Source organism: Schistocerca gregaria, unplaced genomic scaffold (genome assembly GCF_023897955.1).
Source record: "Schistocerca gregaria isolate iqSchGreg1 unplaced genomic scaffold, iqSchGreg1.2 ptg000711l, whole genome shotgun sequence".
NCBI lineage: Eukaryota > Metazoa > Arthropoda > Insecta > Orthoptera > Acrididae > Schistocerca > Schistocerca gregaria.
In genome coordinates, this window is record NW_026062089.1 from 849,600 (window position 1) to 993,778 (window position 144,179).

Here is a 144,179-nt window from a genome sequence, read left to right on the forward strand (position 1 = left end):
GCTACGTCGCGTGCTGCGGTATGCGGAGACACTACAAGCAGCATAGTAGAACACAGATGAGGCTTCTAAGCTGATGTAATAGCCAGTAAGAAGTAGTACAATTCAAGTTTTAGGTATCGATTATTGACTTTTTAGCTGGCTTTGGTGCCTTGGACATGAGCTAGGACCTTACGATTCTGCATGAAAGGAGGATTAGCAGCCGAGTTGCACGGGAGAATGTGAAAAGTCTTCATATGTAGTAAAAACCTGAGAAATCCGTCCGTTTTCGTCATTTGTTATCGAATCGACTTAAAGCCAGATCATCACATTGGCCGCTCTTCTCTCTGAAACGGTTGTACTTATCGTCTGCAAAGCTATGTCGCGTACTGCGGTATGTGGAGACACTAAAAGCACCATAGTAGAACACAGATGAACCTTCTAAGTTGATGTAATAGCCAGTAAGAAATAGTACAATTAAAGTTTTAGGTATCGATTATTGACTTTTTAGCTGGCTTTGGTGCCTTGGACATGAGCTAGGACCTTAAGATTCTGCATGAAAGGAGGACTAGCAGCCGAGTTGCACGGGAGAATGTGAAAAGTGTTCATATGTAGTAAAAACCTGAGAAATCCGTCCGTTTTCGTCGTTTGTTATCGAATCGACTTAAAGCCAGATCGTCACATTGGCCGCTCTTCTCTCTGAAACGGGTGTACCTATCGTCTGCAAAGCTATGTCGCGTGCTGCGGTATGTGGAGACACTAAAATTACCATAGTAGAACACAGATGAAGCATCTAAGTTGATGTAATAGCCAGTAAGAAGTAATCCAATTCAAGTTTTGGGTATCGATTATTGACTTTTTAGCTGGCTCTGGTGCCTTTGGACATGAGCTAGGATGTTAAGATTCTGCATGAAAGGAGGACTAGCAGCCGAGTTACACGGGATAATGTGAAAAGTGTTCATATGTAATAAAAACCTGAGAAATCCGTCCGTTTTCGTCTTTTGTTATCGAATCGACTTAAAGCCAGATCGTCACATTGGCCGCTCTTCTCTCTGAAACGGTTGTACTTATCGTCTACTAAGCTATGTCGCGTGCTGCGGTATGCGGAGACACTAAAAGCACCATAGTAGAACACAGATGAAGCTTCTAAGTTAATGTAATAGCCAGTAAGAAGTAGTACAATTCAAGTTTTAGGTATCGATTATTGACTTTTTAGCTGGCTTTGGTGCCTTGGACATGAGCTAGGACCTTACGATTCTGCATGAAAGGAGGACTAGCAGCCGAGTTGCACGGGAGAATGTGAAAAGTGTTCATATGTAGTAAAAACCTGAGAAATCCGTCCGTTTTCGTCATTTGTTATCGAACCGACTTAAAGCCAGATAGTCACATTGGCCGCTCTTCTCTTCGAAACGCTTGTACTTATCGTCTGCAAAGCTACGTCGCGTGCTGCGGTATGCGGAGACACTAAAATAACCATAGTAGAACACAGACCAAGCTTCTAAGTTAACGTAATAGCCAGTAGGAAGTAGTACAATTCAAGTTTTAGGTATCTATTATTGACTTTTTAGCTGGCTTTGGTGCCTTGGCCATGAGCTAGGACCTTAAGATTCTGCATGAAAGGAGGACTAGCAGCCGAGTTGCAGGGGAGAAAGTGAAAAGTGTTCATATGTAGTAAAAACCTGAGAAATCCGTCCGTTTTCGTAATTTGTTATCGAATCGACTTAAAGCCAGATCGTCACATTGGCCGCTCTGCTCTCGGAAACGGTTGTACTTATCGTCTGCAAAGCTATGTCGCGTGTTGCCGTAGGCGGAAACAGGAAAAGCACCATAGTAGAACACAGATGAAGCTTCTAAGTTGATGTAATAGCCAGTAAGAAGTAGTCCAATTCAAGTTTTAGGTATCGATTATTGACTTTTTAGCTGGCTTTGGTGCCTTGGACATGAGCTAGGACCTTAAGATTCTGCATGAAAGGAGGACTAGCAGCCGAGTTGCACGGGAGAATGTGAAAAGTGTTCATATGTAATAAAAAGCTGAGAAATCCGTCCGTTTTCGTCATTTGTTATCGAATCGACTTAAAGCCAGATCGTCAAATTAGCCGCTCTTCTCTCTGAAACGGTTGTACTTATCGATTGCAAAGCTATGTCGCGTGCTGCGGTATGCGGACTCACTAAAAGCACAATATTAGAACACAGATGAAGCTTCTAAGTTGATGTAATAGCCAGTAAGAAGTAGTACAATTAAAGTTTTAGGTATCGGTTAATGACTTTTACCCTTCTTTGGTGCCTTGGACACGAGCTAGGAAATTAAGATTTTGCATGAAGGAGGACTATCAGCCGAGTTGCACGGGAGAATGTGAAAAGTGTTCATATGTAGTAAAAACCTGAGAAATCCGTCCGTTTTCGTAATTTGTTATCGAATCGACTTAAAGCCAGATCGTCACATTGGCCGCTCTTCTCTCTGAAACGGTTGTACTTATCGTCTGCAAAGCTATGTCGCTTGCTGCGGTAGGCGGAGACACTAAAATGACCATAGTAGAACACAGATGAAGCATCTAAGTTGATGTAATAGCCAGTAAGAAGTAGTCCAATTCAAGGTTTAGGTATCGATTATTGACTTTTTAGCTGGCTTTGGTGCCTTGGACATGAGCTAGGACATTAAGATTCTGCATGAAAGGAGGACTAGCAGCCGAGTTGCACGGGAGAATGTGAAAAGTGTTCATATGTAAAAAAATACCTGAGAAATCCGTCCGTTTTCGTAATTTGTTATCGAATCGACTTAAAGCCAGATCGTCACATTGGCCTCTCTTCTCTCTGAAACGCTTGTACTTATCGTCTGCAAAGCTATGTCGCATGCTGCGGTATGCTGAGACACTACAACCAGCATAGTAGAACACAGATGAGGCTTCTAAGTTGATGTAATAGCCAGTAAGAAGTAGTACAATTCAAGTTTTAGGTATCGATTATTGACTTTTTAGCTGGCTTTGGTGCCTTGGACATGAGCTAGGACCTTACGATTCTGCATGAAAGGAGGATTAGCAGCCGAGTTGCACGGGAGAATGTGAAAAGTCTTCATATGTAGTAAAAACCTGAGAAATCCGTCCGTTTTCGTCATTTGTTATCGAATCGACTTAAAGCCAAATCATCACATTGGCCGCTCTTCTCTCTGAAACGGTTGTACTTATCGTCTGCAAAGCTATGTCGCGTACTGCGGTATGTGGAGACACTAAAAGCACCATAGTAGAACACAGATGATCCTTCTAAGTTGATGTAATAGCCAGTACGAAATAGTACAATTAAAGTTTTAGGTATCGATTATTGACTTTTTAGCTGGCTTTGGTGCCTTGGACATGAGCTAGGACCTTAAGATTCTGCATGAAAGGAGGACTAGCAGCCGAGTTGCACGGGAGAATGCGAAAAGTGTTCATATGTAGTAAAATCCTGAGAAATCCGTCCGTTTTCGTCGTTTGTTATCGAATCGACTTAAAGCCAGATCGTCACATTGGCCGCTCTTCTCTCTGAAAAGGGTGTACCTATCGTCTGCAAAGCTATGTCGCGTGCTGCGGTATGTGGAGACACTAAAATTACCATAGTAGAACACAGATGAAGCATCTAAGTTGATGTAATAGCCAGTAAGAAGTAATCCAATTCAAGTTTTGGGTATCGATTATTGACTTTTTAGCTGGCTCTGGTGCCTTGGACATGAGCTAGGACGTTAAGATTCTGCATGAAAGGAGGACTAGCAGCCGAGTTGCACGGGAGAATGTGAAAAGTGTTCATATGTAATAAAAACCTGAGAAATCCGTCCGTTTTCGTCTTTTGTTATCGAATCGACTTAAAGCCAGATCGTCACATTGGCCGCTCTTCTCTCTGAAACGGTTGTACTTATCGTCTACTAAGCTATGTCGCGTGCTGCGGTATGCGGAGACACTAAAAGCACCATAGTAGAACACAGATGAAGCTTCTAAGTCAATGTAATAGCCAGTAAGAAGTAGTACAATTCAAGTTTTAGGTATCGATTATTGACTTTTTAGCTGGCTTTGGTGCCTTGGACATGAGCTAGGACCTTACGATTCTGCATGAAAGGAGGACTAGCAGCCGAGTTGCACGGGAGAATGTGAAAAGTGTTCATATGTAGTAAAAACCTGAGAAATCCGTCCGTTTTCGTCATTTGTTATCGAATCGACTTAAAGCCAGATAGCCACATTGGCCGCTCTTCTCTTCGAAACGCTTGTACTTATCGTCTGCAAAGCTATGTCGCGTGCTGCGGTATGCGGAGACACTAAAATAACCATAGTAGAACACAGACCAAGCTTCTAAGTTAATGTAATAGCCAGTAAGAATTAGTACAATTCAAGTTTTAGGTATCTATTATTGACTTTTTAGCTGGCTTTGGTGCCTTGGACATGAGCTAGGACATTAAGATTCAGCATGAAAGGAGGACTAGCAGCCAAGTAGCACGGGAGAATGTGAAAAGTGTTCATATGTAATAAAAACCTGAGAAATCCGTCCGTTTTCGTCTTTTGTTATCGAATCGACTTAAAGCCAGATCGTCACATTGGCCGCTCTTCTCTCTGAAACGCTTGTACTTATCGTCTGCAAAGCTATGTCGCATGCTGCGGTATGCTGAGACACTACAAGCAGCATAGTAGAACACAGATGAGGCTTCTAAGCTGATGTAATAGCCAGTAAGAAGTAGTACAATTCAAGTTTTAGGTATCGATTATTGACTTTTTAGCTGGCTTTGGTGCCTTGGACATGAGCTAGGACCTTACGATTCTGCATGAAAGGAGGATTAGCAGCCGAGTTGCACGGGAGAATGTGAAAAGTCTTCATATGTAGTAAAAACCTGAGAAATCCGTCCGTTTTCGTCATTTGTTATCGAATCGACTTAAAGCCAGATCATCACATTGGCCGCTCTTCTCTCTGAAACGGTTGTACTTATCGTCTGCAAAGCTATGTCGCGTACTGCGGTATGTGGAGACACTAAAAGCACCATAGTAGAACACAGATGAACCTTCTAAGTTGATGTAATAGCCAGTAAGAAATAGTACAATTAAAGTTTTAGGTATCGATTATTGACTTTTTAGCTGGCTTTGGTGCCTTGGACATGAGCTAGGACCTTAAGATTCTGCATGAAAGGAGGACTAGCAGCCGAGTTGCACGGGAGAATGTGAAAAGTGTTCATATGTAGTAAAAACCTGAGAAATCCGTCCGTTTTCGTCGTTTGTTATCGAATCGACTTAATGCCAGATCGTCACATTGGCCGCTCTTCTCTCTGAAACGGGTGTACCTATCGTCTGCAAAGCTATGTCGCGTGCTGCGGTATGTGGAGACACTAAAATTACCATAGTAGAACACAGATGAAGCATCTAAGTTGATGTAATAGCCAATAAGAAGTAATCCAATTCAAGTTTTGGGTATCGATTATTGACTTTTTAGGTGGCTCTGGTGCCTTTGGACATGAGCTAGGATGTTAAGATTCTGCATGAAAGGAGGACTAGCAGCCGAGTTGCACGGGAGAATGTGAAAAGTGTTCATATGTAATTAAAACCTGAGAAATCCGTCCGTTTTCGTCTTTTGTTATCGAATCGACTTAAAGCCAGATCGTCACATTGGCCGCTCTTCTCTCTGAAACGGTTGTACTTATCGTCTACTAAGCTATGTCGCGTGCTGCGGTATGCGGAGACACTAAAAGCACCATAGTAGAACACAGATGAAGCTTCTAAGGTAATGTAATAGCTAGTAAGAAGTAGCACAATTCAAGTTTTAGGTATCGATTATTGACTTTTTAGCTGGCTTTGGTGCCTTGGACATGAGCTAGGACCTTAAGATTCTGCATGAAAGGAGGACTAGCAGCCGAGTTGCACGGGAGAATGTGAAAAGTGTTCATATGTAGTAAAAACCTGAGAAATCCGTCCGTTTTCGTCGTTTGTTATCGAATCGACTTAAAGCCAGATCGTCACATTGGCCGCTCTTCTCTCTGAAACGGGTGTACCTATCGTCTGCAAAGCTATGTCGCGTGCTGCGGTATGTGGAGACACTAAAATTACCATAGTAGAACACAGATGAAGCATCTAAGTTGATGTAATAGCCAGTAAGAAGTAATCCAATTCAAGTTTTGGGTATCGATTATTGACTTTTTAGCTGGCTCTGGTGCCTTTGGAGATGAGCTAGGATGTTAAGATTCTGCATGAAAGGAGGACTAGCAGCCGAGTTGCACGGGAGAATGTGAAAAGTGTTCATATGTAATAAAAACCTGAGAAATCCGTCCGTTTTCGTCTTTTGTTATCGAATCGACTTAAAGCCAGATCGTCACATTGGCCGCTCTTCTCTCTGAAACGGTTGTACTTATCGTCTACTAAGCTATGTCGCGTGCTGCGGTATGCGGACTCACTAAAAGCACCATAGTAGAACACAGATGAAGCTTCTAAGGTAATGTAATAGCTAGTAAGATGTAGCACAATTCAAGTTTTAGGTATCGATTATTGACTTTTTAGCTGGCTTTGGTGCCTTGGACATGAGCTAGGACCTTACGATTCTGCATGAAAGGAGGACTAGCAGCCGAGTTGCACGGGAGAATGTGAAAAGTGTTCATATGTAGTAAAAACCTGAGAAATCCGTCCGTTTTCGTCATTTGTTATCGAACCGACTTAAAGCCAGATAGTCACATTGGCCGCTCTTCTCTTCGAAACGCTTGTACTTATCGTCTGCAAAGCTATGTCGCGTGCTGCGGTATGCGGAGACACTAAAATAACCATAGTAGAACACAGACCAAGCTTCTAAGTTAATGTAATAGCCAGTAAGAAGTAGTACAATTCAAGTTTTAGGTACCTATTATTGACTTTTTAGCTGGCTTTGGTGCCTTGGACATGAGCTAGGACCTTAAGATTCTGCATGAAAGGAGGACTAGCAGCCGAGTTGCAGGGGAGAATGTGAAAAGTGTTCATATGTAGTAAAAACCTGAGATATCCGTCCGTTTTCGTAATTTGTTATCGAATCGACTTAAAGCCAGATCGTCACATTGGCCGCTCTGCTCTCGGAAACGGTTGTACTTATCGTCTGCAAAGCTATGTCGCGTGTTGCCGTAGGCGGAAACAGGAAAAGCACCATAGTAGAACACAGATGAAGCTTCTAAGTTGATGTAATAGCCAGTAAGAAGTAGTCCAATTCAAGTTTTAGGTATCGATTATTGACTTTTTAGCTGGCTTTGGTGCCTTGGACATGAGCTAGGACCTTAAGATTCTGCATGAAAGGAGGACTAGCAGCCGAGTTGCACGGGAGAATGTGAAAAGTGTTCATATGTAATAAAAACCTGAGAAATCCGTCCGTTTTCGTCATTTGTTATCGAATCGACTTAAAGCCAGATAGTCACATTGGCCGCTCTTCTCTCCGAAACGCTTGTACTTATCGTCTGCAAAGCTATGTCGCGTGCTGCGGTATGCGGACTCACTAAAAGCACAATATTAGAACACAGATGAAGCTTCTAAGTTGATGTAATAGCCAGTAAGATGTAGTACAATTAAAGTTTTAGGTATCGGTTAATGACTTTTACCCTTCTTTGGTGCCTTGGACACGAGCTAGGAAATTAAGATTTTGCATGAAGGAGGACTATCAGCCGAGTTGCACGGGAGAATGTGAAAAGTGTTCATATGTAGTAAAAACCTGAGAAATCAGTCCGTTTTCGTCATTTGTTATCGAATCGACTTAAAGCCAGATCGTCACATTGGCCGCTCTTCTCTCTGAAACGCTTGTACTTATCGTCTGCAAAGCTATGTCGCTTGCTGCGGTAGGCGGAGACACTAAAATGACCATAGCAGAACACAGATGAAGCATCTAAGTTGATGTAATAGCCAGTAAGAAGTAGTCCAATTCAAGGTTTAGGTATCGATTATTGACTTTTTAGCTGGCTTTGGTGCCTTGGACATGAGCTAGGACATTAAGATTCTGCATGAAAGGAGGACTAGCAGCCGAGTTGCACGGGAGAATGTGAAAAGTGTTCATATGTAAAAAAAATACCTGAGAAATCCGTCCGTTTTCGTCATTTGTTATCGAATCGACTTAAAGCCAGATCGTCACATTGGTCGCTCTTCTCTCTGAAACGTTTGTACTTATCGTCTGCAAAGTTATGTCGCATGCTGCGGTATGCTGAGACACTACAAGCAGCATAGTAGAACACAGATGAAGCTTCTAAGTTGATGTAATAGCCAGTAAGAAGTAGTACAATTCAAGTTTTAGGTATCGATTATTGACTTTTTAGCTAGCTTTGGTGCCTTGGACATGAGCTAGGACCTTAAGATTCAGCATGAAAGGAGGACTAGCAGATAAGTAGCACGGGAGAATGTGAAAAGTGTTCATATGTAGTAAAAACCTGAGAAATTCGTCCGTTTTCGTCATTTGTTATCGAATCGACTTAAAGCCAGATCATCACATTGGCCGCTCTTCTCTCTGAAAAGGTTGTACTTATCGTCTACATAGCTACGTCGCGTGCTGCGGTATGCGGAGACACTAAAATCACCATAGTAGAACACAGATGAGGCTTCTAAGCTGATGTAATAGCCAGTAAGAAGTAGTACAATTCAAGTTTTAGGTATCGATTATTGACTTTTTAGCTGGCTTTGGTGCCTTGGACATGAGCTACGGCCTTAAGATTCTGCATGAAAGGAGGACTAGCAGCCGAGTTGCACGGGAGAATGTGAAAAGTGTTCATATGTAAAAAAATACTTGAGAAATCCGTCCGTTTTCGTCATTTGTTATCGAATCGACTTAAAGCCAGATCGTCACATTTGTCGCTCTTCTCTCTGAAAAGGTTGTACTTATCGTCTACAAAGCTACGTCGCGTGCTGCGGTATGCGGAGACACTACAAGCAGCATAGTAGAACACAGATGAGGCTTCTAAGCTGATGTAATAGCCAGTAAGAAGTAGTACAATTCAAGTTTTAGGTATCGATTATTGACTTTTTAGCTGGCTTTGGTGCCTTGGACATGAGCTAGGACCTTACGATTCTGCATGAAAGGAGGATTAGCAGCCGAGTTGCACGGGAGAATGTGAAAAGTCTTCATATGTAGTAAAAACCTGAGAAATCCGTCCGTTTTCGTCATTTGTTATCGAATCGACTTAAAGCCAGATCATCACATTGGCCGCTCTTCTCTCTGAAACGGTTGTACTTATCGTCTGCAAAGCTATGTCGCGTACTGCGGTATGTGGAGACACTAAAAGCACCATAGTAGAACACAGATGAACCTTCTAAGTTGATGTAATAGCCAGTAAGAAATAGTACAATTAAAGTTTTAGGTATCGATTATTGACTTTTTAGCTGGCTTTGGTGCCTTGGACATGAGCTAGGACCTTAAGATTCTGCATGAAAGGAGGACTAGCAGCCGAGTTGCACGGGAGAATGTGAAAAGTGTTCATATGTAGTAAAAACCTGAGAAATCCGTCCGTTTTCGTCGTTTGTTATCGAATCGACTTAAAGCCAGATCGTCACATTGGCCGCTCTTCTCTCTGAAACGGGTGTACCTATCGTCTGCAAAGCTATGTCGCGTGCTGCGGTATGTGGAGACACTAAAATTACCATAGTAGAACACAGATGAAGCATCTAAGTTGATGTAATAGCCAGTAAGAAGTAATCCAATTCAAGTTTTGGGTATCGATTATTGACTTTTTAGCTGTCTCTGGTGCCTTTGGACATGAGCTAGGATGTTAAGATTCTGCATGAAAGGAGGACTAGCAGCCGAGTTACACGGGATAATGTGAAAAGTGTTCATATGTAATAAAAACCTGAGAAATCCGTCCGTTTTCGTCTTTTGTTATCGAATCGACTTAAAGCCAGATCGTCACATTGGCCGCTCTTCTCTCTGAAACGGTTGTACTTATCGTCTACTAAGCTATGTCGCGTGCTGCGGTATGCGGAGACACTAAAAGCACCATAGTAGAACACAGATGAAGCTTCTAAGTTAATGTAATAGCCAGTAAGAAGTAGTACAATTCAAGTTTTAGGTATCGATTATTGACTTTTTAGCTGGCTTTGGTGCCTTGGACATGAGCTAGGACCTTACGATTCTGCATGAAAGGAGGACTAGCAGCCGAGTTGCACGGGAGAATGTGAAAAGTGTTCATATGTAGTAAAAACCTGAGAAATCCGTCCGTTTTCGTCATTTGTTATCGAACCGACTTAAAGCCAGATAGTCACATTGGCCGCTCTTCTCTTCGAAACGCTTGTACTTATCGTCTGCAAAGCTACGTCGCGTGCTGCGGTATGCGGAGACACTAAAATAACCATAGTAGAACACAGACCAAGCTTCTAAGTTAACGTAATAGCCAGTAGGAAGTAGTACAATTCAAGTTTTAGGTATCTATTATTGACTTTTTAGCTGGCTTTGGTGCCTTGGCCATGAGCTAGGACCTTAAGATTCTGCATGAAAGGAGGACTAGCAGCCGAGTTGCAGGGGAGAAAGTGAAAAGTGTTCATATGTAGTAAAAACCTGAGAAATCCGTCCGTTTTCGTAATTTGTTATCGAATCGACTTAAAGCCAGATCGTCACATTGGCCGCTCTGCTCTCGGAAACGGTTGTACTTATCGTCTGCAAAGCTATGTCGCGTGTTGCCGTAGGCGGAAACAGGAAAAGCACCATAGTAGAACACAGATGAAGCTTCTAAGTTGATGTAATAGCCAGTAAGAAGTAGTCCAATTCAAGTTTTAGGTATCGATTATTGACTTTTTAGCTGGCTTTGGTGCCTTGGACATGAGCTAGGACCTTAAGATTCTGCATGAAAGGAGGACTAGCAGCCGAGTTGCACGGGAGAATGTGAAAAGTGTTCATATGTAATAAAAAGCTGAGAAATCCGTCCGTTTTCGTCATTTGTTATCGAATCGACTTAAAGCCAGATCGTCAAATTAGCCGCTCTTCTCTCTGAAACGGTTGTACTTATCGATTGCAAAGCTATGTCGCGTGCTGCGGTATGCGGACTCACTAAAAGCACAATATTAGAACACAGATGAAGCTTCTAAGTTGATGTAATAGCCAGTAAGAAGTAGTACAATTAAAGTTTTAGGTATCGGTTAATGACTTTTACCCTTCTTTGGTGCCTTGGACACGAGCTAGGAAATTAAGATTTTGCATGAAGGAGGACTATCAGCCGAGTTGCACGGGAGAATGTGAAAAGTGTTCATATGTAGTAAAAACCTGAGAAATCCGTCCGTTTTCGTAATTTGTTATCGAATCGACTTAAAGCCAGATCGTCACATTGGCCGCTCTTCTCTCTGAAACGGTTGTACTTATCGTCTGCAAAGCTATGTCGCTTGCTGCGGTAGGCGGAGACACTAAAATGACCATAGTAGAACACAGATGAAGCATCTAAGTTGATGTAATAGCCAGTAAGAAGTAGTCCAATTCAAGGTTTAGGTATCGATTATTGACTTTTTAGCTGGCTTTGGTGCCTTGGACATGAGCTAGGACATTAAGATTCTGCATGAAAGGAGGACTAGCAGCCGAGTTGCACGGGAGAATGTGAAAAGTGTTCATATGTAAAAAAATACCTGAGAAATCCGTCCGTTTTCGTCATTTGTTATCGAATCGACTTAAAGCCAGATCGTCACATTGGTCGCTCTTCTCTCTGAAACGTTTGTACTTTTCGTCTGCAAAGCTATGTCGCATGCTGCGGTATGCTGAGACACTACAAGCAGCATAGTAGAACACAGATGAAGCTTCTAAGTTGATGTAATAGCCAGTAAGAAGTAGTACAATTCAAGTTTTAGGTATCGATTATTGACTTTTTAGCTAGCTTTGGTGCCTTGGACATGAGCTAGGACCTTAAGATTCAGCATGAAAGGAGGACTAGCAGATAAGTAGCACGGGAGACTGTGAAAAGTGTTCATATGTAGTAAAAACCTGAGAAATTCGTCCGTTTTCGTCATTTGTTATCGAATCGACTTAAAGCCAGATCGTCACATTGGCCGCTCTTCTCTCTGAAACGCTTGTACTTATCGTCTGCAAAGCTATGTCGCATGCTGCGGTATGCTGAGACACTACAAGCAGCATAGTAGAACTCAGATGAAGCTTCTAAGTTGATGTAATAGCCAGTAAGAAGTAGTACAATTCAAGTTTTAGGTATCGATTATTGACTTTTTAGCTGGCTTTGGTGCCTTGGACATGAGCTACGGCCTTAAGATTCTGCATGAAAGGTGGACTAGCAGCCGAGTTGCACGGGAGAATGTGAAAAGTGTTCATATGTAAAAAATACTTGAGAAATCCGTCCGTTTTCGTCATTTGTTATCGAATCGACTTAAAGCCAGATCGTCACATCTGTCGCTCTTCTCTCTGAAAAGGTTGTACTTATCGTCTACAAAGCTACGTCGCGTGCTGCGGTATGCGGAGGCACTAAAATCACCATAGTAGAACACAGATGAGGCTTCTAAGCTGATGTAATAGCCAGTAAGAAGTAGTACAATTCAAGTTTTAGGTATCGATTATTGACTTTTTAGCTAGCTTTGGTGCCTTGGACATGAGCTAGGACCTTAAGATTCTGCATGAAAGGAGGACTAGCAGCCGAGTAGCACGGGAGAATGTGAAAAGTGTTCATATGTAGTAAAAACCTGAGAAATTCGTCCGTTTTCGTCATTTGTTATCGAATCGACTTAAAGCCAGATCGTCACATTGGCCGCTCTTCTCTCTGAAACGCTTGTACTTATCGTCTGCAAAGCTATGTCGCGTGCTGCGGTATGCGGAGACACTAAAATCACCATAGTAGAACACAGATGAAGCTTCTAAGTTGACGTAATAGCCAGGAAGAAGTAGTACAATTCAAGTTTTAGGTATCGATTATTGACTTTTTAGCTGGCTTTGGTGCCTTGGACATGAGCTAGGACCTTAACATTCTGCATGAAAGGAGGACTAGCAGCCGATTTGCATGGGAGAATGTGAAAAGTGTTCATATGTAGTAAAAACCCGAGAAATCCGTCCGTTTTCGTCATTTGTTATCGAATCGACTTAAAGCCAGATCGTCACATTAGCCGCTCTTCTCTCTGAAACGGTTGTACTTATCGATTGCAAAGCTATGTCGCGTGTTGCGGTATGCGGGGACACTAAAAGCACCATAGTAGAACACAGATGAAGCTTCTAAGTTGACGTAATAGCCAGGAAGAAGTAGTACAATTCAAGTTTTAGGTATCGATTATTGACTTTTTAGCTGGCTTTGGTGCCTTGGACACGAGCTAGGACCTTAAAATTTTGCATGAAAGGAGGACTAGCAGCCGAGTAGCACGGGAGAATGTGAAAAGTGTTCATATGTAATAAAAACCTGAGAAATCCGTCCGTTTTCGTCATTTGTTATCGAATCGACTTAAAGCCAGATAGTCACATTGGCCGCTCTTCTCTTCGAAACGCTTGTACTTATCGTCTGCAAAGCTATGTCGCGTGCTGCGGTATGTGGAGACACTAAAAGCACCATAGTAGAACACAGATGAACCTTCTAAGTTGATGTAATAGCCAGTAAGAAATAGTACAATTCAAGTTTTAGGTATCGATTATTGACTTTTTAGCTGGCTTTGGTGTCTTGGACATGAGCTAGGACCTTAAGATTCTGCATGAAAGGAGGACTAGCAGCCGAGTTGCAGGGGAGAATGTGAAAAGTGTTCATATGTAGTAAAAACCTGAGAAATCCGTCCGTTTTCGTAATTTGTTATCGAATAGACTTAAAGCCAGATCGTCACATTGGCCGCTCTGCTCTCGGAAACGGTTGTACTTATCGTCTGCAAAGCTATGTCGCGTGTTGCCGTAGGCGGAAACAGGAAAAGCACCATAGTAGAACACAGATGAAGCTTCTAAGTTGATGCAATAGCCAGTAAGAAGTAGTACAATTCAAGTTTTAGGTATCGATTATTGACTTTTTAGCTGGCTTTGGTGCCTTGGACATGAGATAGGACCTTACGATTCTGCATGAAAGGAGGATTAGCAGCCGAGTTGCACGGGAGAATGTGAAAAGTGTTCATATGTAGTAAAAACCTGAGAAATCCGTCCGTTTTCGTCATTTGTTGTCGAATCGACTTAAAGCCAGATCATCACATTGGCCGCTCTTCTCTTTGAAACGGTTGTACTTATCGTCTGCAAAGCTATGTCGCGTACTGCGGTATGTGGAGACACTAAAAGCAGCATAGTAGAACACAGATGAAGCTTCTAAGTTGATGTAATAGCCAGTAAGAAATAGTACAATTAAAGTTTTAGGTATCGATTATTGACTTTTTAGCTGGCTTTGGTGCCTTGGACATGAGCTAGGACCTTAAGATTCTGCATGAAAGGAGGACTAGCAGCCGAGTTGCACGGGAGAATGTGAAAAGTGTTCATATGTAGTAAAAACCTGAGAAATCCGTCCGTTTTCGTCGTTTGTTATCGGATCGACTTAAAGCCAGATCGTCACATTGGCCGCTCTTCTCTCTGAAACGGGTGTACCTATCGTCTGCAAAGCTATGTCGCGTGCTGCGGTATGTGGAGACACTAAAATTACCATAGTAGATCACAGATGAAGCATCTAAGTTGATGTAATAGCCAGTAAGAAGTAATCCAATTCAAGTTTTGGGTATCGATTATTGACTTTTTAGCTGGCTCTGGTGCCTTGGACATGAGCTAGGACCTTAAGATTCTGCATGAAAGGAGGACTAGCAGCCGAGTTGCACGGGAGAATGTGAAAAGTGTTCATATGTAATAAAAACCTGAGAAATCCGTCCGTTTTCGTCATTTGTTATCGAATCGACTTAAAGCCAGATCGTCACATTGGCCGCTCTGCTCTCGGAAACGGTTGTACTTATCGTCTGCAAAGCTATGTCGCGTGTTGCCGTAGGCGGAAACAGGAAAAGCACCATAGTAGAACACAGATGAAGCTTCTAAGTTGATGTAATAGCCAGTAAGAAGTAGTCCAATTCAAGTTTTAGGTATCGATTATTGACTTTTTAGCTGGCTTTGGTGCCTTGGACATGAGCTAGGACCTTAAGATTCTGCATGAAATGAGGACTAGCAGCCGAGTTGCACGGGAGAATGTGAAAAGTGTTCATATGTAAAAAAATACCTGAGAAATCCGTCTGTTTTCGTCATTTGTTATTGAATCGACTTAAAGCCAGATCGTCACATTGGTCGCTCTTCTCTCTGAAACGTTTGTACTTATCGTCTGCAAAGCTATGTCGCATGCTGCGGTATGCTGAGACACTACAAGCAGCATAGTAGAACACAGATGAAGCTTCTAAGTTGATGTAATAGCCAGTAAGAAGTAGTACAATTCAAGTTTTAGGTATCGATTATTGACTTTTTAGCTGGCTTTGGTGCCTTGGACATGAGCTACGGCCTTAAGATTCTGCATGAAAGGAGGACTAGCAGCCGAGTTGCACGGGAGAATGTGAAAAGTGTTCATATGTAAAAAAATACTTGAGAAATCCGTCCGTTTTCGTCATTTGTTATCGAATCGACTTAAAGCCAGATCGTCACATTGGTCGCTCTTCTCTCTGAAAAGGTTGTACTTATCGTCTACAAACCTACGTCGCGTGCTGCGGTATGCGGAGACACTAAAATCACCATAGTAGAACACAGATGAGGCTTCTAAGCTGATGTAATAGCCAGTAAGAAGTAGTACAATTCAAGTTTTAGGTATCGATTATTGACTTTTTAGCTGGCTTTGGTGCCTTGGACATGAGCTAGGACCTTAAGATTCTGCATGAAAGGAGGACTAGCAGCCGAGTAGCACGGGAGAATGTGAAAAGTGTTCATATGTAGTAAAAACCTGAGAAATTCGTCCGTTTTCGTCATTTGTTATCGAATCGACTTAAAGCCAGAACGTCACATTGGCCGCTCTTCTCTCTGAAACGCTTGTACTTATCGTCTGCAAAGCTATGTCGCGTGCTGCGGTATGCGGAGACACTAAAATCACCATAGTAGAACACAGATTTAACTTCTAAGTTGACGTAATAGCCAGGAAGAAGTAGTACAATTCAGGTTTTAGGTATCGATTATTGACTTTTTAGCTGGCTTTGGTGCCTTGGACATGAGCTAGGACCTTAACATTCTGCATGAAAGGAGGACTAGCAGCCGATTTGCACGGGAGAATGTGAAAACTGTTCATATGTAGTAAAAGCCTGAGAAATCCGTCCGTTTTCGTAATTTGTTATCGAATCGACTTAAAGCCAGATCGTCACATTGGCCGCTCTTCTCTCTGAAACGGTTGTACTTATCGTCTGCAAAGCTATGTCGCTTGCTGCGGTAGGCGGAGACACTAAAATGACCATAGTAGAACACAGATGAAGCATCTAAGTTGATGTAATAGCCAGTAAGAAGTAGTCCAATTCAAGTTTTAGGTATCGATTATTGACTTTTTAGCTGGCTTTGGTGCCTTGGACATGAGCTAGGACCTTAAGATTCTGCATGAAATGAGGACTAGCAGCCGAGTTGCACGGGAGAATGTGAAAAGTGTTCATATGTAAAAAAATACCTGAGAAATCCGTCCGTTTTCGTCATTTGTTATTGAATCGACTTAAAGCCAGATCGTCACATTGGTCGCTCTTCTCTCTGAAACGTTTGTACTTATCGTCTGCAAAGCTATGTCGCATGCTGCGGTATGCTGAGACACTACAAGCAGCATAGTAGAACACAGATGAAGCTTCTAAGTTGATGTAATAGCCAGTAAGAAGTAGTACAATTCAAGTTTTAGGTATCGATTATTGACTTTTTAGCTGGCTTTGGTGCCTTGGACATGAGCTACGGCCTTAAGATTCTGCATGAAAGGAGGACTAGCAGCCGGGTTGCACGGGAGAATGTGAAAAGTGTTCATATGTAAAAAAATACTTGAGAAATCCGTCCGTTTTCGTCATTTGTTATCGAATCGACTTAAAGCCAGATCGTCACATTGGTCGCTCTTCTCTCTGAAAAGGTTGTACTTATCGTCTACAAAGCTACGTCGCGTGCTGCGGTATGCGGAGACACTAAAATCACCGTAGTAGAACACAGATGAAGCTTCTAAGTTGACGTAATAGCCAGGAAGAAGTAGTACAATTCAAGGTTTAGGTATCGATTATTGACTTTTTAGCTGGCTTTGGTGCCTTGGACATGAGCTAGGACCTTAACATTCTGCATGAAAGGAGGACTAGCAGCCGATTTGCATGGGAGAATGTGAAAAGTGTTCATATGTAGTAAGAACCCGAGAAATCCGTCCGTTTTCGTCATTTGTTATCGAATCGACTTAAAGCCAGATCGTCACATTAGCCGCTCTTCTCTCTGAAACGGTTGTACTTATCGATTGCAAAGCTATGTCGCGTGTTGCGGTATGCGGAGACACTAAAAGCACCATAGTAGAACACAGATGAAGCTTCTAAGTTGACGTAATAGCCAGGAAGAAGTAGTACAATTCAAGTTTTAGGTATCGACTATTGACTTTTTAGCTGGCTTTGGTGTCTTGGACATGAGCTAGGACCTTAAGATTCTGCATGAAAGGAGGACTAGCAGCCGAGTTGCAGGGGAGAATGTGAAAAGTGTTCATATGTAGTAAAAACCTGAGAAATCCGTCCGTTTTCGTAATTTGTTATCGAATAGACTTAAAGCCAGATCGTCACATTGGCCGCTCTGCTCTCGGAAACGGTTGTACTTATCGTCTGCAAAGCTATGTCGCGTGTTGCCGTAGGCGGAAACAGGAAAAGCACCATAGTAGAACACAGATGAAGCTTCTAAGTTGATGTAATAGCCAGTAAGAAGTAGTCCAATTCAAGTTTTAGGTATCGATTATTGACTTTTTAGCTGGCTTTGGTGCCTTGGACATGAGCTAGGACCTTAAGATTCTGCATGAAAGGAGGACTAACAGCCGAGTTGCACGGGAGAATGTGAAAAGTGTTCATATGGAGTAAAAACCTGAGAAATTCGTCCGTTTTCGTCATTTGTTATCGAATCGACTTAAAGCCAGATCGTCACATTGGCCGCTCTTCTCTCTGAAACGCTTGTACTTATCGTCTGCAAAGCTATGTCGCATGCTGCGGTATGCTGAGACACTACAACCAGCATAGTAGAACACAGATGAAGCTTCTAAGTTGATGTAATAGCCAGTAAGAAGTGGTACAATTCAAGTTTTAGGTATCGATTATTGACTTTTTAGCTGGCTTTGGTGCCTTGGACATGAGCTAGGACCTTACGATTCTGCATGAAAGGAGGATTAGCAGCCGAGTTGCACGGGAGAATGTGAAAAGTCTTCATATGTAGTAAAAACCTGAGAAATCCGTCCGTTTTCGTCATTTGTTGTCGAATCGACTTAAAGCCAGATCATCACATTGGCCGCTCTTCTCTCTGAAACGGTTGTACTTATCGTCTGCAAAGCTATATCGCGTACTGCGGTATGTGGAGACACTAAAAGCACCATAGTAGAACACAGATGAACCTTCTAAGTTGATGTAATAGCCAGTAAGAAATAGTACAATTAAAGTTTTAGGTATCGATTATTGACTTTTTAGCTGGCTTTGGTGCCTTGGACATGAGCTAGGACCTTACGATTCTGCATGAAAGGAGGACTAGCAGCCGAGTTGCACGGGAGAATGTGAAAAGTGTTCATATGTAGTCAAAACCTGAGAAATCCGTCCGTTTTCGTCGTTTGTTATCGAATCGACTTAAAGCCAGATCGTCACATTGGCCGCTCTTCTCTCTGAAACGGGTGTACCTATCGTCTGCAAAGCTATGTCGCGTGCTGCGGTATGTGGAGACACGAAAATTACCATAGTAGAACACAGATGAAGCATCTAAGTTGATGTAATAGCCAGTAAGAAGTAATCCAATTCAAGTTTTGGGTATCGATTATTGACTTTTTAGCTGGCTCTGGTGCCTTGGACATGAGCTAGGACCTTAAGATTCTGCATGAAAGGAGGACTAGCAGCCGAGTGGCACGGGAGAATGTGAAAAGTGTTCATATGTAATAAAAACCTGAGAAATCCGTCCGTTTTCGTCATTTGTTATCGAATCGACTTAAAGCCAGATCGTCACATTGGCCGCTCTGCTCTCGGAAACGGTTGTACTTATCGTCTGCAAAGCTATGTCGCGTGTTGCCGTAGGCGGAAACAGGAAAAGCACCATAGTAGAACACAGATGAAGCTTCTAAGTTGATGTAATAGCCAGTAAGAAGTAGTCCAATTCAAGTTTTAGGTATCGATTATTGACTTTTTAGCTGGCTTTGGTGCCTTGGACATGAGCTAGGACCTTAAGATTCTGCATGAAATGAGGACTAGCAGCCGAGTTGCACGGGAGAATGTGAAAAGTGTTCATACGTAAAAAAATACCTGAGAAATCCGTCCGTTTTCGTCATTTGTTATTGAATCGACTTAAAGCCAGATCGTCACATTGGTCGCTCTTCTCTCTGAAACGTTTGTACTTATCGTCTGCAAAGCTATGTCGCATGCTGCGGTATGCTGAGACACTACAAGCAGCATAGTAGAACACAGATGAAGCTTCTAAGTTGATGTAATAGCCAGTAAGAAGTAGTACAATTCAAGTTTTAGGTATCGATTATTGACTTTTTAGCTGGCTTTGGTGCCTTGGACATGAGCTACGGCCTTAAGATTCTGCATGAAAGGAGGACTAGCAGCCGAGTTGCACGGGAGAATGTGAAAAGTGTTCATATGTAAAAAAATACTTGAGAAATCCGTCCGTTTTCGTCATTTGTTATCGAATCGACTTAAAGCCAGATCGTCACATTGGTCGCTCTTCTCTCTGAAAAGGTTGTACTTATCGTCTACAAACCTACGTCGCGTGCTGCGGTATGCGGAGACACTAAAATCACCATAGTAGAACACAGATGAGGCTTCTAAGCTGATGTAATAGCCAGTAAGAAGTAGTACAATTCAAGTTTTAGGTATCGATTATTGACTTTTTAGCTGGCTTTGGTGCCTTGGACATGAGCTAGGACCTTAAGATTCTGCATGAAAGGAGGACTAGCAGCCGAGTAGCACGGGAGAATGTGAAAAGTGTTCATATGTAGTAAAAACCTGAGAAATTCGTCCGTTTTCGTCATTTGTTATCGAATCGACTTAAAGCCAGAACGTCACATTGGCCGCTCTTCTCTCTGAAACGCTTGTACTTATCGTCTGCAAAGCTATGTCGCGTGCTGCGGTATGCGGAGACACTAAAATCACCATAGTAGAACACAGATTTAACTTCTAAGTTGACGTAATAGCCAGGAAGAAGTAGTACAATTCAGGTTTTAGGTATCGATTATTGACTTTTTAGCTGGCTTTGGTGCCTTGGACATGAGCTAGGACCTTAAGATTCTGCATGAAAGGAGGACTAGCAGCCGATTTGCACGGGAGAATGTGAAAACTGTTCATATGTAGTAAAAACCTGAGAAATCCGTCCGTTTTCGTAATTTGTTATCGAATCGACTTAAAGCCAGATCGTCACATTGGCCGCTCTTCTCTCTGAAACGGTTGTACTTATCGTCTGCAAAGCTATGTCGCTTGCTGCGGTAGGCGGAGACACTAAAATGACCATAGTAGAACACAGATGAAGCATCTAAGTTGTTGTAATAGCCAGTAAGAAGTAGTCCAATTCAAGTTTTAGGTATCGATTATTGACTTTTTAGCTGGCTTTGGTGCCTTGGACATGAGCTAGGACCTTAAGATTCTGCATGAAATGAGGACTAGCAGCCGAGTTGCACGGGAGAATGTGAAAAGTGTTCATATGTAAAAAAATACCTGAGAAATCCGTCCGTTTTCGTCATTTGTTATTGAATCGACTTAAAGCCAGATCGTCACATTGGTCGCTCTTCTCTCTGAAACGTTTGTACTTATCGTCTGCAAAGCTATGTCGCATGCTGCGGTATGCTGAGACACTACAAGCAGCATAGTAGAACACAGATGAAGCTTCTAAGTTGATGTAATAGCCAGTAAGAAGTAGTACAATTCAAGTTTTAGGTATCGATTATTGACTTTTTAGTTGGCTTTGGTGCCTTGGACATGAGCTACGGCCTTAAGATTCTGCATGAAAGGAGGACTAGCAGCCGAGTTGCACGGGAGAATGTGAAAAGTGTTCATATGTAAAAAAATACTTGAGAAATCCGTCCGTTTTCGTCATTTGTTATCGAATCGACTTAAAGCCAGATCGTCACATTGGTCGCTCTTCTCTCTGAAAAGGTTGTACTTATCGTCTACAAAGCTACGTCGCGTGCTGCGGTATGCGGAGACACTAAAATCACCGTAGTAGAACACAGATGAAGCTTCTAAGTTGACGTAATAGCCAGGAAGAAGTAGTACAATTCAAGTTTTAGGTATCGATTATTGACTTTTTAGCTGGCTTTGGTGCCTTGGACATGAGCTAGGACCTTAAGATTCTGCATGAAAGGAGGACTAGCAGCCGAGTTGCACGGGAGAATGTGAAAAGTGTTCATATGTAATAAAAACCTGAGAAATCCGTCCGTTTTCGTCATTTGTTATCGAATCGACTTAAAGCCAGATCGTCACATTGGCCGCTCTGCTCTCGGAAACGGTTGTACTTATCGTCTGCAAAGCTATGTCGCGTGTTGCCGTAGGCGGAAACAGGAAAAGCACCATAGTAGAACACAGATGAAGCTTCTAAGTTGATGTAATAGCCAGTAAGAAGTAGTCCAATTCAAGTTATAGGTATCGATTATTGACTTTTTAGCTGGCTTTGGTGCCTTGGACATGAGCTAGGACCTTAAGATTCTGCATGTAAGGAGGACTAGCAGCCGAGTTGCACGGGAGAATGTCAAAAGTGTTCATATGTAAAAAAATACCTGAGAAATCCGTCCGTTTTCGTCATTTGTTATCGAATCGACTTAAAGCCAGATCGTCACATTGGTCGCTCTTCTCTCTGAAACGTTTGTACTCATCGTCTGCAAAGCTATGTCGCATGCTGCGGTATGCTGAGACACTACAAGCAGCATAGTAGAACACAGATGAAGCTTCTAAGTTGATGTAATAGCCAGTAAGAAGTAGTACAATTCAAGTTTTAGGTATCGATTATTGACTTTTTAGCTGGCTTTGGTGCCTTGGACATGAGCTACGGCCTTAAGATTCTGCATGAAAGGAGGACTAGCAGCCGAGTTGCACGGGAGAATGTGAAAAGTGTTCATATGTAAAAAAATACTTGAGAAATCCGTCCGTTTTCGTCATTTGTTATCGAATCGACTTAAAGCCAGACCGTCACATTGGTCGCTCTTCTCTCTGAAAAGGTTGTACTTATCGTCTACAAAGCTACGTCGCGTGCTGCGGTATGCGGAGACACTAAAATCACCATAGTAGAACACAGATGAGGCTTCTAAGCTGATGTAATAGCCAGTAAGAAGTAGTACAATTCAAGTTTTAGGTATCGATTATTGACTTTTTAGCTAGCTTTGGTGCCTTGGACATGAGCTAGGACCTTAAGATTCTGCATGAAAGGAGGACTAGCAGCCGAGTAGCACGGGAGAATGTGAAAAGTGTTCATATGTAGTAAAAACCTGAGAAATTCGTCCGTTTTCGTCATTTGTTATCGAATCGACTTAAAGCCAGAACGTCACATTGGAAGCTCTTCTCTCTGAAACGCTTGTACTTATCGTCTGCAAAGCTATGTCGCGTGCTGCGGTATGCGGAGACACTAAAATCACCATAGTAGAACACAGATTTAACTTCTAAGTTGACGTAATAGCCAGGAAGAAGTAGTACAATTCAAGTTTTAGGTATCGATTATTGACTTTTTAGCTGGCTTTGGTGCCTTGGACATGAGCTAGGACCTTAAGATTCTGCATGAAAGGAGGACTAGCAGCCGAGTTGCACGGGAGAATGTGAAAACTGTTCTTATGTAGTAAAAACCTGAGAAATCCGTCCGTTTTCGTAATTTGTTATCGAATCGACTTAAAGCCAGATCGTCACATTGGCCGCTCTTCCCTCTGAAACGGTTGTACTTATCGTCTGCAAAGCTATGTCGCTTGCTGCGGTAGGCGGAGACACTAAAATGACCATAGTAGAACACAGATGAAGCATCTAAGTTGATGTAATAGCCAGTAAGAAGTAGTCCAATTCAAGTTTTAGGTATCGATTATTGACTTTTTAGCTGGCTTTGGTGCCTTGGACATGAGCTAGGACCTTAAGATTCTGCATGAAATGAGGACTAGCAGCCGAGTTGCACGGGAGAATGTGAAAAGTGTTCATATGTAAAAAAATACCTGAGAAATCAGTCCGTTTTCGTCATTTGTTATCGAATCGACTTAAAGCCAGATCGTCACATTGGTCGCTCTTCTCTCTGAAACGTTTGTACTTATCGTCTGCAAAGCTATGTCGCAAGCTGCGGTATGCTGAGACACTACAAGCAGCATAGTAGAACACAGATGAAGCTTCTAAGTTCATGTAATAGCCAGTAAGAAGTAGTACAATTCAAGTTTTAGGTATCGATTATTGACTTTTTTGCTGGCTTTGGTGCCTTGGACATGAGCTACGGCCTTAAGATTCTGCATGAAAGGAGGACTAGCAGCCGAGTTGCACGGGAGAATGTGAAAAGTGTTCATATGTAAAAAAATACTTGAGAAATCCGTCCGTTTTCGTCATTTGTTATCGAATCGACTTAAAGCCAGATCGTCACATTGGTCGCTCTTCTCTCTGAAAAGGTTGTACTTATCGTCTACAAAGCTACGTCGCGTGCTGCGGTATGCGGAGACACTAAAATCACCGTAGTAGAACACAGATGAGGCTTCTAAGCTGATGTAATACCCAGTAAGAAGTAGTACAATTCAAGTTTTACGTATCGATTATTGACTTTTTAGCTAGCTTTGGTGCCTTGGACATGAGCTAGGACCTTAAGATTCTGCATGAAAGGAGGACTAGCAGCCGAGTAGCACGGGAGAATGTGAAAAGTGTTCATATGTAGTAAAAACCTGAGAAATTCGTCCGTTTTCGTCATTTGTTATCGAATCGACTTAAAGCCAGAACGTCACATTGGCCGCTCTTCTCTCTGAAACGCTTGTACTTATCGTCTGCAAAGCTATGTCGCGTGCTGCGGTATGCGGAGACTCTAAAAGCACCATAGTAGAACACAGATGAAGCTTCTAAGTTGATGTAATAGCCAGTAAGAAGTAGTACAATTAAAGTTTTAGGTATCGGTTAATGACTTTTTACCCTTCTTTGGTGCCTTGGACACGAGCTAGGAAATTAAGATTTTGCATGAAGGAGGACTAGCAGCCGAGTTGCACGGGAGAATGTGAAAAGTGTTCATATGTAGTAAAAACCCGAGAAATCCGTCCGTTTTCGTCATTTGTTATCGAATCGACTTAGAGCCAGATCGACACATTGGCCGCTCTTCTCTCTGAAACGGTTGTACTTATCGTCTACAGAGCTATGTCGCGTGCTGCAATATGCGGAGACACTAAAAACACCATAGTAGAACACAGATGATGCTTCTAAGTTGATGTAATAGCCAGTAAGAAGTAGTCCAATTCAAGATTTAGGTATCGATTATTGACTTTTTAGCTGGCTTTGGTGCCTTGGACATGAGCTAGGACTTTAAGATTCTGCATAAAAGGAGGACTAGCAGCCCAGTTGCACGGGAGAATGTGAAAAGTGTTCATATGTATTAAAAACCTGAGAAATCCGTCCGTTTTCGTCATTTGTTATCGAATCGACTTAAAGCCAGATCGTCACATTGGCCGCTCTTCTCTCTGAAACGGTTGTACTTATCGTCTGCAAAACTATGTCGCGTGCTGCGGTATGCGGAGACACTAAAATCACCATAGTAGAACACAGATGAAGCTTCTAAGTTGATGTAATAGCCAGTAAGAAGTAGTAGAATTCAAGTTTTAGGTATCGATTATTGACTTTTTAGCTGGCTTTGGTGCCTTGGACATGAGCTAGGACCTTAAGATTCTGCATGAAAGGAGGACTAGCAGCCGAGTTGCAAGGGAGAATGTGAAAAGTGTTCATATGTAAAAAAATACCTAAGAAATCCGTCCGTTTTCGTCATTTGTTATCGAATCGACTTAAAGCCAGATCGTCACATTGGTCGCTCTTCTCTCTGAAACGTTTGTACTTATCGTCTGCAAAGCTATGTCGCATGCTGCGGTATGCTGAGACACTACAAGCAGCATAGTAGAACACAGATGAACCTTCCAAGCTGATGTAATAGCCAGTAAGAAGTAGTACAATTCAAGTTTTAGGTATCGATTATTGACTTTTCAGCTGGCTTTGGTGCCTTGGACATGAGCTACGGCCTTAAGATTCTGCATGAAAGGAGGACTAGCAGACGAGTTGCACGGGAGAATGTGAAAAGTGTTCATATGTAAAAAAATACTTGAGAAATCCGTCCGTTTTCGTCATTTGTTATCGAATCGACTTAAAGCCAGATCGTCACATTGGTCGCTCTTCTCTCTGAAAAGGTTGTACTTATCGTCTACAAAGCTACGTCGCTTACTGCGGTATGGTTCAAATGGCTCTGAGCACTATGGGACTCAACTGCTGTGGTCATTAGTCCCCTAGAACTTAGAACTACTTAAACCTAACTAACCTAAGAACATGACACACATCCATGCCCGAGGCAGGATTCGAACCTGCGACCGTAGCAGTCGCACGGTTCCGGACTGCGCGCCTAGAACCGCGAGACCACTTACTGCGGTATGTATAGACACTAAAAGCACCATAGTAGAACACAGATGAACCTTCTAAGCTGATGTAATAGCCAGTAAGAAGTAGTACAATTCAAGTTTTAGGTATCGATTATTGACTTTTTAGCTGGCTTTGGTGCCTTGGACATGAGCTACGGCCTTAAGATTCTGCATGAAAGGAGGACTAGCAGCCGAGTTGCACGGGAGAATGTGAAAAGTGTTCATATGTAAAAAAATACTTGAGAAATCCGTCAGTTTTCGTCATTTGTTATCGAATCGACTTAAAGCCAGATCGTCACATTGGTCGCTCTTCTCTCTGAAAAGGTTGTACTTATCGTCTACAAAGCTACGTCGCGTGCTGCGGTATGCGGAGACACTAAAATCACCATAGTAGAACACAGATGAGGCTACTAAGCTGATGTAATAGCCAGTAAGAAGTAATACAATTCAAGTTTTAGGTATCGATTAATGACTTTTTAGCTAGCTTTGGTGCCTTGGACATGAGCTAGGACCTTAAGGTTCTGCATGAAAGGAGGACTAGCAGCCGAGTAGCACAGGAGAATGTGAAAAGTGTTCATATGTAGTAAAAACCAGAGAAATCCGTCCACTTTCGTCATTTGATATCGAATCGACTTAAAGCCAGATCGTCACATTGGCCGCTCTTCTCTCTGAAACGGTTGTACTTATCGTCTGCAAAGCTATGTCGCGTGTTGCCGTAGGCGGAAACAGGAAAAGCACCATAGTAGAACACAGATGAAGCTTCTAAGTTGATGTAATAGCGAGTAAGAGGTAGTCCAATTCAAGATTTAGGTATCGATTATTGACTTTTTAGCTGGCTTTGGTGCCTTGGACATGAGCTAGGACCTTAAGGTTCTGCATGAAAGGAGGACTAGCAGCCGAGTAGCAGAGGAGAATGTGAAAAGTGTTCATATGTAGTAAAAACCAGAGAAATCCGTCCACTTTCGTCATTTGATATCGAATCGACTTAAAGCCAGATCGTCACATTGGCCGCTCTTCTCTCTGAAACGGTTGTACTTATCGTCTACAAAGCTACGTCGCGTGCTGCGGTATGCGGAGACACTAAAATCACCATAGTAGAACACAGATGAGGCTACTAAGCTGATGTAATAGCCAGTAAGAAGTAATACAATTCAAGTTTTAGGTATCGATTATTGACTTTTTAGCTAGCTTTGGTGCCTTGGACATGAGCTAGGACCTTAAGGTTCTGCATGAAAGGAGGACTAGCAGCCGAGTAGCACAGGAGAATGTGAAAAGTGTTCATATGTAGTAAAAACCAGAGAAATCCGTCCACTTTCGTCATTTGATATCGAATCGACTTAAAGCCAGATCGTCACATTGGCCGCTCTTCTCTCTGAAACGGTTATACTTATCGTCTGCAAAACTATGTCGCGTGCTGCGGTATGCGGAGACACTAAAATCACCATAGTAGAACACAGATGAAGCTTCTAAGTTGATGTAATAGCCAGTAAGAAGTAGTAGAATTCAAGTTTTAGGTATCGATTATTGACTTTTTAGCTGGCTTTGGTGCCTTGGACATGAGCTAGGACCTTAAGATTCTGCATGAAAGGAGGACTAGCAGCCGAGTTGCAAGGGAGAATGTGAAAAGTGTTCATTTGTAGTAAAAACCTGAGAAATCCGTCCGTTTTCGTCATTTGTTATCGAATCGACTTAAAGCCAGATCGTCACATTGGCCGCTCTTCTCTCTGAAACGGTTGTACTTATCGTCTGCAAAGCTATGTCGCTTACTGCGGTATGTATAGACACTAAAAGCACCACAGTAGAACACAGATGAACCTTCTAAGCTGATGTAATAGCCAGTAAGAAGTAGTACAATTCAAGTTTTAGGTATCGATTATTGACTTTTTAGCTGGCTTTGGTGCCTTGGACATGAGCTACGGCCTTAAGATTCTGCATGAAAGGAGGACTAGCAGACGAGTTGCACGGGAGAATGTGAAAAGTGTTCATATGTAAAAAAATACTTGAGAAATCCGTCCGTTTTCGTCATTTGTTATCGAATCGACTTAAAGCCAGATCGTCACATTGGTCGCTCTTCTCTCTGAAAAGGTTGTACTTATCGTCTACAAAGCTACGTCGCTTACTGTGGTATGGTTCAAATGGCTCTGAGCACTATGGGACTCAACTGCTGTGGTCATTAGTCCCCTAGAACTTAGAACTACTTAAACCTAACTAACCTAAGAACATGACACACATCCAGGCCCGAGGCAGGATTCGAACCTGCGACCGTAGCAGTCGCACGGTTCCGGACTGCGCGCCTAGAACCGCGAGACCACTTACTGCGGTATGTATAGACACTAAAAGCACCATAGTAGAACACAGATGAACCTTCTAAGCTGATGTAATAGCCAGTAAGAAGTAGTACAATTCAAGTTTTAGGTATCGATTATTGATTTTTTAGCTGGCTTTGGTGCCTTGGACATGAGCTAGGATCTTAAGATTCTGCATGAAAGGAGGACTAGCAGCCGAGTTGCACGGGAGAATGTGAAAAGTGTTCATATGTAAAAAAATACTTGAGAAATCCGTCCGTTTTCGTCATTTGTTATCGAATCGACTTAAAGCCAGATCGTCACATTGGTCGCTCTTGTCTCTGAAAAGGTTGTACTTATCGTCTACAAAGCTACGTCGCGTGCTGCGGTATGCGGAGACACTAAAATCACCATAGAAGAACACAGATGAGGCTTCTTAGCTGATGTAATAGCCAGTAAGAAGTAGTACAATTCAAGTTTTACGTATCGATTATTGACTTTTTAGCTAGCTTTGGTGCGTTGGACATGAGCTAGGACCTTAAGATTCTGCATGAAAGGAGGACTAGCAGCCGAGTAGCACGGGAGAATGTGAAAAGTGTTCATATGTAGTAAAAACTTGAGAAATTCGTCCGTTTTCGTCATTTGTTATCGAATCGACTTAAAGCCAGATCGTCACATTGGCCGCTCTTCTCTCTGAAACGCTTGTACTTATTGTCTGCAAAGCTATGTCGCGTGCTGCGGTATGCGGAGACACTAAAATCACCATAGTAGAACACAGATGAAGCTTCTAAGTTGACATAATAGCCAGGAAGAAGTAGTACAATTCAAGTTTTAGGTATCGATTATTGACTTTTTAGCTGGCTTTGGTGCCTTGGACATGAGCTAGGACCTTAACATTCTGCATGAAAGGAGGACTAGCAGCCGATTTGCATGGGAGAATGTGAAAAGTGTTCATATGTAGTAAAAACCCGAGAAATCCGTCCGTTTTCGTCATTTGTTATCGAATCGACTTAAAGCCAGATCGTCACATTAGCCGCTCTTCTCTCTAAAACGGTTGTACTTATCGATTGCAAAGCTATGTCGCGTGTTGCGGTATGCGGAGACACTAAAAGCACCATAGTAGAACACAGATGAAGCTTCTAAGTTGACGTAATAGCCAGGAAGAAGTAGTACAATTCAAGTTTTAGGTATCGATTATTGACTTTTTAGCTGGCTTTGGTGCCTTGGACACGAGCTAGGACCTTAACATTTTGCATGAAAGGAGGACTATCAGCCGATTTGCATGGGAGAATGTGAAAAGTGTTCATATGTAGTAAAAACCTGAGAAATCCGTCCACTTTCGTCATTTGTTATCGAATCGACTTAATGCCAGATCGTCACATTGGCCGCTCTTCTCTCTGAAAAAGTTGTACTTATCGTCTGCAAAGCTATGTCGCGTGCTGCGGTATGCGGAGACACTAAAAGCACCATAGTAGAACACAGATGAAGCTTCTAAGTTGATGTAATAGCCAGTAAGAAGTAGTACAATTAAAGTTTTAGGTATCGGTTAATGACTTTTTACCCTTCTTTGGTGCCTTGGACACGAGCTGGGAAATTAAGATTTTGCATGAAGGAGGACTAGCAGCCGAGTTGCACGGGAGAATGTGAAAAGTGTTCATATGTAGTAAAAACCCGAGAAATCCGTCCGTTTTCGTCATTTGTTATCGAATCGACTTAAAGCCAGATCGTCACATTGGCCGCTCTTCTCTCTGAAACGGTTGTACTTACCGTCTGCAAAACTATGTCGCGTGCTGCGGTATGCGGAGACACTAAAATCACCATAGTAGAACACAGATGAAGCTTCTAAGTTGATGTAATAGCCAGTAAGAAGTAGTAGAATTCAAGTTTTAGGTATCGATTATTGACTTTTTAGCTGGCTTTGGTGCCTTGGACACGAGCTAGGACCTTAACATTTTGCATGAAAGGAGGACTATCAGCCGATTTGCATGGGAGAATGTGAAAAGTGTTCATATGTAAAAAAATACCTGAGAAATCCGTCCGTTTTCGTCATTTGTTATCGAATCGACTTAAAGCCAGAACGTCACATTGGACGCTCTTCTCTCTGAAACGCTTGTACTTATCGTCTTTATCGTCTGCAAAGCTATGTCGCGTGCTGCGGTATGCGGAGACACTAAAATCACCATAGTAGAACGCAGATGAAGCTTCTAAGTTGACGTAATAGCCAGGAAGAAGTAGTACAATTCAAGTTTTAGGTATCGATTATTGACTTTTTAGCTGGCTTTGGTGCCTTGGACATGAGCTAGGACCTTAACATTCTGCATGAAAGGAGGACTAGCAGCCGTTTTGCACGGGAGAATGTGAAAAGTGTTCATATGTAGTAAAAACCTGAGAAATCCGTCCGTTTTCGTAATTTGTTATCGAATCGACTTAAAGCCAGATCGTCACATTGTCCGCTCTTCTCTCTGAAACGGTTGTACTTATCGTCTGCAAAGCTATGTCGCTTGCTGCGGTAGGCGGAGACACTAAAATGACCATAGTAGAACACAGGTGAAGCATCTAAGTTGATGTAATAGCCAGTAAGAAGTAGTACAATTCAAGTTTTACGTATCGATTATTGACTTTTTAGCTGGCTTTGGTGCCTTGGACATGAGCTAGGACCTTAAGATTCTGCATGAAATGAGGACTAGCAGCCGAGTTGCACGGGAGAATGTGAAAAGTGTTCATATGTAAAAAAATACCTGAGAAATCCGTCCGTTTTCGTCATTTGTTATCGAATCGACTTAAAGCCAGAACGTCACATTGGCCGCTCTTCTCTCTGAAACGCTTGTACTTATCGTCTTTATCGTCTGCAAAGCTATGTCGCGTGCTGCGGTATGCGGAGACACTAAAATCACCATAGTAGAACACAGATGAAGCTTCTAAGTTGACGTAATAGCCAGGAAGAAGTAGTACAATTCAAGTTTTAGGTATCGATTATTGACTTTTTAGCTGGCTTTGGTGCCTTGGACATGAGCTAGGACCTTAACATTCTGCATGAAAGGAGGACTAGCAGCCGATTTGCACGGGAGAATGTGAAAAGTGTTCATATGTAGTAAAAACCTGAGAAATCCGTCCGTTTTCGTCATTTGTTATCGAATCGACTTAAAGCCAGATCGTCACATTGTCCGCTCTTCTCTCTGAAACGGTTGTACTTATCGTCTGCAAAGCTATGTCGCGTGCTGCGGTATGTGGAGACACTAAAATCACCATAGTAGAACACAGATGAAGCCTCTAAGTTGACGTAATAGCCAGGAAGATGTAGTACAATTCAAGTTTTAGGTATCGATTATTGACTTTTTAGCTGGCTTTGGTGCCTTGGACACGAGCTAGGACCTTAACATTTTGCATGAAAGGAGGACTAGCAGCCGATTTGCATGGGAGAATGTGAAAAGTGTTCATATGTAGTAAAAACCTGAGAAATCCGTCCACTTTCGTCATTTGTTATCGAATCGACTTAGAGCCAGATCGTCACATTGGCCGCTCTTCTCTCTGAAACGGTTGTACTTATCGTCTGCAAAGCTATGTCGCGTGTTGCCGTAGGCGGAAACAGGAAAAGCACCATAGTAGAACACAGATGAAGCTTCTAAGTTGATGTAATAGCGAGTAAGAGGTGGTCCAATTCAAGTTTTAGGTATCGATTATTGACTTTTTAGCTGGCTTTGGTGCCTTGGACATGAGCTACGGCCTTAAGATTCTGCATGAAAGGAGGACTAGCAGCTGAGTTGCACGGGAGAATGTGAAAAGTGTTCATATGTAAAAAAATACTTGAGAAATCCGTCCGTTTTCGTCATTTGTTATAGAATCGACTTAAAGCCAGATCGTCACATTGGTCGCTCTTCTCTCTGAAAAGGTTGTACTTATCGTCTACAAAGCTACGTCGCGTGCTGCGGTATGCGGAGACACTAAAATCACCATAGTAGAACACAGATGAGGCTTCTAAGCTGATGTAATAGCCAGTAAGAAGTAGTACAATTCAAGTTTTAGGTATCGATTATTGACTTTTTAGCTAGCTTTGGTGCCTTGGACATGAGCTGGGACCTTAAGATTCTGCATGAAAGGAGGACTAGCAGCCGAGTAGCACAGGAGAATGTGAAAAGTGTTCATATGTAGTAAAAACTTGAGAAATTCGTCCGTTTTCGTCATTTGTTATCGAATCGACTTAAAGCCAGAACGTCACATTGCCCGCTCTTCTCTCTGAAACGCTTGTACTTATCGTGTTTATCGTCTGCAAAGCTATGTCGCGTGCTGCGGTATGCGGAGACACTAAAATCACCATAGTAGAACGCAGATGAAGCTTCTAAGTTGACGTAATAGCCAGGAAGAAGTAGTACAATTCAAGTTTTAGGTATCGATTATTGACTTTTTAGCTGGCTTTGGTGCCTTGGACATGAGCTAGGACCTTAACATTCTGCATGAAATGAGGACTAGCAGCCGAGTTGCACGGGAGAATGTGAAAAGTGTTCATATGTAAAAAAATACCTGAGAAATCCGTCCGTTTTCGTCATTTGTTATCGAATCGACTTAAAGCCAGATCGTCACATTGGTCGCTCTTCTCTCTGAAACGTTTGTACTTATCGTCTGCAAAGCTATGTCGCATGCTGCGGTATGCTGAGACACTACAAGCAGCATAGTAGAACACAGATGAAGCTTCTAAGTTGATGTAATAGCCAGTAAGAAGTAGTACAATTCAAGTTTTAGGTATCGATTATTGACTTTTTAGCTGGCTTTGGTGCCTTGGACATGAGCTACGGCCTTAAGATTCTGCATGAAAGGAGGACTAGCAGCCGAGTTGCATGGGAGAATGTGAAAAGTGTTCATATGTAAAAAAATACTTGAGAAATCTGTCCGTTTTCGTCATTTGTTATAGAATCGACTTAAAGCCAGATCGTCACATTGGTCGCTCTTCTCTCTGAAAAGGTTGTACTTATCGTCTACAAAGCTACGTCGCGTGCTGCGGTATGCGGAGACACTAAAATCACCATAGTAGAACACAGATGAGGCTTCTAAGCTGATGTAATAGCCAGTAAGAAGTAGTACAATTCAAGTTTTAGGTATCGATTATTGACTTTTTAGCTAGCTTTGGTGCCTTGGACATGAGCTGGGACCTTAAGATTCTGCATGAAAGGAGGACTAGCAGCCGAGTAGCACAGGAGAATGTGAAAAGTGTTCATATGTAGTAAAAACTTGAGAAATTCGTCCGTTTTCGTCATTTGTTATCGAATCGACTTAAAGCCAGAACGTCACATTGCCCGCTCTTCTCTCTGAAACGCTTGTACTTATCGTGTTTATCGTCTGCAAAGCTATGTCGCGTGCTGCGGTATGCGGAGACACTAAAATCACCATAGTAGAACGCAGATGAAGCTTCTAAGTTGACGTAATAGCCAGGAAGAAGTAGTACAATTCAAGTTTTAGGTATCGATTATTGACTTTTTAGCTGGCTTTGGTGCCTTGGACATGAGCTAGGACCTTAAGATTCTGCATGAAATGAGGACTAGCAGCCGAGTTGCACGGGAGAATGTGAAAAGTGTTCATATGTAAAAAAATACCTGAGAAATCCGTCCGTTTTCGTCATTTGTTATCGAATCGACTTAAAGCCAGATCGTCACATTGGTCGCTCTTCTCTCTGAAACGTTTGTACTTATCGTCTGCAAAGCTATGTCGCATGCTGCGGTATGCTGAGACACTACAAGCAGCATAGTAGAACACAGATGAAGCTTCTAAGTTGATGTAATAGCCAGTAAGAAGTAGTACAATTCAAGTTTTAGGTATCGATTATTGACTTTTTAGCTGGCTTTGGTGCCTTGGACATGAGCTACGGCCTTAAGATTCTGCATGAAAGGAGGACTAGCAGCCGAGTTGCATGGGAGAATGTGAAAAGTGTTCATATGTAAAAAAATACTTGAGAAATCCGTCCGTTTTCGTCATTTGTTACCGAATCGACTTAAAGCCAGATCGTCACATTGGTCGCTCTTCTCTCTGAAAAGGTTGTACTTATCGTCTACAAAGCTACGTCGCGTGCCGCGGTATGCGGAGACACTAAAATCACCATAGTAGAACACAGATGAGGCTTCTAAGCTGATGTAATAGCCAGTAAGAAGTAGTACAATTCAAGTTTTAGGTATCGATTATTGACTTTTTAGCTAGCTTTGGTGCCTTGGACATGAGCTGGGACCTTAAGATTCTGCATGAAAGGAGGACTAGCAGCCGAGTAGCACGGGAGAATGGGAAAAGTGTTCATATGTAGTAAAAACCTGAGAAATTCGTCCGTTTTCGTCATTTGTTATCGAATCGACTTAAAGCCAGAACATCACATTGGCCGCTCTTCTCTCTGAAACGCTTGTACTTACCGTCTGCAAAGCTATGTCGCGTGCTGCGGTATGTGGAGACACTAAAATCACCATAGTAGAACACAGATGAAGCTTCTAAGTTGACGTAATAGCCAGGAAGAAGTAGTACAATTCAAGTTTTAGGTATCGATTATTGACTTTTTAGCTGGCTTTGGTGCCTTGGACATGAGCTAGGACCTTAACATTCTGCATGAAAGGAGGACTAGCAGCCGATTTGCATGGGAGAATGTAAAAAGTGTTCATATGTAGTAAGAAAGCGAGAAATCCGTCCGTTTTCGTCATTTGTTATCGAATCGACTTAAAGCCAGATCGTCACATTAGCCGCTCTTCTCTCTGAAACGGTTGTACTTATCGATTGCAAAGCTATGTCGCGTGTTGCGGTATGCGGAGACACTAAAAGCACCATAGTAGAACACAGATGAAGCTTCTAAGTTGACGTAATAGCCAGGAAGAAGTAGTACAATTCAAGTTTTAGGTATCGATTATTGACTTTTTAGCTGGCTTTGGTGCCTTGGACACGAGCTAGGACCTTAACATTTTGCATGAAAGGAGGACTAGCAGCCGATTTGCATGGGAGAATGTGAAAAGTGTTCATATGTAGTAAAAACCTGAGAAATCCGTCCACTTTCGTCATTTGTTATCGAATCGACTTAAAGCCAGATCGTCACATTGGCCGCTCTTCTCTCTGAAACGGTTGTACTTATCGTCTGCAAAGCTATGTCGCGTGTTGCCGTAGGCGGAAACAGGAAAAGCACCATAGTAGAACACAGATGAAGCTTCTAAGTTGATGTAATAGCGAGTAAGAGGTAGTCCAATTCAAGTTTTAGGTATCGATTATTGACTTTTTAGCTTGCTTTGGTGCCTTGGACATGAGCTAGGACCTTAAGATTCTGCATGAAAGGAGGACTAGCAGCCGAGTTGCACGGGAGAATGTGAAAAGTGTTCATATGTAGTAAAAACCTGAGAAATCCGTCCGTTTTCGTCATATGTTATCGAATCGACATAGAGCCAGATCGTCACATTGGCCGCTCTTCTCTCTGAAACGGTTGTACTTATCGTCTACAGAGCTATGTCGCGTGCTGCAATATGCGGAGACACTAAAAGCACCATAGTAGAACACAGATGATGCTTCTAAGTTGATGTAATAGCCAGTAAGAAGTAGTCAAATTCAAGATTTAGGTATCGATTATTGACTTTTTAGCTGGCTTTGGTGCCTTGGACATGAGCTAGGACCTTAAGATTCTGCATAAAAGGAGGACTAGCAGCCCAGTTGCACGGGAGAATGTGAAAAGTGTTCATATGTATTAAATACCTGAGAAATCCGTCCGTTTTCATCATTTGTTATCGAATCGACTTAAAGCCAGATCGTCACATTGGCCGCTCTTCTCTCTGAAACGGTTATACTTATCGTCTGCAAAACTATGTCGCGTGCTGCGGTATGCGGAGACACTAAAATCACCATAGTAGAACACAGATGAAGCTTATAAGTTGATGTAATAGCCAGTAAGAAGTAGTAGAATTCAAGTTTTAGGTATCGATTATTGACTTTTTAGCTGGCTTTGGTGCCTTGGACATGAGCTAGGACCTTAAGATTCTGCATGAAAGGAGGACTAGCAGCCGAGTTGCAAGGGAGAATGTGGAAAGTGTTCATATGTAAAAAAATACTTGAGAAATCCGTCCGTTTTCGTCATTTGTTATCGAATCGACTTAAAGCCAGATCGTCACATTGGTCGCTCTTCTCTCTGAAAAGGTTGTACTTATCGTCTACAAAGCTACGTCGCTTACTGCGGTATGGTTCAAATGGCTCTGAGCACTATGGGACTCAACTGCTGTGGTCATTAGTCCCCTAGAACTTAGAACTACTTATACCTAACTAACCTAAGAACATGACACACATCCATGCCCGAGGCAGGATTCGAACCTTGCGACCGTAGCAGTCGCACGGTTCCGGACTGCGCGCCTAGAACCGCGAGACCACTTACTGCGGTATGTATAGACACTAAAAGCACCATAGTAGAACACAGATGAACCTTCTAAGCTGCTGTAATAGCCAGTAAGGAGTAGTACAATTCAAGTTTTAGGTATCGATTATTGACTTTTTAGCTGGCTTTGGTGCCTTGGACATGAGCTACGGCCTTAAGATTCTGCATGAAAGGAGGACTAGCAGCCGAGTTGCACGGGAGAATGTGAAAAGTGTTCATATGTAAAAAAATACTTGAGAAATCCGTCCGTTTTCGTCATTTGTTATCGAATCGACTTAAACCCAGATCGTCACATTGGTCGCTCTTGTCTCTGAAAAGGTTGTACTTATCGTCTACAAAGCTACGTCGCGTGCTGCGGTATGCGGAGACACTAAAATCACCATAGTAGAACACAGATGAGGCTTCTAAGCTGATGTAATAGCCAGTAAGAAGTAGTACAATTCAAGTTTTAGGTATCGATTATTGACTTTTTAGCTAGCTTTGGTGCCTTGGACATGAGCTAGGACCTTAAGATTCTGCATGAAAGGAGGACTAGCAGCCGATTTGCAAGGGAGAATGTGAAAAGTGTTCATATGTAGTAAAAACCTGAGAAATTCGTCCGTTTTCGTCATTTGTTATCGAATCGACTTAAAGCCAGATCGTCACATTGCCCGCTCTTCTCTCTGAAACGCTAGTACTTATCGTCTGCAAAGCTATGTCGCGTGTTGCGGTATGCGGAGACACTAAAATCACCATAGTAGAACACAGATGAAACTTCTAAGTTGACATAATAGCCAGGAAGAAGTAGTACAATTCAAGTTTTAGGTATCGATTATTGACTTTTTAGCTGGCTTTGGTGCCTTGGACATGAGCTAGGACCTTAACATTCTGCATGAAAGGAGGACTAGCAGCCGATTTGCATGGGAGAATGAGAAAAGTGTTCATATGTAGTAAAAACCCGAGAAATCCGTCCATTTTCGTCATTTGTTATCGAATCGACTTAAAGCCAGATCGTCACATTAGCCGCTCTTCTCTCTGAAACGGTTGTACTTATCGATTGCAAAGCTATGTCGCGTGTTGCGGTATGCGGAGACACTAAAAGCACCATAGTAGAACACAGATGAAGCTTCTAAGTTGACGTAATAGCCAGGAAGAAGTAGTACAATTCAAGTTTTAGGTATCGATTATTGACTTTTTAGCTGGCTTTGGTGCCTTGGACACGAGCTAGGACCTTAACATTTTGCATGAAAGGAGGACTAGCAGCCGATTTGCATGGGAGAATGTGAAAAGTGTTCATATGTATTAAAAACCTGAGAAATCCGTCCGTTTTCGTCATTTGTTATCGAATCGACTTAAAGCCAGAACGTCACATTGGCCGCTCTTCTCTTTGAAACGGTTGTACTTATCGATTGCAAAGCTATGTCGCGTGTTGCGGTATGCGGAGACACTAAAAGCACCATAGTAGAACACAGATGAAGCTTCTAAGTTGACGTAATAGCCAGGAAGAAGTAGTACAATTCAAGTTTTAGGTATCGATTATTGACTTTTTAGCTGGCTTTGGTGCCTTGGACACGAGCTAGGACCTTAACATTTTGCATGAAAGGAGGACTAGCAGCCGATTTGCATGGGAGAATGTGAAAAGTGTTCATATGTAGTAAAAACCTGAGAAATCCGTCCACTTTCGTCATTTGTTATCGAATCGACTTAAAGCCAGATCGTCACATTGGCCGCTCTTCTCTCTGAAACGGTTGTACTTATCGTCTGCAAAGCTATGTCGCGTGTTGCCGTAGGCGGAAACAGGAAAAGCACCATAGTAGAACACAGATGAAGCTTCTAAGTTGATGTAATAGCGAGTAAGAGGTAGTCCAATTCAAGTTTTAGGTATCGATTATTGACTTTTTAGCTTGCTTTGGTGCCTTGGACATGAGCAAGGACTTTAAGATTCTGCATAAAAAGAGGACTAGCAGCCCAGTTGCACGGGAGAATGTGAAAAGTGTTCATATGTATTAAAAACCTGAGAAATCCGTCCGTTTTCATCATTTGTTATCGAATCGACTTAAAGCCAGATCGTCACATTGGCCGCTCTTCTCTCTGAAACGGTTATACTTATCGTCTGCAAAACTATGTCGCGTGCTGCGGTATGCGGAGACACTAAAATCACCATAGTAGAACACAGATGAAGCTTCTAAGTTGATGTAATAGCCAGTAAGAAGTAGTAGAATTCAAGTTTTAGGTATCGATTATTGACTTTTTAGCTGGCTTTGGTGCCTTGGACATGAGCTAGGACCTTAAGATTCTGCATGGAAGGAGGACTAGCAGCCGAGTTGCAAGGGAGAATGTGAAAAGTGTTCATATGTAAAAAAATACTTGAGAAATCCGTCCGTTTTCGTCATTTGTTATCGAATCGACTTAAAGCCAGATCGTCACATTGGTCGCTCTTCTCTCTGAAAAGGTTGTACTTATCGTCTACAAAGCTACGTCGCTTACTGCGGTATGGTTCAAATGGCTCTGAGCACTATGGGGCTCAACTGCTGTGGTTATTAGTCCCCTAGAACTTAGAACTACTTAAACCTAACTAACCTAAGAACATGACACACATCCATGCCCGAGGCAGGATTCGAACCTGCAACCGTAGCTGTCGCACGGTTCCGGACTGCGCGCCTAGAACCGCGAGACCACTTACTGCGGTATGTATAGACACTAAAAGCACCATAGTAGAACACAGATGAACCTTCTAAGCTGATGTAATAGCCAGTAAGAAGTAGTACAATTCAAGTTTTAGGTATCGATTATTGACTTTTTAGCTGGCTTTGGTGCCTTGGACATGAGCTACGGCCTTAAGATTCTGCATGAAAGGAGGACTAGCAGCCGAGTTGCACGGGAGAATGTGAAAAGTGTTCATATGTAAAAAAATACTTGAGAAATACGTCCGTTTTCGTCATTTGTTATCGAATCGACTTAAAGCCAGATCGTCACATTGGTCGCTCTTGCCTCTGAAAAGGTTGTACTTATCGTCTACAAAGCTACGTCGCGTGCTGCGGTATGCGGAGACACTAAAATCACCATAGTAGAACACAGATGAGGCTTCTAAGCTGATGTAATAGCCAGTAAGAAGTAGTACAATTCAAGTTTTAGGTATCGATTATTGACTTTTAAGCTAGCTTTGGTGCCTTGGACATGAGCTAGGACCTTAAGATTCTGCATGAAAGGAGGACTAGCAGCCGATTTGCAAGGGAGAATGTGAAAAGTGTTCATATGTAGTAAAAACCTGAGAAATTCGTCCGTTTTCGTCATTTGTTATCGAATCGACTTAAAGCCAGATCGTCACATTGGCCGCTCTTCTCTCTGAAACGGTTGTACTTATCGTCTGCAAAACTATGTCGCGTGCTGCGGTATGCGGAGACACTAAAACACCATAGTAGAACACAGATGAGGCTTCTAAGCTGATGTAATAGCCAGTAAGAAGTAGTACAATTCAAGTTTTAGGTATCGATTATTGACTTTTTAGCTAGCTTTGGTGTCTTGGACATGAGCTAGGACCTTAAGATTCTGCATGAAAGGAGGACTAGCAGCCGAGTAGCACGGGAGAATGGGAAAAGTGTTCATATGTAGTAAAAACCCGAGAAATTCGTCCGTTTTCGTCATTTGTTATCGAATCGACTTAAAGCCAGAACGTCACATTGGCCGCTCTTCTCTCTGAAACGCTTGTACTTATCGTCTGCAAAGCTATGTCGCGTGCTGCGGTATGTGGAGACACTAAAATCACCATAGTAGAACACAGATGAAGCTTCTAAGTTGACGTAATAGCCAGGAAGAAGTAGTACAATTCAAGTTTTAGGTATCGATTATTGACTTTTTAGCTGGCTTTGGTGCCTTGGACATGAGCTAGGACCTTAACATTCTGCATGAAAGGAGGACTAGCAGCCGATTTGCATGGGAGAATGTAAAAAGTGTTCATATGTAGTAAGAAAGCGAGAAATCCGTCCGTTTTCGTCATTTGTTATCGAATCGACTTAAAGCCAGATCGTCACATTAGACGCTCTTCTCTCTGAAACGGTTGTACTTATCGATTGCAAAGCTATGTCGCGTGTTGCGGTATGCGGAGACACTAAAAGCACCATAGTAGAACACAGATGAAGCTTCTAAGTTGACGTAATAGCCAGGAAGAAGTAGTACAATTCAAGTTTTAGGTATCGATTATTGACTTTTTAGCTGGCTTTGGTGCCTTGGACACGAGCTAGGACCTTAACATTTTGCATGAAAGGAGGACTAGCAGCCGATTTGCATGGGAGAATGTGAAAAGTGTTCATATGTAGTAAAAACCTGAGAAATCCGTCCACTTTCGTCATTTGTTATCGAATCGACTTAAAGCCAGATCGTCACATTGGCCGCTCTTCTCTCTGAAACGGTTGTACTTATCGTCTGCAAAGCTATGTCGCGTGTTGCCGTAGGCGGAAACAGGAAAAGCACCATAGTAGAACACAGATGAAGCTTCTAAGTTGATGTAATAGCGAGTAAGAGGTAGTCCAATTCAAGTTTTAGGTATCGATTATTGACTTTTTAGCTTGCTTTGGTGCCTTGGACATGAGCTAGGACCTTAAGATTCTGCATGAAAGGAGGACTAGCAGCCGAGTTGCACGGGAGAATGTGAAAAGTGTTCATATGTAGTAAAAACCTGAGAAATCCGTCCGTTTTCGTCATTTGTTATCGAATCGACATAGAGCCAGATCGTTACATTGGCCGCTCCTCTCTCTGAAACGGTTGTACTTATCGTCTACAGAGCTATGTCGCGTGCTGCAATATGCGGAGACACTAATAGCACCATAGTAGAACACAGATGATGCTTCTAAGTTGATGTAATAGCCAGTAAGAAGTAGTCCAATTCAAGATTTAGGTATCGATTATTGACTTTTTAGCTGGCTTTGGTGCCTTGGACATGAGCTAGGACTTTAAGATTCTGCATAAAAGGAGGACTAGCAGCCCAGTTGCACGGGAGAATGTGAAAAGTGTTCATATGTATTAAAAACCTGAGAAATCCGTCCGTTTTCATCATTTGTTATCGAATCGACTTAAAGCCAGATCGTCACATTGGCCGCTCTTCTCTCTGAAACGGTTATACTTATCGTCTGCAAAACTATGTCGCGTGCTGCGGTATGCGGAGACACTAAAATCACCATAGTAGAACACAGATGAAGCTTCTAAGTTGATGTAATAGCCAGTAAGAAGTAGTAGAATTCAAGTTTTAGGTATCGATTATTGACTTTTTAGCTGGCTTTGGTGCCTTGGACATGAGCTAGGACCTTAAGATTCTGCATGAAAGGAGGACTAGCAGCCGAGTTGCAAGGGAGAATGTGAAAAGTGTTCATATGTAAAAAAATACTTGAGAAATCCGTCCGTTTTCGTCATTTGTTATCGAATCGACTTAAAGCCAGATCGTCACATTGGTCGCTCTTCTCTCTGAAAAGGTTGTACTTATCGTCTACAAAGCTACGTCGCTTACTGCGGTATGGTTCAAATGGCTCTGAGCACTATGGGATTCAACTGCTGTGGTCATTAGTCCCCTAGAACTTAGAACTACTTAAACCTAACTAACATAAGAACATGACACACATCCATGCCCGAGGCAGGATTCGAACCTGCGACCGTAGCAGTCGCACGGTTCCGGACTGCGCGCCTAGAACCGGGAGACCACTTACTGCGGTATGTATAGACACTAAAAGCACCATAGTAGAACACAGATGAACCTTCTAAGCTGATGTAATAGCCAGTAAGAAGTAGTACAATTCAAGTTTTAGGTATCGATTATTGACTTTTTAGCTGGCTTTGGTGCCTTGGACATGAGCTACGGCCTTAAGATTCTGCATGAAAATAGGACTAGCAGCCGAGTTGCACGGGAGAATGTGAAAAGTGTTCATATGTAAAAAAATACTTGAGAAATCCGTCAGTTTTCGTCATTTGTTATCGAATCGACTTAAAGCCAGATCGTCACATTGGTCGCTCTTGTCTCTGAAAAGGTTGTACTTATCGTCTACAAAGCTACGTCGCGTGCTGCGGTATGCGGAGACACTAAAAGCACCATAGTAGAACACAGATGAAGCTTCTAAGTTGATGTAATAGCCAGTAAGAAGTAGTCCAATTCAAGATTTAGGTATCGATTATTGACTTTTTAGCTGGCTTTGGTGCCTTGGACATGAGCTAGGAATTTAAGATTCTGCATAAAAGGAGGACTAGCAGCCCAGTTGCACGGGAGAATGTGAAAAGTGTTCATATGTAGTAAAAACCTGAGAAATCCGTCCGTTTTCGTCATTTGTTATCGAATCGACATAGAGCCAGATCGTCACATTGGCCGCTCTTCTCTCTGAAACGGTTGTACTTATCGTCTACAGAGCTATGTCGCGTGCTGCAATATGCGGAGACACTAAAAGCACCATAGTAGAACACAGATGAAGCTTCTAAGTTGATGTAATAGCCAGTAAGAAGTAGTCCAATTCAAGATTTAGGTATCGATTATTGACTTTTTAGCTGGCTTTGGTGCCTTGGACATGAGCTAGGAATTTAAGATTCTGCATAAAAGGAGGACTAGCAGCCCAGTTGCACGGGAGAATGTGAAAAGTGTTCATATGTATTAAAAACCTGAGAAATCCGTCCGTTTTCATCATTTGTTATCGAATCGACTTAAAGCCAGATCGTCACATTGGCCGCTCTTCTCTCTGAAACGGTTATACTTATCGTCTGCAAAACTATGTCGCGTGCTGCGGTATGCGGAGACACTAAAATCACCATAGTAGAACACAGATGAAGCTTCTAAGTTGATGTAATAGCCAGTAAGAAGTAGTAGAATTCAAGTTTTAGGTATCGATTATTGACTTTTTAGCTGGCTTTGGTGCCTTGGACATGAGCTAGGACCTTAAGATTCTGCATGAAAGGAGGACTAGCAGCCGAGTTGCAAGGGAGAATGTGAAAAGTGTTCATATGTAAAAAAATACTTGTAAAATCCGTCCGTTTTCGTCATTTGTTATCGAATCGACTTAAAGCCAGATCGTCACATTGGTCGCTCTTCTCTCTGAAAAGGTTGTACTTATCGTCTACAAAGCTACGTCGCTTACTGCGGTATGGTTCAAATGGCTCTGAGCACTATGGGACTCAACTGCTGTGGTCATTAGTCCCCTAGAACTTAGGACTACTTAAACCTAACTAACCTAAGAACATGACACACATCCATGCCCGAGGCAGGATTCGAACCTGCGACCGTAGCAGTCGCACGGTTCCGGACTGCGCGCCTAGAACCGCGAGACCACTTACTGCGGTATGTATAGACACTAAAAGCACCATAGTAGAACACAGATGAACCTTCTAAGCTGATGTAATAGCCAGTAAGAAGTAGTACAATTCAAGTTTTAGGTATCGATTATTGACTTTTTAGCTGGCTTTGGTGCCTTGGACATGAGCTACGGCCTTAAGATTCTGCATGAAAGGAGGACTAGCAGCCGAGTTGCACGGGAGAATGTGAAAAGTGTTCATATGTAAAAAAATACTTGAGAAATACGTCCGTTTTCGTCATTTGTTATCGAATCGACTTAAAGCCAGATCGTCACATTGGTCGCTCTTGTCTCTGAAAAGGTTGTACTTATCGTCTACAAAGCTACGTCGCGTGCTGCGGTATGCGGAGACACTAAAATCACCATAGTAGAACACAGATGAGGCTTCTAAGCTGATGTAATAGCCAGTAAGAAGTAGTACAATTCAAGTTTTAGGTATCGATTATTGACTTTTTAGCTAGCTTTGGTGCCTTGGACATGAGCTAGGACCTTAAGATTCTGCATGAAAGGAGGACTAGCAGCCGATTTGCAAGGGAGAATGTGAAAAGTGTTCATATGTAGTAAAAACCTGAGAAATTCGTCCGTTTTCGTCATTTGTTATCGAATCGACTTAAAGCCAGATCATCACATTGGCCGCTCTTCTCTCTGAAACGCTTGTACTTATCGTCTGCAAAGCTATGTCGCGTGCTGCGGTATGCGGAGACACTAAAATCACCATAGTAGAACACAGATGAAGCTTCTAAGTTGACATAATAGCCAGGAAGAAGTAGTACAATTCAAGTTTTAGGTATCGATTATTGACTTTTTAGCTGGCTTTGGTGCCTTGGACATGAGCTAGGACCTTAACATTCTGCATGAAAGGAGGACTAGCAGCCGATTTGCATGGGAGAATGAGAAAAGTGTTCATATGTAGTAAAAACCCGAGAAATCCGTCCGTTTTCGTCATTTGTTATCGAATCGACTTAAAGCCAGATCGTCACATTAGCCGCTCTTCTCTCTGAAACGGTTGTACTTATCGATTGCAAAGCTATGTCGCGTGTTGCGGTATGCGGAGACACTAAAAGCACCATAGTAGAACACAGATGAAGCTTCTAAGTTGACGTAATAGCCAGGAAGAAGTAGTACAATTCAAGTTTTAGGTATCGATTATTGACTTTTTAGCTGGCTTTGGTGCCTTGGACACGAGCTAGGACCTTAACATTTTGCATGAAAGGAGGACTAGCAGCCGATTTGCATGGGAGAATGTGAAAAGTGTTCATATGTATTAAAAACCTGAGAAATCCGTCCGTTTTCGTCATTTGTTATCGAATCGACTTAAAGCCAGATCGTCACATTGGCCGCTCTTCTCTCTGAAACGGTTGTACTTATCGTCTGCAAAACTATGTCGCGTGCTGCGGTATGCGGAGACACTAAAATCACCATAGTAGAACACAGATGAAGCTTCTAAGTTGATGTAATAGCCAGTAAGAAGTAGTACAATTAAAGTTTTAGGTAACGGTTAATGACTTTTTACCCTTCTTTGGTGCCTTGGACACGAGCTAGGAAATTAAGATTTAGCATGAAGGAGGACTAGCAGCCGAGTTGCACGGGAGAATGTGAAAAGCGTTCATATGTAGTAAAAACCCGAGAAATCCGTCCACTTCCGTCATTTGTTATCGAATCGACTTAAAGCCAGATCGTCACATTGGCCGCTCTTCTCTCTGAAAAAGTTGTACTTATCGTCTGCAAAGCTATGTCGCGTGCTGCGGTATGCGGAGGCACTAAAAGCACCATAGTAGAACACAGATGAAGCTTCTAAGTTGATGTAATAGCCAGTAAGAAGTAGTACAATTAAAGTTTTAGGTATCGGTTAATGACTTTTTACCCTTCTTTGGTGCCTTGGACACGAGCTAGGAAATTAAGATTTTGCATGAAGGAGGACTAGCAGCCGAGTTGCACGGGAGAATGTGAAAAGTGTTCATATGTAGTAAAAACCCGAGAAATCCGTCCGTTTTCGTCATTTGTTATCGAATCGACTTAGAGCCAGATCGACACATTGGCCGCTCTTCTCTCTGAAACGGTTGTACTTATCGTCTACAGAGCTATGTCGCGTGCTGCGATATGCGGAGACACTAAAAGCACCATAGTAGAACACAGATGATGCTTCTAAGTTGATGTAATAGCCAGTAAGAAGTAGTCCAATTCAAGATTTAGGTATCGATTATTGACTTTTTAGCTGGCTTTGGTGCCTTGGACATGAGCTAGGACTTTAAGATTCTGCATAAAAGGAGGACTAGCAGCCCAGTTGCACGGGAGAATGTGAAAAGTGTTCATATGTATTAAAAACCTGAGAATTCCGTCCGTTTTCGTCATTTGTTACCGAATCGACTTAAAGCCAGATCGTCACTTTGGCCGCTCTTCTCTCTGAAACGGTTGTACTTATCGTCTGCAAAACTATGTCGCGTGCTGCGGTATGCGGAGACACTAAAATCACCATAGTAGAACACAGATGAAGCTTCTAAGTTGATGTAATAGCCAGTAAGAAGTAGTAGAATTCAAGTTTTAGGTATCGATTGTTGACTTTTTAGCTGGCTTTGGTGCCTTGGACATGAGCGAGGACCTTAAGATTCTGCATGAAAGGAGGACTAGCAGCCGAGTTGCAAGGGAGAATGTGAAAAGTGTTCATATGTAAAAAAATACCTGAGAAATCCGTCCGTTTTCGTCATTTGTTATCGAATCGACTTAAAGCCAGATCGTCACATTGGTCGCTCTTCTCTCTGAAACGTTTGTACTTATCGTCTGCAAAGCTATGTCGCATGCTGCGGTATGCTGAGACACTACAAGCAGCATAGTAGAACACAGATGAAGCTTCTAAGTTGATGTAATAGCCAGTAAGAAGTAGTACAATTCAAGTTTTAGGTATCGATTATTGACTTTTTAGCTGGCTTTGGTGCCTTGGACATGAGCTACGGCCTTAAGATTCTGCATGAAAGGAGGACTAGCAGCCGAGTTGCACGGGAGAATGTGAAAAGTGTTCATATGTAAAAAAATACTTGAGAAATCCGTCCGTTTTCGTCATTTGTTATCGAATCGACTTAAAGCCAGATCGTCACATTGGTCGCTCTTCTCTCTGAAAAGGTTGTACTTATCGTCTACAAAGCTACGTCGCGTGCTGCGGTATGCGGAGACACTAAAATCACCATAGTAGAACACAGATGAGGCTTCTAAGCTGATGTAATAGCCAGTAAGAAGTAGTACAATTCAAGTTTTAGGTAACGATTATTGACTTATTAGCTAGCTTTGGTGCCTTGGACATGAGCTAGGACCTTAAGATTCTGCATGAAAGGAGGACTAGCAGCCGAGTAGCACAGGAGAATGTGAAAAGTGTTCATATGTAGTAAAAACCTGAGAAATTCGTCCGTTTTCGTCATTTGTTATCGAATCGACTTAAAGCCAGAACGTCACATTGGCCGCTCTTCTCTCTGAAACGCTTGTACTTATCGTCTTTATCGTCTGCAAAGCTATGTCGCGTGCTGCGGTATGCGGAGACACTAAAATCACCATAGTAGAACACAGATGAAGCTTCTAAGTTGACGTAATAGCCAGGAAGAAGTAGTACAATTCAAGTTTTAGGTATCGATTATTGACTTTTTAGCTGGCTTTGGTGCCTTGGACACGAGCTAGGACCTTAACATTCTGCATGAAAGGAGGACTAGCAGCCGATTTGCACGGGAGAATGTGAAAAGTGTTCATATGTCGTAAAAACCTGAGATATCCGTCCGTTTTCGTAATTTGTTATCGAATCGACTTAAAGCCAGATCGTCACATTGTCCGCTCTTCTCTCTGAAACGGTTGTACTTATCGTCTGCAAAGCTATGTCGCTTGCTGCGGTAGGCGGAGACACTAAAATGACCATAGTAGAACACAGATGAAGCATCTAAGTTGATGTAATAGCCAGTAAGAAGTAGTACAATTCAAGTTTTAGGTATCGATTATTGACTTTTTAGCTGGCTTTGGTGCCTTGGACATGAGCTAGGACCTTAAGATTCTGCATGAAATGAGGACTAGCAGCCGAGTTGCACGCGAGAATGTGAAAAGTGTTCATACGTAAAAAAATACCTGAGAAATCCGTCCGTTTTCGTCATTTGTTATCGAATCGACTTAAAGCCAGATCGTCACATTGGTCGCTCTTCTCTCTGAAACGTTTGTACTTATCGTCTGCAAAGCTATGTCGCATGCTGCGGTATGCTGAGACACTACAAGCAGCATAGTAGAACACAGATGAAGCTTCTAAGTTGATGTAATAGCCAGTAAGAAGTAGTACAATTCAAGTTTTATTTATCGATTATTGACTTTTTAGCTGGCTTTGGTGCCTTGGACATGAGCTACGGCCTTAAGATTCTGCATGAAAGGAGGACTAGCAGCCGAGTTGCACGGGAGAATGTGAAAAGTGTTCATATGTAAAAAAATACTTGAGAAATCCGTCCGTTTTCGTCATTTGCTATCGAATCGACTTAAAGCCAGATCGTCACATTGGTCGCTCTTCTCTCTGAAAAGGTTGTACTTATCGTCTACAAAGCTACGTCGCGTGCTGCGGTATGCGGAGACACTAAAATCACCATAGTAGAACACAGATGAGGCTTCTAAGCTGATGTAATAGCCAGTAAGAAGTAGTCCAATTCAAGATTTAGGTATCGATTATTGACTTTTTAGCTGGCTTTGGTGCCTTGGACATGAGCTAGGACTTTAAGATTCTGCATAAAAGGAGGACTAGCAGCCCAGTTGCACGGGAGAATGTGAAAAGTGTTCATATGTATTAAAAACCTGAGAATTCCGTCCGTTTTCGTCATTTGTTACCGAATCGACTTAAAGCCAGATCGTCACATTGGCCGCTCTTCTCTCTGAAACGGTTGTACTTATCGTCTGCAAAACTATGTCGCGTGCTGCGGTATGCGGAGACACTAAAATCACCATAGTAGAACACAGATGAAGCTTATAAGTTGATGTAATAGCCAGTAAGAAGTAGTAGAATTCAAGTTTTAGGTATCGATTATTGACTTTTTAGCTGGCTTTGGTGCCTTGGACATGAGCTAGGACCTTAAGATTCTGCATGAAAGGAGGACTAACAGCCGAGTTGCAAGGGAGAATGTGAAAAGTGTTCATATGTAAAAAAATACCTGAGAAATCCGTCCGTTTTCGTCATTTGTTATCGAATCGACTTAAAGCCAGATCGTCACATTGGTCGCTCTTTTTTCTGAAACGTTTGTACTTATCGTCTGCAAAGCTATGTCGCATGCTGCGGTATGCTGAGACACTACAAGCAGCATAGTAGAACACAGATGAAGCTTCTAAGTTGATGTAATAGCCAGTAAAAAGTAGTACAATTCAAGTTTTATTTATCGATTATTGACTTTTTAGCTGGCTTTGGTGCCTTGGACATGAGCTACGGCCTTAAGATTCTGCATGAAAGGAGGACTAGAAGCCGAGTAGCACGGGAGAATGGGAAAAGTGTTCATATGTAGTAAAAACCTGAGAAATTCGTCCGTTTTCGTCATTTGTTATCGAATCGACTTAAAGCCAGAACGTCACATTGGCCGCTCTTCTCTCTGAAACGCTTGTACTTATCGTCTGCAAAGCTATGTCGCGTGCTGCGGTATGTGGAGACACTAAAATCACCATAGTAGAACACAGATGAAGCTTCTAAGTTGACGTAATAGCCAGGAAGAAGTAGTACAATTCAAGTTTTAGGTATCGATTATTGACTTTTTAGCTGGCTTTGGTGCCTTGGACATGAGCTAGGACCTTAACATTCTGCATGAAAGGAGGACTAGCAGCCGATTTGAATGGGAGAATGAGAAAAGTGTTCATATGTAGTAAAAACCCGAGAAATCCGTCCGTTTTCGTCATTTGTTATCGAATCGACTTAAAGCCAGATCGTCACATTAGCCGCTCTTTTCTCTGAAACGGTTGTACTTATCGATTGCAAAGCTATGTCGCGTGTTGCGGTATGCGGAGACACTAAAAGCACCATAGTAGAACACAGATGAAGCTTCTAAGTTTACGTAATAGCCAGGAAGAAGTAGTACAATTCAAGTTTTAGGTATCGATTATTGACTTTTTAGCTGGCTTTGGTGCCTTGGACACGAGCTAGGACCTTAACATTTTGCATGAAAGGAGGACTAGCAGCCGATTTGCATGGGAGAATGTGAAAAGTGTTCATATGTATTAAAAACCTGAGAAATCCGTCCGTTTTCGTCATTTGTTATCGAATCGACTTAAAGCCAGATCGTCACATTGGCCGCTCTTCTCTCTGAAACGGTTGTAGTTATCGTCTGCAAAACTATGTCGCGTGCTGCGGTATGCGGAGACACTAAAATCACCATAGTAGAACACAGATGAAGCTTCTAAGTTGATGTAATAGCCAGTAAGAAGTAGTACAATTAAAGTTTTAGGTATCGGTTAATGACTTTTTACCCTTCTTTGGTGCCTTGGACACGAGCTAGGAAATTAAGATTTTGCATGAAGGAGGACTAGCAGCCGAGTTGCACGGGAGAATGTGAAAAGTGTTCATATGTAGTAAAAACCCGAGAAATCCGTCCACTTCCGTCATTTGTTATCGAATCGACTTAAAGCCAGATCGTCACATTGGCCGCTCTTCTCTCTGAAAAAGTTGTACTTATCGTCTGCAAAGCTATGTCGCGTGCTGCGGTATGCGGAGACACTAAAAGCACCATAGTAGAACACAGATGAAGCTTCTAAGTTGATGTAATAGCCAGTAAGAAGTAGTACAATTAAAGTTTTAGGTATCGGTTAATGACTTTTTACCCTTCTTTGGTGCCTTGGACACGAGCTAGGAAATTAAGATTTTGCATGAAGGAGGACTAGCAGCCGAGTTGCACGGGAGAATGTGAAAAGTGTTCATATGTAGTAAAAACCCGAGAAATCCGTCCGTTTTCGTCATTTGTTATCGAATCGACTTAGAGCCAGATCGACACATTGGCCGCTCTTCTCTCTGAAACGGTTGTACTTATCGTCTACAGAGCTATGTCGCGTGCTGCAATATGCGGAGACACTAAAAGCACCATAGTAGAACACAGATGATGCTTCTAAGTTGATGTAATAGCCAGTAAGAAGTAGTCCAATTCAAGATTTAGGTATCGATTATTGACTTTTTAGCTGGCTTTGGTGCCTTGGACATGAGCTAGGACTTTAAGATTCTGCATAAAAGGAAGACTAGCAGCCCAGTTGCACGGGAGAATGTGAAAAGTGTTCATATGTATTAAAAACCTGAGAATTCCGTCCGTTTTCGTCATTTGTTACCGAATCGACTTAAAGCCAGATCGTCACATTGGCCGCTCTTCTCTCTGAAACGGTTGTACTTATCGTCTGCAAAACTATGTCGCGTGCTGCGGTATGCGGAGACACTAAAATCACCATAGTAGAACACAGATGAAGCTTCTAAGTTGATGTAATAGCCAGTAAGAAGTAGTAGAATTCAAGTTTTAGGTATCGATTATTGACTTTTTAGCTGGCTTTGGTGCCTTGGACATGAGCTAGGACCTTAAGATTCTGCATGAAAGGAGGACTAGCAGCCGAGTTGCAAGGGAGAATGTGAAAAGTGTTCATATGTAAAAAAATACTTGAGAAATCCGTCCGTTTTCGTCATTTGTTATCGAATCGACTTAAAGCCAGATCGTCACATTGGTCGCTCTTCTCTCTGAAAAGGTTGTACTTATCGTCTACAAAGCTACGTCGCGTGCTGCGGTATGCGGAGACACTAAAATCACCATAGTAGAACACAGATGAGGCTTCTAAGCTGATGTAATAGCCAGTAAGAAGTAGTACAATTCAAGTTTTAGGTAACGATTATTGACTTTTTAGCTAGCTTTGGTGCCTTGGACATGAGCTAGGACCTTAAGATTCTGCATGAAAGGAGGACTAGCAGCCGAGTAGCACAGGAGAATGTGAAAAGTGTTCATATGTAGTAAAAACCTGAGAAATTCGTCCGTTTTCGTCATTTGTTATCGAATCGACTTAAAGCCAGAACGTCACATTGGCCGCTCTTCTCTCTGAAACGCTTGTACTTATCGTCTTTATCGTCTGCAAAGCTATGTCGCGTGCTGCGGTATGCGGAGACACTAAAATCACCATAGTAGAACACAGATGAAGCTTCTAAGTTGACGTAATAGCCAGGAAGAAGTAGTACAATTCAAGTTTTAGGTATCGATTATTGACTTTTTAGCTGGCTTTGGTGCCTTGGACATGAGCTAGGACCTTAACATTCTGCATGAAAGGAGGACTAGCAGCCGATTTGCACGGGAGAATGTGAAAAGTGTTCATATGTCGTAAAAACCTGAGATATCCGTCCGTTTTCGTAATTTGTTATCGAATCGACTTAAAGCCAGATCGTCACATTGTCCGCTCTTCTCTCTGAAACGGTTGTACTTATCGTCTGCAAAGCTATGTCGCTTGCTGCGGTAGGCGGAGACACTAAAATGACCATAGTAGAACACAGATGAAGCATGTAAGTTGATGTAATAGCCAGTAAGAAGTAGTACAATTCAAGTTTTAGGTATCGATTATTGACTTTTTAGCTGGCTTTGGTGCCTTGGACATGAGCTAGGACCTTAAGATTCTGCATGAAATGAGGACTAGCAGCCGAGTTGCACGCGAGAATGTGAAAAGTGTTCATATGTAAAAAAATACCTGAGAAATCCGTCCGTTTTCGTCATTTGTTATCGAATCGACTTAAAGCCAGATCGTCACATTGGTCGCTCTTCTCTCTGAAACGTTTGTACTTATCGTCTGCAAAGCTATGTCGCATGCTGCGGTATGCTGAGACACTACAAGCAGCATAGTAGAACACAGATGAAGCTTCTAAGTTGATGTAATAGCCAGTAAGAAGTAGTACAATTCAAGTTTTATTTATCGATTATTGACTTTTTAGCTGGCTTTGGTGCCTTGGACATGAGCTACGGCCTTAAGATTCTGCATGAAAGGAGGACTAGCAGCCGAGTTGCACGGGAGAATGTGAAAAGTGTTCATATGTAAAAAAATACTTGAGAAATCCGTCCGTTTTCGTCATTTGCTATCGAATCGACTTAAAGCCAGATCGTCACATTGGTCGCTCTTCTCTCTGAAAAGGTTGTACTTATCGTCTACAAAGCTACGTCGCGTGCTGCGGTATGCGGAGACACTAAAATCACCATAGTAGAACACAGATGAGGCTTCTAAGCTGATGTAATAGCCAGTAAGAAGTAGTACAATTCAAGTTTTAGGTATCGATTATTGACTTTTTAGCTAGCTTTGGTGCCTTGGACATGAGCTAGGACCTTAAGATTCTGCATGAAAGGAGGACTAGAAGCCGAGTAGCACGGGAGAATGGGAAAAGTGTTCATATGTAGTAAAAACCTGAGAAATTCGTCCGTTTTCGTCATTTGTTATCGAATCGACTTAAAGCCAGAACGTCACATTGGCCGCTCTTCTCTCTGAAACGCTTGTACTTATCGTCTGCAAAGCTATGTCGCGTGCTGCGGTATGTGGAGACACTAAAATCACCATAGTAGAACACAGATGAAGCTTCTAAGTTGACGTAATAGCCAGGAAGAAGTAGTACAATTCAAGTTTTAGGTATCGATTATTGACTTTTTAGCTGGCTTTGGTGCCTTGGACATGAGCTAGGACCTTAACATTCTGCATGAAAGGAGGACTAGCAGCCGATTTGCATGGGAGAATGTAAAAAGTGTTCATATGTAGTAAGAACCCGAGAAATCCGTCCGTTTTCGTCATTTGTTATCGAATCGACTTAAAGCCAGATCGTCACATTAGCCGCTCTTCTCTCTGAAACGGTTGTACTTATCGATTGCAAAGCTATGTCGCGTGTTGCGGTATGCGGAGACACTATAAGCACCATAGTAGAACACAGATGAAGCTTCTAAGTTGACGTAATAGCCAGGAAGAAGTAGTACAATTCAAGTTTTAGGTATCGATTATTGACTTTTTAGCTGGCTTTGGTGCCTTGGACACGAGCTAGGACCTTAACATTTTGCATGAAAGGAGGACTAGCAGCCGATTTGCATGGGAGAATGTGAAAAGTGTTCATATGTAGTAAAAACCTGAGAAATCCGTCCACTTTCGTCATTTGTTATCGAATCGACTTAGAGCCAGATCGTCACATTGGCCGCTCTTCTCTCTGAAACGGTTGTACTTATCGTCTGCAAAGCTATGTCGCGTGTTGCCATAGGCGGAAACAGGAAAAGCACCATAGTAGAACACAGATGAAGCTTCTAAGTTGATGTAATAGCGAGTAAGAGGTAGTCCAATTCAAGTTTTAGGTATCGATTATTGACTTTTTAGCTAGCTTTGGTGCCTTGGACATGAAGTAGGACCTTAAGATTCTGCATGAAAGGAGGACTAGCAGCCGAGTAGCACAGGAGAATGTGAAAAGTGTTCATATGTAGTAAAAACCTGAGAAATTCGTCCGTTTTCGTCATTTGTTATCGAATCGACTTAAAGCCAGAACGTCACATTGGCCGCTCTTCTCTCTGAAACGCTTGTACTTATCGTCTTTATCGTCTGCAAAGCTATGTCGCGTGCTGCGGTATGCGGAGACACTAAAATCACCATAGTAGAACGCAGATGAAGCTTCTAAGTTGACGTAATAGCCAGGAAGAAGTAGTACAATTCAAGTTTTAGGTATCGATTATTGACTTTTTAGCTGGCTTTGGTGCCTTGGACATGAGCTAGGACCTTAACATTCTGCATGAAAGGAGGACTAGCAGCCGTTTTGCACGGGAGAATGTGAAAAGTGTTCATATGTAGTAAAAACCTGAGAAATCCGTCCGTTTTCGTAATTTGTTATCGAATCGACTTAAAGGCAGGTCGTCACATTGTCCGCTCTTCTCTCTGAAACGGTTGTACTTATCGTCTGCAAAGCTATGTCGCTTGCTGCGGTAGGCGGAGACACTAAAATGACCATAGTAGAACACAGATGAAGCATCTAAGTTGATGTAATAGCCAGTAAGAAGTAGTACAATTCAAGTTTTAGGTATCGATTATTGACTTTTTAGCTGGCTTTGGTGCCTTGGACATGAGCTAGGACCTTAAGATTCTGCATGAAATGAGAACTAGCAGCCGAGTTGCACGGGAGAATGTGAAAAGTGTTCATATGTAAAAAAATACCTGAGAAATCCGTCCGTTTTCGTCATTTGTTATCGAATCGACTTAAAGCCAGATCGTCACATTGGTCGCTCTTCTCTCTGAAACGTTTGTACTTGTCGTCTGCAAAGCTATGTCGCATGCTGCGGTATGCTGAGACACTACAAGCAGCATAGTAGAACACAGATGAAACTTTCTAAGTTGATGTAATAGCCAGTAAGAAGTAGTACAATTCAAGTTTTAGGTATCGATTATTGACTTTTTAGCTGGCTTTGGTGCCTTGGACATTAGCTACGGCCTTAAGATTCTGCATGAAAGGAGGACTAGCAGCCGAGTTGCACGGGAGAATGTGAAAAGTGTTCATATGTAAAAAAATACTTGAGAAATCCGTCCGTTTTCGTCATTTGTTATCGAATCGACTTAAAGCCAGATCGTCACATTGGTCGCTCTTCTCTCTGAAAAGGTTGTACTTATCGTCTACAAAGCTACGTCGCGTGCTGCGGTATGCGGAGACACTAAAATCACCATAGTAGAACACAGATGAGGCTTCTAAGCTGATGTAATAGCCAGTATGAAGTAGTACAATTCAAGTTTTAGGTATCGATTATTCACTTTTTAGCTAGCTTTGGTGCCTTGGACATGAGCTAGGGCCTTAAGATTCTGCATGAAAGGAGGACTAGCAGCCGAGTAGCACGGGAGAATGGGAAAAGTGTTTATATGTAGTAAAAACCTGAGAAATTCGTCCGTTTTCGTCATTTGTTATCGAATCGACTTAAAGCCAGAACGTCACATTGGCCGCTCTTCTCTCTGAAACGCTTGTACTTATCGTCTGCAAAGCTATGTCGCGTGCTGCGGTATGTGGAGACACTAAAATCACCATAGTAGAACACAGATGAAGCTTCTAAGTTGACGTAATAGCCAGGAAGAAGTAGTACAATTCAAGTTTTAGGTATCGATTATTGACTTTTTAGCTGGCTTTGGTGCCTTGGATGTGAGCTAGGACCTTAACATTCTGCATGAAAGGAGGACTAGCAGCCGATTTGCATGGGAGAATGTAAAAAGTGTTCATATGTAGTAAGAACCCGAGAAATCCGTCCGTTTTCGTCATTTGTTATCGAATCGACTTAAAGCCAGATCGTCACATTAGCCGCTCTTCTCTCTGAAACGGTTGTACTTATCGATTGCAAAGCTATGTCGCGTGATGCGGTATGCGGAGACACTAAAAGCACCATAGTAGAACACAGATGAAGCTTCTAAGTTGACGTAATAGCCAGGAAGAAGTAGTACAATTCAAGTTTTAGGTATCGATTATTGACTTTTTAGCTGGCTTTGGTGCCTTGGACACGAGCTAGGACCTTAACATTTTGCATGAAAGGAGGACTAGCAGCCGATTTGCATGGGAGAATGTGAAAAGTGTTCATATGTAGTAAAAACCTGAGAAATCCGTCCACTTTCGTCATTTGTTATCGAATCGACTTAAAGCCAGATCGTCACATTGGCCGCTTTTCTCTCTGAAACGGTTGTACTTATCGTCTGCAAAGCTATGTCGCGTGTTGCCGTAGGCGGAAACAGGAAAAACACCATAGTAGAACACAGATGAAGCTTCTAAGTTGATGTAATAGCGAGTAAGAGGTAGTCCAATTCAAGTTTTAGGTGTCGATTATTGACTTTTTAGCTTGCTTTGGTGCCTTGGACATGCGCTAGGACCTTAAGATTCTGCATGAAAGGAGGACTACCAGCCGATTTGCATGGGAGAATGAGAAAAGTGTTCATATGTAGTAAAAACCCGAGAAATCCGTCCGTTTTCGTCATTTGTTATCGAATCGACTTAAAGCCAGATCGTCACATTAGCCGCTCTTCTCTCTGAAACGGTTGTACTTATCGATTGTAAAGCTATGTCGCGTGTTGCGGTATGCGGAGACACTAAAATCACCATAGTAGAGCACAGATGAAGCTTCTAAGTTGACGTAATAGCCAGGCAGAAGTAGTACAATTCAAGTTTTAGGTATCGATTATTGACTTTTTAGCTGGCTTTGGTGCCTTGGACACGAGCTAGGACCTTAACATTTTGCATGAAAGGAGGACTAGCAGCCGATTTGCATGGGAGAATGTGAAAAGTGTTCATATGTAGTAAAAACCTGAGAAATCCGTCCAATTTCGTCATTTGTTATCGAATCGACTTAAAGCCAGATCGTCACATTGGCCGCTCTTCTCTCTGAAAAAGTTGTACTTATCGTCTGCAAAGCTATGTCGCGTGCTGCGGTATGCGGAGACACTAAAAGCACCATAGTAGAACACAGATGAAGCTTCTAAGTTGATGTAATAGCCAGTAAGAAGTAGTACAATTAAAGTTTTAGGTATCGGTTAATGGCTTTTTACCCTTCTTTGGTGCCTTGGACACGAGCTAGGAAGTTAAGATTTTGCATGAAGGAGGACTAGCAGCCGAGTTGCACGGGAGAATGTGAAAAGTGTTCATATGTAGTAAAAACCCGAGAAATCCGTCCGTTTTCGTCATTTGTTATCGAATCGACTTAGAGCCAGATCGACACATTGGCCGCTCTTCTCTCTGAAACGGTTGTACTTATCGTCTACAGAGCTATGTCGCGTGCTGCAATATGCGGAGACACTAAAAGCACCATAGTAGAACACAGATGATGCTTCTAAGTTGATGTAATAGTCAGGAAGAAGTAGTCCAATTCAAGATTTAGGTATCGATTATTGACTTTTTAGCTGGCTTTGGTGCCTTGGACATGAGCTAGGACTTTAAGATTCTGCATAAAAGGAGGACTAGCAGCCCAGTTGCACGGGAGAATGTGAAAAGTGTTCATATGTATTAAAAACCTGAGAAATCCGTCCGTTTTCGTCATTTGTTATCGAATCGACTTAAAGCCAGATCGTCACATTGGCCGCTCTTCTCTCTGAAACGGTTGTACTTATCGTCTGCAAAACTATGTCGCGTGCTGCGGTATGCGGAGACACTAAAATCAACATAGTAGAACACAGATGAAGCTTCTAAGTTGATGTAATAGCCAGTAAGAAGTAGTAGAATTCAAGTTTTAGGTATCGATTATTGACTTTTTAGCTGTCTTTGGTGCCGTGGACATGAGCTAAGACCTTAAGATTCTGCATGAAAGGAGGACTAGCAGCCGAGTTGCAAGGGAGAATGTGAAAAGTGTTCATATGTAGAAAAAACCTGAGAAATCCGTCCGTTTTCGTCATTTGTTATCGAATCGACTTAGAGCCAGATCGTCACATTGGCCGCTCTTCTCTCTGAAACGCTTGTACTTATCGTCTGCAAAGCTATGTCGCTTACTGCGGTATGTATAGACACTAAAAGCACCATAGTAGAACACAGATGAACCTTCTAAGCTGATGTAATAGCCAGTAAGAAGTAGTACAATTCAAGTTTTAGGTATCGATTATTGACTTTTTAGCTGGCTTTGGTGCCGTGGACATGAGCTAGGACCTTAAGATTGTGCATGAAAGGAGGACTAGCAGCCGAGTTGCACGGGAGAATGTGAAAAGTGTTCATATGTAGTAAAAACCTGAGAAATCCGTCCGTTTTCGTCATTTGTTATCGAATCGATTTAAAGCCAGATCGTCACATTGGCCGCTCTTCTCTCTGAAACGGGTGTACTTATCGTCTGCAAAGCTATGTCGCGTGCTGCGGTATGTGGAGACACTAAAATTACCATAGTAGAACACACATGAAGCATCTAAGTTGATGTAATAGCCAGTAAGAAGTAATCCAATTCAAGTTTTAGGTATCGATTATTGACTTTTTAGCTGGCTTTGGTGCCTTGGACATGAGCTAGGACCTTATGATTCTGCATGAAAGGAGGACTAGCAGCCGAGTTGCAGGGGAGAATGTGAAAAGTGTTCATATGTAGTAAAAACCTGAGAAATCCGTCCGTTTTCGTCATTTGTTATCGAATCGACTTAAAGCCAGATGGTCACATTGCCCGCTCTTCTCTCTGAAACGGTTGTACTTATCGTCTGCAAAGATATGTCGCGTGTTGCCGTAAGCGGAAACAGGAAAAGCACCATAGTAGAACACAGATGAAGCTTCTAAGTTGATGTAATAGCCAGTAAGAAGTAGTCCAATTCAAGTTTTGGTATCGATTGTTGACTTTTTAGCTGGCTTTGGTGCCTTGGACATGAGCTAGGACCTTAAGATTCTGCATGAAAGGAGGACTAGCAGCCGAGTTGCAGGGGAGAATGTGAAAAGTGTTCATATGTAGTAAAAACCTGAGAAATCCGTCCGTTTTGGTCATTTGTTATCGAATCGACTTAAAGCCAGATCGTCACATTGGCCGCTCTTCTCTCTGAAACGCTTGTACTTATCGTCTGCAAAGCTATGTCGCGTGCTGCGGTATGTGGAGACACTAAAAGCACCATAGTAGAACACAGATGAAGCTTCTAAGTTGTTGTAATAGCCAGTAAGAAGTAGTACAATTCAAGTTTAAGGTATTGATTATTGACTTTTTAGCTGGCTTTGTTGCCTTGGACATGAGCTAGGACCTTAACATTCTGCATGAAAGTAGGACTAGCAGCCGAGTTGCACGGGAGAATGTGAAAAGTGGTCATATGTAGTAAAAACCTTAGAAATCCGTCCATTTTCGTCATTTGTTATCGAATCGACTTAAAGCCAGATCGTCACATTGGCCGCTCTTCTCTCCAAAACGCTTGTACTTATCGTCTGCAAAGCTATGTCGCGTGCTGCGGTATCCGGAGACACTGCACTCACCATAGTAGAACACAGTTCAAGCTTCTAAGTTGATGTAATAGCCAGTAAGAAGTAGTACAATTCAAGTTTTAGGTATCGATTATTGACTTTTTAGCTGGCTTTGGTGCCTTGGACATGAGCTAGGACCTTAAGATTCTGCATGAAAGGAGGACTAGCTGCCGAGTTGCAGGGAAGAATGTGAAAAATGTTCATATGTATTAAAAACCTGAGAAATCCGTCCGTTTTCGTCATTTGTTATCGAATCGACTTAAAGCCAGATCGTCACATTGGCCGCTCTTCTCTCTGAAACGGTTGTACTTATCGTCTGCAAAACTATGTCGCGTGCTGCGGTATGCGGAGACACTAAAATCAACATAGTAGAACACAGATGAAGCTTCTAAGTTGATGTAATAGCCAGTAAGAAGTAGTAGAATTCAAGTTTTAGGTATCGATTATTGACTTTTTAGCTGTCTTTGGTGCCTTGGACATGAGCTAGGACCTTAAGATTCTGCATGAAAGGAGGACTAGCAGCCGAGTTGCAAGGGAGAATGTGAAAAGTGTTCATATGTAGAAAAAACCTGAGAAATCCGTCTGTTTTCGTCATTTGTTATCGAATCGACTTAAAGCAAGATCGTCACATTGGCCGCTCTTCTCTCTGAAACGCTTGTACTTATCGTCTGCAAAGCTATGTCGCTTACTGCGGTATGTATAGACACTAAAAGCACCATAGTAGAACACAGATGAACCTTCTAAGCTGATGTAATAGCCAGTAAGAAGTAGTACAATTCAAGTTTTAGGTATCGATTATTGACTTTTTAGCTGGCTTTGGTGCCGTGGACATGAGCTAGGACCTTAAGATTGTGCATGAAAGGAGGACTAGCAGCCGAGTTGCACGGGAGAATGTGAAAAGTGTTCATATGTAGTAAAAACCTGAGAAATCCGTCCGTTTTCGTCATTTGTTATCGAATCGATTTAAAGCCAGATCGTCACATTGGCCGCTCTTCTCTCTGAAACGGGTGTACTTATCGTCTGCAAAGCTATGTCGCGTGCTGCGGTATGTGGAGACACTAAAATTACCATAGTAGAACACACATGAAGCATCTAAGTTGATGTAATAGCCAGTAAGAAGTAATCCAATTCAAGTTTTAGGTATCGATTATTGACTTTTTAGCTGGCTTTGGTGCCTTGGACATGAGCTAGGACCTTAAGATTCTGCATGAAAGGAGGACTAGCAGCCGAGTTGCAGGGGAGAATGTGAAAAGTGTTCATATGTAGTAAAAACCTGAGAAATCCGTCCGTTTTCGTCATTTGTTATCGAATCGACTTAAAGCCAGATGGTCACATTGCCCGCTCTTCTCTCTGAAACGGTTGTACTTATCGTCTGCAAAGGTATGTCGCGTGTTGCCGTAAGCGGAAACAGGAAAAGCACCATAGTAGAACACAGATGAAGCTTCTAAGTTGATGTAATAGCCAGTAAGAAGTAGTCCAATTCAAGTTTTGGTATCGATTGTTGACTTTTTAGATGGCTTTGGTGCCTTGGACATGAGCTAGGACCTTAAGATTCTGCATGAAAGGAGGACTGGCAGCCGAGTTGCAGGGGAGAATGTGAAAAGTGTTCATATGTAGTAAAAACCTGAGAAATCCGTCCGTTTTCGTCATTTGTTATCGAATCGACTTAAAGCTAGATCGTCACATTGCCCGCTGTGCTCTCGGAAACGGTTGTACTTATCGTCTGCAAAGCTATGTCGCGTGTTGCCGTAGGCGGAAACTGGAAAAGCACCGTAGTAGAAGACAGATGAAGCTTCTAAGTTGATGTAATAGCCAGTAAGAAGTAGTCCAATTCAAGTTTTAGGTATCGATTATTCACTTTTTAGCTGGTTTTGGTGTCTTGGACATGAGCTAGGACCTTAAGATTCTGCATGAAAGGAGGACTAGCAGCCGCGTTGCACGGGAGAATGTGAAAAGTGTTCATATGTAGTAAAAACCTTAGAAATCCGTCCATTTGCGTCATTTGTTATCGAATCGACTTAAAGCCAGATCGTCACATTGGCCGCTCTTCTCTCCGTAACGCTTGTACTTATCGTCTGCAATGCTATGTCGCGTGCTGCGGTAAGCGGAGACACTAAAATCACCATAGTAGAACACAGATGAAGCATCTAAGTTGATGTAATAGCCAGTAAGAAGTAATCCTATTCAAGTTTTAGGTATCGATTATTGACTTTTTAGCTGGCTTTGGTGCCTTGGACATGAGCTATTACCTTAAGATTCTGCATGAAAGGAGGACTAGCAGCCGAGTTGCACGGGAGAATGTGAAAAGTGTTCATATGTAGTAAAATCCTGAGAAATAAGTCCGTTTTCGTCATTTGTTATCGAATCGACTTAAAGCCAGATCGTCACATTGGCCGCTCTTCTCTCCGAAACGCTTGTACTTATCGTCTGCAATGCTATGTCGCGTGCTGCGGTAAGCGGAGACACTAAAATCACCATAGTAGAACACAGATGAAGCTTTTGAGTTGATGTAATAGCCAGTAAGAAGTAGTACAATTCATGTTTTAGGTATCGATTATTGACTTTTTAGCTGGCTTTGGTGCCTTGGACATGAGCTAGGACCTTAAGATTCTGCACGAAAGGAGGACTAGCAGCCGTTTTGCACGGGAGAATGTGAAAAGTGTTCATATGTAGTAAAAACCTGAGAAATCCGTCCGTTTTCGTAATTTGTTATCGAATCGACTTAAAGGCAGATCGTCACATTGTCCGCTCTTCTCTCTGAAACGGTTGTACTTATCGTCTGCAAAGCTATGTCGCTTGCTGCGGTAGGCGGAGACACTAAAATGACCATAGTAGAACACAGATGAAGCATCTAAGTTGATGTAATAGCCAGTAAGAAGTAGTACAATTCAAGTTTTAGGTATCGATTATTGACTTTTTAGCTGGCTTTGGTGCCTTGGACATGAGCTAGGACCTTAAGATTCTGCATGAAATGAGAACTAGCAGCCGAGTTGCACGGGAGAATGTGAAAAGTGTTCATATGTAAAAAAATACCTGAGAAATCCGTCCGTTTTCGTCATTTGTTATCGAATCGACTTAAAGCCAGATCGTCACATTGGTCGCTCTTCTCTCTGAAACGTTTGTACTTGTCGTCTGCAAAGCTATGTCGCATGCTGCGGTATGCTGAGACACTACAAGCAGCATAGTAGAACACAGATGAAGCTTCTAAGTTGATGTAATAGCCAGTAAGAAGTAGTACAATTCAAGTTTTAGGTATCGATTATTGACTTTTTAGCTGGCTTTGGTGCCTTGGACATGAGCTACGGCCTTAAGATTCTGCATGAAAGGAGGACTAGCAGCCGAGTTGCACGGGAGAATGTGAAAAGTGTTCATATGTAAAAAAATACTTGAGAAATCCGTCCGTTTTCGTCATTTGTTATCGAATCGACTTAAAGCCAGATCGTCACATTGGTCGCTCTTCTCTCTGAAAAGGTTGTACTTATCGTCTACAAAGCTACGTCGCGTGCTGCGGTATGCGGAGACACTAAAATCACCATAGTAGAACACAGATGAGGCTTCTAAGCTGATGTAATAGCCAGTATGAAGTAGTACAATTCAAGTTTTAGGTATCGATTATTCACTTTTTAGCTAGCTTTGGTGCCTTGGACATGAGCTAGGACCTTAAGATTCTGCATGAAAGGAGGACTAGCAGCCGAGTAGCACGGGAGAATGGGAAAAGTGTTTATATGTAGTAAAAACCTGAGAAATTCGTCCGTTTTCGTCATTTGTTATCGAATCGACTTAAAGCCAGAACGTCACATTGGCCGCTCTTCTCTCTGAAACGCTTGTACTTATCGTCTGCAAAGCTATGTCGCGTGCTGCGGTATGTGGAGACACTAAAATCACCATAGTAGAACACAGATGAAGCTTCTAAGTTGACGTAATAGCCAGGAAGAAGTAGTACAATTCAAGTTTTAGGTATCGATTATTGACTTTTTAGCTGGCTTTGGTGCCTTGGACGTGAGCTAGGACCTTAACATTCTGCATGAAAGGAGGACTAGCAGCCGATTTGCATGGGAGAATGTAAAAAGTGTTCATATGTAGTAAGAACCCGAGAAATCCGTCCGTTTTCGTCATTTGTTATCGAATCGACTTAAAGCCAGATCGTCACATTAGCCGCTCTTCTCTCTGAAACGGTTGTACTTATCGATTGCAAAGCTATGTCGCGTGATGCGGTATGCGGAGACACTAAAAGCACCATAGTAGAACACAGATGAAGCTTCTAAGTTGACGTAATAGCCAGGAAGAAGTAGTACAATTCAAGTTTTAGGTATCGATTATTGACTTTTTAGCTGGCTTTGGTGCCTTGGACACGAGCTAGGACCTTAACATTTTGCATGAAAGGAGGACTAGCAGCCGATTTGCATGGGAGAATGTGAAAAGTGTTCATATGTAGTAAAAACCTGAGAAATCCGTCCACTTTCGTCATTTGTTATCGAATCGACTTAAAGCCAGATCGTCACATTGGCCGCTCTTCTCTCTGAAACGGTTGTACTTATCGTCTGCAAAGCTATGTCGCGTGTTGCCGTAGGCGGAAACAGGAAAAGCACCATAGTAGATCACAGATGAAGCTTCTAAGTTGATGTAATAGCGAGTAAGAGGTAGTCCAATTCAAGTTTTAGGTATCGATTATTGACTTTTTAGCTTGCTTTGGTGCCTTGGACATGCGCTAGGACCTTAAGATTCTGCATGAAAGGAGGACTACCAGCCGATTTGCATGGGAGAATGAGAAAAGTGTTCATATGTAGTAAAAACCCGAGAAATCCGTCCGTTTTCGTCATTTGTTATCGAATCGACTTAAAGCCAGATCGTCACATTAGCCGCTCTTCTCTCTGAAACGGTTGTACTTATCGATTGTAAAGCTATGTCGCGTGTTGCGGTATGCGGAGACACTAAAAGCACCATAGTAGAACACAGATGAAGCTTCTAAGTTGACGTAATAGCCAGGAAGAAGTAGTACAATTCAAGTTTTAGGTATCGATTATTGACTTTTTAGCTGGCTTTGGTGCCTTGGACACGAGCTAGGACCTTAACATTTTGCATGAAAGGAGGACTAGCAGCCGATTTGCATGGGAGAATGTGAAAAGTGTTCATATGTAGTAAAAACCTGAGAAATCCGTCCAATTTCGTCATTTGTTATCGAATCGACTTAAAGCCAGATCGTCACATTGGCCGCTCTTCTCTCTGAAAAAGTTGTACTTATCGTCTGCAAAGCTATGTCGCGTGCTGCGGTATGCGGAGACACTAAAAGCGCCATAGTAGAACACAGATGAAGCTTCTAAGTTGATGTAATAGCCAGTAAGAAGTAGTACAATTAAAGTTTTAGGTATCGGTTAATGGCTTTTTACCCTTCTTTGGTGCCTTGGACACGAGCTAGGAAGTTAAGATTTTGCATGAAGGAGGACTAGCAGCCGAGTTGCACGGGAGAATGTGAAAAGTGTTCATATGTAGTAAAAACCCGAGAAATCCGTCCGTTTTCGTCATTTGTTATCGAATCGACTTAGAGCCAGATCGTCACATTGGTCGCTCTTCTCTCTGAAACGGTTGTACTTATCGTCTACAGGGCTATGTCGCGTGCTGCAATATGCGGAGACACTAAAAGCACCATAGTAGAACACAGATGATGCTTCTAAGTTGATGTAATAGTCAGGAAGAAGTAGTCCAATTCAAGATTTAGGTATCGATTATTGACTTTTTAGCTGGCTTTGGTGCCTTGGACATGAGCTAGGACTTTAAGATTCTGCATAAAAGGAGGACTAGCAGCCCAGTTGCACGGGAGAATGTGAAAAGTGTTCATATGTATTAAAAACCTGAGAAATCCGTCCGTTTTCGTCATTTGTTATCGAATCGACTTAAAGCCAGATCGTCACATTGGCCGCTCTTCTCTCTGAAACGGTTGTACTTATCGTCTGCAAAACTATGTCGCGTGCTGCGCTATGCGGAGACACTAAAATCAACATAGTAGAACACAGATGAAGCTTCTAAGTTGATGTAATAGCCAGTAAGAAGTAGTAGAATTCAAGTTTTAGGTATCGATTATTGACTTTTTAGCTGTCTTTGGTGCCTTGGACATGAGCTAGGACCTTAAGATTCTGCATGAAAGGAGGACTAGCAGCCGAGTTGCAAGGGAGAATGTGAAAAGTGTTCATATGTAGAAAAAACCTGAGAAATCCGTCCGTTTTCGTCATTTGTTATCGAATCGACTTAGAGCCAGATCGTCACATTGGCCGCTCTTCTCTCTGAAACGCTTGTACTTATCGTCTGCAAAGCTATGTCGCTTACTGCGGTATGTATAGACACTAAAAGCACCATAGTAGAACACAGATGAAGCTTCTAAGCTGATGTAATAGCCAGTAAGAAGTAGTACAATTCAAGTTTTAGGTATCGATTATTGACTTTTTAGCTGGCTTTGGTGCCGTGGACATGAGCTAGGACCTTAAGATTGTGCATGAAAGGAGGACTAGCAGCCGAGTTGCACGGGAGAATGTGAAAAGTGTTCATATGTAGTAAAAACCTGAGAAATCCGTCCGTTTTCGTCATTTGTTATCGAATCGATTTAAAGCCAGATCGTCACATTGGCCGCTCTTCTCTCTGAAACGGGTGTACTTATCGTCTGCAAAGCTATGTCGCGTGCTGCGGTATGTGGAGACACTAAAATTACCATAGTAGAACACACATGAAGCATCTAAGTTGATGTAATAGCCAGTAAGAAGTAATCCAATTCAAGTTTTAGGTATCGATTATTGACTTTTTAGCTGGCTTTGGTGCCTTGGACATGAGCTAGGACCTTAAGATTCTGCATGAAAGGAGGACTAGCAGCCGAGTTGCAGGGGAGAATGTGAAAAGTGTTCATATGTAGTAAAAACCTGAGAAATCCGTCCGTTTTCGTCATTTGTTATCGAATCGACTTAAAGCCAGATCGTCACATTGCCCGCTCTTCTCTCTGAAACGGTTGTACTTATCGTCTGCAAAGATATGTCGCGTGTTGCCGTAAGCGGAAACAGGAAAAGCACCATAGTAGAACACAGATGAAGCTTCTAAGTTGATGTAATAGCCAGTAAGAAGTAGTCCAATTCAAGTTTTGGTATCGATTGTTGACTTTTTAGCTGGCTTTGGTGCCTTGGACATGAGCTAGGACCTTAAGATTCTGCATGAAAGGAGGACTAGCAGCCGAGTTGCAGGGGAGAATGTGAAAAGTGTTCATATGTAGTAAAAACCTGAGAAATCCGTCCGTTTTGGTCATTTGTTATCGAATCGACTTAAAGCCAGATCGTCACATTGGCCGCTCTTCTCTCTGAAACGCTTGTACTTATCGTCTGCAAAGCTATGTCGCGTGCTGCGGTATGTGGAGACACTAAAAGCACCATAGTAGAACACAGATGAAGCTTCTAAGTTGTTGTAATAGCCAGTAAGAAGTAGTACAATTCAAGTTTAAGGTATTGATTATTGACTTTTTAGCTGGCTTTGTTGCCTTGGACATGAGCTAGGACCTTAACATTCTGCATGAAAGTAGGACTAGCAGCCGAGTTGCACGGGAGAATGTGAAAAGTGGTCATATGTAGTAAAAACCTTAGAAATCCGTCCATTTTCGTCATTTGTTATCGAATCGACTTAAAGCCAGATCGTCACATTGGCCGCTCTTCTCTCCAAAACGCTTGTACTTATCGTCTGCAAAGCTATGTCGCGTGCTGCGGTATCCGGAGACACTGCACTCACCATAGTAGAACACAGTTCAAGCTTCTAAGTTGATGTAATAGCCAGTAAGAAGTAGTACAATTCAAGTTTTAGGTATCGATTATTGACTTTTTAGCTGGCTTTGGTGCCTTGGACATGAGCTAGGACCTTAAGATTCTGCATGAAAGGAGGACTAGCTGCCGAGTTGCAGGGAAGAATGTGAAAAATGTTCATATGTATTAAAAACCTGAGAAATCCGTCCGTTTTCGTCATTTGTTATCGAATCGACTTAAAGCCAGATCGTCACATTGGCCGCTCTTCTCTCTGAAACGGTTGTACTTATCGTCTGCAAAACTATGTCGCGTGCTGCGGTATGCGGAGACACTAAAATCAACATAGTAGAACACAGATGAAGCTTCTAAGTTGATGTAATAGCCAGTAAGAAGTAGTAGAATTCAAGTTTTAGGTATCGATTATTGACTTTTTAGCTGTCTTTGGAGCCTTGGACATGTGCTAGGACCTTAAGATTCTGCATGAAAGGAGGACTAGCAGCCGAGTTGCAAGGGAGAATGTGAAAAGTGTTCATATGTAGAAAAAACCTGAGAAATCCGTCCGTTTTCGTCATTTGTTATCGAATCGACTTAAAGCCAGATCGTCACATTGGCCGCTCTTCTCTCTGAAACGCTTGTACTTATCGTCTGCAAAGCTATGTCGCTTACTGCGGTATGTATAGACACTAAAAGCACCATAGTAGAACACAGATGAACCTTCTAAGCTGATGTAATAGCCAGTAAGAAGTAGTACAATTCAAGTTTTAGGTATCGATTATTGACTTTTTAGCTGGCTTTGGTGCCGTGGACATGAGCTAGGACCTTAAGATTGTGCATGAAAGGAGGACTAGCAGCCGAGTTGCACGGGAGAATGTGAAAAGTGTTCATATGTAGTAAAAACCTGAGAAATCCGTCCGTTTTCGTCATTTGTTATCGAATCGATTTAAAGCCAGATCGTCACATTGGCCGCTCTTCTCTCTGAAACGGGTGTACTTATCGTCTGCAAAGCTATGTCGCGTGCTGCGGTATGTGGAGACACTAAAATTACCATAGTAGAACACACATGAAGCATCTAAGTTGATGTAATAGCCAGTAAGAAGTAATCCAATTCAAGTTTTAGGTATCGATTATTGACTTTTTAGCTGGCTTTGGTGCCTTGGACATGAGCTAGGACCTTAAGATTCTGCATGAAAGGAGGACTAGCAGCCGAGTTGCAGGGGAGAATGTGAAAAGTGTTCATATGTAGTAAAAACATGAGAAATCCGTCCGTTTTCGTCATTTGTTATCGAATCGACTTAAAGCCAGATGGTCACATTGCCCGCTCTTCTCTCTGAAACGGTTGTACTTATCGTCTGCAAAGATATGTTGCGTGTTGCCGTAAGCGGAAACAGGAAAAGCACCATAGTAGAACACAGATGAAGCTTCTAAGTTGATGTAATAGCCAGTAAGAAGTAGTCCAATTCAAGTTTTGGTATCGATTGTTGACTTTTTAGCTGGCTTTGGTGCCTTGGACATGAGCTAGGACCTTAAGATTCTGCATGAAAGGAAGACTGGCAGCCGAGTTGCAGGGGAGAATGTGAAAAGTGTTCATATGTAGTAAAAACCTGAGAAATCCGTCCGTTTTCGTCATTTGTTATCGAATCGACTTAAAGCTAGATCGTCACATTGCCCGCTGTGCTCTCGGAAACGGTTGTACTTATCGTCTGCAAAGCTATGTCGCGTGTTGCCGTAGGCGGAAACTGGAAAAGCACCGTAGTAGAAGACAGATGAAGCTTCTAAGTTGATGTAATAGCCAGTAAGAAGTAGTCCAATTCAAGTTTTAGGTATCGATTATTCACTTTTTAGCTGGCTTTGGTGCCTTGGACATGAGCTAGGACCTTAAGATTCTGCATGAAAGGAGGACTAGCAGCCGCGTTGCACGGGAGAATGTGAAAAGTGTTCATATGTAGTAAAAACCTTAGAAATCCGTCCATTTTCGTCATTTGTTATCGAATCGACTTAAAGCCAGATCGTCACATTGGCCGCTCTTCTCTCCGAAACGCTTGTACTTATCGTCTGCAATGCTATGTCGCGTGCTGCGGTAAGCGGAGACACTAAAATCACCATAGTAGAACACAGATGAAGCATCTAAGTTGATGTAATAGCCAGTAAGAAGTAATCCTATTCAAGTTTTAGGTATCGATTATTGACTTTTTAGCTGGCTTTGGTGCCTTGGACATGAGCTAGGACCTTAAGATTCTGCATGAAAGGAGGACTAGCAGCCGAGTTGCACGGGAGAATGTGAAAAGTGTTCATATGTAGTAAAATCCTGAGAAATAAGTCCGTTTTCGTCATTTGTTATCGAATCGACTTAAAGCCAGATCGTCACATTGGCCGCTCTTCTCTCCGAAACGCTTGTACTTATCGTCTGCAATGCTATGTCGCGTGCTGCGGTAAGCGGAGACACTAAAATCACCATAGTAGAACACAGATGAAGCTTTTGAGTTGATGTAATAGCCAGTAAGAAGTAGTACAATTCATGTTTTAGGTATCGATTATTGACTTTTTAGCTGGCTTTGGTGCCTTGGACATGAGCTAGGACCTTAAGATTCTGCATGAAAGGAGGACTAGCAGCCGAGTTGCACGGGAGAATGTTAAAAGTGTTCATATGTAGTAAAAACCTTAGAAATCCGTCCGTTTTCGTCATTTGTTATCGAATCGACTTAAAGCCAGATCGTCACATTGGCCGCTCTTCTCTCTGAAACGCTTGTACTTATCGTCTGCAAAGCTATGTCGCGTGCTGCGGTATGTGGAGACACTAAAAGCACCATAGTAGAACACAGATGAAGCTTCTAAGTTGATGTAATAGCCAGTAAGAAGTAGTACAATTCAAGTTTTAGGTATCGATTATTGACTTTTTAGCTGGCTTTGTTGCATTGGACATGAGCTAGGACCTTAACATTCTGCATGAAAGGAGGACTAGCAGCCGAGTTGCACGGGAGAATGTGAAAAGTGTTCATATGTAGTAAAAACCTTAGAAATCCGTACATTTTCGTCATTTGTTATCGAATTGACTTAAAGCCAGATCGTCACATTGGCCTCTCTTCTCTCCGAAACGCTTGTACTTATCGTCTGCAAAGCTATGTCGCGTGCTGCGGTATCCGGAGACACTGCACTCACCATAGTAGAACACAGTTCAAGCTTCTAAGTTGATGTAATAGCCAGTAAGAAGTAGTACAATTCAAGTTTTAGGTATGGATTATTGACTTTTTAGCTGGCTTTGTTGCCTTGGACATGAGCTAGGACCTTAAATTTCTGCATTAAAGGAGGACTAGCAGCCGCGTTGCACGGGAGAATGTGAAAAGTGTTCATATGTAGTAAAAACCTTAGAAATCCTTCCGTTTTCGTCATTTGTTATCGAATCGACTTAAAGCCAGATCGTCACATTGTCCGCTCTTCTCTCTGAAACGCTTGTACTTATCGTCTGCAAAGCTATGTCGCGTGCTGCGGTATGCGGAGACACTAAAATCACCATAGTAGAACACAGATGAAGCTTTTAAGTTGATGTAATAGCCAGTAAAAAGTAGTACAATTCATGTTTTAGGTATCGATTATTGACTTTTTAGCTGGCTTTGGTGCCTTGGACATGAGCTAGGACCTTAAGATTCTGCATGAAAGGAGGACTAGCAGCCGAGTTGCACGGGAGAATGTTAAAAGTGTTCATATGTAGTAAAAACCTTAGAAATCCGTCCGTTTTCGTCATTTGTTATCGAATCGACTTAAAGCCAGATCGTCACATTGGCCGCTCTTCTCTCTGAAACGCATGTACTTATCGTCTGCAAAGCTATGTCGCGTGCTGCGGTATGTGGAGACACTAAAAGCACCATAGTAGAACACAGATGAAGCTTCTAAGTTGATGTAATAGCCAGTAAGAAGTAGTACAATTCAAGTTTTAGGTATCGATTATTGACTTTTTAGCTGGCTTTGTTGCCTTGGACATGAGCTAGGACCTTTAACATTCTGCATGAAAGGAGGACTAGCAGCCGAGTTGCACGGGAGAATGTGATAAGCGTTCATATGTAGTAAAAACCTTAGAAATCCGTCCATTTTCGTCATTTGTTATCGAATCGACTTAAAGCCAGATCGTCACATTGGCCGCTCTTCTCTCCGAAACGCTTGTACTTATCGTCTGCAAAGCTATGTCGCGTGCTGCGGTATCCGGAGACACTGCACTCACCATAGTAGAACACAGTTCAAGCTTCTAAGTTGATGTAATAGCCAGTAAGAAGTAGTCCATTTCAAGTTTTAGGTATCGATTATTGACTTTTTAGCTGGCTTTGGTGCCTTGGACATGAGCTAGGACCTTACGATTCTGCATGAAAGGAGGACTGGCAGCCGAGTTGCAGGGGAGAATGTGAAAAGTGTTCATATGTAGTAAAAACCTGAGAAATCCGTCCATTTTCGTCATTTGTTATCGAATCGACTTAAAGCCGGATCGTCACATTGCCCGCTGTGCTTTCGGAAACGGTTGTACTTATCGTCTGCAAAGCTATGTCGCGTGTTGCCGTAGGCGGAAACAGGAAAAGCACCGTAGTAGAACACAGATGAAGCTTCTAAGTTGATGTAATAGCCAGTAAGAAGTAGTCCAATTCAAGTTTTAGGTATCGATTATTGACTTTTTAGCTGGCTTTGGTGCCTTGGACATGAGCTTCGACCTTAACATTCTGCATGAAAGGAGGACTAGCAGCCGAGTTGCACGGGAGAATGTTAAAAGTGTTCATATGTAGTAAAAACCAGAGACATCCGCCCGTTTTCGTCATTTGTTATCGAATCGACTTAAAGCCAGATCGTCACATTGGCCGCTCTTCTCTCTGAAATGCTTGTACTTATCGTCTGCAAAGGTATGTCGCGTACTGCGGTATGTGGAGACACTAAAAGCACCATAGTAGAACACAGATGAAGCTTCTAAGTTGATGTAATAGCCAGTAAGAAGTAGTACAATTCAAGTTTTAGGTATCGATTATTGACTTTTTAGCTGGCTTTGTTGCCTTGGACATGAGCTAGGACAATAACATTCTGCATGAAAGGAGGACTAGCAGCCGAGTTGCACGGGAGAATGTGAAAAGTGTTCATATGTAGTAAAAACCTTAGAAATCCGTCCATTTTCGTCATTTGTTATCGAATCGACTTAAAGCCAGATCGTCACATTGGCCGCTCTTCTCTCCGAAGCGCTTGTACTTATCGTCTGCAAAGCTATGTCGCGTGCTGCGGTATCCGGAGACACTGCACTCACCATAGTAGAACACAGTTCAAGCTTCTAAGTTGATGTAATAGCCAGTAAGAAGTAGTACAATTCAAGTTTTAGGTATCGATTATTGACTTTTTAGCTGGCTTTGTTGCCTTGGACATGAGCTAGGACCTTAAATTTCTGCATGAAAGGAGGACTAGCAGCCGCGTTGCACGGGAGAATGTGAAAAGTGTTCATATGTAGTAAAAACCTCTGAAATCCTTCCGTTTTCGTCATTTGTTATCGAATCGACTTAAAGCCAGATCGTCAAATTGGCCGCTCTTCTCTCTGAAACGCTTGTACTTATCGTCTGCAAAGCTATGTCGCGTGCTGCGGTATGCGGAGACACTAAAATTACCATAGTAGAACACAGATGAAGCTTTTAAGTTGATGTAATAGCCAGTAAGAAGTAGTACAATTCATGTTTTAGGTATCGATTATTGACTTTTTAGCTGGCTTTGTTGCCTTGGACATGAGCTAGGACCTTAAGATTCTGCATGAAAGGAGGACTAGCAGCCGAGTTGCACGGGAGAATGTTATAAGTGTTCATATGTAGTAAAAACCTTAGAAATCCGTCCGTTTTCGTCATTTGTTATCGAATCGACTTAAAGCCAGATCGTCACATTGGCCGCTCTTCTCTCTGAAACGCTTGTACTTATCGTCTGCAAAGCTATGTCGCGTGCTGCGGTATGTGGAGACACTAAAAGCACCATAGTAGAACACAGATGAAGCTTCTAAGTTGATGTAATAGCCAGTAAGAAGTAGTACAATTCAAGTTTTAGGTATGGATTATTGACTTTTTAGCTGGCTTTGTTGCCTTGGACATGAGCTAGGACCTTTACATTCTGCATGAAAGGAGGACTAGCAGCCGAGTTGCACGGGAGAATGTGAAAAGTGTTCATATGTAGTAAAAACCTTAGAAATCCGTCCATTTTCGTCATTTGTTATCGAATCGACTTAAAGCCAGATCGTCACATTGGCCGCTCTTCTCTCCGAAACGCTTGTACTTATCGTCAGCAAAGCTATGTCGCGTGCTGCGGTATCCGGAGACACTGCACTCACCATAGTAGAACACAGTTCAAGCTTCTAAGTTGATGTAATAGCTAGTATGAAGTAGTACAATTCAAGTTTTAGGTATCGATTATTGACTTTTTAGCTGGCTTTGGTGCCTTGGACATGAGCTTGGACCTTAACACTCTGCATGAAAGGAAGACTAGCTGCCGCGTTGCACGGGAGAATGTGAAAAGTGTTCATATGTAGTAAAAACCTTAGAAATCCGTCCATTATCGTCATTTGTTATCGAATCGACTTAAAGCCAGATCGTCACATTGGCCGCTCTGCTCTCGGAAACGGTTGTACTTATCGTCTGCAAAGCTATGTCGCGTGTTGCCGTAGGCGGAAACAGGAAAAGCACCATAGTAGAACACAGATGAAGCTTCTAAGTTGATGTAATAGCCAGTAAGAAGTAGTAAAATTCAAGTTTTAGGTATCGGTTATTGACTTTTTAGCTGGCTTTGGTGCCTTGGACATGAGCTAGGACCTTAAGATTCTGCATGAAAGGAGGACTAGCAGCCGAGTTGCAGGGGATAATGTGAAAAGTGTTCATATGTAGTAAAAACCTGAGAAATCCGTCCGTTTTGGTCATTTGTTATCGAATCGACTTAAAGCCAGATCGTCACATTGGCCGCTCTTCTCTCCGAAGCGCTTGTACTTATCGTCTGCAAAGCTATGTCGCGTGCTGCGGTATCCGGAGACACTGCACTCACCATAGTAGAACACAGTTCAAGCTTCTAAGTTGATGTAATAGCCAGTAAGAAGTAGTACAATTCAAGTTTTAGGTATCGATTATTGACTTTTTAGCTGGCTTTGTTGCCTTGGACATGAGCTAGGACCTTAAATTTCTGCATGAAAGGAGGACTAGCAGCCGCGTTGCACGGGAGAATGTGAAAAGTGTTCATATGTAGTAAAAACCTCTGAAATCCTTCCGTTTTCGTCATTTGTTATCGAATCGACTTAAAGCCAGATCGTCAAATTGGCCGCTCTTCTCTCTGAAACGCTTGTACTTATCGTCTGCAAAGCTATGTCGCGTGCTGCGGTATGCGGAGACACTAAAATTACCATAGTAGAACACAGATGAAGCTTTTAAGTTGATGTAATAGCCAGTAAGAAGTAGTACAATTCATGTTTTAGGTATCGATTATTGACTTTTTAGCTGGCTTTGTTGCCTTGGACATGAGCTAGGACCTTAAGATTCTGCATGAAAGGAGGACTAGCAGCCGAGTTGCACGGGAGAATGTTATAAGTGTTCATATGTAGTAAAAACCTTAGAAATCCGTCCGTGTTCGTCATTTGTTATCGAATCGACTTAAAGCCAGATCGTCACATTGGCCGCTCTTCTCTCTGAAACGCTTGTACTTATCGTCTGCAAAGCTATGTCGCGTGCTGCGGTATGTGGAGACACTAAAAGCACCATAGTAGAACACAGATGAAGCTTCTAAGTTGATGTAATAGCCAGTAAGAAGTAGTACAATTCAAGTTTTAGGTATGGATTATTGACTTTTTAGCTGGCTTTGTTGCCTTGGACATGAGCTAGGACCTTTACATTCTGCATGAAAGGAGGACTAGCAGCCGAGTTGCACGGGAGAATGTGAAAAGTGTTCATATGTAGTAAAAACCTTAGAAATCCGTCCATTTTCGTCATTTGTTATCGAATCGACTTAAAGCCAGATCGTCACATTGGCCGCTCTTCTCTCCGAAACGCTTGTACTTATCGTCAGCAAAGCTATGTCGCGTGCTGCGGTATCCGGAGACACTGCACTCACCATAGTAGAACACAGTTCAAGCTTCTAAGTTGATGTAATAGCTAGTATGAAGTAGTACAATTCAAGTTTTAGGTATCGATTATTGACTTTTTAGCTGGCTTTGGTGCCTTGGACATGAGCTTGGACCTTAACACTCTGCATGAAAGGAAGACTAGCTGCCGCGTTGCACGGGAGAATGTGAAAAGTGTTCATATGTAGTAAAAACCTTAGAAATCCGTCCATTATCGTCATTTGTTATCGAATCGACTTAAAGCCAGATCGTCACATTGGCCGCTCTGCTCTCGGAAACGGTTGTACTTATCGTCTGCAAAGCTATGTCGCGTGTTGCCGTAGGCGGAAACAGGAAAAGCACCATAGTAGAACACAGATGAAGCTTCTAAGTTGATGTAATAGCCAGTAAGAAGTAGTAAAATTCAAGTTTTAGGTATCGGTTATTGACTTTTTAGCTGGCTTTGGTGCCTTGGACATGAGCTAGGACCTTAAGATTCTGCCTGAAAGGAGGACTAGCAGCCGAGTTGCAGGGGATAATGTGAAAAGTGTTCATATGTAGTAAAAACCTGAGAAATCCGTCCGTTTTGGTCATTTGTTATCGAATCGACTTAAAGCCAGATCGTCACATTGGCCGCCCTTCTCTCTGAAACGGTTGTACTTATCGTCTGCAAAGCTATGTCGCGTGCTGCGGTATGCGGAGACACTAAAATCACCATAGTAGAACACAGATCAAGCTTCTAAGTTGATGTAATAGCCAGTAAGAAGCAGTACAATTCTAGTTTTAGGTATCGATTATTGACTTTTTAGCTGGCTTTGGTGCCTTGGACATGAGCTAGGACCTAATCATTCTGCATGAAAGGAGGACTAGCTGCCGCGTTGCACGGGAGAATGTGAAAAGTGTTCATATGTAGTAAAAACCTTAGAAATCCGTCCATTTTCGTCATTTGTTATCGAATCGACTTAAAGCCAGATCGTCACATTGGCCGCTCTTCTCTCTGAAACGGTTGTACTTATCGTCTGCAATGCTATGTCGCGTGCTGCGGTAAGCGGAGACACTAAAATCACCATAGTAGAACACAGATGAAGCATCTAAGTTGATGTAATAGCCAGTAAGAAGTAATCCAATTCAAGTTTTAGGTATCGATTATTGACTTTTTAGCTGTCTTTGGTGCCTTGGACATGAGCTAGGACCTTAAGATTCTGCATGAAAGGAGGACTAGCAGCCGAGTTGCACGGGAGAATGTGAAAAGTGTTCATATGTAGTAAAAACCTGAGAAATCCGTCCGTTTTCGTCATTTGTTATCGAATCGACTTAAAGCCAGATCGTCACATTGGCCGCTCTTCTCTCTGAAACAGTTGTACTTATCGTCTGCAAAGCTATGTCGCGTGCTGCGGTATGCGGAGACACTAAAAGCACCATAGTAGAACACAGATGAAGCTTCTAAGTTGATGTAATAGCCAGTAAGAAGTAGTACAATTCAAGTTTTAGGTATGGATTATTGACTTTTTAGCTGGCTTTGGTGCCTTGGACATGAGCTAGGACCTTAACATTCTGCATGAAAGGAGGACTAGCAGCCAATTTGCACGGGAGAATGTGAAAAGTGTTCATATGTAGTAAAAACCTGAGAAATCCGTTCGTTTTTGTCATTTGTTATCGAATTGACTTAAAGCCAGATTGTCACATTGGCCGCTCTGCTCTCGGAAACGGTTGTACTTATCGTCTGCAAAGCTATGTCGAGTGTTGCCGTAGGCGGAAACAGGAAAAACACCATAGTAGAACACAGATGAAGCTTCGAAGTTGATGTAATAGCCAGTAAGAAGTAGTCCAATTCAAGTTTTAGGTATCGATTATTGACTTTTTAGCTGGCTTTGGTGCCTTGGACATGAGCTAGGACCATAATATTCTGCATGAAAGGAGGACTAGCAATCGAGTTGCACGGGAGAATGTGAAAAGTGTTCATATGTAGTAAAAACCTGAGACATCCGTCCGTTTTCGTCATTTGTTATCGAATCGACTTAAAGCCAGATCGTCACATTGGCCGCTCTTCTCTCTGAAACGGTTGTACTTATCATCTGCAAAGCTATGTCGCGTGCTGCGGTATGCGGAGACACTAAAAGCACCATAGTAGAACACAGATGAAGCTTCTAAGTTGACGTAATAGCCAGGAAGAAGTAGTACAATTCAAGTTTTAGGTATTCAATATTGATCTTTTAGCTGGCTTTGGTGCCTTGGACATGAGTTAGGACCTTAACATTCTTCATGAAAGAAGGACTAGCAGCCGATTTGCATGGGAGAGTGTGAAAAGTGTTCATATGTAGTAAAAGCCCGAGAAATCCGTCCGTTTTCGTCATTTGTTATCGAATCGATTTAAAGCCAGATCGTCACATTGGCCGCTCTTCTCTCTTAAACGGTTGTACCTGTCGTTTGCAAAGCTATGTCGCGTGCTGCTGTATGCTGAGACACTAAAAGCACCATAGTAGAACACAGATGAAGCTTCTAAGTTGATGTAATAGCCAGTCAGAAGTAGTACAATTCAAGTTTTAGGTATCGATTATTGACTTTTTAGCTGGCTTTGGTACCTTGGACATGAGCTAGGACATTAAGATTCTGCATGAAAGGAGGACTAGCAGCCGAGTTGCATGGGAGAATGTGAAAAGTGTTCATATGTAGTAAAAACCTGAGAAATCCGTCCGTTTTCGTCATTTGTTATCGAATCGACTTAAAGCCAGATCGTCACATTGGCCGCTCTTCTCTCTGAAACGGTTGTACTTATCGTCTGCAAAGCTATGTCGCGTGCTGCGGTATGCGGAGACACTAAAAGCACCATAGTAGAACACAGATGAAGCTTCTAAGTTGATGTAATAGCCAGTAAGAAGTAGTACAATTCAAGTTTTAGGTATGGATTATTGACTTTTTAGCTGGCTTTGGTGCCTTGGACATGAGCTAGGACCTTAACATTCTGCATGAAAGGAGGACTAGCAGCCGAGTTGCACGGGAGAATGTGAAAAGTGTTCATATGTAGTAAAAACCTTAGAAATCTGTCCGTTTTCGTCATTTGTTATCGAATCGACTTAAAGCCAGATCGTCACATTGGCCGCTCTTCTCTCTGAAACGGTTGTACTTATCGTCTGCAAAGCTATGTCGCGTGCTGCGGTATGTGGAGACACTAAAAGCACCATAGTAGAACACAGATGAAGCTTCTAAGTTGATGTAATAGCCAGTAAGAAGTAGTAGCATTCAAGTTTTAGGTATCGATTATTACCTTTTTAGCTGGCTTTGGTGCCTTGGACATGAGCTAGGACCTTAATATTCTGCATGAAAGGAGGACTAGCAATCGAGTGGCACGGGAGAATGTGAAAAGTGTTCATATGTAGTAAAAACCTGAGAAATCCGTCCGTTTTCGTCATTTGTTATCGAATCGACTTAAAGCCAGATCGTCACATTGGCCGCTCTTCTCTCTGAAACGGTTGTACTTATCGTCTGCAAAGCTATGTCGCGTGCTGCGGTATGCGGAGACACTAAAAGCACCATAGTAGAACACAGATGAAGCTTCTAAGTTGATGTAATAGCCAGTAAGAAGTAGTACAATTCAAGTTTTAGGTATGGATTATTGACTTTTTAGCTGGCTTTGGTGCCTTGGACATGAGCTAGGACCTTAACATTCTGCATGAAAGGAGGACTAGCAGCCGAGTTGCACGGGAGAATGTGAAAAGTGTTCATATGTAGTAAAAACCTGAAAAATCTGTCCGTTTTCTTCATTTGTTATCGAATCGACTTAAAGCCAGATCGTCACATTGGCCGGTCTTCTCTCTGAAACGGTTGTACTTATCGTCTGCAGAGCTATGTTGCGTGCTGCGGTATGTGGAGACACTAAAAGCACCATAGTAGGAAACAGATGAAGCATCTAAGTTGATGTAATAGCCAGTAAGAAGTAATCCAATTCAAGTTTTGGGTATCGATTATTGAATTTTTAGCTGGCTTTGGTGCCTTGGACATGAGCTAGGACATTAAGATTCTGCATGAAAGGAGGACTAGCAGCCGAGTTGCACGGGAGAATGTGAAAAGTTTTCATTTGTAGTAAAATCCTGAGAAATCCGTCCGTTTTCGTCATTTGTTATCGAATCGACTTAAAGCCAGATCGACACATTGGCCGCTCTTCTCTCTGAAACGGTTGAACTTATCGTCTGCAAAGCTATGTCGCGTGCTGCGGTATGCTGAGACACTACAAGCACCATAGTAGAACACAGATGAAGCTTCTAAGTTGATGTACTAGCCAGTAAGAGGTAGTACAATTCAAGTTTTAGGTACTGAATATTGCCCTTTTAGCTGGCTTTGGTGCCTTGGACATGGGCTAGGACCTTAAGATTCTGCATGAAAGGAGGACTAGCAGCCGAGTTGCACGGGAGAATAATAAAAGTGTTCATATGTAGTAAAAACCAGAGACATCCGCCCGTTTTCGTCATTTGTTATCGAATCGACTTAAAGCCAGATCGTCACATTGGCCGCTCTTCTCTCTGAAACGATTGTACTTATCGTCTGCAAAGCTATGTCGCGTGCTGCGGTATGTGGAGACACTAAAAGCACCATAGTAGAACACAGATGAAGCTTCTAAGTTGATGTAATAGCCAGTAAGAAGTAGTACAATTCATGTTTTAGGTATGGATTATTGACTTTTTAGCTGGCTTTGGTGCCTTGGACATGAGCTAGGACCTTAACATTCTGCATGAAAGGAGGACTAGCAGCCGAGTTGCACGGGAGAATGTGAAAAGTGTTCATATGTAGTAAAAACCTTAGAAATCTGTCCGTTTTCGTCATTTGTTATTGAATCGACTTAAAGCCAGATCGTCACATTGGCCGCTCTTCTCTCTGAAACGGTTGTAATTATCGTCTGCAAAGCTATGTCGCGTGCTGCGGTATGTGGAGACACTAAAAGCACCATAGTAGAACACAGATGAATCTTCTAAGTTGATGTAATAGCCAGTAAGAAGTAGTAGCATTCAAGTTTTAGGTATCGATTATTACCTTTTTAGCTGGCTTTGGTGCCTTGGACATGAGCTAGGACCTTAATATTCTGCATGAAAGGAGGACTAGCAATCGAGTGGCACGGGAGAATGTGAAAAGTGTTCATATGTAGTAAAAACCTGAGAAATCCGTCCGTTTTCGTCATTTGTTATCGAATCGACTTAAAGCCAGATCGTCACATTGGCCGCTCTTCTCTCTGAAACGGTTGTACTTTATCGTCTGCAAAGCTATGTCGCGTGCTGCGGTATGCGGAGACACTAAAAGCACCATAGTAGAACACAGATGAAGCTTCTAAGTTGATGTAATAGCCAGTAAGAAGTAGTACAATTCAAGTTTTAGGTATGGATTATTGACTTTTTAGCTGGCTTTGGTGCCTTGGACATGAGCTAGGACCTTAACATTCTGCATGAAAGGAGGACTAGCAGCCGAGTTGCACGGGAGAATGTGAAAAGTGTTCATATGTAGTAAAAACCTTAGAAATCTGTCCGTTTTCGTCATTTGTTATCGAATCGACTTAAAGCCAGATCGTCACATTGGCCGCTCTTCTCTCTGAAACGGTTGTACTTATCGTCTGCAAAGCTATGTCGCGTGCTGCGGTATGTGGAGACACTAAAAGCACCATAGTAGAACACAGATGAAGCTTCTAAGTTGATGTAATAGCCAGTAAGAAGTAGTAGCATTCAAGTTTTAGGTATCGATTATTACCTTTTTAGCTGGCTTTGGTGCCTTGGACATGAGCTAGGACCTTAATATTCTGCATGAAAGGAGGACTAGCAATCGAGTGGCACGGGAGAATGTGAAAAGTGTTCATATGTAGTAAAAACCTGAGAAATCCGTCCGTTTTCGTCATTTGTTATCGAATCGACTTAAAGCCAGATCGTCACATTGGCCGCTCTTCTCTCTGAAACGGTTGTACTTATCGTCTGCAAAGCTATGTCGCGTGCTGCGGTATGCGGAGACACTAAAAGCACCATAGTAGAACACAGATGAAGCTTCTAAGTTGATGTAATAGCCAGTAAGAAGTAGTACAATTCAAGTTTTAGGTATGGATTATTGACTTTTTAGCTGGCTTTGGTGCCTTGGACATGAGCTAGGACCTTAACATTCTGCATGAAAGGAGGACTAGCAGCCGAGTTGCACGGGAGAATGTGAAAAGTGTTCATATGTAGTAAAAACCTGAAAAATCTGTCCGTTTTCTTCATTTGTTATCGAATCGACTTAAAGCCAGATCGTCACATTGGCCGGTCTTCTCTCTGAAACGGTTGTACTTATCGTCTGCAGAGCTATGTTGCGTGCTGCGGTATGTGGAGACACTAAAAGCACCATAGTAGGAAACAGATGAAGCATCTAAGTTGATGTAATAGCCAGTAAGAAGTAATCCAATTCAAGTTTTGGGTATCGATTATTGACTTTTTAGCTGGCTTTGGTGCCTTGGACATGAGCTAGGACATTAAGATTCTGCATGAAAGGAGGACTAGCAGCCGAGTTGCACGGGAGAATGTGAAAAGTTTTCATTTGTAGTAAAATCCTGAGAAATCCGTCCGTTTTCGTCATTTGTTATCGAATCGACTTAAAGCCAGATCGACACATTGGCCGCTCTTCTCTCTGAAACGGTTGAACTTATCGTCTGCAAAGCTATGTCGCGTGCTGCGGTATGCTGAGACACTACAAGCACCATAGTAGAACACAGATGAAGCTTCTAAGTTGATGTACTAGCCAGTAAGAGGTAGTACAATTCAAGTTTTAGGTACTGAATATTGACCTTTTAGCTGGCTTTGGTGCCTTGGACATGGGCTAGGACCTAAAGATTCTGCATGAAAGGAGGACTAGCAGCCGAGTTGCACGGGAGAATAATAAAAGTGTTCATATGTAGTAAAAACCAGAGACATCCGCCCGTTTTCGTCATTTGTTATCGAATCGACTTAAAGCCAGATCGTCACATTGGCCGCTCTTCTCTCTGAAACGATTGTACTTATCGTCTGCAAAGCTATGTCGCGTGCTGCGGTATGTGGAGACACTAAAAGCACCATAGTAGAACACAGATGAAGCTTCTAAGTTGATGTAATAGCCAGTAAGAAGTAGTACAATTCAAGTTTTAGGTATGGATTATTGACTTTTTAGCTGGCTTTGGTGCCTTGGACATGAGCTAGGACCTTAACATTCTGCATGAAAGGAGGACTAGCAGCCGAGTTGCACGGGAGAATGTGAAAAGTGTTCATATGTAGTAAAAACCTTAGAAATCTGTCCGTTTTCGTCATTTGTTATTGAATCGACTTAAAGCCAGATCGTCACATTGGCCGCTCTTCTCTCTGAAACGGTTGTAATTATCGTCTGCAAAGCTATGTCGCGTGCTGCGGTATGTGGAGACACTAAAAGCACCATAGTAGAACACAGATGAATCTTCTAAGTTGATGTAATAGCCAGTAAGAAGTAGTAGCATTCAAGTTTTAGGTATCGATTATTACCTTTTTAGCTGGCTTTGGTGCCTTGGACATGAGCTAGGACCTTAATATTCTGCATGAAAGGAGGACTAGCAATCGAGTGGCACGGGAGAATGTGAAAAGTGTTCATATGTAGTAAAAACCTGAGAAATCCGTCCGTTTTCGTCATTTGTTATCGAATCGACTTAAAGCCAGATCGTCACATTGGCCGCTCTTCTCTCTGAAACGGTTGTACTTATCGTCTGCAAAGCTATGTCGCGTGCTGCGGTATGCGGAGACACTAAAAGCACCATAGTAGAACACAGATGAAGCTTCTAAGTTGATGTAATAGCCAGTAAGAAGTAGTACAATTCAAGTTTTAGGTATGGATTATTGACTTTTTAGCTGGCTTTGGTGCCTTGGACATGAGCTAGGACCTCGACATTCTGCATGAAAGGAGGACTAGCAGCCGAGTTGCACGGGAGAATGTGAAAAGTGTTCATATGTAGTAAAAACCAGAGAAATCCGTCCGTTTTCGTCATTTGTTATCGAATCGACTTAAAGCCAGATCGTCACATTGGCCGTTCTGCTCTCGGAAACGCTTGTACTTATCGTCTGCAAAGCTATGTCGCGTGTTGCCGTAGGCGGAAACAGGAAAAGCATCATAGTAGAACACAGATGAAGCTTCTAAGTTGATGTAATAGCCAGTAAGAAGTAGTCCATTTCAAGTTTTAGGTATCGATTATTGACCTATTAGCTGGCTTTGGTGCCTTGGACATGAGGTGCGACCTTAACATTCTGCATGAAAGGAAGACTAGCTGCCGCGTTGCACGGGAGAATGAAAAAGTGTTCATATGTAGTAAAAACCTTAGAAATCCGTCCATTTTCGTCATTTGTTATCGAATCGACTTAAAGCCAGATCGTCACATTGGCCGCTCTTCTCTCTGAAACGGTTGTACTTATCGTCTGCAATGCTATGTCGCGTGCAGCGGTAAGCGGAGACACTAAAATCACCATAGTAGAACACAGATGAAGCATCTAAGTTGATGTAATAGCCAGTAAGAAGTAATCCAATTCAAGTTTTAGGTATCGATTATTGACTTTTTACCTGGCTTTGGTGCCTTGGACATGAGCTAGGACCTTAAGATTCTGCATGAAAGGAGGACTAGCAGCCGAGTTGCACGGGAGAATGTGAAAAGTGTTCATATGCAGTAAAAACCTGAGACATCCGTCCGTTTTCGTCATTTGTTATCGAATCGACTTAAAGCCAGATCGTCACATTGGCCGCTCTTCTCTCTGAAACGCTTGTACTTATCGTCTGCAAAGCTATGTCGCGTGCTGCGGTATCCGGAGACACTGCACTCACCATAGTAGAACACAGTTCAAGCTTCTAAGTTGATGTAATAGCTAGTAAGAAGTAGTACAATTCAAGTTTTAGGTATCGATTATTGACTTTTTAGCTGGCTTTGGTGCCTTGGACATGAGCTAGGACCTTAAGATTCTGCATGAAAGGAGGACTAGCAGCCGAGTTGCACGGGAGAATGTGAAAAGTGTTCATATGTAGTAAAAACCTGAGAAATCCGTCCTTTTTCGTAATTTGTTATCTTATCGACTTAAAGCCAGATCGTCACATTGGCCGCTCTGCTCCCGGAAACGGTTGTACTTATCGTCTGCAAAGCTATGTCGCGTGTTGCCGTAGGCGGAAACAGGAAAAGCACCATAGTAGAACACAGATGAAGCTTCTAAGTTGATGTAATAGCCAGTAAGAAGTAGTGGAATTCAAGTTTTAGGTATCGATTATTGACTTTTTAGCTGGCTTTGGTGCCTTGGACATGAGCTAGCACCTTAAGATTCTGCCTGAAAAGAGGACTAGCAGCCGAGTTGCACGGGAGGATGTGAAAAGTGTTCATATGTAGTAAGAACCTGAGAAATCCGTCCGTTTTCGTCATTTGTTATCGAATCGACTTAAAGCCAGATCGTCACATTGGCCGCTCTTCTCTCTGAAACGGTTGTACTTATCATCTGCAAAGCTATGTCGCGTGCTGCGGTATGCGGAAACACTAAAAGCACCATAGTAGAACACAGATGAAGCTTCTAAGTTGACGTAATAGCCAGGAAGAAGTAGTACAATTCAAGTTTTAGGTATTGAATATTGATCTTTTAGCTGGCTTTGGTACCTTGGACATGAGCTAGGACTTTAACATTCTTCATGAAAGAAGGACTAGCAGCCGATTAGCATGGGAGAATGTGAAAAGTGTTCATATGTAGTAAAAACCCAAGAAATCCGTCCGTTTTCTTCATTTGTTATCGAATCGATTTAAAGCCAGATCGTCACATTGGCCGCTCTTCTCTCTGAAACGGTTGCACTTATCGTCTGCAAAGCTATGTCGCGTGCTGCGGTATGCGGAGACACTAAAAGCACCATAGTAGAACACAGATGAAGCTTCTAAGTTGTTGTAATAGCCAGTCAGAAGTAGTACAATTCAAGTTTTAGGTATCGATTATTGACTTTTTAGCTGGCTTTGGTACCTTGGACATGAGCTAGGACCTTAAGATTCTGCATGAAAAGAGGACTAGCAGCCGAGTTGCATGGGAGAATGTGAAAAGTGTTCATATGTAGTAAAAACCTGAGAAATCCGTCCGTTTTCGTCATTTGTTATCGAATCGACTTAAAGCCAGTTCGTCACATTGGCCGCTCTTCTCTCTGAAACGGTTGCACTTATCGTCTGCAAAGCTATGTCGCGTGCTGCGGTATGCGGAGACACTAAAAGCACCATAGTAGAACACAGATGAAGCTTCTAAGTTGATGTAATAGCCAGTAAGAAGTAGTACAATTGAAGTTTTAGGTATGGATTATTGACTTTTTAGCTGGCTTTGGTGCCTTGGACATGAGCTAGGACCTTAACATTCTGCATGAAAGGAGGACTAGCAGCCGATTTGCACGGGAGAATGTGAAATGTGTTCATATGTAGTAAAAACCTTAGAAATCTGTCCGTTTTCGTCATTTGTTATCGAATCGACTTAAAGCCAGATCGTCACATTGGCCGCTCTTCTCTCTGAAACGGTTGTACTTATCGTCTGCAAAGCTATGTCGCGTGCTGCGGTATGTGGAGACACTAAAAGCACCATAGTAGAACACAGATGAAGCTTCTAAGTTGATGTAATTGCCAGTAAGAAGTAATCCAATTCAAGTTTTAGGTATCGATTATTACCTTTTTAGCTGGCTTTGGTGCCTTGGACATGAGCTAGGACCTTAATATTCTGCATGAAAGGAGGACTAGCAATCGAGTGGCACGGGAGAATGTGAAAAGTGTTCATATGTAGTAAAAACCTGAGAAATCCGTCCGTTTTCGTCATTTGTTATCGAATCGACTTAAAGCCAGATCGTCACATTGGCCGCTCTTCTCTCTGAAACGGTTGTACTTATCGTCTGCAAAGCTATGTCGCGTGCTGCGGTATGCGGAGACACTAAAAGCACCATAGTAGAACACAGATGTAGCTTCTAAGTTGATGTAATAGCCAGTAAGAAGTAGTACAATTCAAGTTTTAGGTATGGATTATTGACTTTTTAGCTGGCTTTGGTGCCTTGGACATGAGCTAGGACCTTAACATTCTGCATGAAAGGAGGACTAGCAGCCGAGTTGCACGGGAGAATGTGAAAAGTGTTCATATGTAGTAAAAACCTGAGAAATCTGTCCGTCTTCGTCATTTGTTATCGAATCGACTTAAAGCCAGATCGTCACATTGGCCGGTCTTCTCTCTGAAACAGTTGTACTTATCGTCTGCAGAGCTATGTTGCAAGCTGCGGTATGTGGAGACACTAAAAGCACCATAGTAGGAAACAGATGAAGCATCTAAGTTGATGTAATAGCCAGTAAGAAGTAATCCAATTCAAGTTTTGGGTATCGATTATTGACTTTTTAGCTGGCTTTGGTGCCTTGGACATGAGCTAGGACCTTAAGATTCTGCATGAAAGGAGGACTAGCAGCCGAGTTGCACGGGAGAATGTGAAAAGTGTTCATATGTAGTAAAAACCTGAGAAATCTGTCCGTTTTCGTCATTTGTTATCGAATCGACTTCAAGCCAGATCGACACATTGGCCGCTCTTCTCTCTGAAACGGTTGAACTTATCGTCAGCAAAGCTATGTCGCGTGCTGCGGTATGCTGAGACACTACAAGCACCATAGTAGAACACAGATGAAGCTTCTAAGTTGATGTACTAGCCAGTAAGAGGTAGTACAATTCAAGTTTTAGGTACTGAATATTGACCTTTTAGCTGGCTTTGGTGCCTTGGACATGGTCTAGGACCTTAAGATTCTGCATGAAAGGAGGACTAGCAGCCGAGTTGCACGGGAGAATGTTAAAAGTGTTCATATGTAGTAAAAACCTGAGACATCCGTCCGTTTTCGTCATTTGTTATCGAATCGACTTAAAGCCAGATCGTCACATTGGCCGCTCTTCTCTCTGAAACGATTGTACTTATCGTCTGCAAAACTATGTCGCGTGCTGCGGTATGCGGTGAAACTAAAACCACCGTAGTAGAACACACATGAAGCTTCTAAGTTGATGTAATAGCCAGTAAGAAGTAGTACAATTCTAGTTTTAGTTATCGATTATTGACTTTTTAGCTGGCTTTGGTGCCTTGACATGAGCTAGGACCTTAAGATTCTGCATGAAAGGAGGACTAGCAGCCGAGTTGCAGGGGAGAATGTGAAAAGTGTTCATATGTAGTAAAAACAAGAGAAATCCGTCCGTTTTCGTCATTTGTTATCGAATCGACTTAAAGCCAGATCGTCACATTGGCCGTTCTGCTCTCGGAAACGCTTGTACTTATCGTCTGCAAAGCTATGTCGCGTGTTGCCGTAGGCGGAAACAGGAAAAGCATCATAGTAGAACACAGATGAAGCTTCTAAGTTGATGTAATAGCCAGTAAGAAGTAGTCCATTTCAAGTTTTAGGTATCGATTATTGACTTTTTAGCTGGCTTTGGTGCCTTGGACATGAGCTTCGACCTTAACATTCTGCATGAAAGGAAGACTAGCTGCCGCGTTGCACGGGAGAATGAAAAAGTGTTCATATGTAGTAAAAACCTTAGAAATCCGTCCATTTTCGTCATTTGTTATCGAATTGACTTAAAGCCAGATCGTCACATTGGCCGCTCTTCTCTCTGAAACGGTTGTACTTATCGTCTGCAATGCTATGTCGCGTACTGCGGTATTCGGAGACACTAAAAGCACCACAGTAGAACACAGATGAAGCTTCTAAGTTGATGTAATAGCCAGTAAGAAGTAGTCCAATTCAAGTTTTAGGTATCGATTATTGACTTTTTAGCTGGCTTTGGTGCCTTGGACATGAGCTAGGACCTTAAGATTCTGCATGAAAGGAGGACTAGCAGCCGAGTTGCAGGGGAGAATGTGAAAAGTGTTCATATGTAGTAAAAACCTGAGAAATCCGTCCGTTTTCGTAATTTGTTATCGAATCGACTTAAAGCCAGATGGTCACATTGGCCGCTCTGCTCTCGGAAACGGTTGTACTTATCGTCTGCAAAGCTATGTCGCGTGTTGCCGTAGGCGGAAACAGGAAAAGCACCATAGTAGAAGACAGATGAAGCTTCTAAGTTGATGTAATAGCCAGTAAGAAGTAGTGGAATTCAAGTTTTAGGTATCGATTATTCACTTTTTAGCTGGCTTTGGTGCCTTGGACATGAGCTAGCACCTTAAGATTCTGCCTGAAAAGAGGACTAGCAGCCGAGTTGCACGGGAGAATGTGAAAAGTGTTCATATGTAGTAAAAACCTGAGAAATCCGTCCTTTTTCGTAATTTGTTATCTTATCGACTTAAAGCCAGATCGTCACATTGGCCGCTCTGCTCCCGGAAACGGTTGTACTTATCGTCTGCAGAGCTATGTCGCGTGTTGCCGTAGGCGGAAACAGGAAAAGCACCATAGTAGAACACAGATGAAGCTTCTAAGTTGATGTAATAGCCAGTAAGAAGTAGTGGAATTCAAGTTTTAGGTATCGATTATTGACTTTTTAGCTGGCTTTGGTGCCTTGGACATGAGCTAGCACCTTAAGATTCTGCCTGAAAAGAGGACTAGCAGCCGAGTTGCACGGGAGGATGTGAAAAGTGTTCATATGTAGTAAGAACCTGAGAAATCCGTCCGTTTTCGTCATTTGTTATCGAATCGACTTAAAGCCAGATCGTCACATTGGCCGCTCTTCTCTCTGAAACGGTTGTACTTATCATCTGCAAAGCTATGTCGCGTGCTGCGGTATGCGGAAACACTAAAAGCACCATAGTAGAACACAGATGAAGCTTCTAAGTTGACGTAATAGCCAGGAAGAAGTAGTACAATTCAAGTTTTAGGTATTGAATATTGATCTTTTAGCTGGCTTTGGTACCTTGGACATGAGCTAGGACCTTAACATTCTTCATGAAAGAAGGACTAGCAGCCGATTAGCATGGGAGAATGTGAAAAGTGTTCATATGTAGTAAAAACCCAAGAAATCCGTCCGTTTTCTTCATTTGTTATCGAATCGATTTAAAGCCAGATCGTCACATTGGCCGCTCTTCTCTCTGAAACGGTTGCACTTATCGTCTGCAAAGCTATGTCGCGTGCTGCGGTATGCGGAGACACTAAAAGCACCATAGTAGAACACAGATGAAGCTTCTAAGTTGTTGTAATAGCCAGTCAGAAGTAGTACAATTCAAGTTTTAGGTATCGATTATTGACTTTTTAGCTGGCTTTGGTACCTTGGACATGAGCTAGGACCTTAAGATTCTGCATGAAAAGAGGACTAGCAGCCGAGTTGCATGGGAGAATGTGAAAAGTGTTCATATGTAGTAAAAACCTGAGAAATCCGTCCGTTTTCGTCATTTGTTATCGAATCGACTTAAAGCCAGTTCGTCACATTGGCCGCTCTTCTCTCTGAAACGGTTGCACTTATCGTCTGCAAAGCTATGTCGCGTGCTGCGGTATGCGGAGACACTAAAAGCACCATAGTAGAACACAGATGAAGCTTCTAAGTTGATGTAATAGCCAGTAAGAAGTAGTACAATTGAAGTTTTAGGTATGGATTATTGACTTTTTAGCTGGCTTTGGTGCCTTGGACATGAGCTAGGACCTCGACATTCTGCATGAAAGGAGGACTAGCAGCCGAGTTGCACGGGAGAATGTGAAAAGTGTTCATATGTAGTAAAAACCTGAGAAATCTGTCCGTTTTCTTCATTTGTTATCGAATCGACTTAAAGCTAGATCGTCACATTGGCCGGTCTTCTCTCTGAAACGGTTGTACTTATCGTCTGCAGAGCTATGTTGCGTGCTGCGGTATGTGGAGACACTAAAAGCACCATAGTAGGAAACAGATGAAGCATCTAAGTTGATGTAATAGCCAGTAAGAAGTAATCCAATTCAAGTTTTGGGTATCGATTATCGACTTTTTAGCTGGCTTTGGTGCCTTGGACATGAGCTAGGACCTTAAGATTCTGCATGAAAGGAGGACTAGCAGCCGAGTTGCACGGGAGAATGTGAAAAGTTTTCATATGTAGTAAAAACCTGAGAAATCCGTCCGTTTTCGTCATTTGTTATCGAATCGACTTAAAGCCAGATCGACACATTGGCCGCTCTTCTCTCTGAAACGGTTGAACTTATCGTCTGCAAAGCTATGTCGCGTGCTGCGGTATGCTGAGACACTACAAGCACCATAGTAGAACACAGATGAAGCTTCTAAGTTGATGTACTAGCCAGTAAGAGGTAGTACAATTCAAGTTTTAGGTACTGAATATTGACCTTTTAGCTGGCTTTGGTTCCTTGGACATGGGCTAGGACCTTAAGATTCTGCATGAAAGGAGGACTAGCAGCCGAGTTGCACGGGAGAATGTTAAAAGTGTTCATATGTAGTAAAAACCTGAGACATCCGTCCGTTTTCGTCACTTGTTATCGAATCGACTTAAAGCCAGATCGTCACATTGGCCGCTCTTCTCTCTGAAACGATTGTACTTATCGTCTGCAAAACTATGTCGCGTGCTGCGGTATGCGGAGAAACTAAAACCACCGTTGTAGAACACACATGAAGCTTCTAAGTTGATGTAATAGCCAGTAAGAAGTAGTACAATTCTAGTTTTAGGTATCGATTATTGACTTTTTAGCTGGCTTTGAGTGCCTTGGACATGAGCTAGGACCTTAAGATTCTGCATGAAAGGAGGACTAGCAGCCGAGTTGCAGGGGAGAATGTGAAAAGTGTTCATATGTAGTAAAAACCAGAGAAATCCGTCCGTTTTCGTCATTTGTTATCGAATCGACTTAAAGCCAGATCGTCACATTGGCCGTTCTGCTCTCGGAAACGCTTGTACTTATCGTCTGCAAAGCTATGTCGCGTGTTGCCGTAGGCGGAAACAGGAAAAGCATCATAGTAGAACACAGATGAAGCTTCTAAGTTGATGTAATAGCCAGTAAGAAGTAGTCCATTTCAAGTTTTAGGTATCGATTATTGACCTATTAGCTGGCTTTGGTGCCTTGGACATGAGGTTCGACCTTAACATTCTGCATGAAAGGAAGACTAGCTGCCGCGTTGCACGGGAGAATGAAAAAGTGTTCATATGTAGTAAAAACCTTAGAAATCCGTCCATTTTCGTCATTTGTTATCGAATCGACTTAAAGCCAGATCGTCACATTGGCCGCTCTTCTCTCTGAAACGGTTGTACTTATCGTCTGCAATGCTATGTCGCGTGCAGCGGTAAGCGGAGACACTAAAATCACCATAGTAGAACACAGATGAAGCATCTAAGTTGATGTAATAGCCAGTAAGAAGTAATCCAATTCAAGTTTTAGGTATCGATTATTGACTTTTTACCTGGCTTTGGTGCCTTGGACATGAGCTAGGACCTTAAGATTCTGCATGAAAGGAGGACTAGCAGCCGAGTTGCACGGGAGAATGTGAAAAGTGTTCATATGCAGTAAAAACCTGAGACATCCGTCGCCCGTTTTCGTCATTTGTTATCGAATCGACTTAAAGCCAGATCGTCACATTGGCCGCTCTTCTCTCTGAAACGCTTGTACTTATCGTCTGCAAAGCTATGTCGCGTGCTGCGGTATCCGGAGACACTGCACTCACCATAGTAGAACACAGTTCAAGCTTCTAAGTTGATGTAATAGCTAGTAAGAAGTAGTACAATTCAAGTTTTAGGTATCGATTATTGACTTTTTAGCTGGCTTTGGTGCCTTGGACATGAGCTAGGACCTTAAGATTCTGCATGAAAGGAGGACTAGCAGCCGAGTTGCACGGGAGAATGTGAAAAGTGTTCATATGTAGTAAAAACCTGAGAAATCCGTCCTTTTTCGTAATTTGTTATCGAATCGACTTAAAGCCAGATCGTCACATTGGCCGTTCTGCTCTCGGAAACGCTTGTACTTATCGTCTGCAAAGCTATGTCGCGTGTTGCCGTAGGCGGAAACAGGAAAAGCATCATAGTAGAACACAGATGAAGCTTCTAAGTTGATGTAATAGCCAGTAAGAAGTAGTCCATTTCAAGTTTTAGGTATCGATTATTGACTTTTTAGCTGGCTTTGGTGCCTTGGACATGAGCTTCGACCTTAACATTCTGCATGAAAGGAAGACTAGCTGCCGCGTTGCACGGGAGAATGAAAAAGTGTTCATATGTAGTAAAAACCTTAGAAATCCGTCCATTTTCGTCATTTGTTATCGAATTGACTTAAAGCCAGATCGTCACATTGGCCGCTCTTCTCTCTGAAACGGTTGTACTTATCGTCTGCAATGCTATGTCGCGTACTGCGGTATTCGGAGACACTAAAAGCACCACAGTAGAACACAGATGAAGCTTCTAAGTTGATGTAATAGCCAGTAAGAAGTAGTCCAATTCAAGTTTTAGGTATCGATTATTGACTTTTTAGCTGGCTTTGGTGCCTTGGACATGAGCTAGGACCTTAAGATTCTGCATGAAAGGAGGACTAGCAGCCGAGTTGCAGGGGAGAATGTGAAAAGTGTTCATATGTAGTAAAAACCTGAGAAATCCGTCCGTTTTCGTAATTTGTTATCGAATCGACTTAAAGCCAGATGGTCACATTGGCCGCTCTGCTCTCGGAAACGGTTGTACTTATCGTCTGCAAAGCTATGTCGCGTGTTGCCGTAGGCGGAAACAGGAAAAGCACCATAGTAGAAGACAGATGAAGCTTCTAAGTTGATGTAATAGCCAGTAAGAAGTAGTGTAATTCAAGTTTTAGGTATCGATTATTCACTTTTTAGCTGGCTTTGGTGCCTTGGACATGAGCTAGCACCTTAAGATTCTGCCTGAAAAGAGGACTAGCAGCCGAGTTGCACGGGAGAATGTGAAAAGTGTTCATATGTAGTAAAAACCTGAGAAATCCGTCCTTTTTCGTAATTTGTTATCTTATCGACTTAAAGCCAGATCGTCACATTGGCCGCTCTGCTCCCGGAAACGGTTGTACTTATCGTCTGCAAAGCTATGTCGCGTGTTGCCGTAGGCGGAAACAGGAAAAGCACCATAGTAGAACACAGATGAAGCTTCTAAGTTGATGTAATAGCCAGTAAGAAGTAGTGGAATTCAAGTTTTAGGTATCGATTATTGACTTTTTAGCTGGCTTTGGTGCCTTGGACATGAGCTAGCACCTTAAGATTCTGCCTGAAAAGAGGACTAGCAGCCGAGTTGCACGGGAGGATGTGAAAAGTGTTCATATGTAGTAAGAACCTGAGATATCCGTCCGTTTTCGTCATTTGTTATCGAATCGACTTAAAGCCAGATCGTCACATTGGCCGCTCTTCTCTCTGAAACGGTTGTACTTATCATCTGCAAAGCTATGTCGCGTGCTGCGGTATGCGGAAACACTAAAAGCACCATAGTAGAACACAGATGAAGCTTCTAAGTTGACGTAATAGCCAGGAAGAAGTAGTACAATTCAAGTTTTAGGTATTGAATATTGATCTTTTAGCTGGCTTTGGTACCTTGGACATGAGCTAGGACCTTAACATTCTTCATGAAAGAAGGACTAGCAGCCGATTAGCATGGGAGAATGTGAAAAGTGTTCATATGTAGTAAAAACCCAAGAAATCCGTCCGTTTTCTTCATTTGTTATCGAATCGATTTAAAGCCAGATCGTCACATTGGCCGCTCTTCTCTCTGAAACGGTTGCACTTATCGTCTGCAAAGCTATGTCGCGTGCTGCGGTATGCGGAGACACTAAAAGCACCATAGTAGAACACAGATGAAGCTTCTAAGTTGTTGTAATAGCCAGTCAGAAGTAGTACAATTCAAGTTTTAGGTATCGATTATTGACTTTTTAGCTGGCTTTGGTACCTTGGACATGAGCTAGGACCTTAAGATTCTGCATGAAAAGAGGACTAGCAGCCGAGTTGCATGGGAGAATGTGAAAAGTGTTCATATGTAGTAAAAACCTGAGAAATCCGTCCGTTTTCGTCATTTGTTATCGAATCGACTTAAAGCCAGTTCGTCACATTGGCCGCTCTTCTCTCTGAAACGGTTGCACTTATCGTCTGCAAAGCTATGTCGCGTGCTGCGGTATGCGGAGACACTAAAAGCACCATAGTAGAACACAGATGAAGCTTCTAAGTTGATGTAATAGCCAGTAAGAAGTAGTACAATTGAAGTTTTAGGTATGGATTATTGACTTTTTAGCTGACTTTGGTGCCTTGGACATGAGCTAGGACCTTAACATTCTGCATGAAAGGAGGACTAGCAGCCGATTTGCACGGGAGAATGTGAAATGTGTTCATATGTAGTAAAAACCTTAGAAATCTGTCCGTTTTCGTCATTTGTTATCGAATCGACTTAAAGCCAGATCGTCACATTGGCCGCTCTTCTCTCTGAAACGGTTGTACTTATCGTCTGCAAAGCTATGTCGCGTGCTGCGGTATGTGGAGACACTAAAAGCGCCATAGTAGAACACAGATGAAGCTTCTAAGTTGATGTAATTGCCAGTAAGAAGTAATCCAATTCAAGTTTTAGGTATCGATTATTACCTTTTTAGCTGGCTTTGGTGCCTTGGACATGAGCTAGGACCTTAATATTCTGCATGAAAGGAGGACTAGCAATCGAGTGGCACGGGAGAATGTGAAAAGTGTTCATATGTAGTAAAAACCTGAGAAATCCGTCCGTTTTCGTCATTTGTTATCGAATCGACTTAAAGCCAGATCGTCACATTGGCCGCTCTTCTCTCTGAAACGGTTGTACTTATCGTCTGCAAAGCTATGTCGCGTGCTGCGGTATGCGGAGACACTAAAAGCACCATAGTAGAACACAGATGTAGCTTCTAAGTTGATGTAATAGCCAGTAAGAAGTAGTACAATTCCAAGTTTTAGGTATGGATTATTGACTTTTTAGCTGGCTTTGGTGCCTTGGACATGAGCTAGGACCTTAACATTCTGCATGAAAGGAGGACTAGCAGCCGAGTTGCACGGGAGAATGTGAAAAGTGTTCATATGTAGTAAAAACCTGAGAAATCTGTCCGTCTTCGTCATTTGTTATCGAATCGACTTAAAGCCAGATCGTCACATTGGCCGGTCTTCTCTCTGAAACAGTTGTACTTATCGTCTGCAGAGCTATGTTGCGTGCTGCGGTATGTGGAGACACTAAAAGCACCATAGTAGGAAACAGATGAAGCATCTAAGTTGATGTAATAGCCAGTAAGAAGTAATCCAATTCAAGTTTTGGGTATCGATTATTGACTTTTTAGCTGGCTTTGGTGCCTTGGACATGAGCTAGGACCTTAAGATTCTGCATGAAAGGAGGACTAGCAGCCGAGTTGCACGGGAGAATGTGAAAAGTGTTCATATGTAGTAAAAACCTGAGAAATCCGTCCGTTTTCGTCATTTGTTATCGAATCGACTTCAAGCCAGATCGACACATTGGCCGCTCTTCTCTCTGAAACGGTTGAACTTATCGTCAGCAAAGCTATGTCGCGTGCTGCGGTATGCTGAGACACTACAAGCACCATAGTAGAACACAGATGAAGCTTCTAAGTTGATGTACTAGCCAGTAAGAGGTAGTACAATTCAAGTTTTAGGTACTGAATATTGACCTTTTAGCTGGCTTTGGTGCCTTGGACATGGGCTAGGACCTTAAGATTCTGCATGAAAGGAGGACTAGCAGCCGAGTTGCACGGGAGAATGTTAAAAGTGTTCATATGTAGTAAAAACCTGAGACATCCGTCCGTTTTCGTCATTTGTTATCGAATCGACTTAAAGCCAGATCGTCACATTGGCCGCTCTTCTCTCTGAAACGATTGTACTTATCGTCTGCAAAACTATGTCGCGTGCTGCGGTATGCGGTGAAACTAAAACCACCGTAGTAGAACACACATGAAGCTTCTAAGTTGATGTAATAGCCAGTAAGAAGTAGTACAATTCTAGTTTTAGTTATCGATTATTGACTTTTTAGCTGGCTTTGGTGCCTTGACATGAGCTAGGACCTTAAGATTCTGCATGAAAGGAGGACTAGCAGCCGAGTTGCAGGGGAGAATGTGAAAAGTGTTCATATGTAGTAAAAACAAGAGAAATCCGTCCGTTTTCGTCATTTGTTATCGAATCGACTTAAAGCCAGATCGTCACATTGGCCGTTCTGCTCTCGGAAACGCTTGTACTTATCGTCTGCAAAGCTATGTCGCGTGTTGCCGTAGGCGGAAACAGGAAAAGCATCATAGTAGAACACAGATGAAGCTTCTAAGTTGATGTAATAGCCAGTAAGAAGTAGTCCATTTCAAGTTTTAGGTATCGATTATTGACTTTTTAGCTGGCTTTGGTGCCTTGGACATGAGCTTCGACCTTAACATTCTGCATGAAAGGAAGACTAGCTGCCGCGTTGCACGGGAGAATGAAAAAGTGTTCATATGTAGTAAAAACCTTAGAAATCCGTCCATTTTCGTCATTTGTTATCGAATTGACTTAAAGCCAGATCGTCACATTGGCCGCTCTTCTCTCTGAAACGGTTGTACTTATCGTCTGCAATGCTATGTCGCGTACTGCGGTATTCGGAGACACTAAAAGCACCACAGTAGAACACAGATGAAGCTTCTAAGTTGATGTAATAGCCAGTAAGAAGTAGTCCAATTCAAGTTTTAGGTATCGATTATTGACTTTTTAGCTGGCTTTGGTGCCTTGGACATGAGCTAGGACCTTAAGATTCTGCATGAAAGGAGGACTAGCAGCCGAGTTGCAGGGGAGAATGTGAAAAGTGTTCATATGTAGTAAAAACCTGAGAAATCCGTCCGTTTTCGTAATTTGTTATCGAATCGACTTAAAGCCAGATGGTCACATTGGCCGCTCTGCTCTCGGAAACGGTTGTACTTATCGTCTGCAAAGCTATGTCGCGTGTTGCCGTAGGCGGAAACAGGAAAAGCACCATAGTAGAAGACAGATGAAGCTTCTAAGTTGATGTAATAGCCAGTAAGAAGTAGTGGAATTCAAGTTTTAGGTATCGATTATTCACTTTTTAGCTGGCTTTGGTGCCTTGGACATGAGCTAGCACCTTAAGATTCTGCCTGAAAAGAGGACTAGCAGCCGAGTTGCACGGGAGAATGTGAAAAGTGTTCATATGTAGTAAAAACCTGAGAAATCCGTCCGTTTTCGTCATTTGTTATCGAATCGACTTAAAGCCAGATCGTCACATTGGCCGCTCTTCTTTCTGAAACGGTTGTACTTATCGTCTGCAAAGCTATGTCGCGTGCTGCGGTATGTGGAGACACTAAAATCACCATAGTAGAACACAGATGAAGCTTCAAAGTTGATGTAATAGCCAGTAAGAAGTAGTAAAATTCAAGTTTTAGGTATCGATTATTGACTTTTTAGCTGGCTTTGTTGCCTTGGACATGAGCTAGGACCTTAAATTTCTGCATGAAAGGAGGACTAGCAGCCGCGTTGCACGGGAGAATGTGAAAAGTGTTCATATGTAGTAAAGACCTTAGAAATCCTTCCGTTTTCGTCATTTGTTATCGAATCGACTTAAAGCCAGATCGTCACATTGGACGGTCTTCTCTCTGAAACGCTTGTACTTATCGTCTGCAAAGCTATGTAGCGTGCTGCGGTATGCGGAGACACTAAAATCACCATAGAGAACACAGATGAAGCTTTTAAGGTGATGTAATAGCCAGTAAGAAGTAGTACAATTCATGTTTTAGGTATCGATTATTGACTTTTTAGCTGGCTTTGTTGCCTTGGACATGAGCTAGGACCTTAAGATTCTGCATGAAAGGAGGACTAGCAGCCGAGTTGCACGGGAGAATGTTAAAAGTGTTCATATGTAGTAAAAACCTTAGAAATCCGTCCGTTTTCGTCATTTGTTATCAAATCGACTTAAAGCCAGATCGTCACATTGGCCGCTCTTCTCTCTGAAACGCTTGTACTTATCGTCTGCAAAGCTATGTCGCGTGCTGCGGTATGTGGAGACACTAAAAGCACCATAGTAGAACACAGATGAAGCTTCTAAGTTGATGTAATAGCCAGTAAGAAGTAGTACAATTCAAGTTTTAGGTATGGATTATTGACTTTTTAGCTGGCTTTGTTGCCTTGGACATGAGCTAGGACCTTTACATTCTGCAAGAAAGGAGGACTAGCAGCCGAGTTGCACGGGAGAATGTGAAAAGTGTTCATATGTAGTAAAAACCTTAGAAATCCTTCCGTTTTCGTCATTTGTTATCGAATCGACTTAAAGCCAGATCGTCACATTGGCCGCTCTTCTCTCCGAAACGCTTGTACTTATCGTCTGCAAAGCTATGTCGCGTGCTGCGGTATCCGGAGACACTGCACTCACCATAGTAGAACACAGTTCAAGCTTCTAAGTTGATGTAATAGCCAGTAAGAAGTAGTACAATTCAAGTTTTAGGTATCGATTATTGACTTTTTAGCTGGCTTTGGTGCCTTGGACATGAGCTAGGACCTTAAGAATCTGCATGAAAGGAGGACTAGCAGCCGAGTTGCAGGGAAGAATGTGAAAAATGTTGATATGTAGTAAAAACCATAGAAATCCGTCCATTTTCGTCATTTGTTATCGAATCGACTTAAAGCCAGATCGTCACATTGGCCGTTCTGCTTTCGGAAACGCTTGTACTTATCGTCTGCAAAGCTATGTCGCGTGTTGCCGTAGGCGGAAACAGGAAAAGCATCATAGTAGAACACAGATGAAGCTTCTAAGTTGATGTAATAGCCAGTAAGAAGTAGTCCATTTCAAGTTTTAGGTATCGATTATTGACTTTTTAGCTGGCTTTGGTGCCTTGGACATGAGCTAGGACCTTACGATTCTGCATGAAAGGAGGACTGGCAGCCGAGTTGCAGGGGAGAATGTGAAAAGTGTTCATATGTAGTAAAAACCTTAGAAATCCGTCCATTTTCGTCATTTGTTATCGAATCGACTTAAAGCCAGATCGTCACATTGGCCGCTCTTCTCTCTGAAACGGTTGTACTTATCGTCTGCAATGCTATGTCGCGTGCTGCGGTAAGCGGAGACACTAAAATCACCATTGTAGAACACAGATGAAGCATCTAAGTTGATGTAACAGCCAGTAAGAAGTAATCCAATTCAAGTTTTAGGTATCGATTATTGAATTTTTAGCTGGCTTTGGTGCCTTGGACATGAGCTAGGACCTTAAGATTCTGCATGAAAGGAGGACTAGCAGCCGAGTTGCAGGGGAGAATGTGGAAAGTGTTCATAAGTAGTAAAAACCTGAGAAATCCGTCCGTTTTCGTCATTTGTTATCGAATCGACTTAAAGCCAGATCGTCACATTGGCCGCTCTGCTCTCGGAAACGGTTGTACTTATCGTCTGCAAAGCTATGTCGCGTGTTGCCGTAGGCGGAAACAGGAAAAGCACCATAGTAGAACACAGATGAAGCTTCTAAGTTGATGTAATAGCCAGTAAGAAGTAGTAAAATTCAAGTTTTATGTATCGGTTATTGACTTTTTAGCTGGCTTTGGTGCCTTGGACATGAGCTAGGACCTTAAGATTCTGCATGAAAGGAGGACTAGCAGCCGAGTTGCACGGGAGAATGTTAAAAGTGTTCATATGTAGTAAAAACCTTAGAAATCCGTCCGTTTTCGTCATTTGTTATCGAATCGACTTAAATCCAGATCGTCACATTGGCCGCTCTTCTCTCTGAAACGCTTGTACTTATCGTCTGCAAAGCTATGTCGCGTGCTGCGGTATGTGGAGACACTAAAAGCACCATAGTAGAACACAGATGAAGCTTCTAAGTTGATGTAATAGCCAGTAAGAAGTAGTACAATTCAAGTTTTAGGTATGGATTATTGACTTTTTTGCTGGCTTTGTTGCCTTGGACATGAGCTAGGACCTTTACATTCTGCATGAAAGGAGGACTAGGAGCCGAGTTGCACGGGAGAACGTGAAAAGTGTTCATATGTAGTAAAAACCTTAGAAATCCTTCCGTTTTCGTCATTTGTTATCGAATCGACTTAAAGCCAGATCGTCACATTGGCCGCTCTTCTCTCCGAAACGCTTGTACTTATCGTCTGCAAAGCTATGTCGCGTGCTGCGGTATCCGGAGACACTGCACTCACCATAGTAGAACACAGTTCAAGCTTCTAAGTTGATGTAATAGCCAGTAAGAAGTAGTACAATTCAAGTTTTAGGTATCGATTATTGACTTTTTAGCTGGCTTTGGTGCCTTGGACATGAGCTAGGACCTTAAGATTCTGCATGAAAGGAGGACTAGCAGCCGAGTTGCAGGGAAGAATGTGAAAAATGTTCATATGTAGTAAAAACCAGAGAAATCCGTCCATTTTCGTCATTTGTTATCGAATCGACTTAAAGCCAGATCGTCACATTGGCCGTTCTGCTTTCGGAAACGCTTGTACTTATCGTCTGCAAAGCTATGTCGCGTGTTGCCGTAGGCGGAAACAGGAAAAGCATCATAGTAGAACACAGATGAAGCTTCTAAGTTGATGTAATAGCCAGTAAGAAGTAGTCCATTTCAAGTTTTTGGTATCGATTATTGACTTTTTAGCTGGCTTTGGTGCCTTGGACATGAGCTAGGACCTTACGATTCTGCATGAAAGGAGGACTGGCAGCCGAGTTGCAGGGGAGAATGTGAAAAGTGTTCATATGTAGTAAAAACCTGAGAAATCCGTCTGTTTTCGTCATTTGTTATCGAATCGACTTAAAGCCAGATCGTCACATTGCCCGCTGTGCTCTCGGATACGGTTGTACTTATCGTCTGCAAAGCTATGTCGCGTGTTGCCGTAGGCGGAAACAGGAAAAGCACCGTAGTAGAACACAGATGAAGCTTCTAAGTTGATGTAATAGCCAGTAAGAAGTAGTCCAATTCAAGTTTTAGGTATCGATTATTGACTTTTTAGCTGGCTTTGGTGCCTTGGACATGAGCTAGGACCTTAACACTCTGCATGAAAGGAAGACTAGCTGCCGCGTTGCACGGGAGAATGTGAAAAGTGTTCATATGTAGTAAAAACCTTAGAAATCCGTCCATTTTCGTCATTTGTTATCGAATCGACTTAAAGCCAGATCGTCACATTGGCCGCTCTTCTCTCTGAAACGGTTGTACTTATCGTCTGCAATGCTATGTCGCGTGCTGCGGTAAGCGGAGACACTAAAATCACCATAGTAGAACACAGATGAAGCATCTAAGTTGATGTAATAGCCAGTAAGAAGTAATCCAATTCAAGTTTTAAGTATCGATTATTGAATTTTAGCTGACTTTGGTGCCTTGGACATGAGCTAGGACCTTAATATTCTGCATGAAAGGAGGACTAGCAGCCGAGTTGCAGGGAAGAATGTGGAAAGTGTTCATATGTAGTAAAAACCTGAGAAATCCGTCCGTTTTCGTCATTTGTTATCGAATCGACTTAAAGCCAGATCGTCACATTGGCCGCTCTGCTCTCGGAAACGGTTGTACTTATCGTCTGCAAAGCTATGTCGCGTGTTGCCGTAAGCGGAAACAGGAAAAGCACCATAGTAGAACACAGATGAAGCTTCTAAGTTGATGTAATAGCCAGTAAGAAGTAGTAAAATTCAAGTTTTAGGTATCGGTTATTGACTTTTTAGCTGGCTTTGGTCCCTTGGACATGAGCTAGGACCTTAAGATTCTGCATGAAAGGAGGACTAGCAGCCGAGTTGCAGGGGATAATGTGAAAAGTGTTCATATGTAGTAAAAACCTGAGAAATCCGTCCGTTTTGGTCATTTGTTATCTAATCGACTTAAAGCCAGATCGTCACATTGGCCGCCCTTCTCTCTGAAACCGTTGTACTTATCGTCTGAAAAGCTATGTCGCGTGCTGCGGTATGCGGAGACACTAAAATCACCATAGTAGAACACAGATCAATCTTCTAAGTTGATGTAATAGCCAGTAAGTAGTAGTACAATTCTAGTTTTAGGTATCGATTATTGACTTTTTAGCTGGCTTTGGTGCCTTGGACATGAGCTAGGACCTTATCATTCTGCATGAAAGGATGACTAGCTGCCGCGTTGCACGGGAGAATGTGAAAAGTGTTCATATGTAGTAAAAACCTTAGAAATCCGTCCATTTTCGTCATTTGTTATCGAATCGAGTTAAAGCCAGATCGTCACATTGGCCGCTCTTCTCTCTGAAACGGTTGTACTTATCATCTGCAAAGCTATGTCGCGTGCTGCGGTATGCGGAGACACTAAAAGCACCATAGTAGAACACAGATGAAGCTTCTAAGTTGACGTAATAGCCAGGAAGTAGTAGTACAATTCAAGTTTTAGGTATTGAATATTGACCTTTTAGCTGGCTTTGGTGCCTTGGACATGAGCTAGGACCTTAACATTCTTCATGAGAGAAGGACTAGCAGCCGATTTGCATGGGAGAATGTGAAAAGTGTTCATATGTAGTAAAAACCCGAGAAATCCGTCCGTTTTCGTCATTTGTTATCGAATCGATTTAAAGCCAGATCGTCACATTGGCCGCTCTTCTCTCTTAGACGGTTGTACCTGTCGTTTGCAAAGCTATGTCGCGTGCTGCGGTATGCTGAGACACTAAAAGCACCATAGTAGAACACAGATGACGCTTCTAAGTTGATGTAATAGCCAGTCAGAAGTAGTACAATTCAAGTTGTAGGTATGGATTATTGACTTTTTAGCTGGCTTTGTTGCCTTTGGACATGAGCTAGGACCTTTACATTCTGCATGAAAGGAGGACTAGCAGCCGAGTTGCACGGGAGAATGTGAAAAGTGTTCATATGTAGTAAAAACCTTAGAAATCCTTCCGTTTTCGTCATTTGTTATCGAATCGACTTAAAGCCAGATCGTCACATTGGCCGCTCTCCTCTCCGAAACGCTTGTACTTATCGTCTGCAAAGCTATGTCGCGTGCTGCGGTATCCGGAGACACTGCACTCACCATAGTAAAACACAGTTCAAGCTTCTAAGTTGATGTAATAGCCAGTAAGAAGTAGTACAATTCAAGTTTTAGGTATCGATTATTGACTTCTTAGCTGGCTTTGGTGCCTTGGACATGAGCTAGGACCTTAAGATTCTGCATGAAAGGAGGACTAGCAGCCGAGTTGCAGGGAAGAATGTGAAAAATGTTCATATGTAGTAAAAACCTTAGAAATCCGTCCATTTTCGTCATTTGTTATCGAATCGACTTAAAGCCAGATCGTCACATTGGCCGCTCTTCTCTCTGAAACGGTTGTACTTATCGTCTGCAATGCTATGTCGCGTGCTGCGGTAAGCGGAGACACTAAAATCACCATAGTAGAACACAGATGAAGCATCTAAGTTGATGTAATAGCCAGTAAGAAGTAATCCAATTCAAGTTTTAAGTATCGATTATTGACTTTTTAGCTGGCTTTGGTGCCTTGGACATGAGCTAGGCCCTTAAGATTCTGCATGAAAGGAGGACTAGCAGCCGAGTTGCAGGGGAGAATGTGGAAAGTGTTCATATGTAGTAAAAACCTGAGAAATCCGTCCGTTTTCGTCATTTGTTATCGAATCGACTTAAAGCCAGATCGTCACATTGGCCGCTCTGCTCTCGGAAACGGTTGTACTTATCGTCTGCAAAGCTATGTCGCGTGTTGCCGTAGGCGGAAACAGGAAAAGCACCATAGTAGAACACAGATGAAGCTTCTAAGTTGATGTAATAGCCAGTAAGAAGTAGTAAAATTCAAGTTTTAGGTATCGGTTATTGACTTTTTAGCTGGCTTTGGTGCCTTGGACATGAGCTAGGACCTTAAGATTCTGCATGAAAGGAGGACTAGCAGCCGAGTTGCAGGGGATAATGTGAAAAGTGTTCATATGTAGTAAAAACCTGAGAAATCCGTCCGTTTTGGTCATTTGTTATCTAATCGACTTAAAGCCAGATCGTCACATTGGCCGCCCTTCTCTCTGAAACGGTTGTACTTATCGTCTGAAAAGCTATGTCGCGTGCTGCGGTATGGGGAGACACTAAAATCACCATAGTAGAACACAGATCAATCTTCTAAGTTGATGTAATAGCCAGTAAGAAGTAGTACAATTCTAGTTTTAGGTATCGATTATTGACTTTTTAGCTGGCTTTGGTGCCTTGGACATGAGCTAGGACCTTATCATTCTGCATGAAAGGAGGACTAGCTGCCGCGTTGCACGGGAGAATGTGAAAAGTGTTCATATGTAGTAAAAACCTTAGAAATCCGTCCATTTTCGTCATTTGTTATCGAATCGACTTAAAGCCAGATCGTCACATTGGCCGCTCTGCTCTCGGAAACGGTTGTACTTATCGTCTGCAAAGCTATGTCGCGTGTTGCCGTAGGCGGAAACAGGAAAAGCACCATAGTAGAACACAGATGAAGCTTCTAAGTTGATGTAATAGCCAGTAAGAAGTAGTAAAATTCAAGTTTTAGGTATCGGTTATTGACTTTTTAGCTGGCTTTGGTGCCTTGGACATGAGCTAGGACCTTAAGATTCTGCATGAAAGGAGGACTAGCAGCCGAGTTGCAGGGGATAATGTGAAAAGTGTTCATATGTAGTAAAAACCTGAGAAATCCGTCCGTTTTGGTCATTTGTTATCTAATCGACTTAAAGCCAGATCGTCACATTGGCCGCCCTTCTCTCTGAAACGGTTGTACTTATCGTCTGCAAAGCTATGTCGCGCGCTGCGGTATGCGGAGACACTAAAATCACCATAGTAGAACACAGATCAATCTTCTAAGTTGATGTAATAGCCAGTAAGAAGTAGTACAATTCTAGTTTTAGGTATCGATTATTGACTTTTTAGCTGGCTTTGGTGCCTTGGACATGAGCTAGGACCTTACGATTCTGCATGAAAGGAGGACTAGCAGTCGAGTTGCAGGGGAGAATGTGAAAAGTGTTCATATGTAGTAAAAACCTGAGAAATCCGTTCGTTTTTGTCATTTGTTATCGAATTGACTTAAAGCCAGATCGTCACATTGGCCGCTCTTCTCTCTGAAACGGTTGTACTTATCGTCTGCAATGCTATGTCGCGTACTGCGGTATTCGGAGACACTAAAAGCACCACAGTAGAACACAGATGAAGCTTCTAAGTTGATGTAATAGCCAGTAAGAAGTAGTCCAATTCAAGTTTTAGGTATCGATTATTGACTTTTTAGCTGGCTTTGGTGCCTTGGACATGAGCTAGGACCTTAATAATCTGCATGAAAGGAGGACTAGCAATCGAGTTGCACGGGAGAATGTGAAAAGTGTTCATATGTAGTAAAAACCTGAGACATCCGTCCGTTTTCGTCATTTGTTATCGAATCGACTTAAAGCCAGATCGTCACATTGGCCGCTCTTCTCTCTGAAACGGTTGTACTTATCATCTGCAAAGCTATGTCGCGTGCTGCGGTATGCGGAGACACTAAAAGCACCATAGTAGAACACGGATGAAGCTTCTAGGTTGACGTAATAGCCAGGAAGAAGTAGTACAATTCAAGTTTTAGGTATTGAATACTGACCTTTTAGCTGGCTTTGGTGCCTTGGACATGAGCTAGGACCTTAACATTCTTCATGAAAGAAGGACTAGCAGCCGATTTGCATGGGAGAATGTGAAAAGTGTTCATATGTAGTAAAAACCCGAGAAATCCGTCCGTTTTCGTCATTTGTTATCGAATCGATTTAAAGCCAGATCGTCACATTCTCCGCTCTTCTCTCTTAAACGGTTGTACCTGTCGTTTGCAAAGCTATGTCGCGTGCTGCGGTATGCTGAGACACTAAAAGCACCATAGTAGAACACAGATGACGCTTCTAAGTTGATGTAATAGCCAGTCAGAAGTAGTACAATTCAAGTTTTAGGTATCGATTATTGACATTTTAGCTGGCTTTGGTACCTTGGACATGAGCTAGGACCTTAAGATTCTGCATGAAAGGAGGACTAGCAGCCGAGATGCATGGGAGAATGTGAAAAGTGTTCATATGTAGTAAAAACCTGAGAAATCCGTCCGTTTTCGTCATTTGTTATCGAATCGACTTAAAGCCAGATCGTCACATTGGCCGCCCTTCTCTCTGAAACGGTTGTACTTATCGTCTGCAAAGCTATGTCGCGTGCTGCGGTATGCGGAGACACTAAAAGCACCATAGTAGAACACAGATGAAGCTTCTAAGTTGATGTAATAGCCAGTAAGAAGTAGTACAATTCAAGTTTTAGGTATGGATTATTGACTTTTTAGCTGGCTTTGGTGCCTTGGACATGAGCTAGGACCTTAACATTCTGCATGAAAGGAGGACTAGCAGCCGAGTTGCAGGGGAGAATGTGGAAAGTGTTCATATGTGGTACAAACCTGAGAAATCCGTCCGTTTTCGTCATTTGTTATCGAATCGACTTAAAGCCAGATCGTCACATTGGCCGCTCTGCTCTCGGAAACGGTTGTACTTATCGTCTGCAAAGCTATGTCGCGTGTTGCCGTAGGCGGAAACAGGAAAAGCACCATAGTAGAACACAGATGAAGCTTCTAAGTTGATGTAATAGCCAGTAAGAAGTAGTAAAATTCAAGTTTTAGGTATCGGTTATTGACTTTTTAGCTGGCTTTGGTGCCTTGGACATGAGCTAGGACCTTAAGATTCTGCATGAAAGGAGGACTAGCAGCCGAGTTGCAGGGGATAATGTGAAAAGTGTTCATATGTAGTAAAAACCTGAGAAATCCGTCCGTTTTGGTCATTTGTTATCTAATCGACTTAAAGCCAGATCGTCACATTGGCCGCCCTTCTCTCTGAAACGGTTGTACTTATCGTCTGCAAAGCTATGTCGCGCGCTGCGGTATGCGGAGACATTAAAATCACCATAGTAGAACACAGATCAATCTTCTAAGTTGATGTAATAGCCAGTAAGAAGTAGTACAATTCTAGTTTTAGGTATCGATTATTGACTTTTTAGCTGGCTTTGGTGCCTTGGACATGAGCTAGGACCTTACGATTCTGCATGAAAGGAGGACTAGCAGTCGAGTTGCAGGGGAGAATGTGAAAAGTGATCATATGTAGTAAAAACCTGAGAAATCCGTTCGTTTTTGTCATTTGTTATCGAATTGACTTAAAGCCAGATCGTCACATTGACCGCTCTTCTCTCTGAAACGGTTGTACTTATCGTCTGCAATGCTATGTCGCGTACTGCGGTATTCGGAGACACTAAAAGCACCACAGTAGAACACAGATGAAGCTTCTAAGTTGATGTAATAGCCAGTAAGAAGTAGTCCAATTCAAGTTTTAGGTATCGATTATTGACTTTTTAGCTGGCTTTGGTGCCTTGGACATGAGCTAGGACCTTAATAATCTGCATGAAAGGAGGACTAGCAATCGAGTTGCACGGGAGAATGTGAAAAGTGTTCATATGTAGTAAAAACCTGAGACATCCGTCCGTTTTCGTCATTTGTTATCGAATCGACTTAAAGCCAGATCGTCACATTGGCCGCTCTTCTCTCTGAAACGGTTGTACTTATCATCTGCAAAGCTATGTCGCGTGCTGCGGTATGCGGAGACACTAAAAGCACCATAGTAGAACACAGATGAAGCTTCTAGGTTGACGTAATAGCCAGGAAGAAGTAGTACAATTCAAGTTTTAGGTATTGAATATTGACCTTTTAGCTGGCTTTGGTGCCTTGGACATGAGCTAGGAAATTAACATTCTTCATGAAAGAAGGACTAGCAGCCGATTTGCATGGGAAAATGTGAAAAGTGTTCATATGTAGTAAAAACCCGAGAAATCCGTCCGTTTTCGTCATTTGTTATCGAATCGATTTAAAGCCAGATCGTCACATTGGCCGCTCTTCTCTCTTAAACGGTTGTACCTGTCGTTTGCAAAGCTATGTCGCGTGCTGCGGTATGCTGAGACACTAAAAGCACCATAGTAGAACACAGATGAAGCTTCTAAGTTGATGTAATAGCCAGTAAGAAGTAGTACAATTCAAGTTTTAGGTATGGATTATTGACTTTTTAGCTGGCTTTGGTGCCTTGGACATGAGCTAGGACCTTAACATTCTGCATGAAAGGAGGACTAGCAGCCGAGTTGCACGGGAGAATGTGAAAAGTGTTCATATGTAGTAAAAACCTTAGAAATCTGTCCGTTTTCGTCATTTGTTATCGAATCGACTTAAAGCCAGATCGTCACATTGGCCGCTCTTCTCTCTGAAACGGTTGTACTTATCGTCTGCAAAGCTATGTCGCGTGCTGCGGTATGTGGAGACACTAAAAGCACCATAGTAGAACACAGATGAAGCTTCTAAGTTGATGTAATAGCCAGTAAGAAGTAGTAGCATTCAAGTTTTAGGTATCGATTATTACCTTTTTAGCTGGCTTTGGTGCCTTGGACATGAGCTAGGACCTTAATATTCTGCATGAAAGGAGGACTAGCAATCGAGTGGCACGGGAGAATGTGAAAAGTGTTCATATGTAGTAAAAACCTGAGAAATCCGTCCGTTTTCGTCATTTGTTATCGAATCGACTTAAAGCCAGATCGTCACATTGGCCGCTCTTCTCTCTGAAACGGTTGTACTTATCGTCTGCAAAGCTATGTCGCGTGCTGCGGTATGCGGAGACACTAAAAGCACCATAGTAGAACACAGATGAAGCTTCTAAGTTGATGTAATAGCCAGTAAGAAGTAGTACAATTCAAGTTTTAGGTATGGATTATTGACTTTCTAGCTGGCTTTGGTGCCTTGGACATGAGCTAGGACCTTAAGATTCTGCATGAAAGGAGGACTAGCAGCCGCGTTGCACGGGAGAATGTGAAAAGTGTTCATATGTAGTAAACACCTGAGAAATTTGACCGTTTTCGTCATTTGTTATCGAATCGACTTAAAGCCAGATCGTCACATTGGCCGGTCTTCTCTCTGAAACGGTTGTACTTATCGTATGCAGAGCTATGTTGCATGCTGCGGTATGTGGAGACACTAAAAGCACCATAGTAGGAAACAGATGAAGCATCTAAGTTGATGTAATAGCCAGTAAGAAGTAATCCAATTCAAGTTTTGGGTATCGATTATTGACTTTTTAGCTGTCTTTGGTGCCTTGGACATGAGCTAGGACCTTAAGATTCTGCATGAAAGGAGGACTAGCAGCCGAGTTGCACGGGAGAATGTGAAAAGTGTTCATATGCAGTAAAAACCTGAGTCATCCGTCTGTTTTCGTCATTTGTTATCGAATCGACTTAAAGCCAGATAGTCACATTGGCCGCTCTTCTCTCTGAAACGCTTGTACTTATCGTCTGCAAAGCTGTGTCGCGTGCTGCGGTATGCGGAGACACTAAAATCACCATAGTAGAACACAGATCAAGCTTCTAAGTTGATGTAATAGCAAGTAAGAAGTAGTACAATTCAAGTTTTAGGTATCGATTATTGACTTTTTAGCTGGCTTTGGTGCCTTGGACATGAGCTAGGACCTTACGATTCTGCATGAAAAGAGGACTAGCAGCCGAGTTGCAGGGGAGAATGTGAAAAGTGTTCATATGTAGTAAAAACCTGAGAAATCCGTTCGTTTTTGTCATTTGTTATCGAATTGACTTAAAGCCAGATCGTCACATTGGCCGCGCTGCTCTCGGAAACGGTTGTACTTATCGTCTGCAAAGCTATGTCGAGTGTTGCCGTAGGCGGAAACAGGAAAAACACCATAGTAGAACACAGATGAAGCTTCTAAGTTGATGTAATAGCCAGTAAGAAGTAGTCCAATTCAAGTTTTAGGTATCGATTATTGACTTTTTAGCTGGCTTTGGTGCCTTGGACATGAGCTAGGACCTTAATATTCTGCATGAAAGGAGGACTAGCAATCGAGTTGCACGGGAGAATGTGAAAAGTGTTCATATGTAGTAAAAACCTGAGACATCCGTCCGTTTTCGTCATTTGTTATCGAATCGACTTAAAGCCAGATCGTCACATTGGCCGCTCTTCTCTCTGAAACGGTTGTACTTATCATCTGCAAAGCTATGTCGCGTGCTGCGGTATGCGGAGACACTAAAAGCACCATAGTAGAACACAGATGAAGCTTCTAAGTTGACGTAATAGCCAGGAAGAAGTAGTACAATTCAAGTTTTAGGTATTGAATATTGACCTTTTAGCTAGCTTTGGTGGCTTGGACATGAGCTAGGACCTTAACATTATTCATGAAAGAAGGACTAGCAGCCGATTTGCATGGGAGAATGTGAAAAGTGTTCATATGTAGTAAAAACCCGAGAAATCCGTCCGTTTTCGTCATTTGTTATCGAATCGATTTAAAGCCAGATCGTCACATTGGCCGCTCTTCTCTCTTAAACGGTTGTACCTGTCGTTTGCAAAGCTATGTCGCGTGCTGCGGTATGCAGAGACACTACAAGCACCATAGTAGAACACAGATGACGCTTCTAAGTTGATGTAATAGCCAGTCAGAAGTAGTACAATTCAAGTTTTAGGTATCGATTATTGACTTTTTAGCTGGCTTTGGTACCTTGGACATGAGCTAGGACCTTAAGATTCTACATGAAAGGAGGACTAGCAGCCGAGTTGCATGGGAGAATGTAAAAAGTGTTCATATGTAGTAAAAACCTGAGAAATCCGTCCGTTTTCGTCATTTGTTATCGAATCGACTTAAAGCCAGATCGTCACATTGGCCGCCCTTCTCTCTGAAACGGTTGTACTTATCGTCTGCAAAGCTATGTCGCGTGCTGCGGTATGCGGAGACACTAAAAGCACCATAGTAGAACACAGATGACGCTTCTAAGTTGATGTAATAGCCAGTAAGAAGTAGTACAATTCAAGTTTTAGGTATGGATTATTGACTTTTTAGCTGGCTTTGGTGCCTTGAACATGAGCTAGGACCTTAACATTCTGCATGAAAGGAGGACTAGCAGCCGAGTTGCACGGGAGAATGTGAAAAGTGTTCATATGTAGTAAAAACCTTAGAAATCTGTCCGTTTTCGTCATTTGTTATCGAATCGACTTAAAGCCAGATCGTCACATTGGCCGCTCTTCTCTCTGAAACGGTTGTACTTATCGTCTGCAAAGCTATGTCGCGTGCTGCGGTATGCGGAGACTCTAAAAGCACCATAGTAGAACACAGATGAAGCTTCTAAGTTGATGTAATAGCCAGTAAGAAGTAGTAGCATTCAAGTTTTAGGTATCGATTATTACCTTTTTAGCTGGCTTTGGTGCCTTGGACATGAGCTAGGACCTTAATATTCTGCATGAAAGGAGGACTAGCAATCGAGTGGCACGGGAGAATGTGAAAAGTGTTCATATGTAGTAAAAACCTGAGTAATCCGTCCGTTTTCGTCATTTGTTATCGAATCGACTTAAAGCCAGATCGTCACATTGGCCGCTCTTCTCTCTGAAACGGTTGTACTTATCGTCTGCAAAGCTATGTCGCGTGCTGCGGTATGCGGAGACACTAAAAGCACGATAGTAGAACACAGATGAAGCTTCTAAGTTGATGTAATAGCCAGTAAGAAGTAGTACAATTCAAGTTTTAGGTATGGATTATTGAGTTTCTAGCTGGCTTTGGTGCCTTGGACATGAGCTAGGACCTTAAGATTCTGCATGAAAGGAGGACTAGCAGCCGAGTTGCACGGGAGAATGTGAAAAGTGTTCATATGTAGTAAAAACCTATGAAAATTTGACCGTTTTCGTCATTTGTTATCGAATCGACTTAAAGCCAGATCGTCACATTGGCCGGTCTTCTCTCTGAAACGGTTGTACTTATCGTATGCAGAGCTATGTTGCATGCTGCGGTATGTGGAGACACTAAAAGCACCATAGTAGGAAACAGATGAAGCATCTAAGTTGATGTAATAGCCAGTAAGAAGTAATCCAATTCAAGTTTTGGGTATCGATTATTGACTTTTTAGCTGTCTTTGGTGCCTTGGACATGAGCTAGGACCTTAAGATTCTGCATGAAAGGAGGACTAGCAGCCGAGTTGCACGGGAGAATGTGAAAAGTGTTCATATGCAGTAAAAACCTGAGACATCCGTCTGTTTTCGTCATTTGTTATCGAATCGACTTAAAGCCAGATAGTCACATTGGCCGCTCTTCTCTCTGAAACGCTTGTACTTATCGTCTGCAAAGCTGTGTCGCGTGCTGCGGTATGCGGAGACACTAAAATCACCATAGTAGAACACAGATCAAGCTTCTAAGTTGATGTAATAGCAAGTAAGAAAGAGTACAATTCAAGTTTTAGGTATCGATTATTGACTTTTTAGCTGGCTTTGGTGCCTTGGACATGAGCTAGGACCTTAATATTCTGCATGAAAGGAGGACTAGCAATCGAGTTGCACGGGAGAATGTGAAAAGTGTTCATATGTAGTAAAAACCTGAGACATCCGTCCGTTTTCGTCATTTGTTATCGAATCGACTTAAAGCCAGATCGTCACATTGGCCGCTCTTCTCTCTGAAACGGTTGTACTTATCATCTGCAAAGCTATGTCGCGTGCTGCGGTATGCGGAGACACTAAAAGCACCATAGTAGAACACAGATGAAGCTTCTAAGTTGACGTAATAGCCAGGAAGAAGTAGTACAATTCAAGTTTTAGGTATTGAATATTGACCTTTTAGCTGGCTTTGGTGCCTTGGACATGAGCTAGGACCTTAACATTCTTCATGAAAGAAGGACTAGCAGCCGATTTGCCTGGGAGAATGTGAAAAGTGTTCATATGTAGTAAAAACCTGAGAAATCCGTCCGTTTTCGTCATTTGTTATCGAATCGACTTAAAGCCAGATCGTCACATTGGCCGCCCTTCTCTCTGAAACGGTTGTACTTATCGTCTGCAAAGCTATGTCGCGTGCTGCGGTATGCGGAGACACTAAAAGCACCATAGTAGAACACAGATGAAGCTTCTAAGTTGATGTAATAGCCAGTAAGAAGTAGTACAATTCAAGTTTTAGGTATGGATTATTGACTTTTTAGCTGGCTTTGGTGCCTTGGACATGAGCTAGGACCTTAACATTCTGCATGAAAGGAGGACTAGCAGCCGAGTTGCACGGGAGAATGTGAAAAGTGTTCATATGTAGTAAAAACCTTAGAAATCTGTCCGTTTTCGTCATTTGTTATCGAATCGACTTAAAGCCAGATCGTCACATTGGCCGCTCTTCTCTCTGAAACGGTTGTACTTATCGTCTGCAAAGCTATGTCGCGTGCTGCGGTATGTGGAGACACTAAAAGCACCATAGTAGAACACAGATGAAGCTTCTAAGTTGATGTAATAGCCAGTAAGAAGTAGTAGCATTCAAGTTTTAGGTATCGATTATTACCTTTTTAGCTGGCTTTGGTGCCTTGGACATGAGCTAGGACCTTAATATTCTGCATGAAAGGAGGACTAGCAATCGAGTGGCACGGGAGAATGTGAAAAGTGTTCATATGTAGTAAAAACCTGAGAAATCCGTCCGTTTTCGTCATTTGTTATCGAATCGACTTAAAGCCAGATCGTCACATTGGCCGCTCTTCTCTCTGAAACGGTTGTACTTATCGTCTGCAAAGCTATGTCGCGTGCTGCGGTATGCGGAGACACTAAAAGCACCATAGTAGAACACAGATGAAGCTTCTAATTTGATGTAATAGCCAGTAAGAAGTAGTACAATTCAAGTTTTAGGTATGGATTATTGACTTTCTAGCTGGCTTTGGTGCCTTGGACATGAGCTAGGACCTTAAGATTCTGCATGAAAGGAGGACTAGCAGCCGAGTTGCACGGGAGAATGTGAAAAGTGTTCATATGTAGTAAAAACCTGAGAAATTTGACCGTTTTCGTCATTTGTTATCGAATCGACTTAAAGCCAGATCGTCACATTGGCCGGTCTTCTCTCTGAAACGGTTGTACTTATCGTATGCAGAGCTATGTTGCATGCTGCGGTATGTGGAGACACTAAAAGCACCATAGTAGGAAACAGATGAAGCATCTATGTTGATGTAATAGCCAGTAAGAAGTAATCCAATTCAAGTTTTGGGTATCGATTATTGACTTTTTAGCTGTCTTTGGTGCCTTGGACATGAGCTAGGACCTTAAGATTCTGCATGAAAGGAGGACTAGCAGCCGAGTTGCACGGGAGAATGTGAAAAGTGTTCATATGCAGTAAAAACCTGAGACATCTGTCTGTTTTCGTCATTTGTTATCGAATCGACTTAACGCCAGATAGTCACATTGGCCGGTCTTCTCTCTGAAACGCTTGTACTTATCGTCTGCAAAGCTGTGTCGCGTGCTGCGGTATGCGGAGACACTAAAATCACCATAGTAGAACACAGATCAAGCTTCTATGTTGATGTAATAGCAAGTAAGAAGTAGTACAATTCAAGTTTTAGGTATCGATTATTGACTTTTTAGCTGGCTTTGGTGCCTTGGACATGAGCTAGGACCTTACGATTCTGCATGAAAAGAGGACTAGCAGCCGAGTTGCAGGGGAGAATGTGAAAAGTGTTCATATGTAGTAAAAACCTGAGAAATCCGTTCGTTTTTGTCATTTGTTATCGAATTGACTTAAAGCCAGATCGTCACATTGGCCGCTCTGCTCTCGGAAACGGTTGTACTTATCGTCTGCAAAGCTATGTCGAGTGTTGCCGTAGGCGGAAACAGGAAAAACACCATAGTAGAACACAGATGAACCTTCTAAGTTGATGTAATAGCCAGTAAGAAGTAGTCCAATTCAAGTTTTAGGTTTCGATTATTGACTTTTTAGCTGGCTTTGGTGCCTTGGACATGAGCTAGGACCTTAATATTCTGCATGAAAGGAGGACTAGCAATCGAGTTGCACGGGAGAATGTGAAAAGTGTTCATATGTAGTAAAAACCTGAGACATCCGTCCGTTTTCGTCATTTGTTATCGAATCGACTTAAAGCCAGATCGTCACATTGGCCGCTCTTCTCTCTGAAACGGTTGTACTTATCGATTGCAAAGCTATGTCGCGTGCTGCGGTATGCGGAGACACTAAAAGCACCATAGTAGAACACAGATGAAGCTTCTAAGTTGACGTAATAGCCAGGAAGAAGTAGTACAATTCAAGTTTTAGGTATTGAATATTGACCTTTTAGCTGGCTTTGGTGCCTTGGACATGAGCTAGGACCTTAACATTCTTCATGAAAGAAGGACTAGCAGCCGATTTGCATGGGAGAATGTGAAAAGTGTTCATATGTAGTAAAAACCCGAGAAATCCGTCCGTTTTCGTCATTTGTTATCGCATCGATTTACAGTCAGATCGTCACATTGGCCGCTCTTCTCTCTTAAACGGTTGTACCTGTCGTTTGCAAAGCTATGTCGCGTGCTGCGGTATGCTGAGACACTAAAAGCACCATAGTAGAACACAGATGACGCTTCTAAGTTGATGTAATAGCCAGTCAGAAGTAGTACAATTCAAGTTTTAGGTATCGATTATTGACTTTTTAGCTGGCTTTGGTACCTTGGACATGAGCTAGGACCTTAAGATTCTGCATGAAAGGAGGACTAGCAGCCGAGTTGCATGGGAGAATGTGAAAAGTGTTCATATGTAGTAAAAACCTGAGAAATCCGTCCGTTTTCGTCATTTGTTATCGAATCGACTTAAAGCCAGATCGTCACATTGGCCGCCCTTCTCTCTGAAACGGTTGTACTTATCGTCTGCAAAGCTATGTCGCGTGCTGCGGTATGCGGAGACACTAAAAGCACCATAGTAGAACACAGACGAAGCTTCTAAGTTGATGTAATAGCCAGTAAGAAGTAGTACAATTCAAGTTTTAGGTATGGATTATTGACTTTTTAGCTGGCTTTGGTGCCTTGGACATGAGCTAGGACCTTAACATTCTGCATGAAAGGAGGACTAGCAGCCGAGTTGCACGGGAGAATGTGAAAAGTGTTCATATGTATTAAAAACCTTAGAAATCTGTCCGTTTTCGTCATTTGTTATCGAATCGACTTAAAGCCAGATCGTCACATTGGCCGCTCTTCTCTCTGAAACGGTTGTACTTATCGTCTGCAAAGCTATGTCGCGTGCTGCGGTATGTGGAGACACTAAAAGCACCATAGTAGAACACAGATGAAGCTTCTAAGTTGATGTAATAGCCAGTAAGAAGTAGTAGCATTCAAGTTTTAGGTATCGATTATTACCTTTTTAGCTGGCTTTGGTGCCTTGGACATGAGCTAGGACCTTAATATTCTGCATGAAAGGAGGACTAGCAATCGAGTGGCACGGGAGAATGTGAAAAGTGTTCATATGTAGTAAAAACCTGAGAAATCCGTCCGTTTTCGTCATTTGTTATCGAATCGACTTAAAGCCAGATCGTCACATTGGCCGCTCTTCTCTCTGAAACGGTTGTACTTATCGTCTGCAAAGCTATGTCGCGTGCTGCGGTATGCGGAGACACTAAAAGCACCATAGTAGAACACAGATGAAGCTTCTAATTTGATGTAATAGCCAGTAAGAAGTAGTACAATTCAAGTTTTAGGTATGGATTATTGACTTTCTAGCTGGCTTTGGTGCCTTGGACATGAGCTAGGACCTTAAGATTCTGCATGAAAGGAGGACTAGCAGCCGAGTTGCACGGGAGAATGTGAAAAGTGTTCATATGTAGTAAAATCCTGAGAAATTTGACCGTTTTCGTCATTTGTTATCGAATCGACTTAAAGCCAGATCGTCACATTGGCCGGTCTTCTCTCTGAAACGGTTGTACTTATCGTATGCAGAGCTATGTTGCATGCTGCGGTATGTGGAGACACTAAAAGCACCATAGTAGGAAACAGATGAAGCATCTATGTTGATGTAATAGCCAGTAAGAAGTAATCCAATTCAAGTTTTGGGTATCGATTATTGACTTTTTAGCTGTCTTTGGTGCCTTGGACATGAGCTAGGACCTTAAGATTCTGCATGAAAGGAGGACTAGCAGCCGAGTTGCACGGGAGAATGTGAAAAGTGTTCATATGCAGTAAAAACCTGAGACATCTGTCTGTTTTCGTCATTTGTTATCGAATCGACTTAACGCCAGATAGTCACATTGGCCGCTCTTCTCTCTGAAACGCTTGTACTTATCGTCTGCAAAGCTGTGTCGCGTGCTGCGGTATGCGGAGACACTAAAATCACCATAGTAGAACACAGATCAAGCTTCTATGTTGATGTAATAGCAAGTAAGAAGTAGTACAATTCAAGTTTTAGGTATCGATTATTGACTTTTTAGCTGGCTTTGGTGCCTTGGACATGAGCTAGGACCTTACGATTCTGCATGAAAAGAGGACTAGCAGCCGAGTTGCAGGGGAGAATGTGAAAAGTGTTCATATGCAGTAAAAACCTGAGAAATCCGTTCGTTTTTGTCATTTGTTATCGAATTGACTTAAAGCCAGATCGTCACATTGGCCGCTCTGCTCTCGGAAACGGTTGTACTTATCGTCTGCAAAGCTATGTCGAGTGTTGCCGTAGGCGGAAACAGGAAAAACACCATAGTAGAACACAGATGAAGCTTCTAAGTTGATGTAATAGCCAGTAAGAAGTAGTCCAATTCAAGTTTTAGGTTTCGATTATTGACTTTTTAGCTGGCTTTGGTGCCTTGGACATGAGCTAGGACCTTAATATTCTGCATGAAAGGAGGACTAGCAATCGAGTTGCACGGGAGAATGTGAAAAGTGTTCATATGTAGTAAAAACCTGAGACATCCGTCCGTTTTCGTCATTTGTTATCGAATCGACTTAAAGCCAGATCGTCACATTGGCCGCTCTTCTCTCTGAAACGGTTGTACTTATCGATTGCAAAGCTATGTCGCGTGCTGCGGTATGCGGAGACACTAAAAGCACCATAGTAGAACACAGATGAAGCTTCTAAGTTGACGTAATAGCCAGGAAGAAGTAGTACAATTCAAGTTTTAGGTATTGAATATTGACCTTTTAGCTGGCTTTGGTGCCTTGGACATGAGCTAGGACCTTAACATTCTTCATGAAAGAAGGACTAGCAGCCGATTTGCATGGGAGAATGTGAAAAGTGTTCATATGTAGTAAAAACCCGAGAAATCCGTCCGTTTTCGTCATTTGTTATCGCATCGATTTACAGCCAGATCGTCACATTGGCCGCTCTTCTCTCTTAAACGGTTGTACCTGTCGTTTGCAAAGCTATATCGCGTGCTGCGGTATGCTGAGACACTAAAAGCACCATAGTAGAACACAGATGACGCTTCTAAGTTGATGTAATAGCCAGTCAGAAGTAGTACAATTCAAGTTTTAGGTATCGATTATTGACTTTTTAGCTGGCTTTGGTACCTTGGACATGAGCTAGGACCTTAAGATTCTGCATGAAAGGAGGACTAGCAGCCGAGTTGCATGGGAGAATGTGAAAAGTGTTCATATGTAGTAAAAACCTGAGAAATCCGTCCGTTTTCGTCATTTGTTATCGAATCGACTTAAAGCCAGATCGTCACATTGGCCGCTCTTCTCTCTGAAACGGTTGTACTTATCGTCTGCAAAGCTATGTCGCGTGCTGCGGTATGCGGAGACACTAAAAGCACCATAGTAGAACACAGATGAAGCTTCTAAGTTGATGTAATAGCCAGTAAGAAGTAGTACAATTCAAGTTTTAGGTATGGATTATTGACTTTTTTGCTGGCTATGGTGCCTTGGACATGAGCTAGGACCTTAACATTCTGCATGAAAGGAGGACTAGCAGCCGAGTTGCACGGGAGAATGTGAAAAGTGTTCATATGTAGTAAAAACCTTAGAAATCTGTCCGTTTTCGTCATTTGTTATCGAATCGACTTAAAGCCAGATCGTCACATTGGCCGCTCTTCTCTCTGAAACGGTTGTACTTATCGTCTGCAAAGCTATGTCGCGTGCTGCGGTATGTGGAGACACTAAAAGCACCATAGTAGAACACAGATGAAGCTTCTAAGTTGATGTAATAGCCAGTAAGAAGTAGTAGCATTCAAGTTTTAGGTATCGATTATTACCTTTTTAGCTGGCTTTGGTGCCTTGGACATGAGCTAGGACCTTAATATTCTGCATGAAAGGAGGACTAGCAATCGAGTGGCACGGGAGAATGTGAAAAGTGTTCATATGTAGTAAAAACCTGAGAAATCCGTCCGTTTTCGTCATTTGTTATCGAATCGACTTAAAGCCAGATCGTCACATTGGCCGCTCTTCTCTCTGAAACGGTTGTACTTATCGTCTGCAAAGCTATGTCACGTGCTGCGGTATGCGGAGACACTAAAAGCACCATAGTAGAACACAGATGAAGCTTCTAATTTGATGTAATAGCCAGTAAGAAGTAGTACAATTCAAGTTTTAGGTATGGATTATTGACTTTCTAGCTGGCTTTGGTGCCTTGGACATGAGCTAGGACCTTAAGATTCTGCATGAAAGGAGGACTAGCAGCCGAGTTGCACGGGAGAATGTGAAAAGTGTTCATATGTAGTAAAAACCTGAGAAATTTGACCGTTTTCGTCATTTGTTATCGAATCGACTTAAAGCCAGATCGTCACATTGGCCGGTCTTCTCTCTGAAACGGTTGTACTTATCGTATGCAGAGCTATGTTGCATGCTGCGGTATGTGGAGACACTAAAAGCACCATAGTAGGAAACAGATGAAGCATCTATGTTGATGTAATAGCCAGTAAGAAGTAATCCAATTCAAGTTTTGGGTATCGATTATTGACTTTTTAGCTGTCTTTGGTGCCTTGGACATGAGCTAGGACCTTAAGATTCTGCATGAAAGGAGGACTAGCAGCCGAGTTGCACGGGAGAATGTGAAAAGTGTTCATATGCAGTAAAAACCTGAGACATCTGTCTGTTTTCGTCATTTGTTATCGAATCGACTTAACGCCAGATAGTCACATTGGCCGCTCTTCTCTCTGAAACGCTTGTACTTATCGTCTGCAAAGCTGTGTCGCGTGCTGCGGTATGCGGAGACACTAAAATCACCATAGTAGAACACAGATAAAGCTTCTATGTTGATGTAATAGCAAGTAAGAAGTAGTACAATTCAAGTTTTAGGTATCGATTATTGACTTTTTAGCTGGCTTTGGTGCCTTGGACATGAGCTAGGACCTTACGATTCTGCATGAAAAGAGGACTAGCAGCCGAGTTGCAGGGGAGAATGTGAAAAGTGTTCATATGTAGTAAAAACCTGAGAAATCCGTTCGTTTTTGTCATTTGTTATCGAATTGACTTAAAGCCAGATCGTCACATTGGCCGCTCTGCTCTCGGAAACGGTTGTACTTATCGTCTGCAAAGCTATGTCGAGTGTTGCCGTAGGCGGAAACAGGAAAAACACCATAGTAGAACACAGATGAACCTTCTAAGTTGATGTAATAGCCAGTAAGAAGTAGTCCAATTCAAGTTTTAGGTTTCGATTATTGACTTTTTAGCTGGCTTTGGTGCCTTGGACATGAGCTAGGACCTTAATATTCTGCATGAAAGGAGGACTAGCAATCGAGTTGCACGGGAGAATGTGAAAAGTGTTCATATGTAGTAAAAACCTGAGACATCCGTCCGTTTTCGTCATTTGTTATCGAATCGACTTAAAGCCAGATCGTCACATTGGCCGCTCTTCTCTCTGAAACGGTTGTACTTATCGATTGCAAAGCTATGTCGCGTGCTGCGGTATGCGGAGACACTAAAAGCACCATAGTAGAACACAGATGAAGCTTCTAAGTTGACGTAATAGCCAGGAAGAAGTAGTACAATTCAAGTTTTAGGTATTGAATAGTGACCTTTTAGCTGGCTTTGGTGCCTTGGACATGAGCTAGGACCTTAACATTCTTCATGAAAGAAGGACTAGCAGCCGATTTGCATGGGAGAATGTGAAAAGTGTTCATATGTAGTAAAAACCCGAGAAATCCGTCCGTTTTCGTCATTTGTTATCGCATCGACTTAAAGCCAGATCGTCACATTGGCCGCTCTTCTCTCTTAAACGGTTGTACCTGTCGTTTGCAAAGCTATGTCGCGTGCTGCGGTATGCTGAGACACTAAAAGCACCATAGTAGAACACAGATGACGCTTCTAAGTTGATGTAATAGCCAGTCAGAAGTAGTACAATTCAAGTTTTAGGTATCGATTATTGACTTTTTAGCTGGCTTTGGTACCTTGGACATGAGCTAGGACCTTAAGATTCTGCATGAAAGGAGGACTAGCAGCCGAGTTGCATGGGAGAATGTGAAAAGTGTTCATATGTAGTAAAAACCTGAGAAATCCGTCCGTTTTCGTCATTTGTTATCGAATCGACTTAAAGCCAGATCGTCACATTGGCCGCCCTTCTCTCTGAAACGGTTGTACTTATCGTCTGCAAAGCTATGTCGCGTGCTGCGGTATGCGGAGACACTAAAAGCACCATAGTAGAACACAGATGAAGCTTCTAAGTTGATGTAATAGCCAGTAAGAAGTAGTACAATTCAAGTTTTAGGTATGGATTATTGACTTTTTAGCTGGCTTTGGTGCCTTGGACATGAGCTAGGACCTTAACATTCTGCATGAAAGGAGGACTAGCAGCCGAGTTGCACGGGAGAATGTGAAAAGTGTTCATATGTATTAAAAACCTTAGAAATCTGTCCGTTTTCGTCATTTGTTATCGAATCGACTTAAAGCCAGATCGTCACATTGGCCGCTCTTCTCTCTGAAACGGTTGTACTTATCGTCTGCAAAGCTATGTCGCGTGCTGCGGTATGCGGAGACACTAAAAGCACCATAGTAGAACACAGATGAAGCTTCTAAGTTGATGTAATAGCCAGTAAGAAGTAGTAGCATTCAAGTTTTAGGTATCGATTATTACCTTTTTAGCTGGCTTTGGTGCCTTGGACATGAGCTAGGACCTTAATATTCTGCATGAAAGGAGGACTAGCAATCGAGTGGCACGGGAGAATGTGAAAAGTGTTCATATGTAGTAAAAACCTGAGAAATCCGTCCGTTTTCGTCATTTGTTATCGAATCGACTTAAAGCCAGATCGTCACATTGGCCGCTCTTCTCTCTGAAACGGTTGTACTTATCGTCTGCAAAGCTATGTCGCGTGCTGCGGTATGCGGAGACACTAAAAGCACCATAGTAGAACACAGATGAAGCTTCTAAGTTGATGTAATAGCCAGTAAGAAGTAGTACAATTCAAGTTTTAGGTATGGATTATTGACTTTCTAGCTGGCTTTGGTGCCTTGGACATGAGCTAGGACCTTAAGATTCTGCATGAAAGGAGGACTAGCAGCCGAGTTGCACGGGAGAATGTGAAAAGTGTTCATATGTAGTAAAAACCTGAGAAATTTGACCGTTTTCGTCATTTGTTATCGAATCGACTTAAAGCCAGATCGTCACATTGGCCGGTCTTCTCTCTGAAACGGTTGTACTTATCGTATGCAGAGCTATGTTGCATGCTGCGGTATGTGGAGACACTAAAAGCACCATAGTAGGAAACAGATGAAGCATCTATGTTGATGTAATAGCCAGTAAGAAGTAATCCAATTCAAGTTTTGGGTATCGATTATTGACTTTTTAGCTGTCTTTGGTGCCTTGGACATGAGCTAGGACCTTAAGATTCTGCATGAAAGGAGGACTAGCAGCCGAGTTGCACGGGAGAATGTGAAAAGTGTTCATATGCAGTAAAAACCTGAGACATCTGTCTGTTTTCGTCATTTGTTATCGAATCGACTTAACGCCAGATAGTCACATTGGCCGCTCTTCTCTCTGAAACGCTTGTACTTATCGTCTGCAAAGCTGTGTCGCGTGCTGCGGTATGCGGAGACACTAAAATCACCATAGTAGAACACAGATCAAGCTTCTATGTTGATGTAATAGCAAGTAAGAAGTAGTACAATTCAAGTTTTAGGTATCGATTATTGACTTTTTAGCTGGCTTTGGTGCCTTGGACATGAGCTAGGACCTTACGATTCTGCATGAAAAGAGGACTAGCAGCCGAGTTGCAGGGGAGAATGTGAAAAGTGTTCATATGTAGTAAAAATTTGAGAAATCCGTTCGTTTTTGTCATTTGTTATCGAATTGACTTAAAGCCAGATCGTCACATTTGCCGCTCTGCTCTCGGAAACGGTTGTACTTATCGTCTGCAAAGCTATGTCGAGTGTTGCCGTAGGCGGAAACAGGAAAAACACCATAGTAGAACACAGATGAAGCTTCTAAGTTGATGTAATAGCCAGTAAGATGTAGTCCAATTCAAGTTTTAGGTTTCGATTATTGACTTTTTAGCTGGCTTTGGTGCCTTGGACATGAGCTAGGACCTTAATATTCTGCATGAAAGGAGGACTAGCAATCGAGTTGCACGGGAGAATGTGAAAAGTGTTCATATGTAGTAAAAACCTGAGACATCCGTCCGTTTTCGTCATTTGTTATCGAATCGACTTAAAGCCAGATCGTCACATTGGCCGCTCTTCTCTCTTAAACGGTTGTACCTGTCGTTTGCATAGCTATGTCGCGTGCTGCGGTATGCTGAGACACTAAAAGCACCATAGTAGAACACAGATGACGCTTCTAAGTTGATGTAATAGCCAGTCAGAAGTAGTACAATTCAAGTTTTAGGTATCGATTATTGACTTTTTAGCTGGCTTTGGTACCTTGGACATGAGCTAGGACCTTAAGATTCTGCATGAAAGGAGGACTAGCAGCCGAGTTGCATGGGAGAATGTGAAAAGTGTTCATATGTAGTAAAAACCTGAGAAATCCGTCCGTTTTCGTCATTTGTTATCGAATCGACTTAAAGCCAGATCGTCACATTGGCCGCTCTTCTCTCTGAAACGGTTGTACTTATCGTCTGCAAAGCTATGTCGCGTGCTGCGGTATGCGGAGACACTAAAAGCACCATAGTAGAACACAGATGAAGCTTCTAAGTTGATGTAATAGCCAGTAAGAAGTAGTACAATTCAAGTTTTAGGTATGGATTATTGACTTTTTTGCTGGCTATGGTGCCTTGGACATGAGCTAGGACCTTAACATTCTGCATGAAAGGAGGACTAGCAGCCGAGTTGCACGGGAGAATGTGAAAAGTGTTCATATGTAGTAAAAACCTTAGAAATCTGTCCGTTTTCGTCATTTGTTATCGAATCGACTTAAAGCCAGATCGTCACATTGGCCGCTCTTCTCTCTGAAACGGTTGTACTTATCGTCTGCAAAGCTATGTCGCGTGCTGCGGTATGTGGAGACACTAAAAGCACCATAGTAGAACACAGATGAAGCTTCTAAGTTGATGTAATAGCCAGTAAGAAGTAGTAGCATTCAAGTTTTAGGTATCGATTATTACCTTTTTAGCTGGCTTTGGTGCCTTGGACATGAGCTAGGACCTTAATATTCTGCATGAAAGGAGGACTAGCAATCGAGTGGCACGGGAGAATGTGAAAAGTGTTCATATGTAGTAAAAACCTGAGAAATCCGTCCGTTTTCGTCATTTGTTATGGAATCGACTTAAAGCCAGATCGTCACATTGGCCGCTCTTCTCTCTGAAACGGTTGTACTTATCGTCTGCAGAGCTATGTTGCGTGCTGCGGTATGTGGAGACACTAAAAGCACCATAGTAGGAAACAGATGAAGCATCTAAGTTGATGTAATAGCCAGTAAGAAGTAATCCAATTCAAGTTTTGGGTATCGATTATTGACTTTTTAGCTGGCTTTGGTGCCTTGGACATGAGCTAGGACCTTAATATTCTGCATGAAAGGAGGACTAGCAGCCGAGTTGCACGGGAGAATGTGAAAAGTTTTCATATGTAGTAAAAACCTGAGAAATCCGTCCGTTTTCGTCATTTGTTATCGAATCGACTTAAAGCCAGATCGACACATTGGCCGCTCTTCTCTCTGAAACGGTTGAACTTATCGTCTGCAAAGCTATGTCGCGCGCTGCGGTATGCTGAGGCACTACAAGCACCATAGTAGAACACAGATGAAGCTTCTAAGTTGATGTACTAGCCAGTAAGAGGTTGTACAATTCAAGTTTTAGGTACTGAATATTGACCTTTTAGCTGGCTTTGGTGCCTTGGACATGAGCTAGGACCTTAAGATTCTGCATGAAAGGAGGACTAGCAGCCGAGTTGCACGGGAGAATGTTAAAAGTGTTCATATGTAGTAAAAACCTGAGACATCCGTCCGTTTTCGTCATTTGTTATCGAATCGACTTAAAGCCAGATCGTCACATTGGCCGCTCTTCTCTCTGAAACGATTGTACTTATCGTCTGCAAAGCTATGTCGCGTGTTGCCGTAGGCGGAAACAGGAAAAGCATCATAGTAGAACACAGATGAAGCTTCTAAGTTGATGTAATAGCCAGTAAGAAGTAGTCCATTTCAAGTTTTAGGTATCGATTATTGACTTTTTAGCTGGCTTTGGTGCCTTGGACATGAGCTAGGACCTTACGATTCTGCATGAAAGGACGACTGGCATCCGAGTTGCGGGGGAGAATGTGAAAAGTGTTCATATGTAGTAAAAACCTGAGAAATCCGTCCGTTTTCGTCATTTGTTATCGAATCGACTTAAAGCCAGATCGTCACATTGCCCGCTCTCCTCTCGGAAACGGTTGTACTTATCGTCTGCAAAGCTATGTCGCGTGCTGCGGTATGCGGAGACACTAAAAGCACCATAGTAGAACACAGATCAAGCATCTAAGTTGATGTAATAGCCAGTAAGAAGTAGTACAATTCAAGTTTTAGGTATCGATTATTGACTTTTTAGCTGGCTTTGGTGCCTTGGACATGAGCTAGGACCTTAATATGCTGCATGAAAGGAGGACTAGCAGCCGAGTTGCACGGGAGAATGTGAAAACTGTTCAAATGTAGTAAAAACCTGAGAAATCCGTTCGTTTTTGTCATTTGTTATCGAATTGACTTAAAGCCAGATCGTCACATTTGCCGCTCTGCTCTCGGAAACGGTTGTACTTATCGTCTGCAAAGCTATGTCGAGTGTTGCCGTAGGCGGAAACAGGAAAAACACCATAGTAGAACACAGATGAAGCTTCTAAGTTGATGTAATAGCCAGTAAGATGTAGTCCAATTCAAGTTTTAGGTTTCGATTATTGACTTTTTAGCTGGCTTTGGTGCCTTGGACATGAGCTAGGACCTTACGATTCTGCATGAAAAGAGGACTAGCAGCCGAGTTGCAGGGGAGAATGTGAAAAGTGTTCATATGTAGTAAAAACCTGAGAAATCCGTTCGTTTTTGTCATTTGTTATCGAATTGACTTAAAGCCAGATCGTCACATTTGCCGCTCTGCTCTCGGAAACGGTTGTACTTATCGTCTGCAAAGCTATGTCGAGTGTTGCCGTAGGCGGAAACAGGAAAAACACCATAGTAGAACACAGATGAAGCTTCTAAGTTGATGTAATAGCCAGTAAGATGTAGTCCAATTCAAGTTTTAGGTTTCGATTATTGACTTTTTAGCTGGCTTTGGTGCCTTGGACATGAGCTAGGACCTTAATATTCTGCATGAAAGGAGGACTAGCAATCGAGTTGCACGGGAGAATGTGAAAAGTGTTCATATGTAGTAAAAACCTGAGACATCCGTCCGTTTTCGTCATTTGTTATCGAATCGACTTAAAGCCAGATCGTCACATTGGCCGCTCTTCTCTCTGAAACGGTTGTACTTATCGATTGCAAAGCTATGTCGCGTGCTGCGGTATGCGGAGACACTAAAAGCACCATAGTAGAACACAGATGAAGCTTCTAAGTTGACGTAATAGCCAGGAAGAAGTAGTACAATTCAAGTTTTAGGTATTGAATATTGACCTTTTAGCTGGCTTTGGTGCCTTGGACATGAGCTAGGACCTTAACATTCTTCATGAAAGAAGGACTAGCAGCCGATTTGCATGGGAGAATGTGAAAAGTGTTCATATGTAGTAAAAACCCGAGAAATCCGTCCGTTTTCGTCATTTGTTATCGCATCGATTTACAGCCAGATCGTCACATTGGCCGCTCTTCTCTCTTAAACGGTTGTACCTGTCGTTTGCAAAGCTATGTCGCGTGCTGCGGTATGCTGGGACACTAAAAGCACCATAGTAGAACACAGATGACGCTTCTAAGTTGATGTAATAGCCAGTCAGAAGTAGTACAATTCAAGTTTTAGGTATCGATTATTGACTTTTTAGCTGGCTTTGGTACCTTGGACATGAGCTAGGACCTTAAGATTCTGCATGAAAGGAGGACTAGCAGCCGAGTTGCATGGGAGAATGTGAAAAGTGTTCATATGTAGTAAAAACCTGAGAAATCCGTCCGTTTTCGTCATTTGTTATCGAATCGACTTAAAGCCAGATCGTCACATTGGCCGCTCTTCTCTCTGAAACGGTTGTACTTATCGTCTGCAAAGCTATGTCGCGTGCTGCGGTATGCGGAGACACTAAAAGCACCATAGTAGAACACAGATGAAGCTTCTAAGTTGATGTAATAGCCAGTAAGAAGTAGTACAATTCAAGTTTTAGGTATGGATTATTGACTTTTTTGCTGGCTATGGTGCCTTGGACATGAGCTAGGACCTTAACATTCTGCATGAAAGGAGGACTAGCAGCCGAGTTGCACGGGAGAATGTGAAAAGTGTTCATATGTAGTAAAAACCTTAGAAATCTGTCCGTTTTCGTCATTTGTTATCGAATCGACTTAAAGCCAGATCGTCACATTGGCCGCTCTTCTCTCTGAAACGGTTGTACTTATCGTCTGCAAAGCTATGTCGCGTGCTGCGGTATGTGGAGACACTAAAAGCACCATAGTAGAACACAGATGAAGCTTCTAAGTTGATGTAATAGCCAGTAAGAAGTAGTAGCATTCAAGTTTTAGGTATCGATTATTACCTTTTTAGCTGGCTTTGGTGCCTTGGACATGAGCTAGGACCTTAATATTCTGCATGAAAGGAGGACTAGCAATCGAGTGGCACGGGAGAATGTGAAAAGTGTTCATATGTAGTAAAAACCTGAGAAATCCGTCCGTTTTCGTCATTTGTTATGGAATCGACTTAAAGCCAGATCGTCACATTGGCCGCTCTTCTCTCTGAAACGGTTGTACTTATCGTCTGCAGAGCTATGTTGCGAGCTGCGGTATGTGGAGACACTAAAAGCACCATAGTAGGAAACAGATGAAGCATCTAAGTTGATGTAATAGCCAGTAAGAAGTAATCCAATTCAAGTTTTGGGTATCGATTATTGACTTTTTAGCTGGCTTTGGTGCCTTGGACATGAGCTAGGACCTTAATATTCTGCATGAATGGAGGACTAGCAGCCGAGTTGCACGGGAGAATGTGAAAAGTTTTCATATGTAGTAAAAACCTGAGAAATCCGTCCGTTTTCGTCATTTGTTATCGAATCGACTTAAAGCCAGATCGACACATTGGCCGCTCTTCTCTCTGAAACGGTTGAACTTATCGTCTGCAAAGCTATGTCGCGTGCTGCGGTATGCTGAGACACTACAAGCACCATAGTAGAACACAGATGAAGCTTCTAAGTTGATGTACTAGCCAGTAAGAGGTTGTACAATTCAAGTTTTAGGTACTGAATATTGACCTTTTAGCTGGCTTTGGTGCCTTGGACATGAGCTAGGACCTTAAGATTCTGCATGAAAGGAGGACTAGCAGCCGAGTTGCACGGGAGAATGTTAAAAGTGTTCATATGTAGTAAAAACCTGAGACATCCGTCCGTTTTCGTCATTTGTTATCGAATCGACTTAAAGCCAGATCGTCACATTGGCCGCTCTTCTCTCTGAAACGATTGTACTTATCGTCTGCAAAGCTATGTCGCGTGTTGCCGTAGGCGGAAACAGGAAAAGCATCATAGTAGAACACAGATGAAGCTTCTAAGTTGATGTAATAGCCAGTAAGAAGTAGTCCATTTCAAGTTTTAGGTATCGATTATTGACTTTTTAGCTGGCTTTGGTGCCTTGGACATGAGCTAGGACCTTACGATTCTGCATGAAAGGACGACTGGCATCCGAGTTGCAGGGGAGAATGTGAAAAGTGTTCATATGTAGTAAAAACCTGAGAAATCCGTCCGTTTTCGTCATTTGTTATCGAATCGACTTAAAGCCAGATCGTCACATTGCCCGCTCTCCTCTCGGAAACGGTTGTACTTATCGTCTGCAAAGCTATGTCGCGTGCTGCGGTATGCGGAGACACTAAAAGCACCATAGTAGAACACAGATCAAGCATCTAAGTTGATGTAATAGCCAGTAAGAAGTAGTACAATTCAAGTTTTAGGTATCGATTATTGACTTTTTAGCTGGCTTTGGTGCCTTGGACATGAGCTAGGACCTTAATATGCTGCATGAAAGGAGGACTAGCAGCCGAGTTGCACGGGAGAATGTGAAAACTGTTCAAATGTAGTAAAAACCTGAGAAATCCGTTCGTTTTTGTCATTTGTTATCGAATCGACTTAAAGCCAGATCGTCACATTGGCAGCTCTTCTCTCTGAAACGGTTGTACTTATCGTCTGCAAAGCTATATCGCGTGTTGCGGTATGCGGAGACACTAAAAGCACCATAGTAGAACACAGATGAAGCTTCTAAGTTGATGTAATACCCAGTAAGAAGTAGTACAATTCAAGTTTAACGTATCGATTATTGACTTTTTAAGTTGGCTTTGGTGCCTTGGACATGAGCTAGGACCTTAACATTCTTCATGAAAGGAGGACTAGCAGCCGAGTTGCACGGGAGAATGTGAAAAGTGTTCATATGTAGTAAAAACCTTAGAAATCCGTCCGTTTTCGTCATTTGTTATCGAATCGACTTAAAGCCAGATCGTCACATTGGCCGCTCTTCTCTCTGAAACGGTTGTACTTGTCGTCTGCAAAGCTATGTCACGTGCTGCGGTATGCGGAGACACTAAAATCACCACAGTAGAACACAGATGAAGCTTCCAAGTTGATGTAATAGCCAGTAAGAAGTAGTACAATTAAAGTTTTAGGTATTGAATATTGACCTTTTTGCTGGCTTTGGTGTCTTGGACATGTGCTAGGACCTTAAGATTCTGCATGAAAGGAGGACAAGCAGCCGAGTTGCACGGGAGAATGTGAAAAGTGTTCATATGTAGTAAAAACCTGAGAAATCCGTCAGTTTTCGTCATTTGTTATCGAATCGACTTAAAGCCAGATCGTCACATTGGTCGCTCTTCTCTCTGAAACGGTTGTACTTGTCGTCTGCAAAGCTATGTCACGTGCTGCGGTATGCGGAGACACTAAAATCACCACAGTAGAACACAGATGAAGCTTCCAAGTTGATGTAATAGCCAGTAAGAAGTAGTACAATTCAAGTTTTAGGTATTGATTATTGACTTTTTAGCTGGTTTTGGTGCCTTGGACATGTGCTAGGACCTTAATATTCTGCATGAAAGGAGGACTAGCAGCCGAGTTGCACGGGAGAATGTGAAAAGTGTGTATATGTAGTAAAAACCTTAGAAATCCGTCCGTTTTCGTCATTTGTTATCGAATCGACTTAAAGCCAGATCGTCACATTGGTCGCTCTTCTCTCTGAAACGGTTGTACTTGTCGTCTGCAAAGCTATGTCACGTGCTGCGGTATGCGGAGACACTAAAATCACCACAGTAGAACACAGATGAAGCTTCCAAGTTGATGTAATAGCCAGTAAGAAGTAGTACAATTCAAGTTTTAGGTATTGAATATTGACCTTTTTTTTGGCTTTGGTGCCTTGGACATGTGCTAGGACCTTAAGATTCTGCATGAAAGGAGGACTAGCAGCCGAGTTGCACGGGAGAATGTGAAAAGTGTTCATATGTAGTACAAACCTGAGAAATCCGTCCGTTTTCATCATTTGTTATCGAATCGACTTAAAGCCAGATCGTCACATTGGCCGCTCTTCTCTCTGAAACGGTTGTACTTATCGTCTGCAAAGCCATGTCGCGTACTGCGGTATTCGGAGACACTAAAAGCACGATAGTAGAACACAGATGAAGCTTCTAAGATGATGTAATAGCCAGTAAGAAGAAGTACAATTCAAGTTTTAGGTATCGGTTATTGACTTTTTAGCTGTCTTTGGTGCCTTGGACATGAGCTAGGACCTTAAGATTCTGCATGAAAGGAGAACTAGCAGCCGAGTTGCACGGGAGAATGTGAAAAGTGTTCATATGTAGTACAAACCTGAGAAATCCGTCCGTTTTCGTCATTTGTTATCGAATCGACTTAAAGCCAGATCGTCACATTGGCCGCTCATCTCTCTGAAACGGTGGTACTTATCGTCTGCAAAGCTATGTCGCGTGTTGCCGTAGGCGGAAACAGGAAAAGCACCATAATAGAACACAGATGATGCTTCTAAGTTGATGTAATAGCCAGTAAGAAGTAGTCCAATTCAAGTTTTAGGTATCGATTATTGACTTTTTAGCTGGCTTAGGTGCCTTGGACATGAGCTAGGACTTTAAGATTCTGCATAAAAGGAGGACTAGCATCCCAGTTGCACGGGAGAATGTAAAAAGTGTTCATATGTAGTAAAAACTTGAGACATCCGTCCGTTTTCGTCATTTTGTTATCGAATTGACTTAAAGCTAGATCGTCACATTTTCCGCTCTTCTCTCTGAAACGGTTGCACTTATCGTCTGCAAAGCTATGTCGCGTGCTGCGGTATGCGGAGACACTAAAAGCACCATAGTAGAACACAGATGATGCTTCTAAGTCGATGAAATAGCCAGTAAGAAGTAGTACAATTCAAGTTTTAGATATTGAATATTGACCTTTTAGCTGGCTTTTGTGCCTTGGACATGAGCTAGGACCTCAAGATTCTGCATGAAAGGAGGACTAGCAGCCGAGTTGCACGGGAGAATGTGAAAAGTGTTCATATGTTGTAAAAACCTGAGAAATCCGTCCGTTTTCGTCATTTGTTATCGAATTGACTTAAAGCCAGATCGTCACATTGGCCGCTCTTCTCACTGAAACGGTTGTACTTATCGTCTGCAAAGCTATGTCGCGTACTGAGGTATTCGGAGACACTAAAAGCACCTTAATAGAACACAGATGAAGCTTCTAAGTTGATGTAATACCCAATAAGAAGTAGTAAAATTCAAGTTTTAGGTATCGAATATTGACTTTTCAGCTGGCTTTGGTGCCTTGGACATGAGCTAGGACCTTAAGATTCTGCATGAAAGGAGGACTAGCAGCCGAGTTGCACGGGAGAATGTGAAAAGTGTTCATATGTAGTAATAACCTAAGAAATCCGTCCTTTTTCGTCATTTGTTATCGAATCGACTTAAAGCCAGATCGTCACATTGGCCGCTCTTCTCTCTGAAACGGTTGTACTTATCGTCTGCAAAGCTATGTCACGTGCTGCGGTATGTGGTGACACTAAAATCACCGCAGTAGAACACAGATGAAGCTTGTAAGATGATGTAATATCCAGTAAGAAGTAGTACAATTCAAGTTTTAGGTATCGATTATTGACTTTTCAGCTGGCTTTGGTGCATTGGACATGAGCTAGGACCTTAAGATTCTGCATGAAAGGTGGACTAGCAGCCGAGTTCCACGGGAGAATGTGAAAAGTGTTCATATGTAGTAAAAACCTGAGAAATCCGTCCGTTTTCGTCATTTGTTATCGAATCGACTTAAAGCCAGATCGTCACATTGGCCGCTCTTCTCTCTGAAACGGTTGTACTTATCGTCTGCAAAGCCATGTCGCGTACTGCGGTATTCGGAGACACTAAAAGCACGATAGTAGAACACAGATGAAGCTTCTAAGTTGATGTAATAGCCAGTAAGAAGAAGTACAATTCAAGTTTTAGGTATCGGTTATTGACTTTTTAGCTGGCTTTGGTGCCTTGGACATGAGCTAGGACCTTAAGATTCTGCATGAAAGGAGGACTAGCAGCCCAGTTGCACGGGAGAATGTGAAAAGTGTTCATATGTAGTAAAAACCTGAGACATCAGTCCGTTTTCGTCATTTGTTATCGAATTGACTTAAAGCCAGATCGTCCAATTTTCCGCTCTTCTCTCTGAAACGGTTGTACTTATCGTCTGCAAAGCTATGTCGCGTGCTGCGATATGCGGAGACACTAAAAGCACCATAGTAGAACACAGATGATGCTTCTAAGTTGATGTAATAGCCAGTAAGAAGTAGTACAATTCAAGATTTAAGTATCGGTTATTGACTGTTTACCCTTCTTTGGTGCCTTGGACACGAGCTAGGAACTTAAGATTTTGCATGAAGGAGGACTAGCAGCCGAGTTGCACGGGAGAATGTGAAAAGTGTTCATATGTAGTAAAAACCTGAGAAATCCGTCCGATTTCGTCATTTGTTATCGAATCGACTTAAAGCCAGATCGTCACATTGGCCGCTCTTCTCTCTGAAACGGTTGTACTTATCGTCTGCAAAACTATGTCGCGTGCTGCGGTATGCGGAGAAACTAAAAGCAACGTAGTAGAACACAGATGAAGCTTCTAAGTTGATGTAATAGCCAGTAAGAAGTAGTCCAATTCAAGATTTAGGTATCGATTATTGACTTCTTAGCTGGCTTTCGTGCCTTGGACATGAGCTAGGACTTTAAGATTCTGCATAAAAGGAGGACTAGCAGCCCAGTTGCACGGGAGAATGTGAAAAGTGTTCATATGTAGTAAAAACCTGAGAAATCCATCCGTTTTCGTCATTTGTTATGGAATCGACTTAAAGCCAGATCGTCACATTGGCCGCTCTTCTCTCTGAAACGGTTGTACTTATCGTCTGCAAAGCTATGTCGCGTGTTGCGGTATGCGGAGACACTAAAAGCACCATAGTAGAACACAGATGAAGCTTCTAAGTTGATGTAATACCCAGTAAGAAGTAGTACATTTCAAGTTTAAGGTATCGATTATTGACTTTGTAGCTGGCTTTGGTGCCTTGGACATGAGCTAGGACCTTAACATTCTTCATGAAAGGAGGACTAGCAGCCGAGTTGCACGGGAGAATGTGAAAAGTGTTCATATGTAGTAAAAACCTTAGAAATCCGTCCGTTTTCGTCATTTGTTACCGAATCGACTTAAAGCCAGATCGTCACATTGGCCGCTCTTCTCTCTGAAACGGTTGTACTTATCGTCTGCAAAGCTATGTCACGTGCTGCGGTATGCGGAGACACTAAAATCACCACAGCAGAACACAGATGAAGCTTCTAAGTTGATGTAATATCCAGGAAGACGTAGTACAATTCAAGTTTTAGGTATCGATTATCGACTTTTTAGCTATCTTTGGTGCATTGGACATGAGCTAGGACCTTAAGATTCTGCATGAAAGGTGGACTAGCAGCCGAGTTCCACGGGAGAATGTGAAAAGTGTTCATATGTAGTAAAAACCTGAGAAATCCGTCCGTTTTCGTCATTTGTTATCGAATCGACTTAAAGCCAGATCGTCACATTGGCCGCTCTTCTCTCTGAAACGGTTGTACTTATCGTCTGCAAAACTATGTCGCGTGCTGCGGTATGCGGAGAAACTAAAAGCACCGTAGTAGAACACAGATGAAGCTTCTAAGTTGATGTAATAGCCAGTAAGAAGTAGTACAATTCAAGTTTTACGTGTCGATTATTGACTTTTTAGCTGGCTTTGGTGCCTTGGACATGAGCTAGGACCTTAAGATTCTGCATGAAAGGAGGACTAGCAGCCGAGTTGCACGGGAGAATGTGAAAAGTGTTCATATGTAGTAAAAACCTGAGAAATCCTTCCGTTTTCGTCATTTGTTATCGAATCGACTTAAAGCCAGATCGTCACATTGGCCGCTCTTCTCTCTGAAACGGTTGTACTTATCGTCTGCAAAAATATGTCGCGTGCTGCGGTATGCGGAGACACTAAAATCACCATAGTAGAACACAGATGAAGCTTCTAAGTTGATGCAATAGCCAGTAAGAAGTAGAACAATTGAAGTTTTAGGTATCGATTATTGTCTTTTTAGCTGGCTTCGGTACCTTGGACATGAGCTAGGACCTTAAGATTCTGCATGAAAGGAGGACTAGCATCCGAGTTGCACGTCAGAATGTGAAAAGTGTTCATATGCAGTAAAAACCTGAGAAATCCGTCCGTTTTCGTCAATTGTTATCGAATCGACTTAAAGCCAGATCGTCACATTGGCCGCTCTTCTCTCTGAAACGTTTGTACATTTCGTCTGCAAAGCTATGTAGCGTGCAGCGGTACGTTCAGACACTAAAGTCACCATAGTAGAACACAGATGAAGCATCTAAGTTGATGTAATAGCCAGTAAGAAGTAGTACAAATCAAGTTTTAGGAATCGATTATTGACTTTTTAGCTGGCTTTGGTGCCTTGGACATGAGCTAGGACTTTAAGATTCTGCATAAAAGGAGGACCAGCAGCCCAGTTGCACGGGAGAATGTGAAAAGTGTTCATATGTAGTAAAAACCTGAGAAATCCGTCCGTTTTCGTCATTTGTTATCGAATCGACTTAAAGCCAGATCGTCACATTGGCCGCTCTTCTCTCTGAAACGGTTGTACTTATCGTCTGAAAAGCTATGTCGCGTGCTGCGGTATGCTGAGACACTAAAAGCACCATAGTAGAACACAGATCAAACTTCTAAGTTGATGTAATAGCCAGTAAGAAGTAGTACAATTCAAGTTTTAGGTATTGAATATGGACCTTTTAGCTGGCTTTGGTGCCTTGGACATGAGCTATTACCTTAAGATTCTGCATGAAAGGAGGACTAGCAGCCGAGTTGCACGGGAGAATGTGAAAAGTGTTCATATGTAGTAAAACCTGAGAAATACGTCCATTTTCGTCATTTGTTATCGAATCGACTTAAAGCCAGAACGTCACATTGGCCGCTCTTCTCTCTGAAACGGTTGTACTTATCGTCTGCAAAGCTATGTCGCGTGCTGCGGTATGCTGACACACTAAAATCACCATAGTAGAACACAGATGAAGCTTCGAAGTTGATGTAATAGCCAGTAAGAAGTAGTACAATTCAAGTTTTAGGTATCGATTATTGACTTTTCAGCTGGCTTTGGTGCATTGGACATGAGCTAGGACCTTAAGATTCTGCATGAACGGTGGACTAGCAGCCGAGTTCCACGGGAGAATGTGAAAAGTGTTCATATGTAGTAAAAACCTGAGAAATCCGTCCGATTTCGTCATTTGTTATCGAATCGACTTAAAGCCAGATCGTCACATTGGCCGCTCTTCTCTCTGAAACGGTTGTACTTATCGTCTGCAAAACTATGTCGCGTGCTGCGGTATGCGGAGAAACTAAAAGCAACGTAGTAGAACACAGATGAAGCTTCTAAGTTGATGTAATAGCCAGTAAGAAGTAGTCCAATTCAAGATTTAGGTATCGATTATTGACTTCTTAGCTGGCTTTCGTGCCTTGGACATGAGCTAGGACTTTAAGATTCTGCATAAAAGGAGGACTAGCAGCCCAGTTGCACGGGAGAATGTGAAAAGTGTTCATATGTAGTAAAAACCTGAGAAATCTGTCCGTTTTCGTCATTTGTTATCGAATCGACTGAAAGCCAGATCGTCACATTGGTCGCTCTTCTCTCTGAAACGGTTGTACTTATCGTCTGCAAAGCTATGTCACGTGCTGCGGTATGCGGAGACACTAAAATCACCACAGCAGAACACAGATGAAGCTTCTAAGTTGATGTAATATCCAGGAAGACGTAGTACAATTCAAGTTTTAGGTATCGATTATCGACTTTTTAGCTGGCTTTGGTGCATTGGACATGAGCTAGGACCTTAAGATTCTGCATGAAAGGTGGACTAGCAGCCGAGTTCCACGGGAGAATGTGAAAAGTGTTCATATGTAGTAAAAACCTGAGAAATCCGTCCGTTTTCGTCATTTGTTATCGAATCGACTTAAAGCCAGATCGTCACATTGGCCGCTCTTCTCTCTGAAACGGTTGTACTTATCGTCTGCAAAGCTATGTCGCGTGCTGCGGTATGCGGAGACACTAAAGTCACCATAGTAGAACACAGATGAAGCTTCTAAGTTGATGCAATAGCCAGTAAGAAGTAGAACAATTCAAGTTTTAGGTATCGATTATTGTCTTTTTAGCTGGCTTCGGTACCTTGGACATGAGCTGGGACCTTAAGATTCTGCATGAAAGGAGGACTAGCATCCGAGTTGCACGTCAGAATGTGAAAAGTGTTCATATGCAGTAAAAACCTGAGAAATCCGTCCGTTTTCGTCATTTGTTATCGAATCGACTTAAAGCCAGATCGTCACATTGGCCGCTCTTCTCTCTGAAACGTTTGTACATATCGTCTGCAAAGCTATGTAGCGTGCAGCGGTACGTTCAGACACTAAAGTCACCATAGTAGAACACAGATGAAGCATCTAAGTTGATGTAATAGCCAGTAAGAAGTAGTACAAATCAAGTTTTAGGAATCGATTATTGACTTTTTAGCTGGCTTTGGTGCCTTGGACATGAGCTAGGACTTTAAGATTCTGCATAAAAGGAGGACCAGCAGCCCAGTTGCACGGGAGAATGTGAAAAGTGTTCATATGTAGTAAAAACCTGAGAAATCCGTCCGTTTTCGTCATTTGTTATCGAATCGACTTAAAGCCAGATCGTCACATTGGCCGCTCTTCTCTCTGAAACGGTTGTACTTATCGTCTGAAAAGCTATGTCGCGTGCTGCGGAATGCTGAGACACTAAAAGCACCATAGTAGAACACAGATCAAACTTCTAAGTTGATGTAATAGCCAGTAAGAAGTAGTACAATTCAAGTTTTAGGTATTGAATATGGACCTTTTAGCTGGCTTTGGTGCCTTGGACATGAGCTATTACCTTAAGATTCTGCATGAAAGGAGGACTAGCAGCCGAGTTGCACGGGAGAATGTGAAAAGTGTTCATATGTAGTAATAACCTGAGAAATCCGTCTTTTTTGGTCATTTGTTAGCGAGTCGACTTAAAGCCAGATCGTCACATTGGCCGCTCTTCTCTCTGAAACGGTTGTGCTTATAGTCTGCAAAGCTATGTCGCGTGCTGCGGTATGCTGACACACTAAAATCACCATAGTAGAACACAGATGAAGCTTCGAAGTTGATGTAATAGCCAGTAAGAAGTAGTACAATTCAAGTTTTAGGTATCGATTATTGACTTTTCAGCTGGCTTTGGTGCATTGGACATGAGCTAGGACCTTAAGATTCTGCATGAAAGGTGGACTAGCAGCCGAGTTCCACGGGAGAATGTGAAAAGTGTTCATATGTAGTAAAAACCTGAGAAATCCGTCCGATTTCGTCATTTGTTATCGAATCGACTTAAAGCCAGATCGTCACATTGGCCGCTCTTCTCTCTGAAACGGTTGTACTTATCGTCTGCAAAACTATGTCGCGTGCTGCGGTATGCGGAGAAACTAAAAGCAACGTAGTAGAACACAGATGAAGCTTCTAAGTTGATGTAATAGCCAGTAAGAAGTAGTCCAATTCAAGATTTAGGTATCGATTATTGACTTCTTAGCTGGCTTTCGTGCCTTGGACATGAGCTAGGACTTTAAGATTCTGCATAAAAGGAGGACTAGCAGCCCAGTTGCACGGGAGAATGTGAAAAGTGTTCATATGTAGTAAAAACCTGAGAAATCCGTCCGTTTTCGTCATTTGTTATCGAATCGACTTAAAGCCAGATCGTCACATTGGCCGCTCTTCTCTCTGAAACGGTTGTACTTATCGTCTGCAAAGCTATGTCGCGTGTTGCGGTATGCGGAGACACTAAAAGCACCATAGTAGAACACAGATGAAGCTTCGAAGTTGATGTAATACCCAGTAAGAAGTAGTAAATTTCAAGTTTAAGGTATCGATTATTGACTTTTTAGCTGGCTTTGGTGCCTTGGACATGAGCTAGGACCTTAACATTCTTCATGAAAGGAGGACTAGCAGCCGAGTTGCACGGGAGAATGTGAAAAGTGTTCATATGTAGTAAAAACCTTAGAAATCCGTCCGTTTTCGTCATTTGTTACCGAATCGACTTAAAGCCAGATCGTCACATTGGCCGCTCTTCTCTCTGAAACGGTTGTACTTATCGTCTGCAAAGCTATGTCACGTGCTGCGGTATGCGGAGACACTAAAATCACCACAGCAGAACACAGATGAAGCTTCTATGTTGATGTAATATCCAGGAAGACGTAGTACAATTCAAGTTTTAGGTATCGATTATCGACTTTTTAGCTGGCTTTGGTGCATTGGACATGAGCTAGGACCTTAAGATTCTGCATGAAAGGTGGACTAGCAGCCGAGTTCCACGGGAGAATGTGAAAAGTGTTCATATGTAGTAAAAACCTGAGAAATCCGTCCGTTTTCGTCATTTGTTATCGAATCGACTTAAAGCCAGATCGTCACATTGGCCGCTCTTCTCTCTGAAACGGTTGTACTTATCGTCTGCAAAACTATGTCGCGTGCTGCGGTATGCGGAGAAACTAAAAGCACCGTAGTAGAACACAGATGAAGCTTCTAAGTTGATGTAATAGCCAGTAAGAAGTAGTACAATTCAAGTTTTACGTATCGATTATTGACTTTTTAGCTGGCTTTGGTGCCTTGGACATGAGCTAGGACCTTAAGATTCTGCATGAAAGGAGGACTAGCAGCCGAGTTGCACGGGAGAATGTGAAAAGTGTTCATATGTAGTAAAAACCTGAGAAATCCGTCCGTTTTCGTCATTTGTTATCTAATCGACTTAAAGCCAGATCGTCACATTGGCCGCTCTTCTCTCTGAAACGGTTGTACTTATCGTCTGCAAAACTATGTCGCGTGCTGCGGTATGCGGAGAAACTAAAAGCACCGTAGTAGAACACAGATGAAGCTTCTAAGTTGATGTAATAGCCAGTAAGATGTAGTACAATTCAAGTTTTACGTATCGATTATTGACTTTTTAGCTGGCTTTGGTGCCTTGGACATGAGCTAGGACCTTAAGATTCTGCATGAAAGGAGGACTAGCAGCCGAGTTGCACGGGAGAATGTGAAAAGTGTTCATATGTAGTAAAAACCTGAGAAATCCGTCCGTTTTCGTCATTTGTTATCGAATCGACTTAAAGCCAGATCGTCACATTGGCCGCTCTTCTCTCTGAAACGGTTGTACTTATCGTCTGCAAAGCTATGTCGCGTGCTGCGGTATGCGGAGACACTAAAAGCACCATAGTAGAACACAGATGATGCTTCTAAGTTGATGTAATAGCCAGTAAGAAGTAGTACAATTCAAGATTTAGGTATCGGTTATTGACTGTTTACCCTTCTTTGGTGCCTTGGACACGAGCTAGGAACGTAAGATTTTGCATGAAGGAGGACTAGCAGCCGAGTTGCACGGGAGAATGTGAAAAGTGTTCATATGCAGTAAAACCTGAGAAATACGTCCGTTTTCGTCATTTGTTATCGAATCGACTTAAAGCCAGATCGTCACATTGGCCGCTCTTCTCTCTGAAACGGTTGTACTTATCGTCTGCAAAGCTATGTCGCGTGTTGCGCTATGCGGAGACACTAAAAGCACCATAGTAGAACAGAGAAGAAGCTTCTAAGTTGATGTAATACCCAGTAAGAAGTAGTACATTTCAAGTCTAAGGTATCGATTATTGACCTTTTAGCTGGCTTTGGTGCCATGGACATGAGCTAGGACCTTAACATTCTTCATGAAAGGAGGACTAGCAGCCGAGTTGCACGGGAGAATGTGAAAAGTGTTCATATGTAGTAAAAACCTTAGAAATCCGTCCGTTTTCGTCATTTGTTACCGAATCGACTTAAAGCCAGATCGTCACATTGGCCGCTCTTCTCTCTGAAACGGTTGTACTTATCGTCTGCAAAGCTATGTCACGTGCTGCGGTATGCGGAGACACTAAAATCACCACAGCAGAACACAGATGAAGCTTCTAAGTTGATGTAATATCCAGGAAGACGTAGTACAATTCAAGTTTTAGGTATCGATTATCGACTTTTTAGCTGGCTTTGGTGCATTGGACATGAGCTAGGACCTTAAGATTCTGCATGAAAGGTGGACTAGCAGCCGAGTTCCACGGGAGAATGTGAAAAGTGTTCATATGTAGTAAAAACCTGAGAAATCCGTCCGTTTTCGTCATTTGTTATCGAATCGACTTAAAGCCAGATCGTCACATTGGCCGCTCTTCTCTCTGAAACGGTTGTACTTATCGTCTGCAAAACTATGTCGCGTGCTGCGGTATGCGGAGAAACTAAAAGCACCGTAGTAGAACACAGATGAAGCTTCTAAGTTGATGTAATAGCCAGTAAGAAGTAGTACAATTCAAGTTTTACGTATCGATTATTGACTTTTTTAGCTGGCTTTGGTGCCTTGGACATGAGCTAGGACCTTAAGATTCTGCATGAAAGGAGGACTAGCAGCCGAGTTGCACGGGAGAATGTGAAAAGTGTTCATATGTAGTAAAAACCTGAGAAATCCGTCCGTTTTCGTCATTTGTTATGTAATCGACTTAAAGCCAGATCGTCACATTGGCCGCTCTTCTCTCTGAAACGGTTTGTACTTATCGTCTGCAAAACTATGTCGCGTGCTGCGGTATGCGGAGAAACTAAAAGCACCGTAGTAGAACACAGATGAAGCTTCTAAGTTGATGTAATAGCCAGTAAGATGTAGTACAATTCAAGTTTTACGTATCGATTATTGACTTTTTAGCTGGCTTTGGTGCCTTGGACATGAGCTAGGACCTTAAGATTCTGCATGAAAGGAGGACTAGCAGCCGAGTTGCACGGGGAGAATGTGAAAAGTGTTCATAAGTAGTAAAAAACCTGAGAAATCCGTCCGTTTTCGTCATTTGTTATCGAATCGACTTAAAGCCAGATCGTCACATTGGCCGCTCTTCTCTCTGAAACCGGTTGTACTTATCGTCTGCAAAGCTATGTCGCGTGCTGCGGTATGCGGAGACACTAAAATCACCATAGTAGAACACAGATGAAGCTTCTAAGTTGATGCAATAGCCAGTAAGAAGTAGAACAATTCAAGTTTTAGGTATCGATTATTGTCTTTTTAGCTGGCTTCGGTACCTTGGACATGAGCTAGGACCTTAAGATTCTGCATGAAAGGAGGACTAGCATCCGAGTTGCACGTCAGAATGTGAAAAGTGTTCATATGTAGTAAAAACCTGAGAAATCCGTCCGTTTTCGTCATTTGTTATCGAATCGACTTAAAGCCAGATCGTCACATTGGCCGCTCTCTCTCTGAAACGTTTGTACATATCGTCTGCAAAGCTATGTAGCGTGCAGCGGTACGTCCAGACACTAAAATCACCATAGTAGAACACAGATGAAGCATCTAAGTTGATGTAATAGCCAGTAAGAAGTAGTACAAATCAAGTTTTAGGAATCGATTATTGACTTTTTAGCTGGGCTTTGGTGCCTTGGACATGAGCTAGGACTTTAAGATTCTGCATAAAAGGAGGACCAGCAGCCCAGTTGCACGGGAGAGAATGTGAAAAGTGTTCATATGTAGTAAAAACCTGAGAAATCCGTCCGTTTTCGTCATTTGTTATCGAATTGACTTAAAGCCAGATCGTCCAATTTTCCGCTCTTCTCTCTGAAACGGTTTGTACTTATCGTCTGCAAAGCTATGTCGCGTGCTGCGATATGCGGAGACACTAAAAGCACCATAGTAGAACACAGATGATGCTTCTAAGTTGATGTAATAGCCAGTAAGAAGTAGTACAATTCAAGATTTAGGTATCGGTTATTGACTGTTTACCCTTCTTTGGTGCCTTGGACACGAGCTAGGAACGTAAGATTTTGCATGAAGGAGGACTAGCAGCCGAGTTGCACGGGAGAATGTGAAAAGTGTTCATATGCAGTAAAACCTGAGAAATACGTCCGTTTTCGTAATTTGTTATCGAATCGACTTAAAGCCAGATCGTCACATTGGCCGCTCTTCTCTCTGAAACGGTTGTACTTATCGTCTGCAAAGCTATGTCGCGTGTTGCGCTATGCGGAGGACACTAAAAGCACCATAGTAGAACACAGAAGAAGCTTCTAAGTTGATGTAATACCCAGTAAGAAGTAGTACATTTCAAGTCTAAGGTATCGATTATTGACCTTTTAGCTGGCTTTGGTGCCATGGACATGAGCTAGGACCTTAACATTCTTCATGAAAGGAGACTAGCAGCCGAGTTGCACGGGGAGAATGTGAAAAGTGTTCATATGTAGTAAAAACCTTAGAAATCCGTCCGTTTTCGTCATTTGTTATCGAATCGAACTTAAAGCCAGATCGTCACATTGGCCGCTCTTCTCTCTGAAAACGGTTGTACTTATCGTCTGCAAAGCTATGTCGCGTGTTGCGGTATGCGGAGACACTAAAAGCACCATAGTAGAAAACAGATGAAGCTTCGAAGTTGATGTAATACCCAGTAAGAAGTAGTAAATTTCAAGTTTAAGGTATCGATTATTGACTTTTTAGCTGGCCTTTGGTGCCTTGGACATGAGCTAGGACCTTAACATTCTTCATGAAAGGAGGACTAGCAGCCGAGTTGCACGGGAGAATGTGAAAAGTGTTCATATGTAGTAAAAAACCTTAGAAATCCGTCCGTTTTTCGTCATTTGTTACCGAATCGACTTAAAGCAGATCGTCACATTGGCCGCTCTTCTCTCTGAAACGGTTTGTACTTATCGTCTGCAAAGCTATGTCACGTGCTGCGGTATGCGGAGACACTAAAATCACCACAGCAGAACACAGATGAAGCTTCTAAGTTGATGTAATATCCAGGAAGACGTAGTACAATTCAAGTTTTAGGTATCGATTATCGACTTTTTAGCTGGCTTTGGTGCCTTGGACATGAGCTAGGACCTTAAGATTCTGCATGAAAGGAGGACTAGCTGCCGAGTTCCACGGGAGAATGTGAAAAGTGTTCATATGTAGTAAAAACCTGAGAAATCCGTCCGTTTTCGTCATTTGTTATCGAATCGACTTAAAGCCAGATCGTCACTTGGCCGCTCTTATCCCTGAAACGGTTGTACTTATCGTCTGCAAAGCTATGTCGCGTGCTGCGGTGTGCGGAGGACACTAAAAGCACCATAGTAGAACACAGATGAAGCTTCTAAGTTGATGTAATATCCAGTAAGAAGTAGTATAACTCAAGTTTTAGGTATCGATTATTGACTTTTTAGCTGGTTTTGGTGCCTTGGACATGAGCTAGGACCTTAAGATTCTGCATAGAAGGAGGACTAGCAGCCGCGTTGCACGGGATAATGTGAAATGTGTTCATATGTAGTAGAAACCTGAGAAATCCGTTCGTTTTCGTCATTTGTTATCGAATCGACTTAAAGCCCGATCGTCACATTGGCCGCTCTTCTCTCTGAAACGGTT